Source organism: Cupressus sempervirens, chromosome 11 (genome assembly GCF_028749045.1).
Source record: "Cupressus sempervirens isolate cs-2001-9-10 chromosome 11, ASM2874904v1, whole genome shotgun sequence".
In the NCBI taxonomy this organism is placed as follows: Eukaryota; Viridiplantae; Streptophyta; class Pinopsida; order Cupressales; family Cupressaceae; genus Cupressus; species Cupressus sempervirens.
Window position 1 is genome coordinate 203,942,741 of NC_143128.1, and position 144,179 is coordinate 204,086,919.

General features: G+C 35.4%; 1 protein-coding gene across 4 annotated transcripts; it reads left to right on the top strand.

Annotated features, from left to right (window-relative positions):
• The first annotated feature begins 50,551 nt into the window (after positions 1-50,551).
• Positions 50,552-116,184, top strand: LOC149528885 (protein-tyrosine sulfotransferase-like). Of its 4 annotated transcripts, none has more exons than XM_089811429.1 (13): positions 50,624-50,973; positions 51,155-51,199; positions 51,984-52,164; positions 53,445-53,516; positions 56,008-56,296; positions 108,364-108,504; positions 112,664-112,768; positions 112,883-113,036; positions 113,459-113,487; positions 113,626-113,694; positions 113,859-113,978; positions 115,134-115,289; positions 115,830-116,184. In XM_089811429.1, exons 2-13 carry the CDS (start codon positions 51,163-51,165, stop codon positions 115,962-115,964), a joined length of 1,488 nt encoding a protein of 495 aa, XP_089667555.1. In that variant the 5' UTR covers positions 50,624-50,973; positions 51,155-51,162; the 3' UTR covers positions 115,965-116,184. The 4 variants fall into 4 exon arrangements, 3 of the variants coding, with proteins under 3 accessions (XP_089667554.1, XP_089667555.1, XP_089667558.1); XM_089811432.1 differs by having other exon boundaries at positions 50,624-50,969; XM_089811428.1 differs by having other exon boundaries at positions 50,552-51,199.
• Positions 116,185-144,179: the final 27,995 nt, after the last annotated feature.

The window sequence follows — 144,179 nt, forward strand, 5'->3', positions numbered from 1 at the left end:
AATAGTTAATTGCTCAAATATTGTTTGGTTCAAGCAACTATTGGTAGGTATGAAGATAGAAATCAAGGATCCAGTGGTTATCTTCAATGATAATACCAGTGAAATTAACATATCAAAGAATCTTGTGATTCATACCAAAACAAAACACATTGCTATAAAATATCATTTTTTGAGAAAATTGGTACAAGATAAAGAGGTAAGATTGGAATATGTAAATACTAAAGAACAAATTATAGATATATTCACTAAACCATTACTGTTACATATTGTGCCCCCCACCAAATATTTGAATTTTAAATACAGCCCGCCCAACGGTCACTTCCTGATTCAATATTATTTTAAACATCCCTAGGAATATCGAAAAAATTAAATGATTGAACCTTATGATATTCCTTATTTCCTAGGTATAATTCTGTAAGCCCGCAAGTCCCCCATCGTCGGATCAAAAGATATCTATGGTTGGCGCTATCTCGCTATGGGAAGTCGCACAGTCCTTTGCCATAGCAACATAGCACCTTCTCGCCACATGGCGGGTGGGTCCGCAATTTGTAAGACCGAGGTTATCGTGAGGACGACAAAGCGACAACACCGGAGGGTGTCATGGCGCTATCAGGAATTTTGTTCTTCTCGTCGTTAGCGACATAATGCCCGACCGGTAAAAGAACATGGTGGGACCTCAGGCAATGTGAGGAAATGACTGTAATCGAAGGAGGATTTTGATTCATTTCCAGCTGTGCAGATCTTTTGATGTCAGCAGTAGCTTGGACCCATGCCCCTTTCAAATGCACGAAGATTTCCTCACCCTCGAATTAGTCTAGATCAACGGTGGGCGCTATCTCGCTATGGAAAGATGCAAGGATGTTACCCATAGTGACATAGTGCCTCAATGACATGTAGCAGGGTGGGGCTGAGTGTTTTGAAATCATAGGGATGGTACCAGTTCAGGGAAAGTTAAGTGCCAGGTGGTTTCCAAGTGTTTCGTGGGCCCAAAAGTTTAAAGGCAAAGCACAGTAATACGACGAGTCTTCACAATCGTCAGATCTAAGGAAATCGACGGTAGGTGCTATCTCACTATGAAAAGCTACGAGGATTTTACCCATAGTGACATAGTGCCATTGCACCACATGGATCGGTAGGGCCAGGTCTCACCAAGATGAAGATGCCAGGTCGTGCCAGGTGGTTGCCAAGTGTTTCATGGGCCCAAAATTTTGAGGAGGCAAGCATAGTAATATGGCGAGTCTTCATGATCGTTAGATCAGTTTGGATCCACGGTGGGTGCTATCTCGCTATGGGAAAGTGCTTGGAGGATATGCATAGCGGCATAGCACCTCGGTGACACGTGTCCCTATGGGTCAGGGGGAGGCAGTAACAGTTAGTGGCCGACAGTTAATGTGACTATCGCGGTTAGGGTTTGCAAGGTGGCACGGTTAGTTTGAATATCTGGTCAAATTCGAGGAAACCTGCAAGGTGGCATAAAGAAAAAAGATCATCGGTCCACGTGGCTCATTTCAGTGCCAGGGTTATGTTGACCTACTGACCGTGCTGGTTCGTGAACTGGGAACAGGGGATACCAAGGTTTTCTGCATAATTCGATCTTATTATCGATTATAACCACCCTGGAGTAAATACAAAACAAAAAGGGACACTCTACCCCCGATCCAACCTATCTACTTGGTCAGAGCACAGTTATGGCATCGTTTTCATCCTCTCAAGGCATTATTTGACACATAAGATCAAATATCATTGCATCTGGATCCATATCCAGATCAGATTTTCTCCATGATTGTTCTCTGTAGGACTTAATGGTAGGTTGTTGTGAAGTAATTACAGTTGGAGGACACCCCAGTTATGCCTGAGCTATAAAGGAAAATTTTTATGATTTTTGTAGGGTCGACCTTTCTTTGTTTTCTCTATTACTGCTCTGCAGATTCTCAGTGTAAATTCCCTTGTGCCTCTGAACTACGAGATTTTTCGTCTTATCTCCTTCAGCCATTGGTATGAAAGTACAAGAACTCTTTGCCTCTTACTAGTGTTTTGTAGAGATCTATGATCTGCATGACTGTATCTCCTTGGCCTATGAATGATAATATAAGCGAATCTCTCTTTCCTTGTGTCATTCATCTTGGTCTTCTGATCTGCATGTGATTATTAGATTAAAGCAAGTCTGAATGTGTATATCCTTAGTTTCATTCTGGTTCAATAGTGCATATATGGGCAGAGTTTGGTCTGAACACTCTATTTTGGTACATTACCTCTTTAGATTAGATTAGGTAGATTTTCTTTCATGCTCTTCTTCTCACTTTTCCTCTCCAAGAGTAGTTAGGTGCATCCTGATAGTAAGAGGAAGTCAGCCTTCTCCGGAGACTCAACCTTACAGTTCAAGTCCCACAGCTTGGAGGTTGTTTCCATGTTTCACTAGGTTGTCCTCATGCATTGGCTTTGGACAAGGGTGCAAACCTAAGTGACAACAGTTTTTGGCACGCCCGGTGGGACAACCTTTCAAAAAATTTCAAGCCTACTGGTGTCAAAAGGGAAGAATTCAAGATCAATACCGAGGATATAGTACTAGCTTCGATGTTTAAGCCTTCAAGAGGCTCATTCTTCAAAGTACTTGGTGACTCTGAGCTTCAAATACATATCTGGTTCCAAACCAAAGTTGCAGTGATTCATGCCCAGAGCTGAAACAAGGGCATCTTCTCGAGGTAAATTTCAGTATCAAGAGCTTTCATTTTCAAACTGTAGAAGAAGGAAGACTAGAATATCTCTATCACTAGTTAGGATTGCAATAGTAATAAGTACACCTACAAGATCTATCTCTACTCCTCCTACTGTTAGATCTCAACCTAGACTGCCATCAATACATATCAATAGATCACTTGTCTATATGGTGTTTCCTAGGGCTCATACTTTCGCCACCTTTAATGGTGGGAGCCCTCTCTTATTAGCCCAAAGACATGACATACCAGTAGTTGCCCTCAAAAGTATACCAGAGTTTACTGGTGAAACTTCTATCTCTCTCTCAAAACACATTCAAGAGGTTGTAAATGTCTGCAATATCCATGGTATTACAGAGGATGATGTTGTAGTTAGGCTCCTAGCCTTATCCTTGAAAGGGAAAGCACTACAGTGGTATAGAGGTTTAGCTCATGGTTCTATAACAGATTGGGATGGATTAGGAGCAGGATTGTGCAAACATTTTGAGGATAAAAGTGACTATTTGTCACTTTTAGAACAGTTGACTACTATAAAAAGAGCCCCCAATGAATGTATGACTGATTTTAATTATAGATTTCAAAAGACATGGGATAGAATACCTACTTTAGTGAAGCCTACCCCTGGTAATACCTTCTTGCATTACCTTAGAGCTTTTAACAGTGATATTGCCACTACAATCCAAACTATGGGAGGAGATACCTTGCCTAATGCTTATGACATAGCAATAAAATCAGACAACATCCTAATACAAGGAGGTAAGCTAGCTCCAAAGCCTCCTATACCTATCTTCCCTGATGTTCCAAATCATCAACTAGCAATGGCTCCCCTTCCCACAACTTCTACATCACAAGCCCTTGTCCCAATCCCTCAAGCTTCCACATCCTTAAATGGGATAGATGAAATCAAAGAGATGATGCAATCTCTGATGCAGAACATGGATAAAAGAGAAAAGAATCTAGAGAAAAGATTGCAAGATTATGGGAAGAAGTTGGAGGATAACTCCTCTATGATGAAAAAAATAAGCAACAAGGTCATGACTTTTGAAAGATAGCAAGCTCAAGGTAGTAAGCCTCATCAATTGCAATATCAAACTTCAAGCAGTGGTAGGCCCCCAAATCCTAATCATTGGAACAATTCTTTTGATTAGAGTAGGAAGGGTGGCCATGCTTCAACCTCAAATGTAAACCAAAGTAGGGCCATAGTCCCTCAAAACAACATGGCTCAAGATCAAGATTTGTGTCCCTCCTATAACTACTCCTATGCCTATTGTATGTGTCAGAAGGCTGAATCTTTTATGGCTTTGATAGTCCAAGAGCCTGCAATAAAATAATCATACAAGGAGGACCAATTTAAAGATGCCTTGGATATGCAAAGATAGGGTGATTGCTTTTTTATGAATCATCAAATGGAAGAGCATTGTAATGTAAACTAGGATTAGATTGCTCATAACACTAGAAGCAAAAGAAGAGCTATGGAAGATGCTATCCCTCCTCCCAAATAGGCCTCAACTTCAAATGCAATATCTCATGAGCAAGCAGCAAATAATCAATCAAGTGCCTTTTAGCAACAAAGGCAAAATCATGGCAAAAAGGATGCAAGTGATCCTCAAGTTATTCCATCTCAACCTTATACAATTGCAGCTCCCAAAGCTTCTACCAAAGCACCTGCTATGCCATTCAATGTGGTAGAGCAAATGAAGAAGACAAATGTGAATATCTCTATGTGGGATCCTATTGCTACTATACCTATGCAAAAGAGGTTGTTGTAGCAAGAATCGAAAAGAATTGAACCAAAGGATTAGACACTCAGCATGGAAAGTGCCACAAGCCTAGTACTGTATATGAGAAATATGTTAGCAAGTAATACTAATCTATTCAAAAACAAAAGTATTAACTAACATAAAAAAACATAACATATATGAGAGACAAAGTGAAACCCTCAAATGAGAATATGAGCCATAGAATGGCTCTCCCAATGAGAATGGTCACTTGATTTAGGGATGAGTCTAAGTAAAGGATTGGTATGTATGCTCAAACTTGCTCTATGCTTCAATGGTGGGGATGAGTAAATGGCAAATTGGTAGCTTTGTGAGCTCTCAATTTGGCATTATAAGGGTATGGTTGATGGCTTTTGGTTCTCAAACTAGCATTATAATTTTGGCTTAAAGGTTGTGATGAAATGGCTTGGGAGGGGATTCAATTTATAGGCTAAGGGCTTGAGGGATGGAGGGTTAAGATGCAAGGAGAGATGAAAGCTTAAAGAGGGCGAGGATGCACTCAAAGGGGAGCACATAGATTGTGCTTGTTTAGCACCAATCAGAGAGTGACACATGTCACAGGGTGAGTGGATGGAGGCAAGGGGATGGATGAGTCAACAAAGGAGGCTCAAGGGATAATATCTTCATAAAGACCCTTCATAATGGCTTGTAAGATCAATGAATGGGCTTGTAAGAGTCTTTATGGCCTTTGTAAGAGCATTCAAAGCTTAGTGGTTGGGATATTTTGGAGGGAGTTGAGATTGTTGACTTTGCTTGGCTTAGGAAAGTCTTAAGCTTACTTAGGGAATGTGACAAGGTTAGGGGGGGAGGGGATTAGGATTGATTTAGGATTAGATTAGGCTTGTTAGAGATATGCAAGTGGATGGCAGTCAATGAGGGTGGGTGAGTTAGTGGCTAGGCTTGGTTAGTATGGGTGGATGGGGTGGATTAGGCTAAAAAAGGGGGTTTTAGGATAGTTTAGGGGTTATTAGATTTGAGGGCTTTATTTATCAAATAGATTTATTTAATAAATGAGGATTTTGGAATTAGATAGAAGAATAGGATTAATTGATAAATAATAGGTTATTTGATTTATCAATACGACTATAGATAATTAATTAAATTAATCACCTAGGGGATGGCAAAGGATTAATTAAATAAGAATTTAATTAATGATGCCTTTAGAGATAACTAAATAGAATTACCAAAGCAATGTAATCAAATTTAGGTGTCTACATTTTTCCCCTCTTTGACATAGTGTTGAGACAACACTATTTCAAAGAAGTTCGAATGAAGAAGACACGAGGAAGATGTTTTAGCAACAAGGTTGCCCCAGTCTCAGATAAGAAGAAGAGATACTAGACATAGAGATGCCCCCTCAAGAAGGCGACGGGGAGAGAAAATGAGGCTTGACGGCTTCTTGAAAAATACAAGAATCTGGGATGGGAGGATGAAGAGTGGCTTAAGAGAAGAGGCTAAATTAGCTCAAACTCTCACTACAGGAGAATGATAAATGGTAAAATCAGAGGCACAAGAGTAAATAAGCTTAAGACTTTTAGGATTGGGGGGAGGATGAAGGAGCAAAGCGCTATAAAAGGAATCTAGGATAGGGAGATGGATGAGGGGATTATAAAGTTGATGCAACAGGATTTCAAAGAGTCAGATTGGCGGAAGATGGGTTTTGGAGATCCCTAGGACTAGGATTGTGGATCTCGAAAGATGAGGCTTGGTGGATTGATTAGATTGGTGGATCCCTAAGACTAGGATTGTGGATCCTTAAAGCTAAAAGTGAAGATTGATTCAAAGAGATACGGATGCATAAGCTGGGGTAGGAGAGACGGATGTTGGATATGGATGGGGGATAATGGAGATGAAGGGAAACCATTGAAGTTTTTTGAGCAGGGGGATAGTTCAAAGAGAAGTACCACCATGTAATTGAGCACTAGATTTGCTATAGGACTATTGGTTAATTGCCAAGGTTACCAAGAACATCAAGGCCTTTTCACCAACTATCCAGAGGACTAACGAATTGACTCAAAACAAACACACAAAGATTGCCCCAGCATCACACATGAATCTCAGAAGAATCAGAGTGGAACCGATACTGGGTAACCCACAAATAGAAAAGAAAAACAAACAAAAGACCTGATCAAGACCTTATGCCTAGATTGCCCCATTCGCAGCATACCATGATATGGAAGATCGTGGCAACTTTGAGGAGGGAACAAAAAGGATTGCTTGGAAAAGATATTTCAAGACCCAAAAGGGAAGATTCCAAATCAAAAGAAAGTGAAAATTCAAAAGAGAATCATTTTCCAACGAGATGGGTAGGACGAGGTACTAATAGACCAAGATCAGACATGAGGAAAGCTATATCCTACAAGGATCTATCGGAGAGCACCTAAGCTGATGGATTTGAATGATGCATCTAGCAAGCTGAACTAAGAAGGATAACACTTTGGTGACAAGAGATCTAGCTAAAGGATGCATTGGAATAGCTAACCAAGATGTGTGATGTGTGCAAGATGCTGATCAAAGACAAACTAACACAAACGTTGGATAGATACAATGGTACTAAGCTAAAGAGAATGTACAAGCCGGTAGACCAAGATATGTTACAAATGTACAAGGTTGTTCATGTTTTGATTTTGTGAGATGGAAATGTTTGTGAAGGGTGGGATGTTTGCAATAGTTGATAGGCAGATAGGTAGATGGTTTGCGAAAAGCTTAAGTGAAAATGGGATTCTTTGTGTGCATGTGATAGGATACAAACTAGGATACAAGCTTTGGTATATAATACAAGCTGGAATATGGTACAAGCTTTGGATAAGATTCAGATATACAAGGTATGGTAGAAGATTTACAAGGTATAATACAAGCTTTGGTACAAGATTTACAAGCTAAGGTACAAGATTTACAAGCTGTATTGGAGATATTTACAAGCTCCATTAGATTTTGGATATTTGGTTGGAACACCAAGGGAACAAGAAGGTGTTTTATGGGATGGTAGATGAATGGATGAGGGATAGGATAGTGATAGATAATGGATTAGTCTTAGTACACAAGGCCCCTGAATTACCAGGTTTTCACCAAGGTACCTATCCAAGGTGCTTGAATTGCCAAGTTTTTACCATTGGACGCTTATTTCTTTTTACTATTTTTTTTTTTTTTTTGTCTTTTTCAAAAGCTGGATATACCAAGGATCTTTAAGCATAGAACTTCTTGAGATGAATGATGTTAGTAGGATCATTCAAGAGTACTCCTTCTGGTGTAGATAGTTGATAGGCTCCAGAGCCAAAGGAGGCAGTGACAACATAAGGACCAAGCCATGTAGGTTCAAACTTACCTTTCTTTTCTCAATCTGCTTGGACTTTCATGTTTTCTTTGAGGACCATGTCACCTGGCTAAAAGTGTCGTGGAAGCACCTTCTTGTTGAAATTCCTTTTGAGATGAGTTTGATAAACTATGAGATGATCATAGGCTTGTTGTCGCTTCTCGTCTAAGAGATCTAGTTCAGTGAGCCGAGCTACTCTACACTCTTCATATGATATTTGCCCCTGCAAAGATATGCGCAAGGCGGGAAGTTCAACCTCTATGGGTAGTACTGCTTCAGCACCATAGAATAAGGAGTATGGATTTGTGCCTATGGATGTAAGGAAGGAGGTTCGATAGGGCCATAGGGTTGGATTTATTTGTAGGTGCCAATCGCGGCCGGAATCATTGACAACTTTCTTTAGGATTTTGAGGAGGGTTTTGTTAGTTGCCTCCGCCTGGCCGTTACCTTGTGGGAAATATGGGCTAGAAAAGTGGTGATGGATGCAGAGGGAAGTGCATAATTCTTCCATGTTGAGATTTTCAAAGTTACCTCTATGGTCGGTGAAGATGGTGGATGGGATGACGAAGTGAAAAACAATGTGGTACAAGATGAACTTGGAGACCTGAACTCCTGTAGCTGAGACTAGGGGGACTGCTTCCACCCATTTAGTGAAATAGTTTGTAGCCGTTATTATCCATTTATGTCCATTAGATGAGAGAGGGGTGATAGTTCCAACTAGATCAAGGCCCCAACAAGCAAAAGGCCAAGGTGGTGCAATAGGCTGTAGATCTTGTGTTGGAGCGTGCACAAGATTTGTGTGTTGCTGACATGGGAGACACTTTCTGAAAAAGTCACAGGAGTCTTCTTCAATGGTAGGCCAATAGTAGCCTGTTCTAAGGATTTTTCACACTAGGACGATACCACTCGTGTGGGCACCGCAAAGTCCAGAGTGTACTTCTTTTAACACCATCACGGCCTCGTTTTGGTCTAAACATCGAGAGAGAGTATCGTGATAACCCCGACGATATAGGGTATTGGCTATGATAACATAGTAGGATGATTTTTGGATGAGATTCTGGCGTTGGGTATGTGTGAGGTGAGGGGATATGATACCATCGTTAAGGTAAGCGTGAATCTCATGGTACCAAGTGATGCAGGAGCATCTTGCATGGGAAAATTATTGTGAAGCAAAAAAAAAAAAAAAAGTTGAAAAAAAAATTTGAAAAAAAAAAAAAAAATTGTGGAGGAGAGAGAAAGTGACAAAAATAGAAAGAAAATAATTTAAAAAATTGAAAATAGGAAAAGTCGAGAAAAGAGGAATTTCTATTTTCAAGGTGCATGGGTGGCATAAATAGAAAATAATAATAATAGTTGTCATTCCATTAATCGAGGTGTGTAGGTGGCATTTTAGAAGTTTGTGGAAAGTTCCTTAAATCATGTATTTAATATTTGTTGGGTGCTTAGTTGTATTTGGGTGGAAATTTAATATTTATTTAAAGGTAGTTGTATTTACCTTTTATCCCACATTGGCTGTGTTTGTAATGTCTTGGGTTAGAAGTGCCTATTTAAGAAAGGCCTATTATCATTTGTAATCAAGTTCAAGAAATAGAAGCTCAAGGAGTAGCTTGAGGAGTGGAAGCTCAAGGAGAAGTTTGGGAAGTAGAAGCTAGAAGGTGTGAAGACTCTTATTTAGGATTTCTCTTATGTTGAAGAAGTCATATCATCTTGTGGGTGTTGTAAGGATTTTTCAATTATAATAAAATTATTTGTGAAGCATTTTTTTCTTGGTCTCTATATTGTTGCATTCTTGGTTGTGAGTTGTTAGAGTGGTGTGGCCCTCTATCACCAAGGGGATTGGGGACCAACCAAGATACAAACACAATTTGAATCCTCATTCACATAGGCGGGTGTGAGGAGTTGCTCGACTAAAAATTCATACTATGTAGCTACTTGGAGAATTTCCAAGAGCGAGCCGATGGTAGCCATAGCATCTACTGCTTTGTTCTGTATTCGAGGCACTTGTGTAAACTAAAGCCTTGTAAAATGTTGGGTAAGTTGATCAACTAGCTCTTTGTAGGGTAATAGCTTTTCATCTTTGGTTTGATATTCTTTTAGGGCTTGCTTGATGATGAGTTGAGAATTGCCAAAGATTTGTAACTCAAAAATGTTCCATTCTGCAGCTATCTTTAATCCTGCTATGAGGGCCTCATATTCAGCTATATTGTTGGTGCTAGGGAATTGTAGCTTGAAGGCTTTTGGAATGTAATATCCTTAAGGTGTGACTAACAATATTCTTGCCCCTGATCCATGAGATGTGTATGAGCCATCAAAATAAAGTTTCCATGGGGGTTGTTCTTCAATTAGACAGATATGCTCATCTAGAAATTTTGTGATCAAAGGATAAGCATCTATTAGAGGTGCATCAGCTAGGTGATCTGCTATAGCTTGCCCTTTGATTGCCTTTTTATCCACATATTGGATGTCAAATTCGCTAAGGAACATAACCCATTTGGCCAAACGGCCTATAAGTGTTGTTCTGGAGAGCATATACTTGAGAGGGTCAATCTTGGAGACTAGTTGGATGGTATGACTTAGCATGTAGTGGCGAAGCTTTTGAGTTGAGAAAACAACTACCAAACAAGCTTTTTTCGTAGGAGTGTAATTGAGTTCATAACCAACTAGGGTTCTACTGATGTAGTAGATGGCTCTTTCTCTGTCGTAGTCATCGAGCTATGCTAGAAGTGCCCCTAGAGTAGTAGGCGTTGCTAATATGTACAAAATCAAGGGACGACTAGTAACTGGTGGAACTAAGATAGGGGGATTAGTGAGATATTTCTTGAGCTGATCGAAGTTGCGCTGACATAAAGGATCCCACTTGAAGTTCTCATCCTTCTTTAGTAAATGTGAAAATGGTGTACACTTATCTGCAAGCTAGGAGATGAAGAAGCGTCAAACAGATTGAAGCTTTCCTTGAAGAGAGAAAAGTTGTCACAGTGTCTGGGGAGGAGGCATGTCTAAGATAGCCTTGACCTTCTTGGGGTCGATCTCTATACCTCGTTTAGACACTATAAAGCCTAGAAGCTTGCCAGATGTGACCCCAAAGACACACTTCTTGGGATTCAGCATGAGATGATATTTGGCTAACCTATCAAAAACTTTCTCCAGGTCAGCAATATGATCCATGAAGGTATGAGATTTGACCAAGATATCATCCACATAATCCTCCAAAATGCTATGGATGAGATCATGAAAAATGGCTGTCATAGCTCTTTGATAGGTAGCCCCAGCATTCTTTAGGCCAAAAGGCATCATGTTGTAGCAAAAGGTTCCCCAAGGGGTAGTGAATGTTGTCTTATGCTGATCCTCTTCTGCAATCTTGATTTGATTATACCCCAAAAATCCATCAATGAGGGACAAAATTTCATGTCCAGCTCTAAGATCTACAATCATATCTATGTTGGGTAAGGGAAAATCATCTTTTGGACAAGCTTTGTTAAGATCTCTGAAATCAGTGCAGATTCTGATGTCACTGAAAGGTTTAGTGACAGGGACAATGTTGGAGATCCACTCTGAGTAGTCAATAGGTCAGATAACCTTCGCAACTAACATTCTTTCTAATTTAGCTTTGACCAGTAATGCCACCTTGGGGTGCATTTCTCTAAGCTGTTGTCTGACGGGCTTGATCTTTGGATCGACTACAAGCTTTGGATCAAGTCCTAGCATGTCCTGATATGACCATTCAAATCGGCCAATGTTCTCTCTTAAAATGTCAAAGAGGAGGTCAGCTTGGTCTTGTGATAGGGATGCATCAATGTGAACAAGTCTGGGGACCTCTTAAGAACCAATGTTGACTTCTCTAGTATCCTCAATTAGAATAGAAGACACCTCTGGTCAATTATCTTGAGGAGGCAATGCTAAATTCTCATGTTCTGCTTGTGGCTCTAAATTTTCTTGCTGAGGGGTTCTCTTCACTGCCTTAGCTAGTCTTGGATTCACCTTAGTTTTAGTTTTGGGTGTATCGGAACTAGGTTGAGGATTTTCTCCAAAATACCCCTTGGGTTCTAGCTTGTAGATAAAGGCAAAATTTGGCTTTGTTTGCTTATGAGGAGTTTCAGCTCCCATGAATCTCAAAAGCGCTTCCTCTGATGTGAACTCATCAATGTGTATGAGGCTCGGTTGGTCCCAATCTATGAGTTGTGGATGGGCAAGTGGTAGGTCAATGAGGTGGATGGATAGTTCTTGGAGAACAGAGCCTAAGAGGGAGATTTGGTCTTGGATATCGTTGTAGGCTCTCTTTTCAACTTCCTTGGGAATGTCTTCAATTTGGACAAGGTCACGGTGAATGTTCAAAAAAGCATGACCATCCGTATTGGTGCCCCCAGTTGTGGGTATGCCAAAGCCAAGACTTGACTTCGATTCCCACTTGTGTGCATCGATGGGGCACTGCATGCCTCTTTCTTCTGGTCCTAGACCACCACCTTGATAGTTCCATTTGTCAGTGATGAGCTTATGTTCTTGGGGATACTTCTGGCTGAAGTGATTAAGGCGTGCTTGATTTCTTTGAGGTGCATCTTTATGTAACCAATTGTTGATATCTGGAGTGAGCTCCTTATGAAGAGGGATTTTTGAGGATACAAAGGTTGTTGGGCCAAACTATTTGTATCGAGGAGGTGGAATCTCCTTAGCTTTGTGATATGTCGATCGTCCATGGGCGTGTGGATCAAGTGGGAGTGCCCCGACAGCAAATGCATTTGACAGACTATACTCTCCACAGCCTTTATTATTGATCTTCACAGTAGACAGGGTGGAGGCAAGGATGGTTTTTGGGCCATTACAAGTGTGGGATGAGCTGGCGATGGCTGTACCGATATCAATTCTAGGGCAATGGTTTGTATATGAAGCTTCAACTGCATTGCAGTAAGCAAAGGGTTCTGGATCGGCACGGATGGTTACCTCAATGCCCTAATGCAAAAATTTGACGCACTGATGGTAAGTGGATGGAACGGCTTTCATGGCATGAATCCATGGGCGACCGAGGAGGATGTTAAATGGTAGGTTTAGATCAATAACATGGCAGAGTGTTTCTTGGATGACTGGCCCAACCTTGATTGTCAGCAAAATAGTTCCTTCTGTGGTTCTTTCCAAGTTGTCATAAGCTTTGATGGTGATAACCTCACTGATGATATCTGCCTTAGTATACCCAACTTGTTTTATGAATTTTAGGGTGCAAATATTCAAGGTTGAGTCATTATCTATCATTACTCTTTTCAAAAAAAAATTGGATACCATGATGGCTATGCGAAGCGGAAGGGTGTGATCTGGCTCGACCACAGGTATGTTGGTGGGTTTGAAAGATAGGGCACATGAGGAGGATAGGTGTCCAACAAGATTACAAAAATCAGTAGCATTGATATCTGAAGGGACACGAGATTCTATAAGAGCACTATCAAGGATTTTCTTGTACACAGGACTGGTGCGAAGAAGGTCTAAAATGAAGATTTGGGCTAGCATGTTCCCAAGGTGTTCCAAGATATTGTACTAGCTTTTTGATGGAGTTGATGGTTCTGGTGAAACTGGTGGGCCTATGATGTTAAATTGCGCTCTTCAAGTGCTGACTGCACACTCATTGTTTGGTCCTTGGATATTAATAACATTGATAGAAGGCCCTTTCTCAGATATACAACCTATGAGGCTACCATAGTTTATGTAGGATGAAGTGTGGTCATTGTTCTTCCCATGCTGTTGGTTTGGCTGGCAGTTGTTGGTGTTGTTGTTGTTGGTTTGGATAGGTGCTTTTCCAGGATTTTGGTTGTTGTGAGGAGGAAAAGCATTTTGATAGATCTATAAGCCTGCATTGGGAGAGGTTTGTGCACCAACGGTGATTTCTTTCCGATCAATGAGGTCTTGCACATAATCTTTCAGTTTCATGCATCTGAGGGTGGTGTGACCTTTTACCCTATGAAATTTGTAGTACTCATTATCTTTGTACCATGTAGCTTTGGATTGGCTTGGGTCAATTTTCTGGGTAGGAGGAAATTTGATAAGGGTTTGCTTGACTAATTTCTCAAAAATGACATCCAAAGTTTCACCGAGGGGTGTATAATTTCTAGGTGCAGGTTAGAATCTGGGCTTTTATCCTGCAGCTACATTGATGGCATTAGCTTGATTGCTAGACCCTTGAAAGTTGGGTCTTGGATTGTGGTTTTGATAGCTTTGGTTATTCTGCTGTTGGTAGTTGATAGCTTGTTGATTGTTTGATTGATATGGTGGGTTGGACTGGTTTTGAGAAGGACCAACAATATTCACATGTATGGTGTCAGTGACGCCATCTGTTGCAACATGCTTGTTTTTGTTCCAATACCTAGACTTGTCATTGGAATGTGATTGATTTTGGTTGGCTTCCTTGTAAATCTTGACCACAACATCTTTAATGAGTCCTTGCTCAAGGATCATTCCTTTCTCTTTGATATCTTTGTAGGTTTGCAAATAGTTCATGGTCATGTGATGATCCAAGCTAGGATGGGCATTATCAATAAACATTTTCACCAAATGGCGCTCTGGTAAGGTGCAAGATATGCGGGTGGTAAGGGTTTTCCATCTTTGCAGATATTCAGGAAGGCTTTCTCCACCTTTTTGCTTAGTGTGGACAAGATCAACTACTGATAGCTCTATTTCAATAAGATGGGCATATTGGGCTACAAATGCCTCAAACAATTCGGCAAAATTTTTAATTGTGCCATAGGCAATTCTATAAAACCATTCAAGATCTGGTTCGGCCAAGCTTTTGGGAAAGAGATGCAAGAGGAAGATGTCATCGTATGCCACTTCTTGGCAATGCATGTAAAATTCTTTGATATGTGTGGCAGGGTCTCCTTTTCCTCTGAATTTGTCAAACTTGGGTGTCTCAAAATGCTTGGGAAATGGTGTCATGGTAATGGCTCTATCAAATGGTAAGGACACACATTCTCAAACTTGAAGGTTTTTGGATCATTTCCCTCTTGGATGTTCTTCAAAGCCGTTTTCATGGCTTCCCATTCTGAATTAATGGGTGATGGCTAAGGTGCCCCCAATGTAGGAGTGCCCTAAGGTAGGTATGTGCTAGATGGGGCAATGGAATATGGATGGCTTTGAGGTATGGACTGTTAGGGATTGTACATGGCTTAGGAAATTGAATGGTGGATGATGAGTTGCTGAGGTGGAGGTGGCACATATTGCTGCATGTGTTGCGAGGCTTGCTGCTGATATTGGATTTGAGGTTGGGATTGAGGAACATAAGCTGGTTGTGGGATAAATGGATTGATTTGTGGAGGTAAGGTATAAGATGGTTGTGAAGCTTGGGGAAAGGATTGGGGAGCTTGTGGAACTTGTCTTTGGATTTGAGGAGTTTGACCAATATATGTGAGTTGTGCCCCCATTTGGGAAGGTGTCTGCATGGCAAAAGAGGCCAAGTAATTGGTGGTTGGTGGTGGTGGATTTCCTCCTAGAAATGGCATAGAAAAATAGTTGGTAATAGGAGGTAATGGATTAGTTGGTGGTGAAGGTGGTGGAAATTGAAAGCTTGGAAATGGAACTGATGGGGTTTGATAGCTTGGTGGTTGGATTTGAAAGCTTGGTAGAGTGGTGGCAAGAGCTTGGGTCACTTGAGAACTGGGCAAAACATTGGTAGTAGCTTGTGGGGTTTGATAGCTTTGTGGAGTGAGGGTAGTAGCTTGTGGATTTGTGGTTGATGGCACTGAGCTCCAAGGACCTAGTGGAAATGATGGAATGGGTTTCTGAGTTGAGGTAAACAAGCTGGGGGTGATGAAGGGTTGATTACTTGGCCCCATGGGTGGCATCTCGGTTGTGTATTGCTGAGGTTGGCCAAAGATACTAGCACTGATTTGGGAGATGGGTGGATTTGCAAGGCTAGGTTAGAGAGCAGCAGCAGCAATAGTGAAGGGAGTGAATAGTGAGGTGTTTTGGGCAAAGGTGGTTTGGGATGGAGTGGTATGGACCAATGCTAGAGTGGTGGTGGCTGGATTGGCTTGTGGAAGGGAGATTTCAACTTGAGTGGAGGCTGGTATGTTTGGGTCCGTTGGATCATATGGGGTGGGTTGAGGCTCTTCTTTTGGCACATATTGAGGATAATTGGAATCATAAGAGCCTATGGGTGGTGGGAGTTGTCCAAACAATGGGTGAGATGGCTCTGATAGGGGAGGAGGTCTTCCAAAGTCGAAGGCTCCAATGTTGTCCCTTCAAAAGTTAGCCATGATTGTTTTCTTGTTTTGGTCTATAATGGCGTTCACCAATACTGCATTTTTTGGTTGGTTCATGAAAGCTTCAATGTCAGTAGGTGATGGTATGGTGTTCTCTGGGCTGAAGGATGGTTGACTGCTCAAGGGGAGCGATGTTGTTTGATCCAAATGATAGGGCTCCATTATTTCCTTCTTCTTGGCTAAGCGAGTGACAGGTGCCATGAAAATGCTCCTAGGGATGAGATGCAACAATGCTGATGGATGCAAAAGGGGAAGGCTTTTCTATGCAAATGATTTCCTAGGTGTTGAGATAATGGGTGTTGCACACATTGCATAATATTGTTATTTTATTATTTTATTTTATTATGTAATGATGGACGTGCAACATGTAAAGATTCCCATGGAATATTCTTGATGAGTTGTATTGTAACATTGTGATAATATTTCATGTAATTATTTAATATTGGGGGAAAAGAATTAAATGCCCAATATTAAATGTGGGGTTAGTGGGTTAGGTAGCACATGGTTTTAGCACATGGTTTATGTAATACCACTTGGTGGTTTTGTGGGACTTGCTACTATATAAGCAGCCACAAGGGTAGTTGTTGTATAGAATAGAGAGAGTGACAAGGAGAAGACAAAAGGCAAGAGTCGAGCGGGACAAGGCTTGATAGGTTAGCCAAGGGAGCATTTGTGAAGGTTGAAAGCATGGCATGGGATGTGTGGATTCATGCTTGTTCACATAGTTTGCTCGGTTGTGGCTATGGCCATGAAGGCTTCCATGGTTGTATGGCAATGGTATTTTTGCTGAATAATACATGATGATGGATGCTTTTGGAGGCTGGGTTTTTTCCCTCAATGAGGGTTTCCCAGGGTATATCTTGTGTCACAATTTTGTGGGTATGTTTTCTATTCTCTTGCATGTGGATTTTAATTCCGTATTTATTTAAGATCTATTATGGGTTATGTTGAAACGATTATATTCTTTGTTGCCAAGTTTCCTTACACTAGGTTGAGGCAAAGCTACATGAAAAAAACCTAAGGAGGATTGGGTTGGGGATTCTAACTTCAAAGATATGTTGCCAAAGCACGAAAGGTCTGCTTTCCTATGTGCAAGCTTGGTGGTGATTGTGTCAACTTAAGGATAGACTGATGATCCTTTAGGAAGAACACGAGATTGACCACTTGTGGATTCAAAATTTTAGCTCAAGGTGATGAGGGATAACAAGTGACAAAGCTAGATTACCCTAGACAAAGCTCTGTTAAAGGGATAACCTTGGTGAGGCTGGTGGATTTGGAAGATGTTAGGAATGGCAAACTTTTGGCAAAGTGACAACAATTTTGAAGGCTTGGATGTGAAGTTTTTGGATTGCTGGCTAGATGGTTTGGTTCTAAATGAGATGGATGAGCTAAAATGCTTAAGGGGAGGACTAAATATGGTTGGCTTTCCTACAAAGATGACTCTAAAGAGAAGCTCATGCAAGAAGATGTGGAGAAACAGGGGGGTCTAATCATAGAAGTCATGCCTAGTTGGTAAGGCATAAGCATTGTTAACTCCTGGATGTTGGTTAAGTTGGATGGTGGGATCTAACCAGGTGTCTTGAAGGGCTTCGTCAGTAGCTTTGTCCTCTACTTTGTGGAGTTTGGCAATTCGAGGGCTTGGTGTTAGTTCCTTTCTCTTGGCTGAAAGTTCTTGGTATGCCTGAGATGGTTTGAGTTTGACTTTGTGAAACTTCTATTTGGGTTTGGGTTGCTCTGACATTAATTCCTGAATCTGCTTGGCTTTGAGAGATCTTGGTTGCTTTGCTTCAACTTGTTCAATTTTTGAAATAGGCAGTGACCACGCTAAGTGTGCCCTAAGCTAGGATTGACCAAGTTTGGCAAACATTCATTCAACAAATTAAAAAAATCAAGCAATAGATAGGAACAACCAGATAGAAGTTTTTGATTCTCAGAATGTGATACTTGCACCAAGGAGTGTGTATGTTTTACAAATGTTTCGATTAGTCACTTCAAACACATTAACATCCTAGATGGTTGCCTGCAAGGCTGACAGTTGGTTTAGCTAGGGAGTCCTCGATATACCCAAGGTACGTGAGGCCCAAATCCATAGATGAAACCAAAAAGATGTCACATAGCCGAGAGGAGTGGTAACCCACTTCTCCTCTTTCACTTCTCAAAGGTATAAAGTTCCTTGAGGCTTAGCCCGAGTGACAAAATCTTGATTCCAAGAGAGGTGTCTTTGGATTCACCTCTCAATCTTTATACTCCACCGGATCGCTGGAGTTGAGGTCGTCCCAAGGGGTGATGAAATCTCCAAGCAGGCCTCCTAAAAAGAGAAACAAGGTTTTGGATTCTAATCTTATGCACCCAAGATGGCCTTGAAAGACGACAAGGGGAGAGAAGACTTGGATGACCTTGGGCTAAAAAACATGCTTGTTCCTTTTCCAACTGACTCTTATGTGTGCTGATCTAGACTTTGCAAGCACTCATGTTTAAGATGTAAATGTTCAATTCCAACTTTGAAATGCGCCAACAAAGAAAAATCGATCGAAGAATGCGAACAAGAAGAAGAGTTAGGGTCAACAAGAAAGTAAACCCGCATGCCCGGAGGCCCTCCACATCAAGTATCGATTACTTTTCTTTAAGGCATTCAAGATTAAGTGTTTTTTTTTTTTAAACCCAAAACAAAGATGTGTGAAACTCGATTGTCAAGCGCGCGCCGGGAGGCCCTCCACGTCAATTGGTTGTTCAATTTTAAAATCCAAACTTGAAGTGTGATCGATTTAATCTAGATTTTTGGACATTGAAAAAATATTATAAGTTTAAGAAAAACCCTCAAAAAGCGAATTAAGTAGAATTTGATTATGGAACACTTAACACTCTCTTAGGTGGACCCATCCCCATAGATGGCACTGAGATTGCAACCAATGGTTAAATTGATGGGTGATTAAAGAGGGTGAGTCCAATGAAGAAACTACTAAATTTGATTTTTGTTGATTTGTTTTTAACTTAACAAATTTTTTAGGTGTTCAAAAATTAACTTTGCCTAAGTTGCATGCAAAAGAGAGATTTGTTTGTTCTTTTTAATGCACCAAAAATTGAAGTGTGAGATATTGCAATGGTTAGTTGATTTTTTGCATTCAAGATTGAGTTTGTTTGTTTTAGTGATGCATTCCAAGAAAAATTTTGATTTTTATCGATGGTATTCAAGAGTGTGTTTTGAACAACATACATTCAAAGAAAAATGTGTTTAACCATTCAAGTTCATTCGACAAAAAACTTTAAAAACATGATTAAGTTTGTTGTTTCAACCTGCAATGAAACAAAAAAGCAAATTGATTAGTCACCCAAAATTTTCCAAAATGAAAGCTTAACTATGGAAGAAAAAAAAATTTAACATTTTTTGTTCTTTTTCCTATGCGTAAAAATGCTTAAAATAACCTCTACTCTATGGAATCACCAAAAGTTAAAATAACTACAAAGTGCAAAAACAAAGATGTTAAAATAGAAATGCAACAAAGATAGGCAGAGACGACAGTTCATCAGGCGCAGATGCCAAACTGCGGACATGTCGATCTGCGAAGACGACAGAGAAAGAGGCAGAGATGATAGTTCAGTTTGGCAACGCAGAAAATAGGAAATTAGGCAGAGACGCTGAACTACGGAGACACTAATTTGCGGAGACGACAATTTAGGTTGGCGACAGCAGAAACGACAGTTTAGGTTGTGGAGATGACAGAGTAGCTGGCAGAGACATTGATTAGTGGAGATGATAGTTAAAGATGCAGAGACAACAGACTAGTGGCGGTGCCAACAGCAAAAAACCAGGCAGAGACGCCAAACTGCAGAGATGACAGAGTAGCTGGTAGAGACGATAGTTTGCAGGCGTGGATGCCAATCTGCGAAGACGACATTGCGCGAAAAAAAATTGAAATGCACGAATTTTTTTTAAAAAAATTTAATTTTTTGATTATTTTCGAATTTTTAGAGGGTATGTCTTTTTAAATCCAAAAATCCACAAAAATCCAAGTCTCAACATGTCCCTTCTAAAATAGATGTTCAAAACAAGAAACATTTAATCCCAATCAAAGAAAAAGTCAAGAGGCCACAAAAGCCCAAGCTAAAAAAGTCAAAAATCATGTGGATACCCAAGATGCTCATAAAAGAAATGCATCTTAAAGAAAAATCTCAATTGGCATCCATTCATGCTACTCAAAAAGCCTCATCCATCCATCCTTCATCCAAATCCCCATATAAGCATCCTTCATCCCACCAATCCACTTTTAGTCCATATGCTTCTTATCCTAAATTTCCCATCCTCCATCTTCCAACTCTACTTTTAGTCCTTATCTTTCTCTTCCTCCATTTTCTCCTCAACCTCGCTCAAAACCATCTTTCCCACTACTTTATCACCTCTCAAAGTGTGTGCCAATGATGATCTTTCCATTTTCCTCATCCATTTACCCACAAGCCTTATGTCTTTGCATCCATTATCTGTCAAATTCCCACCCACCATTCCACTTGTTCAATCCAATCCTTTTTCATCCATCCTACCAACATCTATGAGCCAAAAATAGCTAAAGAAAGCCAAAATCATTCCAACTAAGTCCAAAGTCAAAAAGTCAAAAAAAATAAAGAAAAATAAAGCATCCACTGGTGAAAACTTGGCAATTCAAGCGCCTTGGACAAGTACCATGATGAAAACTTGGCAAACAAGTGTCATGCGTAATCCAGCCATCCCCAGCTTAGCCTATCATCCTCATGCTTTTGGTCATCTCTTGACATCCAACTCCATCTTCCAATCTATCCACCTATCCTCCACCCTCCATCTTCCATCTCACACCATCCACTTATGTCCTGCAGCTTCAGCCAACCATCCCAGCTATCATCCATCTCCCTAGCCCCTTCAGCTTTTTTCATCCTAGCTTCAATCCTATCACATCCATCATAAGACCTCCTTCCACATGTTATCTTCTAATTGGGGGCACTATATTCCTTGGAGATCTTGTCTTGTCCATCCTCCCTTGTCATTGGTATCTAGCTCTAGGCTATCCTCATGCAAACCCAATATCATATCTTTATATCCATCATAATCCTAGCTATCTACCATCCTATCCAGCCATCTCATCCTGCTCCTCTAGCTATCCTTGGTCACAAAATCTCTTATCATCATTGGATGCATCTTTTCAAATCCATATCTTTCATTATCATCTCATCCTTAGCTTTTGCCTCTTGCACAAAATTGAGTCATCCCGCTATCCTCTCATCTTGAGCTTTTTATCCATCTGTATCATACCTATCATCAGTCTGTTAGCTTGTACCATATCTTGATTAGCCCACTTGTAAATATCTTGGTCCGTCAGCTTGTACATCCTCTTTAGCTTAGTACCATTGTATCTATCCAGCTTTCATGTCAGTTCCTCCTTGATCAGCATCTTGCACACATCGCACATCTTGGTTAGCTATTCCAATGCATCCTTTAACTAGATCTCCTATCACCAAAGTGTTATCCTTCTTAGTTCAGCTTGCCAGACGCATCACTCATCTAGATCCATCAGGTTAGGTGCTCTCTGATAGATCCTTGTAGGATATAGCTTTCCTCATGTTTGATCTTGGTCCATTAGTACCTTGTCCTACCCATCTCGTTGGCAAATAGTTCTCTTTTGGATTTTCACTTTCTTTCGATTTGGAATCTTCCCTTTTGGGTCTTGAAGTATCTTTTCCAAACAATCTTTTTGTTCCCTCCTCAAAGTTGCCACGATCTTCCATATCATGGTATACTGCAAATGGGGCAATCTGGGCATAAGGTCTTGATCAAGTCTTTTGTTTTTTTTTCTTTTCTGCTTGTGGGTTACCCAGTGTCAGTTCCACTCTGATTCTTTCGAGATTCATGTGTGATGCTGGGGCAATCCTTGCGTATTTGTTTTGAGTCAGTCCGTCAGTCCTCTGGACAGTTGGTGAAAAGGCCTTGATGTTCTTGGTAACCTTGGCAATTAACCAACAGTCCTATACCAAATCTAGTGCTCAACTACATGGTGGTACTTCTCTTTGAAGTATCCCCCCGCTCAAAAAGCTTCAATGGTTTTCCTTCATCTCCATTATCCCCCATCCATATCCAACATCTGTCTCTCCTACCCCAGCTTATGCATTAGTATCTCTTTGAATCACTCCTCACCTTTAGCTTTAGGGATCCACAATCTTAGTCTTAGGAATCCACCAATCCAAATCAATCCACCAAGCCTCATCTTTCGAGATCCACAATCCTAGTCCTAGGGATCTTCAAAACCCATCTTCTGCCAATCTGACTCTTTGAAATCCTGTTGCATCAGCTTTTTAATCCCCTCATCCATCTCCCCATCCTGGATTCCTTTTATAGCGCTCCGCTCTTTCATCCTCTGCAATCCCTGAGAACTTAAGCTTGCTTCCTCTTGTGCCTCTGATTCTCCCTTTATCATTCTCCCATAGTGAGAGTTTGAGCTAACTAAACCTCTTCTCTTAAGCCAATCTAAGTCTTCTTGCTCATCTCGGATTCTTGTACTTTTCAAGAAGCCATCGAGCCTTGCTTTCTCTCCTCGCCGCCTTCTTGAGGGGGCATCTCACAGTCCATTCTCTCCTCTTCTGCTCTAGCCTTGGGCATCTTATTTTCTTATCTTTGATGCCATGCCACTTGCGGCATCACATCAAAGAGGGGCAAAATGTAGACACCTAAAAACCTTTAGAAAATAAAGTATTTTTATTTCCTAAAATTTTTTTGATGACATCATCATTTATTAATTAATTTATTTATTTATTTATTTATTTATTTTTATGCCATTAAATCCCTTTATCTTAATTAAAAATATTTAATTAAGGAATCCCTCCCAAAAATGTTTAAATCTTATTTGAACATTATTTCCTTATTTATTAATTATTTAATTAATAAATTGACCAAAAAACCCAAAATAAATTTAAAAAATTATTTTTTGCCCAAAACTTGGCCAATTTCCTTAAGACCGCTAACCTCTTCCAAAATCTTCTAATCCTTCTTTAATTTTGATTAAAGGCTAATCCCATCATTTTCTACCCCTAATCCCAACTCAAAATATTTAATTAAGATTAAATATGAATCCTCATATTTATTAAAAAAGTTTTAATAAATATCTCCTCAACCCAAACCCTTGAAATAAATAAAACTTTATTTATTTCCTAAAAATCTAATTTATCCTCATCCTAAGAAGTTCTAGACTCTTCTAGAAAGTCTTCGTCCTCATCCTAAGAAATTCTAGACTATTCTAAAAAGTCTTTATCCTCATCCAAAGTCTAGACACTTCTAGAAGATGTCTTTAAACCTAATCCTAATCCCCTCCTAACCTTGTCACATTCCCTAAACATGGGTTAAAACTTACTAACCCAAGCCAAAGTTAACAAATATCTCCTCCTTCACCCACCCTCATTAAATGCCATCCACTTGCCTATCCCTAAGCTAATCCTAAACCATCCTAATCCATCCTCTAATCATTTGCACAATCCTAAGCAAGCTTAAAACCCTCCTAATCAAGCCCAAGTCAAAATTGCTCTCATCTCCCTCAAAATATCTCAACCATAAAACTTTATGAAGCCCACTAGGCCATAAATGACTCTTCCAAGCTCTTTTATTGCTCTTACAAGCTATTATGAGGGTCTTTATGAAGATTTTATCCCTTGAGCCTCCTTTGTTGACTCATCCTTCCCCTTTCCTCCATCCTCTCACCATGTGACATGTGTCACTCCTTGATTGGCTGTAAGGAAGCACAATCCATGTGCTCTCTTCTCATGCAATCTAAGCCCTCCATGAGCTTTTTCTCATCCTTGCATCTTAGCCCTCAATCCCTCAACCCTCTTGCCTATAAATTGGATCCTTCCCCTTTGCAAAATAACACAATATATGAAGTAAAGTCATAATGCCATTTTAAGAAGCCATTTTACATCAAAACCATACACTCACACCCAAATTCCAACTCCATTTGAAGCCCTTTTTGAAGCATAAGCTTGAGCATACATTCTATCTATTTAGACAAAGCCACTCAATAAGAGAGCTTCTTATTGAGAGAGTCCATTAATGGCTCATATTCTCAATTGAGAGCTCATCTTAGTCTATCTTTAAGTTTATGAATTTAATTTAGTTTGTAGAAGCTTTATTTAAATTTAGTTTCTATTAGCATACTAACATTGCTCATATACAATGAGAAAGGAGCTATCCAAATTGATTGAGGCCAATATAATTTTCCCTATCAAGCACTCATCATGGGTAGCAAACCTTGTCCTTGTTAGGAAGAAGAATGGAGAAATTAGATTGTGTGTGGACTTTAGGGACCTTAACCAAGCTTCCCTTAAAAATCACCATCCTCTCCCTTCTATGGAGCAGATTTTGTCCAGGGTCAGTGGTTCAAAGAGATTTTCATTTCTTGATGGATTTTCTAGCTACAATCAAGTGTTGGTTAAAGAGTTTGATAGGTACAAGATTTCATTCACTACCAAATGGAGTACCTATGCTTATTGTAAGATTTCATTTGGCCTAACCAATGCAGGTGCTACATTTCAGAAGGCAACAGAGATGGCCTTCAAAAGATTGATTGACAAGTTTGTCTTAGTTTACCTTGATGATATCACTGTGTATTCAAAGGATGTAGAAGATCATTTTGATCATCTAAGACAGGTATTTCTAAGATGTAGAGAGTTTGGGGTTTCCCTTAACCCAAGCAAGTGTGTCTTTGCTACTAACCAAGGAAAAATATTAGGACATATTGTATCTGAGGATGGCTTAACCATTGATCCAAAGAGAACAAAAGTAATACTTGCTCTTCCTCTTCCTAAACACAAGAAAGGGCTGCAAAGTTTCTTAGGTAGGATAAATTTTGTGAGAAGATTTATCCCTAATCTTGCTACCATGATGAAACCTCTTACAGCTATGCTCAAGAAAGGTATGGTCTTTGCATGGACCAAGGAAGGGAAGGAAAGTTTTGAAGAGATCAAGACAGCCATAGCCTTAGCCCCTACTCTCATGAATCCAAATTTTGAGAAGGATTTCATTCTTTATACCTTAGGTGGTAAGTCAAGCATTTCTACTATCCTGACTCAAAGAAATGATAAAGGTGACGAGCAGCCTATAGCTTTCTTTAGTGAAGGGCTTAAAGAACATGAAGATAAATATAGCTATGTAGAGAAGAAAGCCCTTGCAGTCATCAGAGCTTTAAAGAAATTTAGACACCTCCTATCTCATAATAAGATTCATTTGTTAGTACCCCATTCCAGTGTGAAGGATTTTCTTTTGAGCAAAGATATTAGTGAGAAAAGAGCTAGTTGGATTACTAAAGTGATGGAATATGATATTGACATTTAGATTACCAAGCTAGTAAGGGGGAGGGGGTTGTGTAAACAGATGCTATCATTTCAGGAACCTAATGAGGAAGCTGCTATGATACTGACAGAGTTACAAGAGGTAAGCAATAATGACCCAAGGAGTTGGATGGATGATATGATGAATTTCTTATTAGGCAATGGATACCCTCAAGGATTAGATAGAACTAAAAGGAGACAGTATAAATTGCAGTCAACTCCTTATGTCATAGTTGACGATGTCCTCTTTAGAAAAGATTTTAATGGAGCCCTACTAAGATGCCTTGATACAGACCAGGTTGAAAGAATGATCAAAGAACTTCATGATGGTCCTGATGGTGGCCACTTCTCAGCAAGGACGACTGCAATGAAGATCATGAGGGCTGGTTATTATAAGTCATCTATGTTTCATGATTTTCATAAGTATGTGAGGAAGTGTGAAAAATGTGCCTTCTTCTCTGGCAAAGAAAGACTTGCAGCTCTTCCCCTTCATCCAATTCAGGTGGACCAGCCTTTTGCTCAATGGGGATTAGATTTCAAGGCCCTATCAATCTTCCTTCTAATTTAGGTCACAAATGGATTTTAGCTACTACAAATTACTTCACTAGATGGATAGAGGCAGTTGCATTGAAGGATGCCATAGAATCTTCAGTTGTGGAATTCCTTGATGGAATTGTGACCAGGTTTGGTGTCCCTTCAACCATTATTTCAGATAATGCAAAGTCTTTTGTTGGAGCTTAGATTTGTGCATGGGTAGTGGATAATAATATTTACTTGAGCACATCATCAAACTACTATCCTCAAGGTAATGGCTTGGCTGAGTCGTCCAACAAGAACCTGATCAAAATCATGAAGAGGACAATAGAAGATAACCAGAGGTGTTGGCATAAAAAATTGAAGACTGCACTGTGGGCTGACAGAATAATGCCTAAAAGGTCAATAAGGAATTCACCATTTGTGTTAGTCTATGGCAGAGAAGCAAGGCTTCCAATTTCATTGGAGTTCTCATCCTTAGAGCTAGCTAATCAGCTGGAGTTGATTGAAGATGATGCCATGACAGTAAGAATGGCAGAGCTGATGGAGCTGGAAGAGAAGAGAAATAAAGCAATGCAGACCCTAGAGACACACTAGCAGCAAGTTAAAAAGAGTTTTTACAGGAAGGCTAGGGTCAAAATCTTCAAGGAGGGAGATTTGGTTCTGAAATGGGATGCGGATAGGGAAAAACCAGGAAGACACTCAAAGTTTGATGCATTGTGGAGTGGCCCCTATCTAATTATCGGTTGCAAACAAGCCAATGTTTTTCAGTTAAGCAGGCCTAGTGGTGAAAATTTGCCTATCCCAGTCAATGGGATCTATCTCAAGCCATGTTTCTGAGGGTTTGAGATTCTATGTACATAGTTAGAGTAGTTTTGTTTCCTATTTGCTAGCCTTTTTTTTCCAAGAAGTGCATGAGCATAGCTATCTCTCTTTGAGATAGCTAGTTTTCTCGAAGTTTTGTGGTTGCAGAAAGAAGGTTTTGGTCTTTGGTTCTAGTTGCAGAAACAGGGGTTTCAGGGTTTTCCTCTCAGAGGTAGGGTTAGGGTTTCACAGTATACATAGGATCTACTTCTTTTGACTCTGTAGCCCAATGGATGCTTCAAGCCACTGGTCTTATGCATAGCGGGCTAGCATCCCCTATGAGTCGTAGAAATGTTACATATTGTGCCCTCCACCAAATATTTGAATTTTAAATACTGTCCGCCCAATGGTCACTTCTCAGTTCAATATTATTTTAAACATCCCCGAGAATATCAAAAAAATTAAACGATTGAACCTTATGATATTCCTTATTTCCTAGGTATATTTTTGCAAGCCCGCAAGTCCCCCATCATCGGATCGAAGATATCTACTGTTGGCACTATCTCGCTAGGGGAATTTGCACAGTCCTTTGCCATAGCGACATAGCGCCTTCTCATTATGTTTCAGGTGGGTCCACAATTTGTAAGACCACGGTTATCATGAGGGCGGCAAAGTGATGGCACCGAAGGGTGCCATGGCGCTATCGAGAATTTTTTTCTTATCGTCGTTAGCGACATAGTGCCTAGCTGGTAAAAGAACATGGTGGGACATCAGGCAATGTGAGAAAATGACTGTGATTGAAGGAGGATTTTGATTTGTTGCGAGCTATGCAAATATTTTGATGTCAGCAGTAGCCTGGACCCATGCCCCTTTCAAACGCACGAAGATTTCCTCACCCTCGAATCAGTCTGGCTCAACGGTGGGCGCTATCTCACTATGGAAAGTTGCAAGGATGTTACCCATAGCACCTCAGTGACACATAGTAGGGTGGGGCTGAGTGTTTTGAAACTATAGAGATGGTACCAGTTTGAGCCGAGTTAGGTGCTAGGTGGTTGCCAAGTGTTTCATGGGCCCAGAAGTTTAAAGGCAAAGCACAGTAATACAGTGAGTCTTTGCAATTGTTAGATCTAAGGAAATCGATGGTAGGCGTTATCTTGCTATGGAAAGCTACAAGGATGTTACCCATAGCGACATAGCGCCATTGCGCCACATGGATCAGTGGGGCCAGGTCTCGCCAAGATAAGATGCCAGGTTGTGCCAAGTGGTTGCCAAGTGTTCCGTGGGCCCAAAATTTTGAGGAGGTGAGCGCAGTAATACGACGAGTCTTCACGATCGTTAGATCAGTCTAGATCCATGGTGGGTGCTATCTCACTATGGGAAAGTGCTTGGAGGATACGCATATCAACATAACGCCTCGGTGACACATGTTCCAGTGGGTCTGGGAGAGGCAGTAATGGTTAGTGACTGATAGTTAATGTGACCATCGCAGTCAAGGTTTGCAAGGTGGTGCAATCAGTTTGAATATATGGTCAAATTCGTGGAGACCTGCAAGGTGGCATAAAAAAAAAAGATCGTTGGTCCACGTGGCTCATTCCGGTGACAAAGTTATATTGACCACATTGGTTTGTGAATTGGGAACAGGGGATACCGAGGTTTTCTGCATAATCTGATCTTATGATCAATTCCAACCACCCTAGAGTAAATACGAAACAAAAAGGGACACTCTACCCCTAATCCAACTTATCTACCTAGTTAGAGCATAGTTATGGCGTTGTTTCCATCCTCTCAAGGCATTGTTTGACACAGAAGATCAGATATCATTGCATCTAGATCTGTATCCAGATCAAATTTTCTCCATGATTGTTCTCTGTCGGACTTAATGGCAGGTTGTTGCGAAGTAATTACAGTTGGAGGACTGAGCTATAAAGGCAATTTTTTATGATTTTTGTAGGGTCGACCTTTCTCTATTTTCTTTGTTACTGCTCTGCAGATTCTCAGTGTAAATTCCCCTATGCCTCTGAACTATAGGATTTTCTGTCTTATCTCCTTCAGCCATTCATATGAAAGTACAGGAACTCTTTGCCTCTTACTAGTGTTTTGTAGAGATCTATGATCTACATGATTGTATCTCATTGGCCTATGAATGATAATATAAGTGAATCTCTCTTTCCTTGTGTCATTCATCTTGGTCTTCTGATCTGCATGTGATTATTAGATTAAAGCAAGTCTGAATGTGTATATCCTTAGTTTCATTCTGGTTCAATAATGCATATATGGGCAGAGTTTGGTCCGAACACTCTATTTTGGTACAACACCTCTTTAGATTAGATTAGGTAGATTTGATTTCATGCTCTCCTTATCCCTTTTCCTCTCCAAGAGTATTTAGGTGCATCCTAATAGTAAGAGGAAGCCGGCCTTCTCTGGAGACTCAACCTCACAGTTCAAGTCCCACAGCTTGGAGGTTGTTTCCATGTTTCACTAGGTTGTCCTCATGCATAGGCTTTGGACAAGGGTGCAAACCTAAGTGACAAAAATTACCTAAGGATGTATTTTTGTATCTAAGAGGTAAGTTAGGGGTCATTCCCCTATCTGAAGCCCACTAAATGAAGTTTAGTTATGCATCAACCATAACATGTTGAAGATTAGTCAGTTGATGCAGTATTGACAAAGGCACATTGTAAATGAACCAATACATGAGGTACATTGATATTCACTAAACATTGTCTTCAGCAAGAGATGTCAAAGAGGGAGAATTTTACTATCATATCTCGTAGAAATTTTTATAAAGGTAAAGAGAAAGAAATGTCAAAGAATGAGAATGAACTTGGTCTGATATCAAAAACAAAGTTTTCTATCAGAAGAAGATGTTGAAGATAGATTTTTGTTGATAGAGGGAGAAACTAAAGGCAGAAGGAGTTCACACTAATGGAGGGAGTTCTCATGGATGAGAATTAGAATGAAACTAAGGATATGTTCCTTATTTTATTCTTGGTCTAAAATTTCATTGCATTATGACATGTTTTGTTGCCATCAATGACAAAGAGGGAGATTGTTGGTAACAAATGATTAATTGTGTATTGTCTTTGATGTTACAAAAAATGTCATATCTTTTCCAATCAGTGTATGTCAAGCTCACTCAGGCATTGAAAATAGTTTCCTATGTCTGTCAAGCACTCCAGAGATTATGTAGTTTAAAAGACAATGTCTATTGAGTTCACTCGAGAAACGAAGTAAAGTTTACATAATTGAAGATTTAATAATGCTTAGAGGAAGTGGATCAAAAGGATAAGCAAAATATCCTTGGTGAGATGAAAAGATACATTCAGTTAGGAAGGATCAAGTATAAAAGCTAGAATTGAGATCTATAATCAGCAATTTAGTTGCATCAGAAATCAAGTCATTGCATTGTTACTCTCTAACCATTTTAGTAGTGATCTAAATCTCTTAACAAAGTTGGCTTAACAACTATTTGTAAATCCTCTAACAAGGTGGCATTTCTATTGAAGTGTCTAAAGACCTCTAACAAGGCCACTCCTAATAGGATGATTAAATCATCTAACAGGGTCACACCTAACAATCTGTTTTGTAACCTTTAACAGGTTTGGTTCCTAACAGGGCTCACTTTAGAAGAGTGAAAATCAATAACTAGTTGCAATTGGTAGTTTTTCCCAAATTGGGTTTCCACGTTAAATCTTGGTGTCAATTGCATTCATGCTATCTCTTTTATGTGTATGCAACTAAGTTAAAGTAAGATCAATCACAGATAATATCTTAAGATTTTCATGATAAGCATTTGCCAAGTTATTTTAGTTTTTACCGAGTTACAACAGTTGTTAGTGTAAACCAAGTGCATATGTATTTGTTGAGTTATAGTAGAGTTCAGTTTAATCAGAGTTTTGATTTTTATTAACATCTAAGGGATTTGGGATTTATTTTGTGGTAACTAATTTTCCCCTCCCCTCTCAGTTACTCCTCTTACATTTCCAATGTAATCAAGCTCCAATTAGCAAGCTTATCTCCAATCAAACATATCGGCAAGTTACCCAAACTACTATTAACAACTTCAGTTTGTCCATCTGTTTATGGATGAAATGTAGAACTAAACTTAAGCTTAGTATCTAACTTCTTCCAAAGTGTCTTCCAAAAATAACCAATGAACTTAGTGTCCCAATTTGAAATAATAGTCTTTGGCAACCCATGTAATCTTACTACCTCCTTAAAGAATTATTCAAACACATGTATTACTTCAAATTTCTTCTTACAAGGTATGAAATGGACCATTTTATAAAATATTTCAACCACTACCAGATTATAATCATTACCTCTCTAAGTTCTAGATATGACAAGCACAAAATCCATGTTGATAACTTCCCAATGTTTATTTGGAATAGGTAATGGTGAATACAAACCTAAATTATAACTAGTTCCTTTTGTTGTTTGACAAGCTCTGCAACACCTAACTATCTTCTGAACATCATTATATATCTGAGGCCAATAATATCTATTAGAGATTATCTTGTCAATTCCAAAATGTTCACCAAGTCCTCCATTATGTCACTCCTTCATAATGTTATCCCTCATAGACCCTCTAGGTATGCACAGTTGAATTCCTTTAAACAACATGTCTTCTAAATAAAATAATTAGTCCACTTATCTTGTCCACTTATCAGGTGATTCTTACAAACCTTCCAAGCTTCTCCAAAATCTAGATCAGTTTCATACAAATATTCCAAATCATCAAAACCATGTACTTCAACACTCATTTCTATCAACAAATTCCTTCTTCTTCTCAAAGTATCAACTACTTTGTTTCATTGTTTGCTTTTATATTTTGTGATATCCCCACTATGTTGCATTGGGGCAAAAGAATCCCAATATGGATTAAAATATAATGGAGCCCCAAGTTGAGCTTGCCCAATCTTCAGAAGTTGTAAATCTACCATCCATGTCAAAATTAGACATTTCCTAGTGGGTAGGGAGTGTGCACAAGGGAAGGGGTAAATCGGTCACGTTGGTATGAGAAAATCCCAATATGGATTAAAAATATGAGGGAGCCCTAAGTTGAGCATGTCCAACCTTGAGAAGCAATAAATCTACCATCCACATCAAAATTAATCATGTTCCTAGTGGGTAGGGAGTGTGCACAAGGGGAGGAGAAAATTAGTCACGTTGGGGCAAGAAAATCCCCCAAGCATGTCCAAACTTGAGGAGTAGTAAATCTACCATCCACTATGGAATTATACACCATATTATAGTACGAGCTATAGAAAAGTTGTTAAAAATATGTATCTTTAAGAACTTTGATTTTGAGATAGGGGAAAGGAGCACAACATTCACAATCAAAGTGGTAAAAAATTTCCTTACCTTTTCCTTATTTCAAATTGTAAGCAAGATTATAACATGTATACTATGTGTCTACATCTTGTCTTCATGCATTAATATGTTTGCTTCATGTCTTCTTCGTATCACCATGCATTTGTGTTACCTCATGTTTGCATCGCATCTTCAAGCATTAATGTGTCTACTTTGTGTCTTCATTCATATGTTCTTGTACATGCTATTATATACTAACTTGTGTACCTTACAGCAAATATTTTAATACATGTGCAGGAGAAAGAATGAATTTGAGTTATAAATTGCTTGAGGACAAGAAAATTCGAGGGGAGGACTGTGATATCCCCACTAAAATAAGGTTCAATATTAAATAATTATTAAAATATAGTAATCTAAGAAATAAATATTGATATCCCCACTTTAATAGGATTAAATAATAAGTAATTATTAAAATAATATTAAAGAATAAAATCTAATTATATTATGAGTGAATAATAATAACTATAGTTATCTTGATGTAATAATAATAAATATATATCATATACTGATCATATACCATAATATTAATGTATTAAACATAACTAATAACAATAAATTAATGAAATTTAATAGATTATTAAATTAATTATATTCTAATTATAAAATTATTATTAAAATAAGTTTCAAAGGACACAACCATTGGGAATATCAGATATTTAAGGGAGAAGCAAGGAGAGAGGGAGGTATTGAAAAAGAAAATATTTTCAATTTCTCTCCAAATTGTAAGGATCTGATTTGGGATCATTACATATTTTAACACAAAAGAAAAGTCTTGTAGATATTCTACCTATTTCATGTGTCTCTAATTCAATTTATTTTGACTTCATAAATACTGTAAAGCTTTATAATTAGTGTACAACACAAAATCTTCAGGCATAAAATAATGTCTACATTTCTTCAAAACTTGAACAATAGCATAGAATTCCTAATCATAAACTAAATACATTTTCTTTATATCATTCAACTTTTCACTATAGAAAGTTATAGGTCTTCCTTCTTGAATCAAAACAACTCCAATGTCACTTCCCCTAGCATCACAATCAACTTGAAAAACCTTAGTCAAATCGAGGAAAACAATTGAAGGTAGTTATATCACCTTTTGTTTCAATGTTTCAAAACTCCTTTATGCTCCATGTGTCCATTTGAAATCCTTTTTATCTTCCCTCATAGTCTTTGTCATGACATTGCATACTGAACTAATTTTTTTTATGAACTTCCTATAGAGAATCGTCAATCCATGAAATGATCTAACTTCCCCAACATTCTCAGGTGTAGGCCATTCATGGATAGCTCTTACCTTTTCAAGATCCATCTTCAAACCATTAGTGAAAATCACAAAACCAAGGTACAAAATTTCTTCCTTCATGAAAGAGAATTAATTCAAATTAATCAAAAACTTTTCTTCTTTCAATCTCTATAAGACTTGTCTAATATGCTCATGGTGTTATTCCTTATTCTTACTGAATATTAGAATGTCATCTAGGTATACAATCACAAACTTACCCAATAATTTCTTTAAAACCTCATTCATCAACCTCATGAAAGTACTAGGTGCATTAATTAAATGAAAAGGCATAACCAACCATTCATAAAAACCCTCATTTGTTTTAAAAGAAGTTTTCCATTCATCTCCTTCTCTGATTCTAATCTAATGATACCCACTTTTCAAATCAATCTTTGTGAAATATCTTGCTCCACTCAAACAATCCATTATACCATCCATCCAAGGCAATGGAAACCTATACGTCTCTATTATCTTCTTTAAAGCTCTATAATTAGTGCACATTCTCCATTTTCCATTCTTTTTAGGTGCCAAAAACAATAGGTACAGTACAAGGACCCAATCTTTCTCTAATTATAATTTTGTATTTTCAGCAGGTGTTAACCTATGTGGTGCTTTATTAGGAAAACTAGTTCCATGTATCAAATCCATACAATGGCTAATACTGCTTATAGAAGGAAAACCATCAAGTACATTATCATAAATAATATCTTAAAATTTAATCAACAAAGATTTAATCTCAGGTGAATCTTCAAGTTCATCTTGTTTCTTAGTCTTCCTAGGAATCAAAGCAAAACAAACATTTTGTTCCATCACATCCCTAACAAATTAATTTCCTTCAACCAAACATATTCTTACTATGGTACAGTTATTCTCGTATGGTTTCTCTACCAAAGGAAACAATACTTGTTTCTTTCCATCAACACAAATAATATATTGATTCAATCTACCATCATGCAAAGCTTGTCTACCATAGTGCAAAGGTCTACCCAAGAGACTATGACAACAATCCATAGGCACAATATCACAAAAAAAATCATCAAATAATTCCCAATCTTGAATTTCACAAGGCATTAGTCACTTACCAGTAACCTATGGTCATTTTGGATCCAAGCAACATGATAAGGCTTAGGGTGTCTCAATCTCTATAATTGTAATTTGTTAACCAGTTCCTTTGATGCCAAATTATCTGAACTACCACTATCAATGATTACTTTGCAACATTTCCCTACAATCTTACTTCTAGTCTTGAATAAATGTTTCCTCAAAATAAGTTCTTATGTAATTTTCTCTTTCCATAGGATTCTTCTTATCATGAAATTCTAACCACTCTTAGGCCCATTTGGTGATTCAACAACTTCTTCACATGCTAAAGCATTTTTGTTGCTACTTCCAATCTTCTTGCCAAAATTAGTACATTTAAAGGCTCTGTGTCCTTCATTTCCACACTTGAAACAAGTACCCTTAAACCATGATCTCTCTTATCTCTTACCATTATTACCATTCCTAGAGTAACCAATACCTACCTCTAGTATAATTACCTCTCTTACCATCATGTTCCCCTTTCCATTTTGTTTTACCTTTGTCATGTATTGTATTTTCAGATCTACTATTTTCTCCATAGATTATATCTCTTCTCCTTTGATATCTTCTACTTTTTTCTCCTTGTCTTTGATCAACTTTCTTTGCCAATATCTCCTCGGCCTTTAGGGCATACTGATATGCTTCTTCCACACTATCCAACTAAACAAAACTAATCTCAATGTAAAATGATGTCCTCAAACCATTTAGAGCCACTTTCTTAACCTCATCATCTATATGTCCAGATCTGATGTCCAATTTGTAAAATTCCTTAGTATTTTCTTTCATAGTCATATCATTTTGTCTTAAATTTTGCATTTTCCTCAACAAATTAACCTGATAATCCATAGGAAGTGACACAAGGTAAGAGTGAAAACTAGGGCCAAAGGAATGCCCAACAATCATCCAACCTTGTAGAGTTAACATAATGAAAGAAAATCATGAAGAGACAACACCAAAAAGGGGAGAGGACTAGTAATCTTTCATTAATTCATCTATTTTCCATCATACATTCCTAGGTATGAAGCCTTCCATGTTATGGCTAATATAAAGCTTCAACTACATAGGAAAATAACCTCCAAAATGTGAGATCTATGACCTCCTTTTCTTTATAGATTCTAAATCCTCCTAGTTGATGACTAACTACGAGACCTAGACCTAGACCATGACCATCTACATATACTTTCCAAAACAACTTACAAAAAACTCTACATCATCATATGGAAAAGATCGACCACATAATGGTCTACATGCATCCCAATGACCAATCCAATACATTCAATTATGGCCTGAAATTAAATACACAAGTAAACTCACAAATGATAACCAAATAGACAACTCAATGAAAGACATCAACAAACCACATCAACAAAGGTCATCGAGGCACTCGATGAATACAAAACATAAAAAATCAATACAAGAAGAACATGAGCCACTCAATAAATGAAGGCATAATCACCTCCTTCGAGCCAATAAGAAACGAAGTCACCCTAAGTAGGTCCACAAGTATATTCGAGCACGCATATGCTAAATAGGATAGCAATGCAACCTGAGATGCTCCTACATTATGCAACTCAGGTTGAAAAGAAATGATTCTCCTAAGTCATAAGTGTGTCACAACCCAAGCTGAATCCAACTTAGATTGAGAAATCCACACATCTTCAAGTGGCATGTCTTTCCACTTTGCCAAATACTCAAAGTAAGCATTTTCCCTTGTAATCTTACCAACATTATGATCCAAAATCTTCTCTACCTCATTAGTCTACTTCTTACAGTAATCACTTGGCACAATCATCTCATCATCAAATTTAAGATTCTTGTACAAATCAACAATATTGAGTATAGAATATATATCCATGTCATTAGGTAACTCAACTTTATAAGCATTACCACTATCAAACTTCCTTTAGATTTTGTAAGGATAGAATTTCTTCATCTTCAACTTACTATATGTGCCAAAAGGAAATCTACCCTTCTTTATATGAACCATTGCCTAATCACTAACTTCAAAAATAATTTGTCTCCTTGACTTATCTAGATTCTCCTTGTGTTTCAAACTACTCTGTTCCAACTTATATTTCATTTCCTCGTGCAAAGACCTCATGAATTCAAAAATTTCATCACCTTCAACATTCTTTTCTCTTCTCCCACAATATTCCTCAAGTCTCGTATACCTCTAGGTTGCATCCCATTATCAATCTCAAAAGTTTTATTTCTAGTACTTTTGTTCACAAAATTATCATATGCAAACTCTACTTGTGCCAACACTAGATCCCAATTACTCAGTTTATCCCCAACTTAGAATCTCAACAAATTACCCAAGCTTCTATTCACAACCTTTGTTTTTCCATTAGTCTTTAGATAAAATGTAGAATTGAACTTCAACTCGGCATCCTATTTCTTACATAAAGTCTTCCAGAAATAACCAACAAACTTATTGTCTTAGTCAAATACAATACTCTTCGATAATCCATGCAATCTAACAACCTTTTTGAAGAAAAGCTTAGCAATATGTACTGCATTAGATGTCTTCTTACATGGTATGAAATGTGGCATCGTAGAAAATATATCAACAACAACAAATAGAGAATCATATCCCCTTGTAGTCCTCGGTAAGCCAAGCACAAAATACATATTGATAGCATTCCAAGGTTTCTCAAGTATTGAAATAATATACAATCTAGTATTCTGAGTTACTCCTTTTGTAACTTAACAAATTCCACAACTCTTTACAAACTTTTGAACATCCTTATACAACTACAACCAATAATATTTCTCCTTAAGTTAATGTCTTATCAATACCAAAATGTCCAACCAATCAACCATTATGTATCTCCTTAATCAAATTAAATCTCATAGATTCTCTTAGTATACAAAACTAAACTCCTTTGAAATACATATCTTCCTGAATGAAATAACCTTCATACTTACTCAGTTGATCTGATAGATTTGGTGCTTGACACTCTCTCCATACCTTGAAAAATTCAAGGTTAGTGTCATACTAATCCTTCATCTCATCAAAGCCAATAACTTCAACCTTCATCTCCATTAGCAAAGATCTTTTTCTGCTCAATGTATCTGCAACTTAGTTAGAAACTCCACTATTATGCTTAATCACAAATGTGAAATTTTGCAACTATTTAACCCACTTCATATGTCTTTGATTCAACTTATGATGACTTTTCGAATATTATAATATTATCAGTATACATCACAAACTTGTTAGGAACCAAATAATATCTCAACTTCTTCAAAGCTTGAATAATAGCATAGAACTCTTGATCATGTGCAAAATACTTCCTTTTATCATCATTCAATTTCTCACTAAAGAAACAAACAAGCTTATCATCCGAACTCGACATAGCTCCAATTGCACTACCACTTACATCACATTCAACTTGAAATACTTTATTAAAATCAAGAAAATCCAAACACATGCAATTTAGCAACCCTCTATTTCAAAGTCTCAAAACTCTTATCAGCACCATGTGTCCACTTGAAATCCTTTTTACCTCCTATCATTGTCTAAATCATAGCATTACAAACCAACCTAAAATTCTTGATGTACTTTATGTAGAAACTAGCTAAACCATGAAATGATCTTACCTCACTCACATTCTCAAGTTTAGGGCATTCAATAATTTCTTTAACCTTCTCAGGATCCATCCTCAAACCATCAATTGAAATCACAAATCCCAAATACAAAATCCCCTCTTTCATGAATGAACACTTATTTAAGTTAATCAACAACTTCTCCTCTTTCAATCTATGTAACACTTGCCTAATATGTGCAAGATTTTCTCCCTTAGTCTTACTGAATATCATAATATCATCCAAATAAAGAATCACAAAATTACCCAAGAATTTCTTTCAGACTTCATTCATCAACCTCATAAAAGTACTTGGTTCATTAGTCGAACCAAAAGGCATAACCAACCATTCATACAAAAGTTATTTTGTCTTTAAAGCATTCTTCCACTCATCACCTTCTCTGATTATGATCTGATGATACCTACTCTTCAAATCAATCTTTATAAAATATCTTGATTCACTCAAACAATCCATTATATCATCCATCCTTCACATATGAAACCTATACTTCACTATTATTTTATTAATAGCTTTGAAATCAGTACACATTCTTTGCTCTCCATTATTCTTAGGTGCCAATACAACATGTGCAACACATGAAATCAAAATTTCACTCAACAAACCATTATGTAACAATTATTGCACTTGTCTATTACATTCTTCAAACTTGACAGATGTCAACCTATAAGGTGCTTTGTTCAGCAAACTAGCTTTTGGAATCACGTCCATACAATGACTTATACTCCTTACTAGTGGTAAACCATCAGGTACATTTTCTAAAATAATCTCTTGTTACTCAATGAGAAACTTGTCAACTTTTATTGGAACTTGGTCAACATTAGCATTACTTGATGCACAAGGAATCACAACAAAAGAAACTATTCTTTTCTTATATCTATCAAAAATTAATTTCAATTAACCATGAAAATCTGTAATGTTGTACAATAATATTCATCATGTGCCTCTATAAAAGGTAACATGACTTGTATTCTCCCATTTGCCCAAATAGTATATTGATTCAACCTCCTATCATTCAATGCTTGCTAATCATATTGCCAATGTCTACCCAAAAGTATATGGCAACAATCCATAGGCATAATAGCACACAAAAGTTCATCATAGTAATTCCCAATCTTGAATTTCACAAGGCATTATTCACTTACCAATAATTTATGCTCATCCTTGATCTAAGCAACTTGATAGGGTTTATAACACCTTGTCCTTTACAACTGTAACTTATTAACCAACTCCTTCGATGCCAAATTTTTTGAACTACTACTATCAATGGTTACCTTATATCATTTACCTACAACCTTGCATCTGGTCTTGAAAAAACTTCTCCTAAGGAGGGATTCTTCAACAATTCTTTCATTACACAAAGTTCTTATCACCATCAAAATTTCACCCTTTTTAGGTTTATTAGGCAGACTCACAAATTCTTTTTGGACTATGACATTTTTGCTATTACCTTTAGTTTTCTTACACTTAGACACTCTATGTCCTTCACAACATTTGAAATAGGTTCCATGAAATATTCCTCTTCTATAATTACCTTGGTAATAATTACCTCTACCTTAGTAAGAACTACCACCATTCCACTTGGCCTTGCCTTTCTCATCACTTTTCCCCTAAGTTTTGCCTTTCTCTTGTGAATTATTTTTAGATTGTATATTTTCTCCATAAGATCTACCTCTACATCTTTGAAATCTTCCTCTTCTACCTCTTTTCATTTATCTATGCTTCTTTGTCAAGATCTCCTCAACTTTCAAGGCATATTGATATGCTTCTTCCACACTATCCAATTTAACAAAATCATCTTATCTTGAATTGCAATTCTCAAACCATTCAAATAACTAGCCACTTTCTCTACCTCTTCATGAACATATCCAGATTTAATGTCCAATTTGTAGAATTCCTTAGTATACTCTTTCACACTCATATCCTTTTTCCTTTAATTTTGCATCTTCCTTAACAGACTGACTTAGTAATTAGTAGAGAGGAACTTATTCTTCAATTTATTCACCATCTTTAGCCATGTCCTTATCTTATTGTTTCTTGTCCTTTGTCTATCGATTCACAAATGTTCCCACCAAAGTGACGAATGATCCTTCAACTTGGTGACTGTTATCTTTACCTCTCTATTATCATGGGTGCCCTCAAATTCAAAGAACTTCTCCATCTTTGAGATCCAATCCAACAAAATGTTGGTGTCTAGTCTTCCACCATATCTTGTAACCTCAACAACAAGCTTAGAATGTGCCCTAGATAAAACTCTCAATAGTCTTTCCTCATCAAATTCCACCTTAGGTTTAATTTTAGGGTTTGGTACTCCTAGTGCTCCTTCGTCATCACTAACATCATCAAGATATACTCCTCTCCTTTGGGTTGTCTCAAAATCATCAAGTGTGGCTGTAATTTGTCTCAACATGCCTATAATGACATTATCAACATTTCCTCTACCACAAACCATTTTGATAATAGGTTCCTACAATATTGTAACCCTCACAAGTTATAGGTCAAATCTCAGATCTAATACCCTAGTAAAAAATCCACTTAGGATATACACAGTCCAATCTCCACAAGGATGAAACCATGCTTTTATACCACCTGATGCAAGGTGAGGGTGAAAACTAGGGCCAAAGAAACACCTAGCAATCATCCAACCCTATAGAGTTAACACAACAAAATAAAATTATGAAGATATAATGCTAGAAAGGAGATAAGACTAGTAATCTTTCATTGATTCATCAAACTTTCATCATAAATTCCTGTTTGTGAGGCCTTGTAGGTTATGATCGATACAAAGATTCAAATACATAGGAAAATAACCTCCAGCATGTGAGATCTATGACCTCCTTTTCTTTATAGATTATAACTACTTTTGACTAATGACTAACTGCCAGCCCTAGACTACAACCCTCTACTTATACTTTCCAAAATGACTTGCAGAAGATTCTAGAGATCATCATATGGAGAAGGTTGACCAGATAACAATCTATACACATCCTAATGATTGATCTAATATATTAAATTATGACCTCAAATTAAATACACAAGTTGGCTCACACATGACAACCAAACAAATAGTTTGATGAAAGACATCACCAAGCTACAATAAAAAAATATCACCGAGGCATTCAGTGCATACATAATTGAAACACTTGGTGAAAGAAGAACCCAAGCCACTCATTGAATGAAGGAAGGATTACCTCCTCTAAGCTAATTAGCAATGAAGTCATTGAGAAGGTCCACAAGTATATCCTAGCACACATTTACCAAGCATGATAGCAATGCAACCCACGATTCTCCTGCATCAGGAAGGAACTTCTTCTTCATTTTCCAAGCATCTTTGTCCATGTCTTGATCTTTTCTTTTCCTCTTCTTTGTCTTTCAATTTGCAAATGATTCAACCAAAGTGAATCATGACCCTTAAGCTTGGTGATTGTTATCTTTACCTTTTTATTATCAAGGGTACTTTCATACTAAAAGTATTTATCCATTTCAAAAATCCAATCCAACACTGCATTAGTCTCAATCCTTCCATCATAACAAGAAACTTCAATAGGTATGGAGTTTTCCCTAGACAAAACACTTAGAAGCCTCTCCTCATCTTACTCTACTTTAGGTTTAGGATTAGGGTTAGGTACCACTTCTTCATCACCACTAACATCCTTAAGATGTGTACCTCTTCTCTAGGTTGTCTCAATAGCTTCAAGTCTTGCTATAATATGTCTCAACATATCCATAATAACATTATTTGCATTTCCTCTACCTTGAACCATCTTGACAATAGTTCCTGGCAAAATCATAACCCTCTGCAAGTTAAAGGTTAGAACCTATATTTTCCACCCTACAACCAATCCAATTAGGGTTCTCTACAATCCCAAGCATACAAAGAATGAAAACCTCACTCTGATACCACCTGATGTAAGGTAGATAGGAGAATAGGGCCAATCCCAATCACCTTATACCTCACCAAGAGTACAAACAGAAGACTACACATAGATTCAAAAAGAGAGACCAACTTTATCCATGAATTATAATGATTGATTAGATAACTTGTATGATAAAGTACATATATGTCAGGTTTTAAGGCCTTCCTAGTTGCGGTGAGTATAAAAAATTACGATTCTAGAGCTCAAATATCACTATCTTGATAACTTCTTACTCACTACTACTTCCTTCCTCCTTCTAGACCACTTTCCTAAACCTAGTCTAAGTCCTTATAAAGCCAACAAGACTACAAGGCAACTTGTTAGGCATTTAATTAAAAAATGGGTAAACAAAGAACCAATAATTGACCAAAAGAGAATCTACGCTCTTAAGAATAGGTCCACACTTGATCCAAGAGACATTTCCCAACTGTGCAAGATGCCACATCATCATAGGAAACTACACTCAAATGAAATCCACACTACATAGGATGAAACAAGTAGTGAAAAATGAGTAGAGAAAGAGGCACAAAACTCCATACACATGTAACATTAGATTCCACATACTTAGGGTAAGGATCAACAATGGGTCTACATTAAGATTCCAATTGTGCACAACTTGAAACCACAAGCAAAAATGACTACTCCTTGAACAACAAACTGGTACAAAAAATAAAGCAATATTTTTGGTTGATGCAAGATTTCTCATTGACCCAAGATGCTCCTACATCATTGTGTATCATTGTTGGCCCATTGGCCTTGTTTTGGTGTTGGTCTTTTGTCTCTTCCAACACAAATGGTCTATTTGAAACAATGACTTATTATTTGATATTATAATGGGTTGTGGGTTCCTGTAAAACCCGATTTTCCCTTAATACAAAAAATATCTTATTAGGTATATGATTAATGAATAACTTTATCCTTAACTAGATATGACAAGGTAGTAGTTCAAGAAACAACATTGTACATTAACTGATATTCATTAGGAATAAATTCTTACCAATGTGGATTATGTAGGATGATATGAGACACAAATAATAAATACTTTGACATTCATAGGTATTAGTAAAAATATTAATAATCAATAAATAATGATAGAATTTATTTGTACCATATAAAACATACACAATGGTGAATAAGTCATCAGTCAAGGTAAAGACATAATCAAACATAATGCATTATTATCAGTGGTGACTCGAGAGTGACAAAACAAGAGGGAGACAAAAATAAGAAGCAAGTATTCTCAACACTACATTCAACTCAATCATGACTCAGAAGGGAATACACCAAATTATGGTTAGATTAGGAAATGAATAATAATTAACTTGAAAAAATAGTGGTAATCAATGATTGTTACTTCATATAACTATTGAACCCAACATTTATCTTCCAAGTGAACCAAACTATCCACACACTAGGGAAATATACTATATTGTGGTTGGTTGTGAATAATATAATCAACATACATAATAGAAGTATCCTTTTGTACATGAACTTTAAATTATTACATCTTAGAAATACTTACATCATATATTAGATTAATAGTGTAATCCATGGGAATTTAGATGATCTCCATCCTATATAAAACTACTATTATCAACTTGAGAATCATTCTAATGGTTGATAGTGAAACCCATCCATTAAAGAAATATACAATTACATTGATTGGGTTATCCATTGGTTTGATTTGACAAAACTAAGAATATTAATGAAAAAATCAAATACAAATCATATATTTGATATGTACATTAAAACAAAAATAGAGAATTGTGTGCAAAAATTTATAGACATAAGTAATTCCATTGAAGTTTAGAAATCAATCTCAAATCTTGAAAGGATTTGTAAGGGGGCATTACACACTTGAGGTAATGAAATCCCCCAGTAGGCCCCTACCAAACAAAAAGATAATACAATTTGTCTTACACCCAAGATCTAGAAATGTGAGGGGAATAGTTTTGTACAACCTTGTGTTCTAATCTAAATAAAAATAAATGTTTGCAAGGTAGACACCAAGTGAAAACTTTCCAAACATGTCAAACAAAATGGTTAGTTACTAACTAACTTTAGTGCAACTACTCTATAAATATATTTTTAAAACTAATTAACCTACAAAAAATAGATAATTAGTTTTTAGAATTGGTCTTGGACAATGCATACAAACATTAGTGGCTAGCCAAAAACATAAAAAACCTAAGCAAACATATAGATGTTGGAGCATAATTAGTTGGTGAATAACACAAACAATGTTTAATTGGTAAAGATACCAAACTACAAAAAATTATTAACTCTAAAAAACTAAAGAATTAAAAGAAACCCTAATATTTTTGTATTTTTAAATTTTTTTTTGTTATTTTTCAATGAAAATAAAAATAGAAAAGGAAATAAATAGTAAAAATATACAAATTAGTATACTTGATAGAGATGATCTTTTGTAGATGCAGATGCTAAAAATCATAGACAATAGTATGTAGACAAAGACAAAAAAAAAATGAATCGTAGTCTACAGAAAATGCATCAAATGAAAAACTTGCAAAGCACGGTTAATTTGAAACAAACTAAAAAATAACATGCAAAATTGATTACTGGTCAATATCAAGTAATTTCAAGGATTAGTAGAATAATCTTTTCCTTGACAGGCTAGCCAAAAATATCATAAGATAAAGTACTAAAAAAATGCTTAAAAAGTAGCAGGGTTAGTTAATTAAGTGGAGACATCAAACAGTGCTTAGTGATGTCAAAAAGCAAAGATGCCAAATCTTGAGATGAGATGGTGATCTATAGTCTATGACATAAAAATTCACAGAACTAAAAAATGAAGTTAGTTTCCAAGGGATGTGGGCCCCATGGGGCATGCTAGAATGTATATAGGGCAAAATAAGCTTGAAATTGAGAAATAAGCATACAATTTAGATCAAAATCCTATAATACCATAATATACCTAATGGGGTAATGAAGACATCCTTAACCATTGATTTTTTCTTCAAATTTTGGATGACTTGATAGTGTGTCAAATGCTCTCAATTTCAACACAATAATGAATGATTCTAATAAGATTTTGGTATATTAATTATATCATACTATTGGAAATATAAGGTAGGCTAGGTTATTGAGAGGGAAGGGGTGAATCAGGAACTAATAAAACTTTAACTCACTTCACCAATTAATCTTTCATATATTATTCCAATCTAATTGCATGCATGAAAGAATGAAAATAATAAAATATTTATAACACTTTGACACAAGATACGGTGAGCCATAAACCTTCCAAGTATAAAGTAAAACTGGGGTGGGGATGATACCCACAAGCTTTAGTACTGTAGTATAAAGTTGGCCTATTAAGGCTTACAATTGACCACTTCTAGTGATCTACCCTATTAGGAGCAATAAGGACTATTAGGTTCACCTTGTTAAAGGATTTACAAACATACAATGAAGTATGCACTCTATTAGGAGATTTAGCAAAAGACTATTAAGTCCACTCGATTAAAGGATTTGACTGATGCACTTGTTAGAATGAATCAATGACTCTCTGATCTACAACTTTGATTTGCTAAATGGGATTTCTTGAATTGCAATGATCACCTAACTGTGATAGATAAGTCTTTGTTGTACCATATACCATTGTAGCCTTCTTTAACTCACACGCATCTGCTTATACTTCTTCACATACTCATACTCAATTAGATTACTTGTCTCATTTGGATATGATACAATACAATACATTACATATATATCAATTCACTTAATTACTTATTGGAGTCAACCACAATACCAAGTTCATCATAATTCACAAAGTCGGCCCAACTGCTGTAACTCATGTTCAGAAGATAAACTCGGTGATGTTCTGACACTTGACAAACATTGTCAACATTCGACAAGCTCTAGCACTTGGTTGACATTGAAGCTCGGTCTATATTGATCACTTCAAGTAGCAGGAACTCAGTTAGCACTGTATGACTCAGTGAACCTTGAGAAACTCGGTAGATATTGAATCACTTGGTTGACACTACATGACTTGGTCAACACTAGATTCTCTTCATTAACACTACGAGCTCGATAGACATAGGAGAACTTGGTTGACACTACATAGCTCAGTTAACAGTAAATTCTTCATCACTTTTACTGGATAGCTTGGTAGACTCTACTATGCTCGGGCGATATAGTAAATTGTCTCAGATGCTCGGTAGACACTGTGAAGCTTGGCATGAATTGTATTCTGACTGCTTAGCTTGGTAGTAACTGAAACACTTGGTTAAAACTATTGGATGAATGATAAGCTCGGTAGCAACTATAGAGCTCAGTAGCAATGTAAACAACTAACTAAGTGTCACTAATAGACAAATTGACCTTAATGTCAACAATCTCCCCCTTTGGCATTAGTGACAAAAACATTTATCATACCAAAAATCCGAATCCTCAAAATTACAAGTCAAAAACTTCCTTTATCAATATTCTGTGTCTTCAACTTTGTTTTGACTTAATATTGTTGTAGCTCAGTAAAGTACTCTATTTTTCTGATTTTTCAAAATTGCTTTTGTAAACATTTTTTCTGCTTATTTGTATATCTCTCCATATTACTACTCCCCCATACATATATCTCTCCCCTATACATATATATGGAGTATGATAATCTTCTTCCCCTTTATCGATAATATTCTCCTCTTTTTATTAACAAACATAGCTTCTCCTACTTTTTGACACAAATGCCAAAGGTGTATACTATTTACAAGTTAATACCAAGATGTGACAAGAAATCAGTGTGTACCTTCAAAATGATTGACATAGTTTTGACCCAATTCTCTTGCAATACCATATACTATTGTAGCCTTCTTCAACTTACACTCATCTGCTTATACTTCTTCACATACTCATATTCAATTATATTACTTCTGTCATTTGGATATGATACAATTAATTAGATATATATATCTAATTAATTACTTACTAGAGTTGGCTACAATACCAAATTCATCATAATTCACAAAGTCAACCCAACTGCTGTAACTCAGGTTCAAATGAAAAACTCAGTGATGTTTTGACACTCGACAAACATTGCCAACACTCAACATACTCTGGCAATTGGTTGACATTGAAGCTCGGTCCATATTGATCACTTCGAGTAGCATGAAATCGGTCAACACAATATGACTTGGTGAACACTAAGAAACTCGATATATATTGAATCACTCAATTGATACTGCATGACTCGGTCAACATTGGATTCTCTTCATTAACACTGCGAGATCGGTAGATACTGTAACAATTGGTTAACACTACAGAGCTCAGTTAACACTAAGATCTTCATCACTTCTACTAGATAGCTCGATAGACTCTACTATGCTCGAGAAATACCGTAAATTGTCTTAGATGCTTGGTAGACACTGTGAAGCTCGACATGAAATGCACTCTGACTATTTAGCTTGGTAGCAATTGAAACACTTGGTTAACACTACTAGATGAATGATAAGCTCGGTAGCAACTATAGAGCTCGACAACAATGTAACCAACTGACTAAGTGTTAAGTCATTAATAGACAAATTGACCTTAACATCAACACATACAAGTTGGATAATTTTAAAGGGAGAAGGCTCCAATTTATAGACTAGGAAGATTATGAATGGATGATTATGGTTGCAAGACTTATGAAGGGATATGATTGAATGTGAGGAGATGAGCTGAATTTACATCATAGCTCTTTGACATGTAGCAAGGCCTTGAGAAGAACACTTTTCATGGTAAGAGGGAAATGTACGCTTACACATGTGTAAACAATCTTTGAAGAAGATGAGGGTGACAAATGGAACAATTTTAGAAAAGTGAAAGAGGTGTAAGAGAGGAAATATGACAAATGGAGAAAGAAAGTCGTACGGTAGCTATAGAGGCAAGTTGTCACCTCCCACACGTGTAAGCACGAAATCAAATATTTGGTCACATGTTGAGTTGGAATAGTGAGACAAGTACAAAAGTAACAAGTCATGTCACACACAGGAATGTGGAATTAAAAATTCAAAGAAATTGGTTATATGTGTGAGAGTGAATTTTAAATTATAGGAGATGTTAGTGAGGTTAGAAATCAAGGTAAATCAAGGTAAATTAGTTAATTAATCAATGATTTAATCAAATAATTAATAATTAGAATAAATAAAGGGATTAAGTTAGTGATTAAGATTAATTAATTATAATTAATTAAACTTCAAGAAGAATAGTTAGATATGTTTAATTAATTAAAATTAATTCAACGCTAGAGGAATAAAGAAAAAGTGCAATAAACTAAATTAATTACATTCAAGTTGACAACTAATTAATTAAATTGAATTTAAATAATTATTAAGCTTGAAGAATAATTAGTGACCAAATAAATCTGCATAGTAGAATTCAAGGTATCTATACTAGACATACCTATATAATTGTTTATCTCATGTGTCTTTGATCACTATTCACACTTTCGATATCACACTTCTTGACTTGTGAATACTTATTTTCTTTTGTATATTCTTTCTCAGTACTAGGATTGAATGCATAATTTTTTTCGTTGGTAATGAGAGCATTTGTATTAATATTGCAAACAAGTTAAGACCCAACCACAATACCATAGCCCCTGACCAACCAAGAACCAATACATCATTAATACATCAATACAACACTATGATCACAACCCTACCAAACCCAAAACAAGATCATACATCGAATGCCCAAAAAACTCCTTGAGACAAAAATGCAGAACCTGTTGAGACCCACATATCATTTAAACCAACTAGCTAGATTGTCATAAGTAAAGTTGGGGATTTCACCACCCGATGTGGCAACACTCACACCACCCCTTGCAACAGAACCACCTAACACCACAACATGATCAATTAATAGAGAAACATCCACTCCGACACAACCACATCCACAACCAAAGAAGAAGCACTTCAAGCCATTCCCACACCATGGCATTGCTTCACAATAAGTTGGTGACACACTCGAGGATGACCACATTCATCAACGAGAGTAGAAGATTTAATTGTAGATGTCTTCCTCTTCTTTGCTACAAACCTAGCACCCAAGGCTTGAGCCTATGCGTGAGAATGCATGAAAAATGTCTGCTGCCACCAACCCATGCAAGAAATCGACATATGAACCTCTAAAAGTGCTACCAAAGACCTAACCATAAGGGGCTAGAGCTCACCCAAACCATATGGTTGAAGCCCCCTATGTAGACCAACCCCAATTTCCACTCCCGTACACAATGTAATTAACACCCAGACCCCATTTTGGTTCTAGGTGCTCTCTTGCCACTGGTACAACTGCAATCTTGGATTCAACCACCATTAGAGCCAACATCAAGACTATAGAGGAAATGTTAAGATTCAAATGAGGTCTCCAATCGTGAACTAGGTTTTCCTCACCCAAAATTAGTTTCAACGCATTGTAGATCAGGTCATCATCAATCTTGAAAACATTTCACAACTTCCTCACTGAAATGGACCATTCAAAGGTCGAGATTTGGCCTGTGGTGTGCAAAGAGAAGTTTGCTTCCATCACATTCACCCTTCACACTGCACTTCCCACTGCTAAAGTTCAGAATCCATAGAAAAGAATTGGCAAAAACAATGCAAATTTAATAATCCTAGCAAAACTTCAAGAAGGACCGAAATTTGATGACCAATTAATCATGATTCGAGCTCACACACAAAACTTCACACATGCCAAAGGTCACCCATACTATGATACCCATACATTTCTGCCTCATTTCATTATGTGTGAAGTTCCTGAGGGCCATTATCTTAGATCAAGGTCCAATAGGAAGATTCCCCTAAAATCTTCAAAAAGTGCAAATTTGTTATTCAATGAACTATTAACACCCACATTCTACAACTTGTCAGCTAGATTATTTGTTTCTCTTGGAACATGGGATAACTTGTAATCCTCGACATTTTCCAATAAGGTTCAGATATGTCTGATGTATTTGTTTAGGTACCATGTATCCATCTCCCCTTTGCAATACCATTTACCACCAATGGCAAATCACACTTAAAAGGTGAATTTTGCGGGCTTCAAACTTTATCCCTAGCAATGTTGCTTAAACTACCACCAGACATTCAGCTTGGTTGTCAGTACCATCAACCACTCTTTTTGCCACCAATGAAAAAATATTGCCATCTTCATTCTTGACAACTACACCAATACCCAAGGGCCCTAGGTCCCTTTGGAAGTGCCATTAAAGTTTATTTCAACCCCAGAACTTGATGGAGCTCAACAGGACTCCTCATTACCAATCGAAAGAGGATCATCCCTCACATGCCTAGAATTGAATACATAATTGCGAAGCTTCACATCTACATAAACTAAATGATCTTATAGTTAACTAAAACAACATAATTCAAAATCTAACGATAAAAAATAGAAATTTAAATAGTCAAACACAATTTACAATAAAATTAAAATACTATTCCTTCTTTATCTTTTTCTAGACTTTGTCATTATATTTAAATACTATCTCATCTCATAAATCTAGGCTAATTTTAAAATTAGCTTTTTTGTTTTATTTATTTAACTCAAACTATTTCTGTTTTCTTTATTTTGGACAAGGTGAATGGAAACATATACCAATCTAGGAGCTATAAAATCCCACTCGGCAAACTGTACTACCGAGAACAGGAAAGCAAACCCCTAAAAAATAAATGTGGGTTGGGTTGTGGGATTGTCTCTTTCTGGTTCCCCACCATTCCAATGGCCCCACTCGCATTCCCACACCCCCATCACCTTAAACTGCCTGCCCCGTCTCAAGCCGACCAATAACCCTAGTTCTGTAAACCTCCTCCCCACTTCGTTCACAACGTTTTTACGCATCGTGCAACTGCTATTCCACATCATCTTCCACGTCATTGTTCAGTTGCTAGAAAGCCCTAGCCATGTCAGCAGCCGGCCTTCCCCTGTGGTATCAGTCTCCACGCACTTCGGCAGCAGGACACGAGGAACAAATCACCTCTTTGCTAAACTGGGCTGAAAGGCGGGTAGAAAAGTCATACCTATAGTTCCTTATATTTGGTTTGATTTCACTGCAGAATTCTTCTAGAGAGGTCGCATATTTGAATCTCTCTGGGTTATGTGCAATATTGGTCAAGGTCATTTAATCTTTGGGAATTGTTTGCTTCTTTGTGGTCTATATCTCTGAAATTCGAATGAATTCTTCAGCTCCCAAAATGATGAACGTGCTCCTGCTGCTTGTATTACTATTGGGTGAGCTGCCTGTGATAATCACATACTTTTCACTCTCTCCTATATTGCTTGTGTGATGTTAATGTTTAAAACGAAGGATGGATGGAAAATTAGACTCCAACATATACGTGGGCTATGTTTTAGTTGTTTAGTAGTAGGAAATTTTCAGTTATCATCATGTGTAACTGTACAAAACATCTTCAGTATCTTTTGGCAGAACACTGTTCAGATTTGAAGCTATTAACAAGTTTGTCTGTAGCATTTGCTCGAAAATTTACAAGACAATATAATATGCTATTTATGATATGGATCAATTGTGTATTTCAAAGGGCTTTTTTAGCACTTACGCTTTGAATTCTTCGACACCTGAAACATTGGGCCTCGTATTACTGGGCGAGCAATTTTTATCATGACACTCGTGGAATTGTCTCCCAAATCTTTGGAATTCTATCTCCAACATTTTTAAAGCTATAACTTGGTGTTGTTTGTTTGTGTGCTTGTTTTTTGGTAAAATGGGTTTGTGATGACAATTATGTAACACATTTATAACAAATTGACTACCACCGGATATTTTGTTTTTCAGCTATTTTGGGATAAAATTTGAAATAACTTCTTTAATTTTAATGGGTTTGATATGGGTTTCATATCATCATTATCCTGTACGTATGGATTAAATTTCAAATATGTTTCTTTCTTGTTATGGAAAATTGTAGGTAGTTATCTCAAGTGATTCTCTCCTTTTCGTTATTAATATTGAAAAGAAATAATAAGAAAAAACTTTCCTCTTCATCATTGTGGCATGCAGGAAAAAATTCGTTGGTTACCAGCGACTTTAGTCAGAGGAACTGTCGAGGTATTGTCAAGAGCTGGGCTGATAAATCATTACTGGAATTGGAGGGAAGAACAGAGCAGGAGAATATCGAGTTAAAAGATTTGCTGTTTTTCCTTCATGTTCCAAGAACCGGGGGAAGAAACTATTTCAACTGGTAATTTCCTTTGCACATTTTCGTTCTCAACTTTTTGGCATGGGAGCATTTTCAGAAGGTACCGAATGGGGGAAAATAAGCCTTTGACTGCATTTAGTATCACAGTATCTTTATCGCATATTTCCCGACTGAATAGTATTTCACAAAAGATTTAAAGATCCTATTAGTTTATTACAAGAACTCCCAATAATAAATTAGCTGATTCTATTATCAAGAATATAAATATTGAAAATTTTGATTTTAATTTAGCAGCAGTGTATGATGCATGTATTTATCGTACAGTAAGCAGGGAAGATTCCTCAACAATTTCAAACTCCTAAAAGAGATTTCATTTCCTCAAAATTTTCTCTGCTTGGCATGCATGTTATTGGGGGCTGTAATTTTTTGATGGCTTCTCTACAGGAACAAATTGTGTCTTTGTTTGGCTGTTTAAACAAACAAACAGTTCCAACGTTACTGAAAATAAAATTGGAGAAGTCCTCACATGGGAAATCTACTGAGAAGTTGGGTAATTCAGGATGACAACTGTGATTACCTTTAAAATGTTGACAAGATGGCTTAATCTCAATTGTAGAATGGTTTCTGCCACCACATAATGCTTTGCTGTGTTTTTTTTTTAATACTAGGTGTTATAAACCATTCACCTTTAGGGGTCTTTCTGAGGGAAATTCAATTTTTTAATTTACATGCCCTGTGATTCTTGTTTGCAGACATGTTGCCATATAGCCTTTAAACACCAAAAAAATGTCTTTTATCTTAAGCTTCAAGGGGAGGTGATTGACAAAATAAATGACGTTGTGTGGATTGAGTACTCTTTTGCGAGTTAACAGAGATCACATGTGCTGTAAGCTGATCAGTGACAAGGATATGGTATTCTTCACAGCCGGAAGTTGGAATTATAATTAATTTACTGTGTTTTTCAGATTTAGCTTGCACATTCTAATGTCAAATTTCAACTTCTGGAATTTATTGTTATTCCTTGTTGGAGGTTTCTCCACAGCTGTGCTTTGAGATCAGAGCCCTATCAGGCATTGACTACTGTTTGAACCCTTAGCCTCAAGCCTTGACATGTTACAATAAATTTATGTACGTTAGAGAACCTAGAATTGATGAATTCTGGGATGCCATGACATGCCACTATCAAACCTTATGGGTCTTGTCATTCAGTCTGCTAATGGAAGATGGTGATGTTCTCCTTGATAAAATTTAGCATCTAGCATTATACTGTTGTTTTCAATTATGTGATACCAAACTACTGATTTTCTGGTTGTCTTTTGCAGTTTATTGCGAAACTTGTTTCCCAAAGATCAGGAATGCCCACGATCCTATGACAAGCTTCGGTTTGATCCAAGGTAATAGTTTGTATGCTTATTTTTGCCTAATTTATGATGAGCATTATTGCATAAACATACATTAACGTGAAGATGGTTGCTGGTGGGTCTCCAGTTTATATCTTAATTTGGTTTAGAATCAGTTTTATCTTTCACGACATATGAAATAGATTTGGCCAAAGCTTTTGTACTAAAAGATAATGCACACGAATTAAACAGACAATTGATTCTATGAGTTTTTCTTTTCTCTGTATAAACTGATTCAATGTTAAAATACTTACTTTAGCTGCAAATATTATTTGAGGATAATACCAACCAAGTCCATTCCTTGAAACATCCCCATTCTATTCACACTCTCTCCAGAGGTAATACTCTGATATAAAAAATAAATAGCTAGTTATGCAGGCATTGCCCACACAGAGTAGGATAGAGGCCACAAGGCAAAGATCATCAATTGTTAGCCTTGCCAATTGATAGCCTTGGCCAGTACATTGTTAAATTGCAATTTACTAGAATTGCTATTTCCAGACGACAACATTTCTCATCATGAAGTGAAATTGGCACCTTTTGGCATTAGAAAAAACACTGCCATTCAAAGCCAGGTTGACATAAAGCTCTAGCATTACCCAAAGCAGAGTATATCACATGTCCGTGCTTATTCTGACTATCCATGTTTGACTGAGTCCATTTATTTGTTTGGGGGTCTGTAATGTGCAGAATGCCATAACATTGAAAAGAGCAGCTTGAATTATAAACTGGATTTTATTTAGAAGAACAGCCATGTCTTGTGGCATGCATATATCCTTCTGTTATCTAAAAGTTACATTCAGTTATTTGTAATGTCTCCATGTAGGACTTCACTTGATTTACCCTAAAAATCCCAACTAGGCTTTGGATTGTGCTAGCAAATGCAATGTTCCCAGTATTAACATACATCATTATGCGTTTAAATCACATTGAATTAAGAGACAATGAATGAATGATAATACATTTGGCAGTTAACACACTTGAAGTCCAATTCCTTTTCCTAAACATCAACTTTGAGGAGGACGGTGATTCACTTGCAGGGTTATTGGCGTGGGGTTCATTCCAGCTATTACAAAAGTGTTCTTCTCCAAATCCCCAATGTCACTCTTCAAATACCAGGTTCCTTCAATAAAATAAGTTATTGTATATGGCATTTGCAAATTGTATATATTTTGCAATCTAAATTAAGTTGGCGATCAAAGTTAGTTATTTCTTTGCATTTCAAGTTGCATTTCTCTATATCTGAAAAAGACCAAAAAAAACATATATTTGCAAAAACACAAAAAAAATATAAAACTATAAAACAAATTAGTGACTTCTACCGCATAGATTTGGAGTGAGCCAGCAGGGCTCATTACAGAATTTTGATCTAACTGAACATCTACCAATTAATATTTAATCTCTCTTAAACCGTAATATGACTGTTGGATCCCATGTTAGGCACCTGTTGTCAACTAAAAAAGCAAAACACTGCTCCTAAATAATAATTAAACTGAGGGTTCTGTGGTAAGGGCTAGATATGAAAAATGTAGATGGATATATGCTTTTGATTTGCATATTTCAATTTGAAGAAACATAGCTTTCTTCCTGCATACTATAATTATGTAGAACAATATTTGCCGGAAAAATTGTGAACATGAAATGGAAAGTCATGCTTTGGGCATTGGAAGGATGTGTCTCTGGCCTTTTTTGATACCGTAGCAGCCTAAAGATGGTTGGCTTTAGTTGATTGTTTAAGGCTTTAAGCACATAGAAACTATATAAATATGATGGTGCATTTGTTATTGAAAGGGGCTGTGTAATTGCAGAATGAAGAGTTGTGCTGTTTAAAATGTATAAAAGTGCCATATAGTACATTCACCTCTGAAAGATTTCCTGTACCATGTTCAGTAAGAAATCAAGCAGTATTAAGGAGGGATAGTCTAGAATATGGATAGATTGCAATATTCCACAGAAATTGATGTTGACTGGGTAGTTGCAGAATTAAAGGTAGTGCTGTGTGAAAAGTATAGTACAAGTTAGATCCTTGAAAAAAAAATTTTTACCATACTCAGTTATCTAACCAAACAGTGTGAAGGAGGAGTTATAGTCTATATGGATTGCTGTATTTTTCCAGAACCAACGTTGAGTTTATCAGCATCTTTTGTCAAAGAGTGTATTAGTCTCTCTCAACCTTGTTAGAAAGATGCACTGCAGTAACACAAGTCTCTGACTACATTGGGTAGCCACAATAAGAAAATACAAGCTGCACTGAAACTTGTTATATATTAATTTTATATGAAATCACTTGTTTAGAAGATTCTTTTTCTGAATTTTGCATCATGCTAGGCATGTTTTTCACTTCTGTTCGCTTGCTTCCAAGTTGCAGCTCTCTGTAATTTGAATCTTTTAAGTTGAATTAATTCAATAATATGAGTGAAACATATGATCACCTTATTTCAAATCGGTTCATTCACTGATCTTTAATCGACATGGCTTGGGGCAGTGAGCCAGGATGCAGGTTGGTGGTAACTCATGATGATTACAGCCTCATGTCAGTGTTACCAAGCGAGAGAACATCTGTTGTAACGATACTGCGCAACCCTGTGGATCGGGTTCTTAGCACTTACGAATTTTCAATTGAGGTTGCAGCTAGGTTTTTGATACACCCAAACTTATCATCATCCATGCGTTCAAAACGACGGAATTTTACAAAGATAGTGGGTGTCAGCACCTTGGATATTTGGCCATGGAAATATCTGGTTCCATGGATGCGCAAAGACCTTTTTGATCGGGTAATTATATTGTTATACATTTCATTTTTCTGTGTGATGTTGAATCATTAATTTCCATTATTTTTTTTGTCATCTGCTATGAACTTTGAAGGTCTATTTGTTAAGACATTTTATATCTCTTTATATTTTTAATGTTTCCATGTTTAGATAAACTTCTACAGAGATATTTCAAATGTGGATGTAGCTTAGTTTGGTTCAAATTGAATTGCCAGAATTGATAAATAATGATTTTTAGATTGGAGGTATTATAATTTACATCCTGAAAAAAAAATCCTGCAGAAACTATAGATTCAGTGCCCACAAAGACCATACAGTACTATGTGATGATCAGGGAGTTAGTATAAAATCTATACAATGTATACATATATCAAAATAATGTCTGCAACAACAATCAACCAACATATCTGGCAACAAAATCATAAACCTAATAAGAATTGGTGCCAGCATCCCAATAATGGATGGTAGGTCAAAGCATGAAGGTTTTACTAAATATAAGAGGAGCAAATGTATAATGATTTGATGTAACAGTCCAGTAAATATACACAAATGCAACCGCTGTTCATGTAAATTATTGGAGGCAATTTCTGCACAAGGCAAACTCAAATTCAAAAAGTATCTGATCGACAAGTGTTAGTGTTTTGTAGCTGAGTGAGAGATCATTCTCACCTGTGTGATCAGCCAGAGTTTCTTGTTTGTATCTGCTGGGCACCTTAGAGACACTGCTGGGTACATGGAAAGTTATTTTGTGACTATTCGAGTCAGTTTAGTCAATGAGTTACTACCGCCTAGCAGCTGGTGAGTTTTCCACTTACACTGTGTATTTTCTTCTTCATGGCGTGCAATTTTTGGTGTTCCGTCTTAGGAGGAGTTCTGATATGGCCCCTTGTTTTATTCTTATGCCACTGCATCTATTCAATAGAGCATCTTAATTTATAAATAATGAGTTGGCACATATGTGTATCTGCAGTTTTCTTGCCACAGTGTTTACTTGTGCCACAATAATTGTGTAAGCATCGGCTGTTCATATTCATGCTGCTTGGAGTGCATAAAGAAAGGGAGTTTTCATTGTCTTTTTGTGGTCCTATATGAGTTTTTGGTTCTTTTTGAAAAAGCCATTTTTAGTTATTGTTGATTGTTGATCTGAAAAGATAGTATCATTGGAGCTGTTGGGAAGATAGCGTGTGACTTATGAAGTTTTATTGACAGACTTCCTTTGTTGATATTACCTCAGTGATAATATGTGCATTATTCTGTTGTTTATGATATGTGATTGTTAAGTGTTTACAATCTCAGTGAAGGATTCATTCCATATTAAAGCTTATGAGCTTTGTATTGAGTTCCATTGATTATTCAATAAAGAAGATCTTTTGGTGTGGCTGGGTTTTTCCCTTGAGTAGGAGGGTTTTCCCAGGTTGATCTATTGTGTCCTTTGTTCTTTGGTTTTGAGCTTCAGCTCATTGGATTACCATGTATCTGGTTCTTAACAAGAAGTATGCATATCATGTAAAGACTTTTAAAAATAGTAATTGTGTAATTAAGTATGCCTTATTTAGAGCTGTGCCAAGATTCTTATGACATATTTGACAAGCTCTTCCTTTAAGAAGCCTGTTTTCGAAAGTCCAGTGGGTGACACAAAGTCCTATCATCATGGACTCTTTATCATTTTGCTCTGATTCTTTATTTCGTCTTATGTAATAGAAACCAAATGACTGCCTTATTGATTAGAACCTATATATCATATACCTCATCATAGATGTGATATTGGATGACTTGAAGTGAAGATCTTTCTAGAGTTGCACTGAAATTTATTTTTACAGTTATAGAGTGTTGTCTGAACTTTTGTGAAATTGCTGGGAACTAGCAAAGTATAATTCTGACTAAGACCATAGGCTGAAATTGCATAATAAATTTTTGGATAAGAGGCCAAAATGATGCCTGCATTAGTACATTCGGCTGACATTAGCTCAAGGGCAAGCGCATAAAAGACTTTGAGTGCATTCAGAGTTATAGCATTATTATGATGTGTTTAGTGTAATAGTTCGCACACAATACTTTTTTAAGTTTCTGCAAAACCCCTTATGATAAATTTCATCGACTATATGTTAAATAATTCAGCAGGCTTTTGACCATGGGCCGCAGAAGGCACATCATTTATTTAGCTTATGATTATATGCTCTTAAACATCTATCATGAGTATGCAATCTTGTGAAACTGCTTCTATTGATGACTGAATGATTGAACTCTGTTGTAATTAGTTCAAATAGGTAAATCCATCATGTTATAACTTCTTGTAAGGTTCTTGTTTGAGAATTGCAATTATAACTGGTCACACTGATAATGTTAACCACACATGCTTAATTTACAGTATTGGATTCCTCAGAACTAATGTTCAAATTCTTGAATTGGTGATATAGTTGTCATTATATTCTTCATAACTTTCCTCTACCATTTACTTTGTTAAATGACTGGATTGTTTGCATGATGGGTCAGAACAAACTTATCAGCCCTCTTTTTCCCATGCAGAACGTGGAAAATGGCATTTGGATTTGAGCTTATTCCCGCACTGCAGGACATTGGTGGTTTATATCTTGTTCCTCCAGCTTGTCAATGCCTTACACTCTGTCAGGACTAAGAACCAGTCAGTTACTGTTTTCTAGATCTTAAGACGTTCATGCAACTTTTCTGTTCAAAAAAATTAAACGTATTGTCAAGAAATGTAAAGTTTTGATTCAACAGTCATAACATGAAAGCCTAGATTTCTTAATTCAATTTAGCTAGCAGCACACCATTAATTTCTGAGCTCTGTTTCAAGAAACATGTAGCTAGCCTCATCATTTCTTATGATGGGAAATATATGCATGATGAAATGTCTGCATGGTCATGTTTTTCAGCATAAGAGTTATGTTTCTTATTGGCTGCCAAATGCAGACATTTCTGGCTATTGAGAGCTGTTTCCATGTTGTTTTGGCCCAAAGAAACTGTTTTTTCTCAATGCATACCAGAAGATGCTATTTCTACAGGCTGAATGGTCCACAACAAGTGGAATATGATGACATTTCCCACCCCCTTCTGGGAGATTGAAATGTTTTAAAAAGTGTTTAACAATCACCCGAAACAACTTAAAATTCTAGAAGGAACAGAAAGTCCATAAAACATGAAATATAAAACAATTTAAATTCCATAAACATAAAATACCTGGTAAAGATCAGTTGTATTTGCAAGAAATTTAATGGTTTTATCTTAGAATCACAACATCTAAGACCTTAATTCCTCAATCACAAAATAGTAGGTAATACCATTTGAGTTCTGTTGCAAGGAAGATAGATATCTGATTAATTTTGCCATTTATTATCCATCAAAACATTGCCATTTCCGAGTCTGTGGAACATGTGTCTGTTTCTTAGGCCAAGAAAAATGTTGCTGATGAAACAACCTTATAGCACCTGTATTTCACGATTCTCACCTTGGGAAATACATTCCTTGTCAATTGGCAAATCTGGCCATTTCCAGGTTGTTTTAGCCTCTCTGCTGGATCAATGTTTCAGAGTGTGATCTTAGAAGCACCTTCTATGCAAGGCACAATCACCATATTCAGTTGGATCTGGAATTTTTTGGACTGGTCCGATTTGGTTTGGGTCTTTCAATTATAGAAATTTGTTTGATTTTCTATGTGTGGAAACAACTGATTTTCCTAGAATGTAATTGATTGAGATAATCAATATTGATGTGATGCCCCCTTCCTCATTTGCCCTAATGTTACAATTTCAACAAATTAGGGTTAGGGTTACATCCTACCAAGTAAATCTTTCCTCAATAATTATGAACTAGGATCTGTATCCTGCAATCTATACAAATATACATATACATATATATCTACAAATAGAGTTAGCCAAGCTGCATTATATTCATAAACACACTGGGGGAAGAGACATGACAGGACCCCCCAAAGCCATTTCTATACAAAGCGCTTCGTGACTTATAGATCCTTTCCCCAACCATGTTTGGTCTCCCTATAGACAATTGCCATCTTGTGGAGTTGGTTTGAGTTCATAAAGGGTTATTTGACTTTGTAGGTGCCCTCTTTATCCTAGGCCATAATGTTCCTTTAAGGACAACCTACTTATGAGCCCATTGGCTACCCTTTTTCAACACCTCAGGCTATATCTTTCTCAATGTGGATTTCAAACAGTATGTATGTCAATTATTTATCAGAGGCATATACAACCATTAATCTCACATGAAAAGATGCATATATGTATGCAAATTCGATTAGTATGTGTATCTTAGTTATATAAGATATGGAACAAGGATGCCCGGTAGTGTGCCCTTAAATAGCTGTTCTTTCCCTTTCAAACAGTCCTCCATTCTTGCATGGTTAGTGATCTTGGGGTTCGCCAATAGTACCTCAATATAAGGGTTGGAAGGGAAATCACAATAGGGTGCCCTTAGCTGTTACCTTTCATAGTTCAATAGGGTGCCTTGATAGTGGTTTTCCTTACTTGTCATTGTAGCCAATAGTGGTTCTCCCTTAGTGCAATTGTGTTCTGTATCCTATTGATGGACTGTTGCAGTGCTGCTTGTATATTTTATAATTTATTATTATATACAAAAGATGTGCAAATATATACATAGTTACACCACCATTGGAACAAGGGATGACAGAAGAAGGGGGCAATTTTCTAAGATGTTGCGATGAAGGGTCTTAATTCGAGTACATTGGGGGTACAGCGGTGGGTGGGGTGCTGTATATACTATATACTATACTATACTACTTAAAATACTAGTGTTGGAAAATGTATAAGACTATTAAGAAGAAACATAGATTAAATGCAAATGCCAAATACTAAATAATAAATACTTGAATATTGAACAATGAACATTGAAGTTTTCAATATCGAATTACTAATTAGAAATTAGAATACTCAATAGTAAATAAAGTTTTAAATTGTTTAATACACAAATTGAAGATTATCATTCATCCCTTTGATGGATCACAGAGTGTGATCTGAAATGTTGATGGAGAAACAACTACACAATCGAATCCAGAAGCATTCTAGAGATTATATATGGGTTGCGGAAATCTACTTGCTTTAAATGGAAGATTTCTATTATATTACAAATATCATAGAGATGATTACGATGAGCAGCATGATATCAAAACAAGTACAAAATGTAGAGAAGGGATGCCTCTAATCATCCCTTGGGAGGTTGGGCCTTAAGTGGCGATCGGTGGTTGATGAGCAATGCAGTGTAATGTCCCCATTTTAGCAGTTGACCAAGTGTGTGTGCGTTAGCCTTGTTCTACATGGTCCCGAGGGCTAACGAAGGGTTTAATGGGATCCTGGAGTGTTTTGGCCTAGTCATTTCCAGTTTGGGCCAAAACGAAGTTGATTTACTCAGTTTTAGGCATACTTACTATTTTTAGTAAGTTAGCAGGACACAGTGCAGGTCAATTTTGGTGATTGGATTTGATACTCCTCGGTGAGAGCTTTCCGATGAGCTATCACTCGCATTATTCGGAGTCCGATTGCTAATACATTTTAATGCCTGAAGTTTTATTAAAGTAACGTCTAATTTAACTATAAAATATTAAAATGTTACTTTAATATTTATTTTATGGGGATGTGTACCAAAGGGAGACATAAGGGGTATTTTAATATATGTTTTATATACTACACATCTTTTATCCCACATTGCCCATATGAGTTGAGCGGACCCTTGGAAATAGAATAAAAGGAAGCATTTGTGGCTTCATTAGCCAGGTTGAATATGAGAAGAAATTGGTGTGTGAGTTGCAGCTCCGTTCTTGGCATTTGAGGATGTCTATCCTCTCTTGTAACATTCTAGACGCCATTCCCTTGGGGTTTGGCCTTTGGAATTCTTTGTTATTGACTTCATTATCAGGCAATTTAGTTGCATTTCCAGCTACAGGCAAATTTGGTATTTTGCTCATATTTTCTTCACTACTTTTCCGACGCTTATGCCGCTTTGAGGGAATGATATTACGAAGGTAGTGGATTGATTGAAGGACAAAGCACTGTAGTAGCAAGTTCGAAAGCATGGGCTGGAGTATTATGTCAATACTGCTGAAGTAATTAGTGAGTTGATAAATCTGCCATGTATTTGGTTTTATGAATTCTGAAAATAACATTTTATTAGCAGCAGTTCATTTCCACTTTGCATATTATTGTAGTTTCTTTCTTGTTTATGTTGTATGATACCAATTCCATGCACAAAACACAACAAACAAATAAACGTTTGATTTTCAGAGTTATAAGGGGTTTAAAACATTAAACGGAGAAATAAGAGGTTGAATGCAAACTGTTTGACAAAATTCCTTTCAGCAAATTGGTTTAGTTTTTTGGAACATCCAGGGGTGCCCATTACAGTGGTATCAGAGCTATAAGCCCTGCCATCCTGTGGAGGTCTTATAGGGAATTTGGAACAGCCGGATAGAGGGAAAAGTGTTTGACGAAATGTCAAAACACTAAAATCAGAAATAAAAAAAACACAGGCTAAGCATTTATGTTTGAGCATGCGACAGGGGCCTTATAATTTCTGCGATACCAGAGCAAGACAAAATAGGATTTTAGACTTGCAAAGAAAACAGTCTAGTACATCCGTGCAGGGGGCATTGAATCTAGCCATACAGACACAGAGGAGATATTCTTTGATCAGGACAACAATATGGGTGATCGAGATGACAGGAATACAGGATTAGGCGGAGGCGGGAATGTCGGTCCAGATCAGGGGGACGTAATGTTCAGACAATTACTGGATACATTAGAGCAGGGGCAGCGTATGCAGCAGGAGCAGAATAGGCGAATGGACATGATGTTGCAGCTCATGGCTAGATAGATGGGTGTCAATATTAATCCAGGTGATGCCAACAACAGAAACAATAACAATGAGGGAAACAATAACAATGGGGGAAACAATAACCATGGAGGCCAAGGCAACAACAATGGTCCTGAGAATAACATTAATGGTAATAATGAACACGACAACAATGGGAATGAGGCTGATAACTTTAGACATGTTGCACGCCTAGCGCAGACTGCGAGCTCGAGACCTCTTCTACCCACCTTCCCACCCAGAGATTCGGTTCAACCACTAAACGAACCGCAGATTACCGAGTTATAGGATCAGTTTAGGAGGGACTGGGAGGCTAGTGGACCAGAGTTTCAGGCGGATATTTCCCTTAGAGATTATATGGACTTGAGGATGAGACACATGCCTAGAGCAGGAGGGAGGAATCAAAACTTTGAGCTGAGAAAGAAAGTTGGAAAACTTTCCTTACCTTATTATGATGCTTCAGGGAAGATGACTGCACGAGCTTGGGTGCAGAAGGTAGATACATACTTGCAGCTAAATCCTATGCCTGAGGAGGAGGCTATCAAGTATGCGGCTATGGACTTGGATGGCGTTGCACATGAATGGTGGCATCATGGCATGGTGACTTTGGGGCATAATCAGGTTACATCCTATGAGGAATTCATCGAAACATTGATTGAGAGATTTGACACTAGGGATCCCGAGTTACATTTCAAGGAACTAGCACAGTTAAAACAGTCAGGTTCTATGGATGCTTACATTGCTGAGTTTCAACGCTTGTCTGTACTTTTTACTGATATCTCTCCTAGGAGATTGGTGGTGTTATTTTGTGATGGTCTTGCTGATCCATTACGAGGTTGGGTGAAGGGACATGATCCACTCACCTTAGCTGAAGCAACTAAAAAGGCACGAGATTTAGCCCCTTCGGTATACAAAGGAAAAAACCATTCAACAGATTCTTCCTACCGCAAGGACAAAGACAAAAAACCGTTTCAGAAAGAGTATAGCAAACCCAAAGAAGGATCAAAAGGACTAGACAATGAAACTTTGAATGAACTTCGAAAGAAGAAGCTGTGCTTCCATTGTAGAGAGCCTTGGGACTTATCTTATAAATGTTATCTCAAGGCTAAGGCAAATCAAATGGAGTATTTTTCAGCAGAAGATTCAGAGTCAGAGGGGGAGGATCAGCACTCCGATTCAGATGAGGGTAACACTATAGAGGAGAACAACATTCCTAAGGATGATAGATCGTTGGCACGCTTGACAGGGGCCCAAAAGGCAATCACATTTAAGGTCAGGGGTACCATCCAGGGGCAGAAAGTGATATCTCTTATTGACATCGGGGCTACACATAACTTCATAGATGCACAGTTGGTAGCCAGGAGACGGTTACAGACAGAGGAGCATGATGGGTTTAGAGTCATGGTGGCTAACGGTGATAAATTATTATGCACTCGGAAGATATCTAATCTTCACATCAGGTTTGGAGATGGCTATGAGTTGAAGGATGAGTTCTATGTTGTGGACATGGGAGATTATGATGTCATCCTTGGCATGACATGGATGGCTTCACTAGTGGAGTTCACACTCAACCTAGCAAAATTGGAGATGAGATTCCAGCATGAGGGCAGAACTGTGGTACTTAGAGGTCTTTCAGATGGAGGTTGCAGAGTAGTGTCCTTGAGGAGAATGCAGAGACTTTTTCGTCACGATGACATAGAGTGGGTGGCAGAGTGCTACATTATGCCAACTTCACCAGAGCCACAAGAAAAGAGTCATCCACCAGATATCCAGAAGATACTTGATAGACACGCTAAAGTATTTAGCGATATTCCTCATGGGGTTCCTCCTGACAGAGGGATGGAACATGTTATTGAGCTTGAGGAGGGAGCCAAACCAGTTATGATTACTCCCTATCGTCATCCTAAGAAACACAAGGATGAGATAGAGAAGGCGATTAAGGATTTGTTGGAGATGGGGCATATCAGGCCCAATAAGAGCCCCTTTGCTTCAGCAGTAGTATTGGTAAAGAAGAAGGATGGGACGATGCGCATGTGCATCGGTTATAGGGCACTGAATAAGAAAACAATTAAAAACAGGTATCCCATTCTTAGGATTGGTGAGCTGATTGATGAGTTGCATGGGGCATGCTTCTTCACCAAAATTGATTTGCGATCCAGATACCATCAGATCAGGATGAGAGCAAAGGACATTGAGAAAACAGCCTTCCGATGTCACTATGGTCACTTTGAGTTTATGGTTATGCCATTTGGTCTAACCAATGCACCCGCTATATTTCAAAGTTGTATGAACCAGGTATTCAGGAAGCAGCTAAGGAGATTTGTCTTGATCTTCTTTGATGACATCTTGGTCTTCAGTAAGACCTGGGAGGAGCACTTACATCATCTGGAGGGGGTGTTATCTATTCTGGAGAGAGAGTCATTGTATGCCAAGGAATCTAAATGTGAGTTTGGCATGACTGAGCTCCTTTATCTTGGGCATATCATTAGTGCAGATGGCGTTCGGGTTGATCCCAAAAAGATTAGAGCTATTGTAGAGTGGCCTACTCCCACAAACCTTACACAACTTAAGGGATTCTTTGGTTTATGTGGTTTTTATAGGAGGTTTGTTAAGGGATTCTCACAGATTGCTACACCCTTGACAAATCTTACTAGGAAAGGAGCCTTCGTGTGGACAGGGGCAGCACAGAGGTGTTTTGAGCATTTCAAACAGGTAATGTCTTCATGTCCAGTTCTAGCTCTACCGGATTTCACGAAGCCTTTTGAGCTTCATTGTGATGCATCAGGTGATGGGATTGGAGCAATATTAATGCAGGAGAAGCATTCCATTGCATTCGAGAGTAGGAAGCTCCGGGGAGTTGAGAAGAGTTATTCTGTCTATGACCGGGAGATGTTGGCCATAATGCATGCATTGGCCAAATTTCGATCATATTTGGTAGGTGGACGTTTTGTGATCAAGACTGATCACAACAGTATTAAATACTTCATGAGCCAGCGTGATCTTAATGACCGGCAACAAAAATGGGTGACTAAATTGCAGGCTTATGACTTTGACATAGAGTTTGTCAAAGGTAAGAAAAATGTGGTGGCTGATGCCTTATCTCGGAGACCTCACTTATGTGCTTTGGCAGAGATTTCAGGAGATTGGAGAGATCGGATTATAGCAGAGTATGTCGGAGATGCTTGGGCTTTTGGATTGATTTCAGGTACCATACAAGATGATCACTATGAGGTGATAGATGGATTGATCAGAGTTCAGGACAAGGTTTATTTGATTCCGTCATCACATTAGAGAGAGGCGATACTGAAGGCATTTCATGATGCACCCATAGCTGGATATCCGGGGGTCTTCAAGGCCTACAGGCAGATCCGAGAGCGGTTTTCATGGAAAGGGCTCAAGGATGATGTTCAGAGGTATGTCAGGGAGTGTGTGGTTTGTCAACAGAATAAGGGAGAGCACACATTTCCTGCAGGTTTATTACAGCCCTTGCCCATTCTTGATAGGAAATGGGAAAGTATTTCGATGGACTTCATCACTGTTTTACCACGAGTGCAGGGAAGAGATTGCATCTATGTGGTGGTGGACCGCTTGACGAAGTTTGCTCACTTCTTTGCTATTCCATCCACTTACACAGCAACACAGGTGACAGATCTTTTCTTTAGAGAGATATTTTGGTTACATGGGCTGCCTAAATTCATTGTCAGCGAACGGGATAGTAAGTTTATGAGTGTTTTTTGGCAAGAGTTGTTTAGGTTGTGTGGTACAGATCTTACACCTAGCACTAGTTATCATCCACAAACAAATGGGCAAACAGAGATTGTAAATAAATGGGTGGAAGGATATTTGAGGAACTATGTAACTGCACAACAAAAGGCTTGGATCAGATGGTTACATATGGGAGAGTATTGTTATAACACCACTTATCATATGTCCATCAAGAGGACTCCTTTCATGGCACTCTATGGTTATGAAGCACTTAGCTTCATGGATTTAGTTTTGGGGGACAGTAGAGTGCCCAAAGCCAAAAACTTATTGCAGGATAGTCAGGACATCTTGAAAGTGCTTAAAGAGAATATACAACAGGCCCAGAATCAATAGAAATTGTATGCTGATCAGCACCGAATAGAGCGTAGCTTCGAGGTAGGGGATATGGTTTACTTGAGGCTACAACCATATAGACAGTCATCGCTCAAGAAGAGCGGAGCTGAAAAGTTGAAACCTAGATTTTATGGTCCCTACAGGGTGATTCGCAAAGTGGGCAAAGTCGCCTATGAGCTTGAGCTTCTAGAGGGCAATCGAGTGCACAATGTGTTTCATGTGTCTAGGCTTAAGAAAGCCATTGGTCAGAATGTAGTGCCTTTTGCAGATTTACCCCCTTTGGATGAGAAGGGGAAGCTTGTGTTAGTACTCGAGGCTATTCTAGACACTAGAGAGAGGAAGCTTAGAAACAGGATAGTGAAGGAGTATTTGGTCAGATGGAGAGACTTGCCGGAGGAAGATTCTACATGGGAGAGTGAGCAGGTAATTCAGGAGGCTGGACTGAGATTGCTTGAGGACAAGCAATTTCAAGGGGGGGGGACTGTAATGTCCCCATTTTAGCAGTTGACCAAGTGTGTGCGCGTTAGCCTTGTTCTACATGGTCCCGAGGGCTAACGAAGGGTTTAATGGGATCCTGGAGTGTTTTGGCCTAGTCATTTCCAGTTTGGGCCAAAACGAAGTTGATTTACTCAGTTTCAAGCATACTTACTATTTTTAGTAAGTCAACAGGACACAGTGCAGGTCAATTTTGGTGATTGGATTTGATACTCCTCGGTGAGAGCTTTCCGATGAGCTATCACTCGCATTATTCGGAGTCCGATTGCTAATACATTTTAATGCCTGAAGTTTTATTAAAGTAACGTCTAATTTAATTGTAAAATATTAAAGTGTTACTTTAATATTTATTTTATGGGGATGTGTACCCAAGGGAGACATAAGGGGTATTTTAATATATGTTTTATATACTACACATCTTTTATCCCACATTGCCCATATGAGTTGAGCGGACCCTTAGAAATAGAATAAAAGGAAGCATTTGTGGCTTCATTAGCCAGGTTGAATATGAGAAGAAATTGGTGTGTGAGTTGCAGCTCCGTTCTTGGCATTTGAGGACGTCTATCCTCTCTTGTAACATTCTAGACGTCATTCCCTTGGGGTTTGGCCTTTGGAATTCTTTGTTATTGGCTTCATTATCAGGCAATTTAGTTGCATTTCCAGCTACAGGCAGATTTGGTATTTTGCTCATATCTTCTTCACTACTTTTCCGACGCTTATGCCGCTTTGAGGGAATGATATTACGAAGGTAGTGGACTGATTGAAGGACAAAGCACTGTAGCAGCAAGTTCGAAAGCATGGGCTGGAGTATTATGTCAATACTGCTGAAGTAATTAGTGAGTTGATAAATCTGCCATGTATTTGGTTTTATGAATTCTGAAAATGACATTTTATTAGCAGCAGTTCATTTCCACTTTGCATATTATTGTAGTTTCTTTCTTTTTTATGTTGTATGATACCAATTCCATGCACAAAACACAACAAACAAATAAACGTTTGATTTTCGGAGTTATAAGGGGTTTAAAACATTAAACGGAGAAATAAGAGGTTGAATGCAAACTGTTTGACAAAATTCCTTTCAACAAATTGGTTTAGTTTTTTGGGACATCCAGGGGTGCCCATGTCATGCAGATAGGGACTTGGGAACGACAACCCCAAGTCCGGGGGCGTCATTGTTTCAGGAACACTAGGGTTGAGGGGGTGATGTGTCCCCTTTAAACACTAAATATATATGTATAGAAGTTAAGGAACGGTCTCTACAAAACCATTAGAAATTGGAATACTAACAAATGACTGTCTAATCTGAATATTAATAGATCGGATTATGCTTATCCTCTTCTGTTTCTTCACTCTATTTATCTCTTATTTGATGAATTAATCTCTTCGGATTCTTTCAACTGCTTATATAAACCTGATCTATTGATTATATTTATATATTTATGCTTATATGTTAGTGTATATCAAATATACTTTTGGATATCTCTGCCGTTAGTCTGCCTTTCTATTTTAATCTTTCTATTTTTGTAGTTCATTGATCTGATGCCATTTTATTTTATTTCCAATTCCTTCTTGCCCCCCTCCATTTCTTGGAGCTTCCCTTCTTATATATCGATTCATTCATATTAGAGGATGGACCGCTTGGTTTACAGTGGACCTGCCTAAGCATGACTATCTCCCCAAACTCAAGCGCTGTTTTGATTAGTAAAGATAATTATGTTTTTATCACAGGCTAAAACATTTGTGCCATTCCCAGACTTAGTTAAGATAAAGAGTATAATATTGATGCTGCCTACACACATGAATGTTATCTTCATCGTATTCTATATTAAAATATTGTAATTTTTCTTAATTATCACCTCAGCTAGCTTAGGAAATTTCCTTCAGTTCACAATTGTTTCATTTAGGAACATTGTCTTTATAAATCTATATAAGGATCCTTCATCTCCTCTATTTAACACATACATATATCATAACATGGCATCATAGAGGTGGACGGGGTTTTTCAAAATTTTGCAATTTTATTAATAAAAAACTCAACCCTTTTTCTTGGAATTTACTCCATTTAAAAAAAATCTTTTTTAATGAAAAGATGATTTTGCATGTTCGAGGGTTTTCTGTTCTTGTTTTTGAAGGGCTGTTATTTTCTTAGAACCTGTGCATGTCCATTTCAAGGCCCACATTTTGACTATTCAAAGATCACATGCTTGTATCAGGTTTTTGGCAACATTTTGTTTTCTTCGGGCCATTTTTCTTGCATACCACATCTGGTTTCATGCAATCCTTTTGTGCTCATGTTTGTTCTTGCCTACGAAGGGCTTTCTGCCCTCACGACCTGTGTGCAATTTATCCCGTAAAAGAGGTTTGATAGGTTTGTCTATTCATGCATTGTTTTCGTATCATCAAAGGAGGTTTTCTGCATCGACATTTTGTACAAGGGTTTGATTGTTACTCCTTAAAAGGGATGTTTTGTATGCTGATCCCTGTCTCAGATTTTTGTGCCAGCTACTTGTCGATGTTTCAATGTGTTTTCAGGATTTTTTCCTAAAATGTTGTCTGTAGTTTTTGATCGATTTTTTTGCATAAAATTTTGTCTGGTTTGATCAATCTTTCTCCTAAAAAATCATCTGAATTTTATCATTTTTCTCCTCAAACACTGTGTTTGATTTTTTCTATTTTCTCCTCGAAAACCATTTCTGTTTTCCCTAAAAATCATGACTGGTATTGCTAGACTCAGGATTTTGTTTAACTTCTTTCTGAAAAACTTCATCAGAGACTGATATTTTCCACAAAAAACTGTGGTTTCTTGTAGCTATTCTGTATCAAACCTAGAGTTGCTAGGGCAATGGTTTGCACAAGTGTTTTTCTCCTCAAATTTGTGGTTTCAGCTTGAGAAGTCGTTCTTGGTATCTCTGGTTATACAGATGGAAAGTTTTTTTCCCCAACATCAGGCTGGATGGATTTTGGTTATCTTGGGTCATTTCCAGCAGTTTTGCAGAATTAGGGAGGGTCTTAGCAGCAGGCTCATTTTGCAGAGCATCCTGAAGAGAAGGGGACAACCTTCTCTATGCATTAATGACTAGAAGGGGGCAACTATCTATGCATTTGTGACCAAATAGGGTTGGTAGAACGATGACTATTAAGGGAGGGGTTTAGAATATTGCAATGTTTCCTTAGTGGTCATCATAGTTAGCTTAGGAATTTTTCTTTTTTGTCTGTAGTTCACAATTGTTTTATTTAGAAGCATTGTCTTTGTAAATCTATGTAAGGAGCCTTCGTCTTCTCTATTTAATAGATTGATTTACCATAACATTCAAGTGTAGGCATTGATGTCATTTGCACGAGTATTGATTATTATCGTTGCTTAAGTAATTATTTCATTGATGCTGATTATTTCTTAGATAGGCCAGCATTCCATGATGGGTTGCTACTGTATAATCTAGATCATAAGCCTGTCATGTATCACATTTCATGTAGTCATTGTCACATACCAAAGGTGTATCCTTTGATCGTTGGTCTAAGACGCTGTATTTTTTCATGAAGTTGCTGGTTTATTAATGATGATCACCCTCTTTCCTTGTTAGTCTTTGTCTGATTAGAAAATTGCAAAGTCTTATGGAGTAAGACATTTTCAATGAGTTTATTTAGTGATGAAGAATGTGTTTATAGCTGTGGTTATAAGAGGATTGATGCAATCTTGACGGGGCATTACAATTAAACAAAGGAAAGGAATACTCCTTACATAGGTGATTTCAAGATTTCTTCATGACAACAGTGATTGAGAACTAATGGAAAAATAGAAAGTTGCTAAACTGACTAAACAACTTAAAGAATCGGAAGTTACTAGAAACTGACTGGCTAACTAAAAATAAAATTACATGACCATTATAGTAAATATTACAATATTACTCTAATACCCTCCCTTAAAAGAGACTATACTAACTACCCTATAGAAGACTTCACATAATCTGTAAGTCATTTAACCTCAATTCCTCCTCTTCAAAACATTCTGTGACATGAGCTTGATTCTGAGATTCTTCTTGGTTGGACTTCTGATCAATCAACTGCTTTGTACAAAACTTCCTCATTTGACTAAGAACAAGAACAAGAACAAGAGCAAGCTGAGTGCCTTCCAACTTGATGTTGGGTAATGAACCCATCCCTCTCGTCATCCAGAGGCACAAAAACTATGACAGTTTCAAAAGCCTTTGAGTAGTATTGATAAAAAACGGCAACAAACTTTGAAACCATGATTTTGCCAAAAATTGTCAAAAGAAGCTCTTACAAAATGCCCCCATGATTTTGTAGAAAAAAATTCAAACCTTAGATCCAATGCTGATGTCACACATGATTTTGTGAGGAAATTGTCAAAAAGCGACAAAAGAAAACCATGTGGACGTTATTACCGTTCTAGTCGCCTTCAGCTGAAATCGACACTTTGTTTAAATTGTAACATTAAACGTAATGACATGTGTCATTCGATATGCATTGAGACATTGAAATTTGAAGATTTATAATTAATTATAGTAGTTATGGAAATCTAAAGAGACCTTTGGTTATAATGTGAAGAGTCTCTCCTATTTTTAACATGGTATTAGAGCCTCATTTGATAACAGTTTATGAGGAAGTTTTCTTGTTGCAATATTGAGCATCTGAGTTTTCTTTTTTAATTGTTCTATTTATATGGGTTCTTGAGTTCGATTGTATGTTGTGTTGTACATTGACCACACTGTCAAGGAATTGAGTTGTTCTGAAAGTTGTAATGACATAGAGATTTTCATTCAACTTAAAGCAAAGGTTTCACTTATTTTTGACATCGTTCTCCTTGATGTCATGATTATTTAGCATTAGGGTTATTTGATACCATGTTATTTCTTCTTTGTGTCAATTTGTAGTTATTTTGTGCTGTTATGTTTGCAATAGCTATTTCACTTCGATATTGCGAGGTATCTATATTTGTTTTAGTGCCTTCTGTTTCGGAAGACAAGCCCTGTGACAGTTTTTACTTTCTGCCTGAATGCTTTTCACATTATCGAGAGGAGATAATCAAAGCGGAAACAATTTCGTTGGAGACTAATTAAAAAAATAAAAATTATGCGTCCAAATATTGTCGTGTTCTTTTAGGAACCGAAAATATGTAGAGTGCACAAATTATCTCCAGTTCGCTTGTGAATATATATATTTAAGAGGCGTTAAAGATTTCTCAGAATCCTTTCTAGAGGCTCCCATTCTGTATGTTGTTGACTTGTTAGGAGCTGTTTTGTTGGTAGTATCGGTTACTGTGATTTATAAATTATGAATATATACTAACATGTTTTAGAAAACTTTGGATTTGGTTTCATTTCAAATGCTCACCTATAGGTGTCATCGTATCAAGCTCGACCTCAGCAGTGACTTGGAGTATTCTTCGCAATCAACTATTTTGTGTTACTGGTTGGCATAAAACGTGTAACTCATTCTTGGCTACATACTTACTGGCATTGGTTACACTCAACATCGGCAATGTAAAGGAGTTTCCCCACAAATGGTGAATGTATGACAAGGAAGCTCATGATTCAACTGCCATCATCAGTTACTTTAATGTGAGAGATCCATTACAATTGCATCCCCATCAAGCAAGGATAGTAGAAGTCATTGGGTTGTATGGGAAGTCAAGCATTCTTGTTCGGCAATTTGAGTTATGACTCAAACCCATCGATACTCAAAAGACATTCTAGGCCGAAGATTTATATGCCCAAAGTCTATGCAGAAATTTCTAGTGGCCATGGAAAATGCAATGGCTATTTGATTCAAAGTGTTGTCGAAGGCCATCCACCATATAAACAGTAGCATTGACTGGAGAAGGCATTAGGGGATCTGTTTCCCGAGGTTGAGTGCTATTTCAGGCTCGAGATCTTTGGTAATACTTTCTAATGCAATAGCATTCTTCAGGTAATTTATATTTAATAAACTTTGTCGATTGATTAAATCCATGAGTTTTATTTTTGCAATTAATCTTGGCTATGCGGGAGTTTGAGATTCTAAATGTTTCGTGTATTTTTGTAGTTATCATCTCTTTTCTCTTTATGGTTCGATCCGTTATGATGGGTGAATATGCGAATTGGAAAGCCTAAAATTCATGTCATCAATCAAATCATTTGATTTTAATGCAGGTTTTGAACCTTATTCAAAATCGACCTTCTCTCTGCACTATTCATTTTATGCCCACAGAATTTGGGTTTGGGGAATGCATTTGTAAAACTTGTTTCTGGATTTCTTGAGATTGTCTTGCAATATTGCTTATGAGTCAAAGATTGTTTACAAGGAAAGGTTGCTTTGGAAGTTTTGTTAATCTGGATGCAAATTTTGAGATCTTAGCCCTAATATGCACGCTACTAACATCTAGTAGTCCTCATTTGTTTGGCGTGTTCTCTAGCTGTGCCACTTTTTTGAATGAGAATAAAGTTTGATTAAAATGCAAAGGATCGAGGGAGCTCAAATTTTTATTCGAAATCTTCCTACTTTCTATTTCCTATTTCTGATAAGGTTGTGTTGGATCTCACTTCTCAGTATAATAATCCAAGATTTCCAGGGTAAATTGTGGGCATGAGCTATAATGAGTTCAGTGGGAGTTTATAGTGAACACATTGTTAAAGTTTGTAGCTGTGATAGATATCTTTATCTCTCGAAATCTGGATGTTTTTACCATTATTGTCATCTTCAGCTGAAAAGAACGCTTAAGTTTAATTTGTAATATTAAATGTAAATGACATGTGTCATTCACATGTATTGAGGCATGAATATTCGAAGAGTCATAATTAATTATAGGAGTTATGAGAATCTCAAGAGAACTTTGGTTATAATGTGAAGAGTCTCTCCTATTGTTATATATTTGCATCAAGCAAAGGATATTGTACACTTAAATTTTATTATCTATAAAATGATCTTTTGTTGTGTGGTTGGGTTTTCTCCTTCATTCTAGAAGGGTTTTCCCAGGATATCTTTTGGTGTTGATTTTCTCTCTAATTTTTCTTTATTATTGTATTTCATTTTGGTTTTTGGGCTCTAGTTTTAACATGGTATTGGAGCCTAGTGGTTCAGTGCCTTCCATCTAATCTACCATGGGCAGATATGTGTAAATGATGCTCATTTTGATTATCGATTAGGAAGGATTCCTTGATTTCTGTCTCCAATAATTATGCACTCTTATTAAAATTTCAATATCAGGCATTTGTGTTTTTTTTCTATATTGATTTCATATGGTGTAACGATAAGTCTTTTCATACTTTTGTACAAGTTGGTATCGTGGTTGGCAATAATTTGTTGTGCATAGTCACTAACAAATATGAGATTTGTGGAAAATTACTCAAAGAAAATTATTATATATTTTTTCGATTGCTGCATTCAACTTCATACTTCTCTCTTAGATTGATATACTGATGGCATGGACTTATTTTTGGGGATGATGGGACCCATAAAGTAACCAATTGTCTAAATATGCTTCTCTGTCCTAATCTACCTGTGTTAGGTCTCTTGTATCATCAGAGTTTTCACTTCATTTTTATTGATATTCTTGTTGCATTGTGTTGTGTTGTGGAAAGGAGCTCAAATCCTCACGACACCTTTCATGTGATTCAAGCTTCTAGGATTTGGAATTTGGGCGACCATTGAGTTCTATAAGAGAGGACGACAGAACTCATCTCAAGCCATCGCCGATGGAGGTTTTAGATTAAAAAATTGGTTTCAATTTTTAGCGCCTGTATGTATTCAATATCTTCAAGACTAATAAACACCAACACTGCTATGCTGACATGTTCCTCAAGGTTAGTTTTTTCTTGATGCGAGTGCTAGCGTGGCAGTTCTAGTGATCGAGTAACGGTCAATATGGTCTCACTATCATTGCCAATGGAGAGGTGTTACGCTGGAAGCTCATTGGTGGTCAAGTATCAGAGAAATATGGCAACAATTGTATATTGTCTCTTTAGTGGGAGGCTAGCAAAGTCATCATTTTCTTTTTCTTATTTGTAATCATGTCCGAATTCTTGTTCTGGTGAGTTGGTGTCAACTTTACGATCTGACTCTTCAATTTTCTTCCTTCTCTTGTAATCGATTTTGGTTGGTCTTCTTGGTCGGCTCCGTTCTTGCTCTGAAGATTTTTGTTTATCACTTTTCATGGTTAATGAGCATATTCCGGTGAAAAGGAGAGCGACTATAGATATGTTCAAAAGCTACGAAGTGCGAGCTGCTGTTGGGGTTGAAATCCCTCTTTATCATCTCTTTTGCTGCAGTTAAGACTTTCATAGTCGTGGGGGTCTAAATGGTTTAACAAATTAAATTTTGGAGCAATGCATTCTATCTAGTGACACAACCAGATTAGATGCGATCATATTTTAGTCAGATAAGTATTCTTTTGGCTTTTTTTTTTTTTTTGCAGGTTGAAGGATATACGTTTTTTTTTTGTAGTTGACACTCCTGTTATTTTCAATTTATTAAAATCGTGTGCCTTTCTAGGAAAAACTGCCGTTTGGTCTTGTGCTATCAAAGACTACCATCAAGCTCTTCTCTCTTTAGTGGGTCTCCAATATTGTTTGTAAGAGACAACGGAAGAAATTGTGTTAAGTTTGTCTTGTGTTTGAGCAAGACATTCACTTTTGCACATTTCGTAATACGATTGTGTTGAAGGAAAAAGGGAAGTATTTTGTGAAGTGTAATTTTTAGACTGTAATTTTAATGTTATGATTTTCTTCGAGATTCCCTTCTTATATTATTGTGAAGTTGTGTAGAGGAGTATTGGAGGATCTGCGTCTTACCCAGATTTGCTTTTAGGTTCATTGACGAACCTTATCTCAGCGGAAATTGCAGTGATGTGATAACTGCTAGCGAGCGGTAACTGTCGTCGGGTGTATGTTTGTATCCACCAAATAAGTAGTGTTACATTTGGATGTCTAATGGGATTACGACAATGAAGGATCTTCGCCTTCATTCTTCATTGATCTTCTTTGAAATCATTCCTAATGTGGCACTATTTACAAATCACAAGAAGGATCACATGAGAGTTTTTAGTTGAAAAATGTTTTTCAGAATGGTGTCTATCATTCTTCTTGACTGGAGTTATATAGATTGTCTAGTGTATTCCTTTGGCTAGAGAATTATGACATTCATGCTGGTTATCTTATTGTAATCATTTTGGTGCCTATAGAATCTAGAACATTGAGAGTGCCTTTTGTGTACTTGTTTTGCAGTACTTAAATTTGACCTTTGTTGATCAAATTCCTATAGACTTCATCCTTATGTATTGGATGTGTTCATTTCATATACCTTCAGGCAGACAAATATATTTCATGGGCAGAGCTGTTTGAGAATGTATAGTATTGAGTTGTGTTTTAGTTTGCACACAGGATAATTGCATGGGCATGCAAATTTGGAATATTGAGCAGTAACATAGTATCTTGCTATTTTATGAAGCTCAAAATCGTAAAAAATAAAAATAAAAAAAGAAGAAGAGAAGAAGAGAAGAGATAAGCCTTCTATTAATTGGTTGTTGTTATAATGTATTTATATTTCTTTATGATAAATTGATTTTATTAATCTCTCTTGGTTACTTGCAGGATGTAACAAGATAAGTATTATAGCTCCAGAGGGAGATGTTGAGCTTGAGAGGGAGACTTTAGCTTCAAACGGAGGCTTCATAATTAAGAGGGAGTAGTTATGAAATCACCATCACTTTCATAGATGTTTGTGATGCTTGTGTTATTTATAAAATCCGAGACTTAAATGGAATCAAGTCTTAGTTTGTTATTGTCTATTTTATTCTTGTGTGAATAAATGAGATTGTAAGATTAGCTATTGTAACTCTTTCACTATGCAATAGTGAACATCATGTTGAGAGAGTCCATGATGTCATCACGTTGAGATTTTGTGATAGGAGTTGGATTTCATGTTGAGAGATTCCATAATAGTTCACGTTGAGAGAGTCCATGAATAAAGGCTTAGCTATGAGTCTTACAAATCTTTTCATGTTGAGTGATTCCATTGATATGAGTAATTGTTATAGGTTTTCATGTTGAGTGATTCCATGAATATGACTCATTGTTATAGGTTTTCATGTAGAGTGATTCCATGAATATGACTCGTTGTTATAGGTCTTCATGTTGAGTAACTCCATTAATTATGTTTTGAATTCGTATAATTAGAATTTATCATTGACATTTTTGGTTGTAGCTTTGTGTGACTGTTCATCTAAAGATCTCTCTTTTACTAAGAGGGAGTGTTAAAGTTTGTAGCTGCAATAGAGATCTTTATCTCTTGAAATCTGGACGTTATTATCGTTATTGTCATCTTCAACTGAAAAGGAAACTAAGTTTAATTTGTAATATTAAATGTAAATGACATGCGTCATTCATATGCATTGAGATATGAATATTCAAAGAGTCATGTTTAATTATAGGAGTTATGAGAATCTCAAGAGACCTTCGGTTATAATATGAAGAGTCTCCCATATTGTTATATATTCGCATCAAGCATAGGATATTGTACACTTGAACTTTTATTATTAATAAAATAATCTTTTGTTGTGTGGTTGGGTTTTTTCCTTCATTCTAGAAGGATTTTCCCAAGATATCTTCTGGGGTTGATTTTCTCTCTAATTTTTCTTTATTATTGTATTTCATTTTAGTTTCTGGGCTCTAGTTTTAACACACATAAGACTATTGTGGTGGCATGTAAGGATGCAGGATTGGCCTGTGAAAAGATCAAGTTCCTTATATTGGATTTGAAGCATAAGAATGTTTTATTGTAGACTTGAATTCTTATACATTCAAACATCAAAGGTAAGTCTTTGATTTACTTGAATTTTGATCGTGAATTGTATGTTACTAGAAATAGTATGCCTTTGATATTAAAATTCTCTCTTGGTTGCAGGATGCAACAAGATAAGGATTATAGCTCCAAAAGGAGATGTTGAGCTTTAGAGGGAGGTTACATGACATGACTAAAAACAATTGGAATCAGTTATGACCAGAGTGAGTTATTCTTGATTGAGAGGGAGTTCTTATAAAAAAACCCTTTTTCTTTTACATGCTTTGGTATGGTAGATTTTTTGAGACTTGTATTGGAAAAGAGTTTCAATTATGATTTTATGAGTTATGATTCATGAGAAATCAACAATAAGATTGTAAGATCAGCTATGATAACTCTATCACTAGCGATAGTGAACATCATGTTGAGAGAATCCAGGATGTCATCACGTTGAGAGATTTTGTGATGGGAGTTGGATGTTATGTTGAGAGATTCTATGATAGTTCACATTGAGAGAGTCCGTGAATAAAGGCTTAGCTGCGAGTCTTACAAATTTGTCATGTTGAGTGATTCCATGATGATTAACAATGAGTAACTGTTACAAGTTTTCATATTGAGTGATTCCATGAATTATATAGGATCTATGTGATGAGAATTTATCATTGACATTTTGGTTGTAGTCTTGTGTGATTGTTTAGCTAAAGATCTCTCTCTGGCTAAGGGGGATTGTTAAAGATTGTAGTTGCAATAGAGATCTTTATCTCCGGAAATATGGATGTTATTACCATTATAGTCAGCTTTAGCTGAAAAGGGCACTTATGTTTAAATTGTAATATTACATGTAATGACATGTGAGGCATTAAAATTCGAAGAGTTATGAATAATTATAGGAGTTATGGAAATCAAAAGAGACCTTTGGTTATAATGCGAAGAGTCTCTCCAACTGTTATATATTTGCATCAAGCAAAGGATATTGTACACTTGAATTTTATGATTAATAAAATGATATCTTGTTGTCTGGCTGGGTTTTTCCCTTCATTATAGAAGGGTTTTCCTAGGATATTTCTAGTGTTTATTGTTTTAGTTTTGGCTCAGTTCTTATTGTTGTTAATTGTCATTGATTTCTGGGCTCTAGTTTTAACAAGTCCATGTTTTTTGGGATAAAAATATTGCAAAATCTCGCCATCATTTTTGGGGAAAAAATTATGCAAAAATCCTACATGACTTTCATGGAAAAGATACCCTTATATGGGGAAAAATTATGCAAAAACCTCCCATAATTTTTTTTGGGAAAAATAATGTAAAAACCCTCAAAGATCAGAAAAATCAGCAACCGTCCATTACAAGAATAGAGCGCCCTTCCAAAAACTTCTTTTTCTTTTGTCGAGTAAACAGTAAAAAAAATGTAGAAACTCCAATTTTTGGTCAAAAAAATTGCTAAAAACTAAAAACCCTCAACTTTGTTTAAAAAAAATCAAGATAATAATCTTTTGAAAAATCCTCATGAAATGTTCACAAAAAACAATGAATTCTATTCTATAAAACTTTTAGCTGAAAAAACCCATGCTAAAAAATCGTTCAAGAATCTTCTAGAAATTTCCTCAAGATTTGTAGGCAATCAATATTAAAATAATGTACTGTTTCTTTAACGGTCATCATAGTCAGTTTAGTTAGTTTCTATTTTCGACTTTTGTTTATGTTTGTTTCTTTTAGAAACATCGTAATGTAATTGCCTATGTAATGTAACTCTATCATCATTATTAAATATACAATTACCTTTACATGGTATCATAGTGGGTTGATGGGATTCTATGTATTTTTGGCAACTTTCTTAAACTAAATAATTCATGTTTGCTAGGAAATTAATTTTCTAAGATTTTTTTTGTTTCAGTTTTGCTTTATGAAAACAAAATATTGATGTTTGACATGATCTCCCTCTTTTTTGATCTCTTGACGGGTTTAGTGACAACTTGTTTTTTTTTTGAGATGCAATTTATGAGGATTTTGGGTGTTTGAAGAAGCACGAGGGCTTTCTTGTTTCGCCTGCGCATTTTGATGACATCGGTTTTTGTTTTGAAGGCCTAGATGTATAGGAGCTTGAGTTTTTAAGAGCTCTATTTGTGTCTTAGTGTAATGTCCCATTTTTTGAGACATTAGGAAATTTAAAGACATATTCATATAATATTTAAATTGACTACGAGAGCATGAATTAAAATTATAAAAAGTCAATTTAATATTATAAAGTGGGCTAAAGGTAACAAGGAGGGATAAGACGAAAGGACAGGAAGGTAGTCGAAGAGTCACAACTTTGAGGATTAAAAGGAAGAGACTCATTCATTCGAAGTATGCTGGGTTTTATGATTCAGATTTCAGTTTCTCTCTTGTGAGAGTTATTCAGAAAGCTTCAGCTTTCATCTATCGTGAGGACGTAGCCCTTCGTGCCGATAGACAGTGGACACAAACCCATTGTTCATGGAGACGTCACATCAGGGGTCTCGTGTGTGCTTACAGGTTCTTTCTTTATTATTTCAATCTAGCTGTAAATCTATGTTTAAGACTGGTTTTTGAATGCTGGTTATTGTATTGCTGATGTATACTGCAATAAAACATTTCAATGTATTTTATGAGAATCTATAGTTTTTTGTTAGTGGCTTATAATGCAACTTCGTATGGTTCAAGTCTCAATGTTGTTTGAAAAAAAAAAATCGGGTCAATATCAATTGGGGATATTTCACTTAGACTTGTGCTTTGTCTTCTAATCAGGGTGCTTCGTTTCTCTTGCATGACATTTTTTGTCAGTCTTAGTTCTTTTCTTACTTGCAACTAGTGTTTCAGCCTTCATTTTCTCTATGTGCTCATGATTTTCCAATATGGAAACTTTTTGTGCTTTTTTGTGTGACCTCATATGACCTCGTATGAGCAAGATCTTAATGGATACGTTTTCTCCGTTCCTTGTATTTGGGTAATGCAAGACCGCATGCAACCTTGAGTGCTTGCGATGTTCTTGTGCATTACGATTGCTTTCTTTGGAGCTGCATTTCAATGCACAAGTTGTCTTTGCATTCTTTGGTGGATTTTCGTTGGCTCTTTTGGAGCTTCTGATCTATGACACTAGTCTTTCTTAGGCCATATTTGTTTAATGGGTTTTTGACATTTGGTGCCTACATTTTAACCTGATTTGCAGCAACTCACATTTTCGCCCTACAAATCACGGTGCCTTTGTTGGAAGGTTTCTCAGCAAATTTATGGTGGCTCTGTTTTTTGGGTTTTCTAATTTTCATCCATAAAAAAATAGTGTTGGTTTGTCTAGTTTTCCTACATAAAAAAATTAGTGGTGGGTTTTTATAAATTTTTATCCATAAAAATATTCTATATAGGCTTTATAATTTTTCTCCTTATGGATAGATTTAAAAAAATTTGTTCTTAAAAAATTTATGAATGGGTTTTGTAATTTTTTCCTTAAATAAATTTTGGTTAGCTTTTATTATTTTTTGCTCAAAAAGTTTGTGTTTTGTACAATTTTTTTTACAAAAATCATTTTGTATTTTATTTTTAATATTTTCCTCAAAAATCAAGTTTAAAATGCTTATCCGTGTCTCAGATTTTGTTTCAGCTAGTCACTAAGGTTCTTTCCCTCTACAAGAGTTTTTTTTTTTCATTTTTGCCATAAAAAATACAATCGATATTTCACTATTTGGTTTTTGATCTGTTTTTCTCCTCAAAAAACCATTTCTGGGTTTTATGTTTTTTCTCAAAAAAATCACTGGAGGGGTTTGTTAGTTTTTTTACACAAAATTGATGGTTCTCGTCTGTTTTTGGGTTGTAGCGCTCATTTACAAAATGGTTTTCCAATTTTCCCTCAAAATTGTGATTTTAGTTCCAAAAGATGTTCTTGGTGTCTCCGGCTTTAGGTAGGGACAATTTTTTGTAACATTAGGTAGGACAATTTGTGATTATCTTGGTCATATCTAGAAGTTTTGTAGAATCATGGACAAACTCATTTTGCAGTGCGTTTTGACTAGAAGGGGGCAACCTTCTTTATGCATTCATGATTAGAAGGGGAAGCCTTCTATGCAATTTTTTCCCAAAAACCTACAGGTTGTCTTCTATAGGGTTGTTTTAATGATGACCATCAAGGGAGGTTATTAAAATAATCTAACATTTCTTTATGGTCATCTTAGTTTTGATAGTTTTTATTTCCAACTTTTGTTTGCGTTTGTTATTTTAGAAGCATCATAATTTAATTGCCTATTTAATATAACTTTGTCTTCATTAATGCATATTTAATTATCATTACAATTAAAGCACACATTTTATTGGAAAATTTTGCCAAATAGCAACCTGTTCTCTAATATCATGAAATGATAATTGATTGAGATGTTTAGCATTGAACAAAGGAGAGGAATGCTCCTTATATAGATGATCACTAGAGGATCTTTCCTAACGACAACAATCGAGAACTAAAGATAGAATTGTTACTAAAATAACCTGAGTACCAATTGAAGTGTAGATGGAGATGTGGGTATGAGAACGAGTGTGTGGATGCGTGATTCTTTTTTTGGGGGAATTCTGGATGCATTTACATAGACACACACATGCACACAATAAGTATATATATATATATATATATATATATATATATATGTATGTATGTATGTATGTATGTATGTATGTATGTATGTATGCACACACACACACACATATATTTTCACACAATATGTATATATTTATGTTGTCTCATAAAAATATGATTTAATAATAAAATAGTAATTAAATAATAGAGTTTGATTACATATATATTTAATAATATGAAATTCTGTATATATATATATATGATATTATCAATAATCAGTTTTTTTACATATAACATTTTGAACATAAATAATTTATTACTTATAAATTAAATAATATTAAATTCTATATATAAATATAATATAATATCTTTTATCCATCAAGGTTTAGGGAATGAGTGGACTGACTATGCAGATTAGTTTATCTTCCCTTAGTTATTTGATCGAGCTCATCAAACATGTTTAAAATCGCCCATGACACTCTGTTGAAGCTCTCAACAAACCATAGATTTCTCTGCGACAAACCCGCCATGAGAAGTGGAGGTAAAAACAGACGGTAAATTGGGCATTCGCATCTAGCTAGCCTGAATGAATTCTCAATGACAGAATTAATCCATGACGCAGAAAGCCTGTTGCCAAATTTTGATGGGATTTTATGTGAAAAAAACTTTGTAAAATATGATTTTATGCTCCACCCAAGCATCCCTAATGCCTCCACTCCTGCGACCACTACTACAAGCATCCACATACCAGGGTTAGGCAAGCGCATCCGGTAACTTAGAAAATAACTGAACAAATTAGAAAACAGGAAGTTACTAAAACTTGACTGACAGACTTAAAAGAATGTTAGTTACATGACCATTATACTAAATATTACAAATTACTTTAATATTGAGCTTATCTCAAAAACAAAAAGATTTTAAAACAACATTTCAACGTATAAAATAGAAAATAGAAAATGAAAATTGAAATTTCTAAAAATGTGGAAGCTTATTTGAGATCAAAGCTATTAGATCACAATCCATAAGAATGCTGCTGTAGTTTCTGGATACAATTGTGTGAGAGTTTTTAACATCAACCTTTGGAATCACACTTTGCAATCCATCATCAAGATGCCACACTCTTGCATCTTGATGATGGATCACAGAGCATATCGGAAATGTTGATGTTAAAAACTCTCACACAGTCAAATCCAGGAACTACAGAACCATTGTTGAATTCTATAAACATGAAATCTTCCTCCGCTCAACACCCATACCTCATTTTTACATGCAAAATTTAGAAGGGGGGCACTCAAGAGTTAACTAGAAGGCAAAATACACTAACAGGTACTTGCAATTGACCCTTTAACAGGTTTTCAGATCAGTTGTAGATCACTGGACATTCAAATTTAAAATATCATGTGTGGACGTGTTTACAGTAAACTTTGATATTATGCCTGATCTTTTATGATATTTGAGCCACTGCTTGTGTTTCTTGGAAAACTGGACAAAATTACAAACAAATGTACATTGACAAATACACAGGGACTCAACAAGTACATGTACATGCTTCCAAAGACATGCATAAATGCCACACACACAGACACGCACATGCATATGTGTGCAGCAAGGCACACATACATCGTCCAAACAGATGTTTGCATACACAAACATGCACATGCACACACAACATGCAGCTACTCTTGCACAGACACAATAGCTCTTGTTTATTTTTTATTTTCCTAGTTGCTAGGAAACTCTATTATAGAAATGTGGAGTGAGCCCCTGTCCTTGTATGCCCATAGTTGGCATAATTGGCGAGTTCCTACTAATTGTCGAGTTTTTGCAAGTGGTGAGTTTTTGCTGGAAAAAATTGCAACTTGACTGCCTGAAAAATCACCAACTTTTTGGAAAAACTCTTCAATTTTTTTTAAAAAAAAAACTTTATTTATTTATTTAAAAAAGGAAGAAGCAAAAAGCCTATATTTATTAGATAAAATAGAGAAGTACAGTATGTTAGTAGAGCTGGGAAGAGGAAGATGTAATTGTAATGATGTATTTACTTCTAGTTTGACACTAACTATTTTGTAACATCTAGTTTCTCCGGATCTTAATTAACATTTAACATACTTATAGAAAATCAGTTATTACTTCGTTGCATAGAAATACAGTTATATCAGTCATGTTTATGTGAATGAGATTTACCGTTAAAATCAGTTAGACAAAATTTCTTAACTAAGAACTTAAAATACCATTAATGAATTTACCATAGAAATTAAAATCCACATACCGTGAAATTTGAATTGGTAAATCATTGTAAGAAGGCTTCAGTAATCACCTAGATTAGTCCACAAATACCACTATAGAAAAATCATGTAACGACTACCATTCGATACCGCTATATCAAAATCAAGTGTTGATTACCATTAAAAAACACTATATAAAATTAGGGCATCAAATACCACTTTATCAATTAGGGCATCAATTACCATTGGATCATTTAGGGCTTCATATACCATTGTATTATTTAGGGCTTCAGATACTATTGAATCAATTAGGGCTCCTGATACCACTTAATCAATTAGGGCTCCTGATATCACTTAATCAATTAGGGCTTTAGATACCACTGTATCATTTAGGGTTTCATATATTACTATATCATTTCTTTCCTTCCAATTGCTTAACTGTGGCAATAACTCAAGATTAGAAGCTATGCTCATATTCGATATTCATATAAATGAAAAACAATTCATAAATCTATCTCTCGCATCTAGGTGTAAAATAATTGTAACGATGAAATAACTCAATTAATCTTACTTTCTTTCATATACATCATAAAAGTAAAATACTTGTTTTGGTAACCGATTGAACGTATAACTTATCTTTGTTTGTTGTACGTTTGACAACTTGGAGATGAAACATTGTTAGGAGCTTTACCACCCAATCTTGGACCTTAACTTATTCCCCACACAATCTCCAATGAGAAAGGCCCTCCCTACCTGGAATTGGACTTGGATCATCTGTCATCTACTGAGCATCCTAGTATCTAACCACACCACTAGACTTGATAGCAAGAGTTACATTAATAGGATCATGCATGAGCTATTAAATGATATTATTCTAGTTTTAATGTATCATATTTGACTTTTATCTTCTAAGTCATTGCAGACTCCATCTCACCTCTTCACCCTTTCCATGGCTATATAGCCGGTGAATCCTAGGTGTTCGGATCTCAGAGCAATTGACTCTGTCTATTGATTTTCAACAAATTCATGAATAGCATATATGTTCTAGCTTATCACAATTTATGATTTGAAAAGGATATTCTTAAGGATTGCAGAATTTGTTGTTTAAATAATTAACTTAATCATATCTGATTTCTCTTCTACATTCTTGCAGATTTATTCCACCTCTTTACCATTTCATGGCTTCTTTGCTGGTGAATTCCTCAGTGTCTATAAGATTATGAGCATTCTGTTATTATTTACACCTCTTCACCATTTCATGGCATCTTTGCCGGTGAATCTTAGGTGTTCGAGAATCTATAGTATTCTGATTTTTGTTCGAAAATTGTGATAGCATGGTTTTTGATGCTGGTTCATACAATCATTTAAATTGCTCCAGCTACCATTGAATTCGAAATGATAATAAATTCCACAGAGATAATACTAGGAAGATCCCGATGACTCTATGGTATTGCAAGAGATTAACAGCGAAGTATTTGATTTCAAACAAAGTATAGTCGGCCATAAGAAATCTTACGACATACAAATGCATGTAGTATCTTATTCACAGTCCTAGCAATGCATATCCGGCTGGAATTCAGACTTAAACTTCAGAGAAGAAGGAATACGAAAACATATAGTGTATCAATCAAAGTCCTAGCTCTGTGGAGCTGACTACAGTCGGTCTTAAACTTGGGAAAGAAAGGAGTAAAGAAACACAAAGCATGACCTGAGAGCAGCTTGGGGTTTGTTTGGCGTGACTCCTTCTGTCCTCGGCGAGAACTCTTGTCGGGTAGTTGTTTCACCTGCTAGCTGAGACTTGTTTGCAGATTTTCTTCACTAGCGGATTAAGGGGAAAATAAGGCAATATTGGTTTATGAAATCGGGATGATTGTTCAGCTGGAAATGGTTATACTTGGCTTGAAAAGTAGAAGTATCAGACAGGAGAAGGAACGATGTTTGCCTTGGTCGATCCATGGCTTCTTTAAAGGCTTGCCGAGACTCCTCGGCTTCTATCGGTTTCCAAGATGTCTATTCAAATTTCTAAAACATAAATTCAATTTAACATGCCAAATGTTAATCGATTAAAAGCAAGAATATTAAAATGGAAAGAATGGAGTTGGAAGATTGTAATTCAAATATTATTATAATTCAAATGTTATTATATTTGAATATTATTATAATTTTATATTATATATGTAAAATATTAATGGGGTGATCACTTTATTAAATTATTATAATATAATGGTGCCATTTCATTTTTATATCTATATGTATTTATATAGATATATCTATTATAATAATAAGTTGAAAGATCATATTAAATCCTTTGAGGTACGTTTTATATTTTAATTCAATTATTTTATGTTTCTCAATTTATTTATTTAAATAGTTCATGTGGGTCCAATAGATGTATCCTGTTTCAAGTCGCTAAGTTCTCAACCCATCTGCCTAGTGATGGTGATGCTCCTGTGCCTAATTCTTTTCTGACAATGCTTCCACCCCTTCGACGTGTTTCTTGCAAGGAAATTCTCTCTAATTAAATTATATTATCATAATAAATTATTCAATCGTAAATAATCATAACAGTTAACCATCTTCTCAATTCCATGAATTCACGATAAATGATCAACTAACTTGTTATCCTCATTCAAAATTATAACAACTAACCATCTTACCATTTCGCAAGATTATAACAAATTAAACTGTCAACTGACTTTATGTGAACCTCAACGACTATATTTTAAATCAGGTCAAAAATTGGGATGTAAAATATTTACTATTCACTTCCTGCCATTAGTATTCCGCATGAGAATGCGATTTTGTACCCTCTATGCATTTATATATATCTAAACTTTGCTTGTTTCTTTTGTGTTCTCTTTAGTCAACTCATTAGATGCATCTTCTCATTGAATTTTGCAAAAGCAAAAATGTATTTTTAGTTAAATTTAAGTGGTTTTATAGGTTCTTGAGTTCTTTTTGAAAATTGGCTGATTTTTTCCCGAATTAACTTTTTGGCGAGTTGTTCAACTATCACATATTTTGATGACTATTTATATGTATTCTAATTGTTTTCTTAATCATTAATGGATCTTTTTCTAACTATGATTATTTTCCTTATTATTTGTAAATAATTAAAATAATTGAAATCAATCAAACTGAAATTATTTTACTTCATTGTCATTTGATTTCTCGCAGTTTCTGAAATGTTATCGCAACAGTTTCTTTGCATTCACTTGAAATGGGTTTGTTACCTTCCATTCAAGCAGATTATTCTATTATTTTGATGAAATCAGAGGCAATCAACATTCTTTCCAGCAGATTGCACCCTCTTTCTTCTCCATCCATCACTTCACATTTATTAGTAATAACATTTCACCTACTATCTCATTGACACTTCCGTTACAGTATATCAGCACTTCCCTGCCCAGATAAACACATTTTATTACAGTAATGCGAAAAGATTCAAGGGTGTTACTCTCAGCATCACAAGCACATAATTGTGCATGCTCTAATACCATTATTAAGTTAGAGTTGCAGGAATGAGAATTCATATTTTTGAATGAGAAGTGATATATACATTTAAAAATAGTTGGTTGATAAATTACTGTTCAACTTTACCCAACCAACTACCTATTGACAAAATATATTAACAATAATAGTAATATAATTATTGTTAGTAAGCAGTACTATACTATAATTCTAACAAATGCTAGCTAATATCAAGGCAAAACAAATGTCTGAAATATTTTTATTTTAGTGATTTATATGATTTTCTAGGTTGTATTGGTCAGTGCTAGTCAGTAGATATATACATAGCAGCTGAATAGCTTATTATACTCATAGAAGTATACATATGATAAGAAGTGCAAAATGTGGAATATAGATATTGTGAAGCATTATACTTTACAATGTTGTGTCTGATCTGAGCACAATCTTGCATGTTGGTCTGTTAATAATATTGTCTGTGCATTTTCTCATGTGTGCCTACATGCTTTGCACATAGATGCATGCTTACTGCTATACATGGTAAATTATATATGAAATAATAATATGGATGGCAGTGCATCCAAATATAGGAGCAAAATATATTTTTATTAGCTCATTAATTCATTACAGAGAAGAAGACTAGAGATGGTTGGCCAAGGATTAAAATTTATCCAACTTTACCCTACTACCTTCCTTGGTGGTACACAACATATTTAAAGGACCTGATGTTTGCCAAGAGAGACCAACAACTACTCAAGGGTGACAACCAACAGATAATTAATACATTCATGACAATTAATATCCAATTTTATCAACAATGGTAATAAACATTGTATGCCAACTACACCATTTTCCCCCCCGCCTCCCCCCCCACAAAGAAAAAGCCATCTTCTAGATGACAAGTATTCATTTAGCAATATTCACAAAGATTAATGGCAAAAATGTAGACAATGATTTGTTGTGCAAACTCAATGATGTAGTGTACTTCAAAAATCAAGTAGAGTCGGGGGGTAGTGCCTCTAGCAGGATTAGGGGACAACCCCCCTTGCCACCAAGATCAATTTCACACTTTGAGAACCCCATAAAACTCCATGACATGCCTCATTTTTGTGACCTTTTAAGATGTAAGATTGATGTTGAAGAAGCCAAAACATACGTACATCCGCATTGCTGCCAAATTCTTGCCAAAGTGATGCCAGAATGCTGCTAAACTCCTCCTGGCAAGGTATTGCAAGAATTCCCCATTGGCAAAATACCATGCCAACTCTTTCACCCCTCGAACAAAGAATGGTTGTTGTACAAAATGGTGGCCTCTAGGTTGTTGTAAAACAGATGACACTATGAGACATAAAATTGTGTATGATTTGAGTATGACATGAATGGGAGGATAAGGTTGTACAATGATTGTTTTTATGGTGCACAACATAAGCATGCTAAAGTGTCTGTGTCGTACAATGTTGAGTAATTGTATGAGATGTTGTAGTATGATGTTGATGCAGCATAAGGCAGGAGAATCCCTAGAGGAGATGTCCTAGCCCCCAACAAATAACTACACAACGGAAATACAAGACAAGATACAAGATCTGATACCAAACCCAATTCTTTATTCATAAAATAATTGATTACATACAATGTGTCGGGCTGTAAGGCCTTCTCAGTTACGGCCAAATACAAAGCAAGTAATAGTTTTGCAAGATCCCTCAAGATCTAATCCCAAACCCTAGCTAGCCAAATCGGTAACACAACACTCTGGTAGAAACCTCCAGCAAGATCTAAACTTGTGCTCACAAGCCACCAAACAATCTCATTATTTCCCAAGCCGCAGCTTCTAGCTCTGCTCAACTTCACTCCTCTCAGCTACTCTACACTGAACTGAATTTGATTCAAGACTCCTCTAAACCCTCTACTTATACCCAACTAAGCTATAAGCCGCCTAGCAAATTACAAATTAAATAAACCCTTACATTAAATGAATATTTAAGCCACAGGTTGGCTTGCAACAAACATTAAATACAAAATGTTAACCCTCGTTTTAACCCACAATAACCACACGACCAAGTGTCAAACACAAGCAATCCAGGCACTGTCGAGAAAACATGCCTACCGAGCTCCCCAAGCATCACTAAGCACCATAAGCTCCATTGAGTTCCTTCACCAACTGAGCTCCTCAGCCATTACGAAAACTCAATGATGAACAAGCAATGCTTCTCCTTCAAAAGAGCACTGTGCATCCCCACCAAGCCCATTCAATCAAGCCTCCAACCGAGAAGCACCACAGAGATGACTGAGCATCTCCAATCTTCCATAAAAAATGCCAGAATCTTTAGGAACCTCAAATGCCCCTGCATCATACTCCGGGGGTACAAAGAAGAGTGTGTTCCACACTTTGTTTCTTTAGGAAAATAAGACTTCCACTTCATCTTCACCCAAGGCTTGCTAATCCATAAAGCCAAGAAAATGAACAAGTTCATTAACCAATTCCTCCTTTGCAATTCTGCAAACAACCAATCAGCATATTCGCTCACACGAATAAACTGAACAACACGGTAACCCACAAATAGGGTCTGCAACTTATCACCACAATCCATATTAGCAACAGGTTCATCCAACACTACATATATAGCAACATCCACAACATGTAGATCCAAAACCAAATCCACACCAGCAGCAATATGAAAGCCATCACTAACACATGCCCAACTCTCAGCACCAAGATGCTCTGCAACATACAAATCTTCACCCATAACAACTTAATTGTCCACGACCAAGTGCTCTGCAATTTCCATGTCAAACTCACCCATCTGATCATAAAAAATCTCCATCCCAACATCAACAACGTTAGGAACCTCTTCAACAACAACCATAAGTTGCTCACAGGTTTTGAATCAGACTCTACAAACTGATCAACAAAACCGACCTCTTCCTCAACCTTGCCATGCCGTCTTCTCTCTCAAACAAGTCTCTTAACCGGCCTGGCAACTCGCTTCCGGATCGGGTAAACTCCAACTCCATAAATCTTTACGAAACTCAACTATCCCTTCCTTAACTCAGTCGGACAAAGCAACATCCATCTGAGCAAACACCTCTAAAATCTTTGTGAACACCCCATCACAGAGATCTGCAATCATCCTAGGGTCCAATCTTCTCGGAGGAATCTTCCAAGATCTTTGCAAACCCTTTGCAACAAATCCTACCCAAGCACCTTGTGACAAACCCAAATTGTTTGCAAGTCATATCGCAGTCTACCACCTCGCATGAACAACCAGGAACAAATGACAAGTCCAAGAACACGGATCTGCAAATCTCTATGTGATCATGCTCCAACAAAATCAACCTTCCATCTTCGCAACCATCGCTCCATATCAAGAACCATCTATAAGTCCTCTGCAATTGTAAGTTAGAACCACGATCTACCACCTCGCAACCAATATATCTTGGACTCCAGAAAGAACAATCCACCTCGAGATCGAACTCCACTCCAAAAGGTCAACCTTCGCTCTGATAATCTTCACCTTAGGTCTTGGTGCAAATTGCCTCAACTTCGGCAATCTATCTACATGCTCTGGAAAACTCTCTCTAATACCACTTGATGTAGTACAAGGTAGGAGAATCCCTAGAGGAGATGTCCTAGCCCCCAACGAATTACCACACAACGGAAACACAAGACAAGATACAAGATTTGATACCAAACCCAATTCTTTATTCCTAAAATAACTGATTACATACAATGTGTTAGGCTTTAAGGCCTTCTGGTTACAACCAAATACAAAGCAAGTAATAGTTTAGCAAGATCCCTCAAGATCCAATCCCAAACGCTAGCTAGCCAGATTTGTAACACAACAACACTTTGGTAGAAGCCCCAGCAAGATCTAAACTTGTGCTCGGGAGCCACCAAGCAATCTCCTTGTTTCCCAAGCCGTAGCTACTAGCTCTACTCAACTTCTCATAGGGAGGAAAAAATCTTATTACATTAAAGAATTTAATCCCACTTCTAGTCATGATGAAAAGGTCTATATAAGGGCACCTATTAACTGGAAAGCAAAAATGTTGATGGCACAAATTAGAACTAGTTCACATCAGCTGCGATTTGAAACTGGTAGATGGCAAGTTCCAAAGGAAGAGTGGGCAGACAGAACATGTTTATTCTGCAAGATGGGAACAGTGGAGACAGAGCAACACTTTGTCATGGAATGCTTGGCTTACAACGACATCAGATCTGATTATACAAAAATTCTGCAGAACAAGGACTTCAACTATTTATTTGAGGAAGATCAAGTGAAGAGAACAGCGGATTTGATTATCAAAATTCAGAGAAGAAGAGACAAGTTAACTAAAACTTTGCAACTGACTAGTTTGGCTCCTGACTCGGGAGGGCGATTGCATGGGTCCCATAGACTACTTTAGTCTCCTGGACGTCATTAAAATCTATCATATCATATCATATCACTCCTCTAAGCTATTCTATGCTAAACCAAATATGACTCAAGACTCCCCTAAACTCCGTACTTATATCCAACTAAGCCACAAGTCTGCCTAGCAAATTAGAAATTAAATAAACCCTTACATTAAATGTATATTTAAGCCACAAGTTGGCTTGCAACAAACATTAAATACGAAATGTTAACCCTTGTTTTAACCCACGATAAGCACACGGCCAATTGTCAGCAAACACGAGCAATCTAGGCACTGCCGAGAAACATGCCTATCGAGCTCCCCAAGCATCGCCGAGCACCATAATTTGAGTTCTTGCTTGCATTAACATCCACCATCCTAAACCCCTATTTCTACCCCTTCGTTCTAAATGATATGGACTATACTTATCAATCTCCAAACTTCTTTCTATCGATGAAACCTAGCTTATTTTTGCCTGTTCATTACTGTAGGATGGACTACACTTATATCTCCCAACTTCAATCCTAGGGTAGTCTAGCTTATTTCTGCCTCTCCAAGTGTCCTATCATGAAATCTACACTTATATCTCCCAACTTTAGTCTATCAATGGAGATGATGAAGTGGTGGATGATTAGTGCAAGAAGAAAAGAGAAATGAACCAAGCAAGAACAAGGAATAAAATCCACCTTTAAAACCAATCTTCACCTCTAAAAATGAATGAGAATCTTACCTTAAGTCTGCCTTCTACCAATAATCGGGCCTCTTCAACTTTAGATCTGATCTCGGAAATTTCATTCCTCCAAAATGTGATGCCCTAGCAAATGAATTGCTTGCACAAAAATATGCTCCTTTCACCAAATTTCGACCTCCTTGACAAAATTGTCCAACTTGAAGGAAAATTGCTGCTCTAGGGCAGAAAAGTCGGCTCCAAATTAGAATTTCCTTTGTCTAAAATTTGCCCACAATTGCAAAACAAAATCGGATCTCAAATCGCTCTACCTCTCCACCAAACAAAATCGCCATAGCTGGAGGAAAAAATCGCTGCCCTAGGAGGAAAATGAGACCCAAAAAATCGCTACCAGTCTTGCAAAAATCAAATCTTCTCCAAATTCGCCTTAGGGCAGATCTCGTGCATCTTCAAGGAAGAAATTGCTGCTCAAAAATGGAAAATCAGACCCTCCAAAATTGCTTCTAAGGAGAAAAATCACCCAGCTGGAGGAAAAATCGCTCGACCAAGCAAAAGGAGTGGAAATGAATGAGGAAATAAGAGGGGGGAGCCCCTTCTTATATCCTCCTATTGAATTCTAGAGTGGGCCGACCTGCCTAAAGGGAAACAAAATTCAAGTTAAACCCCCAAAGATGGCCCAGTTTTAAAATAAAACATGAAAATAACTAAGCCCCATAGTGAAATTGGCCCTTTTAAGTGTCAGTTTGACCCAAAATTGCAAAATAAAAATAAGGTAAGCCTAGGAGATGTCAAAAATTTCATTTAACAACATTTTGGCAATTAAAATATCATTAAAGTTGAATCTAGCAAGCCAAAAATAAATTTCAATTCCAAATTACCGATTTCCTTTAAAATTTAATTCAATTTCAATTTTGCAATACAATTTCAATTTTTTTTTAACAAAATAAATCCTTTTCCTGGCAATCGAAATTCAAACTCTAAATTCAACTTCACTATCAAAAATTTATTTTCACCGAAAAATTTCAAGATTTTCCAAAACAACTAAAACTAAAATTCATTTTGAAAATGTTCAAGCTTGTTCATTAAATTGAATTTTCAAAATCCGTCTAAGTCCAAAATTTGCAAATTTGTCTTGCTAGACATTATTTTACCATTGAAAAAAATGTTGTTGTTCAAACCTGCTAGGCCTAAGGACGAAATTGCATGTTTTGGAAAATCAAATTTAGCACTAGGTGAAAATAAACCAAATCCCCTCCCGGCCCGAAGGTGTCCAAGGTGTAAAATCGCCAATTCGATAACCTCTGGACAACTCCAAATTTTGCTAAGGCAACTGAAAAATTCCCAACACTTGCAAAAATTGCCAAGGCTTGCCCGAAAAAGGGGGTCCCCAAATTTTTTGGGGCGATGGTGAAAAAAACTTGCAACAAACTTCTTATGTTGTCTTCTCTTAGTTCTTGATTTTTTCCTTTTAGAATTATAAACATCTAGTCTGACATCCAGAAGCATCTTACTAATGATATCATTTGTCTCAGTGATAATTTCATCTATCCTTCCTGCCATCAACAGATCAGTTCTTTTCTTCACAATAAACCTTCTTTTAGCTCGCTCCAATAAATTGTTCCTCGTCATAATTGATTGCTGAGAACATCCAAGATATGGATGCCTCTATAATCTTCTGATCTTCTTCTATAGCAAACAATCTCTTTTCTTCCAATATGTTATAGAAATGGTCAGGCAACTGGTCTTTTATTTCAACTAAAGCTCTACCAAACTTAATCAAATGATCTATTACTCCTTTTTCAATTTCCCTTCCATCTTCTTCATCAGATACATGATAATATTTCTTCCAGTCAACTAGTTAAAACTTTATCAATAATTTTATTTGCAACATTTTCTTCCTTGCCAACACTCACAGGCTTGTCAATGACAACTTTTGCTGCTGGGACTCCTTTCTTGACCTTCTTTGACTAATAAGATTCTGCAGAAGAATCTTCTTTCTCTATCTTTTCCCTCTTTGGTCCAAAGGTCTTCTGCGTCAGTCTCCTTCTAATAGGCTCAGATTTAGCTTTCTCATCCTTTGATCTAGAAGCCTTTGCTGAAGAAGTGGTCTTCTTCACTGAAGTTGTAGATGGACCATGTGCTGATTTCGTAGTAGGTCTAGGCATAGAAATAGGAGTGGATGACTCCTTATCTACATCAATAGTTTCTGCCTTACTTTGATTCTTCCTTATTTCTATCATTTGTTCCTTACTGATTCTGACTTTTCTGCTGCAACATCATGAATTTTCTGAATTTTCTTGTTACATGCCTTCTTTGTCAGTTCACTTCAAACTACAAACTACTTTTCTAGGTAAGTTCCAAACCTCTTAGCCTTCAAATCAACAAGACTCTTAAGCTTTTCATCAACATATTTTACAACTAGCTCTGGGATCACTTCATATCCCATTGGTGAAATCCACATTTGCCTTGGTTCTACCACCTCCATGCAACATTGATTGGTCTCTACTATAAAACAAATTGTCTCTGCATTTTGTTCAACAATTTCCTTTGGAATTCTTTCCTTCTTTTGCATCCTCTTCTGAAACATCTTGAATTGACCTGAGATGAATATGTCAATTTTGTCTTTGTCCTGTGACATGTAGAATTGTGATATTTGATGGGCTGCCAGTACATCCTTTTGCTAAGTTGCTCCAGGAATAATGCTCATTAGATAAATAAACATGTGAACAACTAAATATCTGAGCTTGAATATATTGGATCCGTCTATCTTTATCTTTTCCAGGTTCTCTGATTGTGGGTTGCTCATAAGTTCACAAATATCAAATTGAGTGTTCTCCTTTAACATCCGGAAAGCTACATGGGTGATAGCAGCTGATAGAGAATTGAGTCTATTGCAATGATATACTTCATACGCAAGAATCATAGGTGCAAGGTTTACATCCGGTTATAGAATTTCTTTCACTGTTATCACTCTTCAATCCAATTTAGATTTTGTTAGTTCCTCCACAACCTTTTGCTTGGATGGTTTCAAGTTAGGGGTTTTTCTAGTTGCACTAAATCTAGTTACCTCCCGAATAAGTTCCTTTGCAATCTTATTTGGCTGGTTATTTATCCAGAAAAACTAATCATATATCCTGCTCAGAACCATCTTTATCCACTCGGGTTTGTTGAATTCCATAGAGTCTTGTATTGAACTAAATAAACTTTTTAAGTTTCTGAAATTCATTCTTGAAAACTCCATTGTACCACATTGATTTATATTGCTTGTAAATTTCTAGATTTCCAGTCTCCTCCAATTTATAGTGAATATATGCATGAATATCCTTGACGTGTAAAATGCCCTAGGGGACATGTGAAAATATGACTTCCGGATCATTTTCCACAGACTTGAACGGGTGCAATTTAAATTCATATGCGGTTTCTCCAAAACATTAACTATCTAAGGTGCATCCATGATTATACCAAAAGATTGATAAAATTCTACTGAGATACATACCTTTTTCTTCGCGCTATGGCTGATACACAAATTCGATCTGTAGAACAAATCTCTGTTGATCTCTTCCTGCTAGGTCGCATGCTCGTTCTCCAGAAAACAAAGTGTTAAATGAAGTCCAAAATGCCCTTTTAACTCCAAAATCTGATTACTTATTTAATGTGGTCGTACTTTGTCTGTCAAATAAAGCTGATAAAGCCAATGCACCAAAAATCTGCTTGCGAACCTTGAGATGATCATGAAATTTTGGGGAATTTTGATTCTAGCTTCTTTAAAATGATTTATAGCTGATATTGCCTCTGCAGTGTATACTGCTTCAATTTAAGGGGTACCAATGAATTTTCTGATAAAAACTCCCCTTTAGGTCTTATAACCTCATTGGTTTTCAATGAAGGATCCACACTTGAAACTGATGCAATCTATCCAGAAGCATCTATTTGTTCTTTTCTCATCCAGATCTTGTTCATCTTTATCTCCAACATCACTTATATCAATTTTCTTTCTTTTATCATCATTGTTTACGCTATCCTTCTTAATTGGACCATTTATTCTTGTTCCATTATCTCTATATCTGCAACTCTTAGTTATATGTCCATAATTGTTGCATTTGCAACAAACGATATTCTGATCTACATACTTTTGATTATGCAGATTCGTCCTCAACTTGCAATTACTCGCAATGTGTCCAAAGTTGTTGCATTTGTAGCATGTAGGGTTTTCTACTTTTGCATTAAGTTTATCTTACTTTGGATTTGCATTCTCTAGATTTATGCCCATATTGCCAGCATGTGAAGCAATATCCGAAAAAGGGTGTAGAATTTGAATTGCTTCGACATTCCTTTTCCCTATGACCAATTTTGGGTTTCTCGGTCTGATCTTCTGTAGCTTCAGCTATCTTAGAACATTCTCCTTGCTCATAACCTAATCCTTGCTCATCTCCAATTGGTCTTTGCCTTTCCAATGTCTCATCAAGCTTCGCAATGCTTAATTTGAATCTTTCCTTGAGTTTTTTTTTTTAGCTAAATCATTCCTTAAGACTTCTTTCACTTTCTTAAGCTCTTGCTCATTGTGCTTTGTTTCATCTAGATCAAGTTGCATCTGTTTGATATGAGTGTTCAATTTGTGGCATTCATTTGATTTATCCTTTAGAGCCTTTTCTAGCTTTTCTTGATTTTCTTGTCACTCATTTAGTTCCTTAGTCAATCTAAGAACCATGATCTCCATCTCATTGTGCAATCCATCCTTTTCTTTAATAACTTCCTCAAGTTGTTTTTGTAACGCTCCATTAGGGAACTGAAAATAAATTAACCTAAAGTTTCACTAAGTTTGTCAAACATTTTTTTTGAAAGATAATAACCAACAACAGATTATACAATGGAAGCAATAACAACAAGAGATAAAATAGCGGAAGCAATAACTCTTACATACAACCATCATAAACAAGTAACATCTCGTAAGGGTCCTATGACATAGAATCACATTTAAGTCTAATTAATATTAAATCTAGCACATAACAATTTCATATCATGAAATAACTACAAGCATGAATCCATTTAAATAATATAAAATTACATATAATGCCATTTGACATAACTAGAATGCATGATCATCCACTATACAAGTCATAGGGTATGAACAAATCAGAGAATATAGATCATGAATATATTACATCATTTCATAAGATCTCTAATAAACAAATATTGAACACTTAGAGTATAACCACCCATCATAAAAATACAAGATCAGATAGGAAGGAACATCTGCACAAACACATCCAACAACGACATCCAATAGTCAGATCTCAATGGTATAAGAAAATGCACTATCGGCCGACCTCGTGGAACCTAAATGGCCCACTCCCACCACGCTGAGGAGATAAACTCAAGTCCCAAATAGGATAACAAACTCAGAAGTCAAATCCAACATTTAGGTCAAGGAAACACCTAAAAGCAAACTATCTCAAAGGGTACCAAGGCACAAGTATCAACTAAACCCAGAGGCAACAAAGACACGTAAGAAATCTACTATGCAAGTGGGCAAGTGTCATCACATGAGCCAACTCTAAGGTTACCTTGGCAACCACTATGGACTCTGGACCCCCTAGTGTTTCCATGCGGCGTCAATATCCTTGCGTACAGACAAGGCATACTAACAAGTCAACTCTAAGGTTATCTTGGTAGTCTTTTAGGACTCCTGACCCCCTAGTGACTTTATGTGGAACCTTATCTTATTAATTTATTTTAACCCATTTAATGAAATGTTATTAAAATAACCTACAATGGGTTACCCAGGCAACCTCTTTAGGGCTTCAGCCTCTATTGCAAGCCACTTTCCAACATGACATACAAATAACCTACCCTAAGCTCAGTAAAAGCAGTAGGTCACATATGACACTAAATCACTCATTAGTTCTTAAACAAGCAACTGGAAAGTGCTGAAATATCATTGGTCAACATCACAGATTTCACCAATACAATCATCCTAGCAGGACTGATCCAAAATCAAGTACACATAAACCAAACCATGACATCAAATGACATCACCAAAACAGATCACATAATCACCTCAGTCCTATACAAGCAACTAGGAACTAATCTAAAGATAACTGATTGAAGACTCAAAGGTTATATCAGATAAGTCACGCTATTCACCTCAGTTTCACAGAAGAACACTGGAAAGCAATAACCACCAATAGATCAAATTTATCATATAACACACATGACACATTACCATGGTTGGGTATAAAGGATCGTATAGAAAACATCATCATGACATCACAAAACAAACCCCCAAGCCTCTGGTAAACATCCTGACTGGTCAAAGTACTAAGTCAACCCTGAAAACCAAATATCAATAAACCACAAATCGCATGCAATATATGCAATAGTAACTTTTCATAATTCATTAGGTTTTGGAAAATACACAAATTTAATATTCACTATAGGTTTCCAAGTTCGCATTTTCATTTTCAAAACACAGATTCAATAACAACTAGGGTTTCAGTTTTCTTTTCCAAGTATTACTATTTATAGAATTTTCAATCTCAATTAGGGTTCACGTCATTTGCTAATGTTGTTGAGTCCACACGAGTCTCAACACTCAACTTATCATTAAAAAGTCGTTTAAGCATAGTTTTCATAGTTCAATTCATTTGCAAAAGAAAACACAAGATTCAATATGCAATTATGTTTTTAGTTTCCATTTCCAAGTATTATAGTTGATAATGTTTTCGATCTCAATCAGGGTTTCAATTTCCATTTCTCTAGTTGCCAGATTTATTAAAGTTTTCGAGTTAACTAGAATCCTAGACGATTCAACAATTCATATAAAGTTGTTTAAACATTGTTTCATAGTTTAATTCGTTGTCGAAACATAAGAGTTCAATAAACACATACATTACAATTATTGTCTTTTCAAAGTATGTTAATTACTAAGGTTTTTGAATAAGAAAATTTCCGTAGCAATATAAATCATTTCCATTTATAAGTATTACAGTGGATAGGTTTTTTGATTAAAATCCAAGGTTCACGTTTTTTCGTTTCCAAAGTTTCAAGACTACTAAGGTTCTCGAATAATCAAAAGATGACTGATCAATTTCTCAAAATAATAGAAATTATTTTCGTATAAAATTCGTCAAGTCAAACCTAAGTTCACGATAAGATTCCTATTGGATTCAAATATTCATAACAATTGAATCCCTTCTAGAATAACATTCGTCATAATAGTATCCTTAGTTACCAAAGAAAACATCTATTTATTTATTTTAACATATAATTATTTATATGTAAAATAAATAAATAATTAAAATATTTTATTAAACAAATTTATTTAATTAAATATTATTATCAAAATATAATAATAATTATTAATTATTAATTATAATATTTATAAACATATTAATAAAATAATATTTATATATATTAAATTATTAATAATAAAAAATATTAAATAAAGTAATATAATAAGTAAACTATTGATATTAATAATAATATTAAATAAATTATATATATTTAAAAACTATACTCGTAAATTTAATTTAATAAAACAACAATTATTAAAAAAAACCAAGGTTGCATGGGTACGTGGGTACGGGAACGGGAACGGGTACGGGAGCGGGTACGGGTACGCATAATTTTCAAAATAGGGGACGGGGGTACGTGTGCATGCCTAATTTTTTCTATATAATTAATATTTTATAGAAAATATAAAAATCAAAATATCTGTCATGAGTCATGACATTAAGCATTCAAAACAAGAAATTTGAAAATATGAGCCATAAGTCAAATATATATTTATATATGCTATTGCTGAATGTTTAAAGTATTTTTCATAATAGGGGACGGAGGTACTTGGGTATTTCAAACTTATTTTAAAATTACACTTTTATATTTATAAAAAATCTGATTTTATGAGTCATGACAATGGTTTTTCAAAACAAGAACAGTGATAAAGTTTGCAAATGTAATGTACTGTTTTCAGTTTCAGATTTGCTATATGTTTGAAATAATAATACATGATAAATGCTTAGATGCATAACAAAGAAGGCAGACTTTAAACATGAACAAGAAGATCCTAAACCATATGACAATCACATATTGCAAATGATAAACTTTTGACTTGAACAGTGATAAAGTTTATTGTTAATGAGTATCAAAGTTTCAAACTGATTTGGTATTGAATTAAGTTTGATAAACAAGCAGCTAATACAAAAACAAAAAACCAAAAAAAAAAATCAGAATCTTAATCAAGGTCCTTAGCTATGATGCTCTCCACCAAGTACCCGGTACGTGGGATACGTGTACCCGGTACTTGGGTACGTGGGTACGAGTACCAGGGGTGTGGGTACGAGTACCCATGCAACCTTGAAAAAAACCATAAACTAAATCGCAAATTACCATGTGTTGGAAAACGTGAATTTCAACTTGTGATGTAAGATCGCATAACTCCTAACAAGGAAGCCGTAAGATGGCAGCTGCTGCCTTAGCAGTGTGCGCTGCTACGACAATTGCTGCTCTTGCAGCGGGGGGGGGGAGTTCATAGCCCCTCTCCCATTTTATATATTTTTATTATTATTTAAAGACATTAAAAATGCGCCCACCCTTATGGAATTCACATAGCTGGAAAAATTGTAGTATTAAAACCAACAACATCAAATTTAATGTATTCATATTCATAAAATTATCATGTAATTTTATATAATAAATATTTTTTTAAAATCAATATTCATAGAACATCTGATAGGAAGATTATGAGCAGCCAAACGAATTTGTATATTAAATTCTGATTTGTTTTCCAAGCCCTTCCCGCATTGAAATTTATCATAAATTTGTTTATAGAAGTTTTTGAAAACAGAGAACAATAGAGATACAAACAAGGGTTTCAAATTCAATTCAATTCTGAAAACAGGTTCGCAAACACGTAGAAGACAAAGAAATCAAGATTGAGCAACTACTGTACAAACCCACAAGATCCTACCTAGATCTGATGCTAAAACAACAAACACACAAAACACGCAAAAAATTCCTTCATTTTGAAAACCCTCTTTTTAGAATTGGCTACTCTAAACCTTGGTTATTGCAAAATGAGCTCTAGATCTTTGATAAAGAGTTCTCCCCTAAATTTAGGGCTCTAATTGTGCAATCATGCTAGAAGGCTCATTGATCTTTAACTGTTACTATATTTATTATATTTTAATTTTCATGCACAACTTTTTTTGCCATTTATTTAGAATATCTTTATCAAATTAATTTCTCTCTTTAATTAATTACGAGACTTTTTAATAATATATTTATCAATTCAACTAATAATTATTTAGAGTTTATTATCAAAATAAAGCTCCTAAATAAATTATTATTAAATTAAATAAATATAAAACACCGAAATTAGAACTTAAAATATATCTTTAAATTTAATTCTTTTATTTAATTAATTTTTCAATTAATTAAATATAATTGAATATTGAATTTTCTTCATAAAATTTTCATTAAATTAAATCATAAAATTATCTTTTAATTTGATTTAATTACAACTGAAAATCACACTAGACCCACAAGACTAAATACGGCAACTCGATTGAAGACAAATAACAAAGTCAAACTCCAGGGTCAAAATCACGAATTCACGTCACTTGACGAATTCGGAAAGGTGAAACTAACTCAAATACTTGCCCTATTTTCTAGGACAATTGGCTTAGGTTAGGATTTGGACTCAAGAGTTATCTCTCACTTATACCATTTAAATATTGTGATAGGGTACGCTCATCTTGGCAATTTAGGGAAGTCGATACCTGATACTTGCAATCTGCATAAAATCCACACATGTACAAACACATATTCTAAACTAAATAGGCAATGGTGGGAAGTGGTGCATCGTGTAGATCCCGACTAGCAGGTGACTACGACTCCCTTCCTCAACCACGTTAGAAATGTCATACATAAAGTAAAAGTTAAAACAGACACGTGCACCATACACATGCAAGTATGGGGTAAGTAACCATAGAAACTGCATGTAATTAATCCATCTAACATCATGAAATAACTGGAATCACTATATGAACATACATATGTCATCATAGAAATAATCCTGAAATAACTGAAATAACTAACTCAACACATGCATCAATTACATATAAAATAAAATCTAATTCAATCCGGTAACCAAGTTTCACTAATCATAAACATCAACATAAAACAAGCCTAAAAGAATCCGACAATACAATTAGAAAAGTCAACTAGGGGTAGGCATTACATCCACTCCCCCCTAGACTTAGGCTTACTCCTGGAAGCCTACAAGAAAGATGAAAGTAGACTAGGGGTAGGCATTACAGTTTCGATAAAGATTTGTCAACCTCAGTAATAATGTTCCCATCATATTGCATCCAATTAATAAGTTCCTTCCTTTTAGATCTTGATTTGTCCAACTAATTTCTGAGAGTCTTGATAAAAGCATCAATTTCCTTAAGATTTTCTTTCAACTCAATGGTCTTTGCTTTCTGCTTGTCAATGTCTTTAAGTGCAATCAAGAGCTGCTTTTGAATGCTGCCAGTTCCCATTAGGATTCTCCTCAAGTTGTTAGACTTCTTCCGAGGCGCAAAGATCTGATACCAATTGTTAGGATAGAAGAGTGCTGAGGTGGGAGGGGGGTGAATCAATATTCTAGCTCTTTTATTAACTTTGTACTGATTGCACAAATACCATATAAAGAAAATAGAAAGTAAACTGCAACACAGCACAAAAACAATCGAAGAACTCATAACAGCATATTTTTGTGTGGAAACCCTAGTAAGGGAAAAACTGTGGTGGGAGTTGCGATCCACAGTTACTGTGTAGAAGTAATTATCCTAGTTAAAAGATTTGGTACAATGATGAATCCTATTAAAGGTTTATAGAAACAAACAAGGCATTAGGCTCTTGCTTGGAGCACATTGCTCTATTACAATGTTAGGTCTACAATCCATTCTGATACAACAAAATATGGGATAACAACACAATCATGAACTGTAGAGTAGTATCACGGTTCACCTATGCTTGATCAGTTATGATGTAGCTTTTCTCTGTATCCTGTCCTTCGCATCACAAACTCTCCTTTATCCTTTACATAAATCACATTGCATATCATATCGTCAATCATATCTCACATCTCTTCCTCTGCAATGCAAAACTCAGTTTTGTATATGAGATCATAACTCAAAAATATAACTTTGTCGGTTTTCCAAATGAAACGTGTAGAAACCCTAGTTGTGGTCAAACCAAATCATCAAAACAAAGCTTGCTAACCAAGAGTAATCAACTCTGATGTCGGCTCAACCAAAATATATCATTTACCCAAAACTTAACCAATCACACCAGTGGATCATTCCAAACTGCTCTATTCTACACAGAATACTGTTAACTTGATTTTCAATAGCGCATATCTCTTATATATGATAATATATAGATATGTGATGAGAGGATTCAACATATCATATGTCTATATTCATGCTCTGCAATCACATCCTCAACTCTTTGAGATCTGCCCAATCCAAACTGATCTGACTGACTGTTCTGTACACTGTCTTCAGTATACATAAAAGTATCAATACCTTTGGTAAGTGTCGAATCTACAATACAGCCAAGAGCAAATGAAAAGTAGTTACCATCAATGACAACATACCATACCTAACTAGTCACTCTTGCCAACATTGGTAACTCATCACGATGAATATCCTTGAACTGCATCATTTTGTGATGAGGTTTCTGACTTTGATTAACGTTTTTTCAGAGTATCCGTTCTTGATTGTTCTCTCTTCCATGCACTTACAAGAGAATTCACCTTCCCTGGATTGGATTATCTTGTGAGCAACTGTGCCATTCATGAAATCTTTCATACCCTAATTGGATCTCCATGAACTTGAATGTCTTTCTTGAATTCTTCCTCCAAAATAAAATAATCAATGTAAGAATCATGCAAGGTATTCAAAACCTAGCTCATAAATTTTTTTCCATAGTTTTCATTCTATACTTGGAATGAATTTCAATTTTTAAAGAAGGGAACCCCTTGACTTCAAAAATTTACTAAAAGTTCTCTGTCTAAAAATTCTCTCCATAATTTGCATCTCACTTTTCTCTCCAAAATTCTCAGGTCTCCATGCATTCTTCCAACTCATTTTAAATTCATCCATTATACTTTTTTCTTTATTTTCGAAGGGCTCCTTTTTGGGCTTTATCCTTATCAACACACTTCTCAACCATGGGTGCACACTTGATGGGAGTGAAATTTAAATTGCATTTTAAATATTCCCAAAGTCTTGTAATACAAACCTTGGGCACCAACTATATATACAAAAATTCTCCCACATTTAGTCAAAAAGTTCAAATATTTCCAACAGTGGCTTTAATTTTCCACACTTGATTTCGTCCATTGGGCATGAAATTGATACTATATTAAAATCTTACTACACCTCCGAACCATTGATTTTCCCTTATTATGTAAATCGACCTTTACGAATCCTTCCTCGGCCCTGAGTTAGATAAGATTGTCAATATTTGACATTTGAATTAGTCTTATTCACCTCCCTTTTATCCTTTTCATGGGTGCACATTAATCAATATGAAGGATTTTAATCACTTAAATATCTTTCCTATATGGTACTAGTGCTTATGAGTGCATAGGACTTGTCACATGTTTTTCCTGTTTGCAACAATTTCTTGGCATACACAAACTTGTGCTCGTGGATTCATATGCAAGGAGGATTTTCATGTTTGAAACAAATTTCCTCAACCTAGTGAAAATTACACTCATAAGAGTGCTTATGAGGTTTGGTGATGAACTTTGGTGTTTTGCATACTGTCCATGCTACCTGTGTATTTGCGCTCAAGGGCGAGTATTGGCCCTGGGAGAGGGACTTATATGCTGTTAAAGAATTTCCTGAGCACCATAATAGCATTTTAGAGAGGCTCATCTGTGTTTTGAGGTAGATTTTTGAAATTTCAAACCCTTTCAGCAAATTCTCTGTTCATTCAGAGTTAGAGCTTATGGTTTCTGTTTAACCTTGGTGATGAATTTTTGCAGTTTCAAAACAAATTCCTTGCCTCTGCCCCCTGATGCAAATCTGAGTATGTGAAGGATTCATTGTTTGGCACAATAAGATCGGCACTGATGAGGGCATTTGACAGCTGGTGATGAATTTTTAAACTTGAACACCAATTTCAAAGTACCATGGAACTGCAGTCATGAGGGCATATCAGGCATGATGGTGGATGTTGACATTTATTACTAACATTGATTAGTTAGTATATACTAATAACATTATTTAATTATCTACCAATAACATTGATTAATATTATGGGCTAATGTGTTTATTCATTTAAGGAATTAAATAGAGATTTTAATTATATATTTATATTCAAAGCAGTGTCTATTTTGAATGAAGTATATACACATAAAAGATAAATTTGTATTGTACATATATCAATTATGGCTCATGACAAAAATTGAACAATCCTTGGAAAATGGGTAGATGCCTGCAATTGTTTTTCAAGTTAACTGCCTTTCTGGAATACTAATTGTACTCTGCTAGTTCTATTGGTCTATGCTTTGCCATTAATGTCTGGCCACTGTGCCTTTGGCAAAGCTCTTTTTCGGCAACTGATAGATACAGTTATAACTGAGCAACCACCTACACATATGGCATTTTACCATGCTGTCACCATGCTCATGTGGATAGGGCAGTGCCACAACCACCAAGGACCAAATATCCACTTCGCTAAACCATTGTGCACTTCTGCAAGTTCTGTCCGTCTTTAGTAGCATCTTGTTCACATCAGTAGCTTACTATCATGACTTCAGTAGAAAGTGTCCTCTTCTGCTTACACATGCTTAATTTAATAGCCTCCTGCTCACTTTAGCAGTCTGCTCCATTATTTTCTCAGTACCATGGTGACTTCAACAGCAAGCACCAGCTTCTTCAGCAAAGAAATCAACTGTCATCTTCAGCAGCACATCACTTTTCAGTGATTTCTGCAGACATAGGACAAGGTCCAACTATCTAACTGTCCAAATAGTTCCAAAAGCCTTACCAGGCTCTGGATCATTTGCTAGACACCTCGAGTAATCTATACTCTATATACTAATTCTGTAAAATATTAGCTTTCTTATCAGTCAATTGTCTTTGCTTTTTCTCTAATGAGAGCTACTTTATCCATCTTGAAACTGGAAAAATAAAATTCAGATTTTCATTGGGAACTTGATATATTAGTTTGTATTATTGATAATTCAAATAAAATTTATTTGGAACAAGTTGCAACTGTAGTGAAGATTCATTAATGAATGCTCTAGAACAAGCAACCAATTTGATGTGAAGAGATACTTGTATTCTCTAGTGCATCTTTAGATGTCTTGAGTATACCCTTCAGCCTATTTAAAACTTAAACTACCACTAGTATATTTTTCATTTCAAGTGTTGGGATGTGATAAATGGATTTTTCTAAATTTGAGATATAATTCTGATAGACATTATTGTTCAATCAGCGTGATGCAAGAGGCTCAGGAAGGATGACCATGCAGGGTGATGTTGATTCTTACAACTTTCCAGCTATGTCAATGCCATTGCATGAGTATATTCATCAACCTCTGGCATATGATATTATACATAATGGAGAGACATTTCAGGTAATTCTGTTCTTTTATTTTTACTCAATGTATTTGTAGAGTTTTTGTAATGGTTGATTGATTCTCATTTCTAACTACCTTCTTGCATATTGGAGTATCATCTGTAGATGTCATTGTTAGTATTTACCAGAGAATTGTTTTTTTTTGATATTATACCCACACAAGCCCAGCAATCCCATTGATTGCTCTTTGGTTTCGTTGCACATGAATGAAATTTCTTTTATTTTCAACTTTTTTGAATTTTTTACATGGTTACTTCTCTGAAGATTCTTTTATTCTTAGGTAAAATGTTCGAGGACATTTGTTTATGGTCAGAGCTATTCATAGCTGCCATGTGTTGATATGTTTTATATTTTGAAATGGGTTTTATAACATTGCTGTGTTTTGGTGTATTGAACAAGGATGATTTTCTTGCTAGATGTATGGGTGTTACAGTAATTAATAATGGGACCTATATATTAGGAAAACATTAGCATTTGGACATATTAGGTGAACATTTAGTCTAATTAAATTCTATAACCAGGATAAGATGGCCAACATTATCTGGAGTTTTCAGTCACAATCAAATAGTCATCATCATTACATTACAAAGGACTCCTTGACATATACCTACTTGTTGATAAAATGAACGAGTGAAAATAGTTCCTCTAGCAGCAATTTGGGATTAAGAAAAATATCTTTCTATGTGCTGATAGATTTGCATATAATCTGGAGATGTGAGGTGCCTTGGTTATAGAAGATGGGGCTTGGTATTGGAACACCTTTACTTAAATATCATGGTAGCAGTATATTCAGAGAGGGTTATATACATGTAGTTATATGCATACAGAAAAACAATGACACATGCATATGCATGAGTATGTGCATGTATATATATGCTAGGTTCACATACATAGCCAGTACAGCTACTATCCTACAGTGACCCTCCGTACTGTTTCAACTTTCAATCAATTGATAGGACTTATTACATACAAGCTTCCTAAGCCATTCTATTATATCTCATTTTACTGGCACCCCTTTGGTTTAGGATAAATTGCCGTGGGATAATTGTGAATTCTTGTGAGAATTATTGGAAAGTTGCAAATTTAATAGTGGTTTTCTTTAGTTATTTTAACCAGATGCCAGTACTTGAGGAAAAACCCAATGAAATTTATAATATACATCCCAGAAACTTATATTGGAATGTTAATCAATTCTTGAGGGATGGTTCCAGGAGACATATAAAGATACTAAGAAACTTCATCTGAAGTATCCCTGATGGAAATGTCTGTGAAATTATAACGGAAAAGCATTCTTGATATGGGAAGAAGACCAATGCCATCTATATAATGTATCTCAGGGATTTCTATTAGAAGGCTCACTATTTTTTCAGGGAGGATAGTATTAGGAAACACACACACTTAGAAACTTCATCTGAAACTTCATGATGCATATGTGTCTCTGAAACTGGGATGCATTCTTGGTATAGTTAATGATAAGATACAAGTTTCCAGGTATCTATGAAGGTTTAGTTTGAATATGGCCAAGGCAGTTACAGGGTATCAAATACTAGCATAGATATCCTAAATACATCTTTCTATAAAGCACTAAGAGATTTATCTGTTTGAGTTATCTGAACTTTAGAACCATTAATTTTAATTACATTCTATGGTTAATTTTATATATGAAGAGCTAGTTTTATTTATTTGAGTTATTTTGTTATACTTTTATTACTATTTAAGAATTACTTAGTTTATTTACACTGTTTACTTTGTTTTTTTGATGGGTTCATTGTTTACTTTGTTATAATTTGAAAAGATAGTTTTATTCATTTAAGAGTTATTTTCTTAATTTAGAGCTATGTAAGAATTATTTTATTTGCTCAAGAGTTATTTGGAAGTTTTAGTTTTCTTTAAAAATATGTCTCTCATTTAGTTTTTATGTACGTAGTCTGGGCGTGCTGCTCTGTGCCTTGTTGCCTCTGTAAACCCTTCTCGGCATAAGTAATCTATATGATAGACTTCTCCTAGCTGTGTAGCACTGCCGAGTAACTACTGGATCTCAGTATAAATTCTTTGTTTGGGTCTATTTTGAAAGTGATAAAAGCAGAAACAAAAATTTATTGATTTCATTGGCATATTACAATATTTAGTGCACATGCTTTATAAACATTGTATTCCCGTTATCAGCCACCTCACGGGAATAACTTCCCAACTAACCTATCTATTTACTACTAATGTTTATTTTATTTTATCTAATCTCCCTAAAAATCCTTACTACAATAGTAATGTGCTCCAACATTCTCCCCTTTGTTGTATTAATTCAAACTAGAGTGGAACATTGCAAGGATGCTAAAGACTTTGATGAAGCGCATTCACCTATCCTCCTCGCTTTCCTAGGAAACACCAAACCGATTACATCAAGAAATCTCCTAACTATAGAATTGAAACCATCCACACAACTTGAGAAAACATAAAGAGTGTTCCCATCCTTCATGCACAGTGAGACACATTTCCTTCGATACTCCAAATCTCCTCAAGTGTGTCTAATGCCTCCTCCGGTGCCTGCACAGAAGTGCCTTTCCTCTGAAAGTCCACATCTCGTTTGAGTTGTCTGATGTCTCCTCAAGTGCTGTGGAAACAATCTCTCCTCGGCTATACAAATCACCAACCACATGCGAAACCTTTCCCTTGAAAGTCCACATCTCTTCTGAGTGTGTCTGAGTTCTGTTAGAGTACTTGACCAATCATCAACGAAAACGTGAGTACAGGAAGTGCACCCACAAGAAATCTTGCTTTCTTTTGCTCCTTGAAGGGACAAACATGATGCCAACCCCCTCTTATATTCAGGGACAAAAATAGGGTGCTTCTTATGCAATGGAATACCCCAGAGTGAGAAGCTAGCTTGGGAAGATAAAATTTTCGTACCTCCATTGCACTAACTTCTAGTATTTCCTGTTGCAATATATCCATTTGATGACCCTTATAAATCTTGTAAGACCCTGCCATGTATAACAAAGATGGCCCTAAAAGCACAAGCACATTGTACATGTAGCTATTTTTAGAAGATGATGATGTTGACATCAATCAATGATGGAAACAAAACATAATCATGTATACCTCAAAAACACACCTTTCTTATCGCTTCAGTGCATGAAATATTCAAAGTCATAAGTCCAAAATACCGAACCCCACCTAGAAGAAACACCTTTTAAACTTCAATGCTTTGAATCTCTAAACAATTTAGCACTTCAATCCTTTCCAGTGTCTAGGAGTTTTAAAACTTTTTTTTTACTGTTGCAATTAAAAATGAAGAGATTAAGAAGTACCTGTAATTGATCCTAATATTCTGACCCTTTTTGAATTGAAATCGGACTTTTTTCATCCTGCTCGTGTTATGTTGCTTGCATTTGTCCTCCTGCTGTGATAGCAAATGAGAGTGATAAAAGCAGAAACAAAACTTTATTGATTTCACTTATGTGTTACAATATATGCTGCAAATGCTTATAAAACATTTTATTCCTGTTATCAACCAACTCAGATGAATAACTTCCCAACTAACAACTCTGTTTACTGCTAACATCAATCTAATCTAACTAAGAAACCTAACTGCAAATGTGATATGGACAAACATATTTATTTTCAGATAGCATAGTTAAAACAAAATGTTTAGCTTCTCGTATGTTTATGTTTTTATCCATTTGTTAATGTAGGATCATGTGTTCCATTTAAAATTTAAAGGTATTTTGTCAATTTTCCTGTCACTTGGATCTGTTTTTATCAATCAATAAGCATAAATTGTGTTTTAATTTTATAAGTTTAAAATTGAGATTGATGATAGAGTACGCAACCTACCATCACTGGATTCAAGGAGTTCTATTCTCTGATCATTTGAGTATTCTGGTAATGATATTAAAAAATTGTCAGTGTTAGTATAAATTTTGAGCTTCATATTTGTCTAGGCTGTGTATACAATTTTTTGTTTTGATTTTTTCCCTTCTGAACCAATAAGGTTGCTGGCTTGAAATAAATCTCAACTGTGACAAGTTAATAGAATGTCTGGGATTCCATCTCTTTAAAATCTCTGTTGATAAAAATCATCAGTTGCGACGTATCCGTAATTTAAATTTTTTTAGGTTGTGTAAAATACATTAAACACTTTTAAAAGATATTTTTGACAGGTAGCAGGGCTCACTAATAACTCCCACTTAGAAGAAGCACAAGAAATACGCCAATGTGTGATGACATACCCATTCTTGGGGAAGCATGTATTGGAAGTCGCAAAGGTAACTTTGTAAAATTTCTGAAGTATTTTAAACTTGTTACTTGACAGTATGGTATAATTCTTATGTTTGTGGATACCTTGATATGAAAGTGATCAAAGATCGGATAAAATGCAGAGGAGGTTGGATCAAATGTTCTATGTGGGTCTTACAGAAAACCATAAGGATTCTGCTACAATTTTAGCAAATATATTTGGCACAGAAATGCTTTCTCATTTACACTCTTCAAACTTCTCCTTTGGGAGTTACCATGCAGCTAGTAACAAGACAGGTCAGTAGGCTAAGAAATACCATCTTGTTGATTTTAGAGAATGGTTGTATTTGTATTCAAACTGCACCTTCTGGATCTGCTATGCAGTGAAAAGGAATGAGTTTCCATATCTGATAATATTTTCTGACATTTCATCACGGTTATACCTATCTTATTTTCTTTCATGCTGAGTTAGAGAATTATCTAAAGAAGAAAACAGAGGCAGCCTGGGGTTGGTAATTTGGATAAGATAAACATAATTTGTCGTTTAAGTTGTAGTATGAAACTCCCTACCTTTCGAAGATTGAAAACTTTAAGTGGTCTGCTTACTGAGATTTTGGAATCTATTGGAAATAATACATGAAAAAAATCAACTATTGGATTGAGGTGATCGGTGGAGTCTCTTATCATTTTCTGAATAACTCTTAAAACTTCACTTGCAGGTTTGACCAAAGAAACAATTCAAGCACAGGTAATTTTGGACCTCATGTTTTGCAATGTGAATCTTCTTAGGTGCAATATTAGGTGAACAATGCTTAATATTTAGTGTTATCCACTACCTTGGTTAAGGAATCATAGAATGTAATTTGTGTTTTCTTTCACACCACAGAAAACTGTTGAGGACCAGAAATCAAACACAAACTCCGCTATTGGAAATGCTAAAGAACAAAAGGGAAATGTGAGCTTTTTTAATATTATTTTGATGCATCCCATCTTTAACTGTCTGATTCCATAGCTTCTTTTTTAAGTGAAGCTTGAATTTTCGACAAAATGCCATTATTCTGGCTATCATGACGGTAGCATTGAAAACATTCATAATTAATTTTCATTCTGTATTTGCAGTTTACAGTTGCTAGTCTGCTTGAAACTTATGAAAAATGTGCCTTCACTACAAGGTCTAGTCAATCTCAGCGCCGTATTGCTTCGTTGAAGGCCATTGCACCAGCCAACTTCACTAAGGAGGTATTTTAAAGAACAAACTTTATTTACTCGCAGTTACCCAGGTGGAGGTGTCATCATAACATGGCAAGATTTACTATCCCTTTCCTTGGGGTTGTAGTTGCCACTGTGTTTCTTGTCCTGTTGGAAAAGTCGTCTTATATTCTGATACTTGTGACCTAGGTTTATTTGGAATTTTTTTGTAGCAGCATGGTCATTACACTGAGAATTGAAATTTAAGCTTACATATAGTTGGGAGAATATTTGTGAAAACAATGCATTTTAAGGTTGCCACAATAATTAATTATGACAATGACAAGTATAAAACATAATCATTATTGTCTCCAAAGTTTGTTTGATGCATTCTTGAAAGCTGAAGCAAGTTATATTTATTGATAAGCTGTTAAGTGTGGTCCCATATTACTGTAGTAAAGCCGTTTTCCTTTGAGAAGGTACACACTGATAGAATAGCAGTCCCTTTTATTAGGAGAAAGTGGGGAGGTTTCCTAATCTTCAGGAAAACAGTCACATTCACACCGATGATGAAATTCTAATTGCTAGTGGGTGGAGGAGGGTGCATTCAGTTTAGAAAACCGCAGTGCCGTTAGGTATAATGTTTTTCCTCAAACTCTCTATCAAGAATTCGCTGTAGAATAAAAGCTTGCTGTATTTGAAATATAGTGCAGGCGGGATGGTATTCATGGGACTTCAATAACTATTTTTATAATGGGGCTATAGCCACAGATTCAGAATGAAATTAATTGTGTATGAAACTCTTCTTTTATCCCCAATTTGGGTATTCTTCTTTACATATAAAGAGCTTAATATTGGAATTTAACCTATGGCTATACATTTATAATCTGTCTCCTCTCAAAGCAAGATTTATGCAAAGGAGTAGGTTAGTGTGTCAAAGCTATATAAATAAATAAATAAATATGCAATAAGTTGGCACGATGCAGCTATATTTTGTGGTTTTAAATTTTAATTGATGCGATTAAACTGCTTGAAAGATCTTCTGTTAGTCAGTTCAATGGTACTCCAATGTTAACTTTGGTTTGCTTTGTAGGAATGCACTCGTATACCAGGAAGTACCATAAAAGAAATTGAGAGATTGAACAGTCTTGATGTTGAGCTTTTTATTCAATGGTACTCCAATGTTAACTTTGGTTTGCTTTGTAGGAACGCACTCGTATACCAGAAAGTACCATAAAAGAAATTGAGAGATTGAACAGTCTTGATGTTGAGCTTTTTAAACATGCCCGGCTTATATTCTTTCAACAACGGAGGGCTTTGATTCAACAAAAGAGTTTTTCTCTACATAAGTCAAGTTCACAGGTATCTAAATCATTCAGCTCATAAAATGTGGAGTTTTGTTTGTGCATACTGTCTAAGCATCACTTTTGAATTTTAACTTGTTGGGTTGAATTGAATGTTTCTTCTATATTCATCTAAGTTGAACTATCCATGTCAACAAGTCGATTTTTCTTAGTCACCTTGGCCTATTTTATGATGTAATATGATATGTTGTTTGCAATAATGCAAGCTAAAACCCGTGTTCATTCTAGCATGATTTCTACAGTATGTTGCTACTTTTAAATTGGTTACTTTCAAAAGCATTGAACTCCAGAAATTTCTTTTCGTTTGTTGATGTGCTCCCCATTGTAATGGTTGGATATTTCTCCCAATTTCTCTTTTTTGTTTGCTATTAATTGAGTTACTCATCCTATCAATACAGGTTTTTGCTATTTTAACTAGATTAGTGATTATACTTGGTAATTGTTGTGAATCATTTGTGCTTTCGTCATTCAATTATTTTTTCATTTTTGATAGTATGAATTCTATCCATTTTCACTCACAGTTCATGTGAATTAGCAGGAGGACAACTTTAACAGCAGAATCTCGAGTTGCCAATCTCTAAGTAGCTTTTGGCCATTTGTAATGTTTGCACCGATAGTTGCAGTAGTTATCATTATAACTACTCGAGGGAGATCTTCTAAAATTAAATTGTAATATTTCTTACTGGATATTTTCTTAATAATATATGTTCTTCGTTCCCATTTTTTGTCACACCTGTGACTTATAAATTGAACCTTCTCTTACCTGAAGGCGAAGTGGGGAAGGGCAAAGGGAAAGACTCTTGCGCCTATGAAGGATTTTGTAGAGTCTTGCCCATGATGTAAGGCATGTACATTAAATTAGAAGAGAAAAATTAAACTTTGCTTCTGCCAAATGCACCACATTTATATCAAGGCTCTTGCAAATCTTTCTGTAAGTGTTATTCGCAGAGCAGCAAGAAGTTATGAAATTTTTTGTTAAATCTTTCAAATTTAAGAAATAAGATCTGGCTTGAATAGTTTAATAATTGAGGAAAAAACATAGAATTTTAATTGACAATTTTAAATTTTTTGCATTTCTTGCGACTCTGTTCAGGCAAAAAATTGGACAATATTTTATGATGTCTGCTAATAAAAATCTTCAAAAAGAAAATTGTAAAGAAATGTCAGTTCTTTTGAGGCATCCAGGTACCATCAACTAGGATGTGTGTTTTAGACACGAGCTTTTTGTTTTTAATCAAGAACTTGGCTCTTTTCCCAATTTGGGATTGATGTCAATTGAGTTAAAAAGATGTGCTATAGGGTTTTTAACTATGTTACCTTATTACCTTTTTATGCCTGACATATGCCCTAAAATTGTCTATATTATGCAATTAGTGATGCCTATATTATAATGTCCCGTCAGAAATTAACGTAAAATTTCACTAAGTTTGCCAAACATTTTTTTTTTTTTGAAAGATATAACTTAACAACAATAGAAATAATATAGTGGAAGCAATAACATACACATAAGCACATACCATAAAACATATTACAATTCTTAAGGGTCCCATGACGTTGAATCATATTTAAGTTTAATTAATACTAAAATCAATATATAACACATCCACATTAAAGAATAACTACAAGTACAAATTTATTTAATTATCCGAAATGCCACTTGGCAATAATCAAAATGCACAATCATCCGTTGTATAGGTCACAGGGTATGAAAGGTTGAAAGAATATACATTATAAAATAGATTACATCATCTCTTAAGATCTATGAAATAAAATACAATACAACAGGTATAACCATTCATCATAGTACACAAGAATAGAATGAAAGGAAATGTAGAACAAGGAACTCTAGCCACGGTATTGAACTGACAGATTTCAATGGTAAAAGTAAAAAACACTACCACCCGACTTTGTGGTAACCTGAAAAGGGTCCACTCCCACCATGCTGAGGAGATAGTCTCAAAGTCCCAAACAAGAGAACAATCCCAAAAGCCAAAATCAACCTCTAGGTCAAGGAAAAATTTGAAAGCAATCTAACTCAAGGTACCAAGACAAGTGACATCTAAATCCAGAGGCAACAATGATACTAAGAAATCTTCTATACAAGTGGGCAAGTGTCATCGTATGAGCCAACTCTAATGTTACTTTGGCAGCCTGATTGAACTCTGACCCCCAAGTGACTCTAAGTGGCACTAATATTCTTTTGTACCGAGAAGACATACTAACGAAGCAAGGTTGCAACCAATCACCCTCTCGACTCCTATCATAGCTTGTACTAGCACTAGAGGCATGGACAAGGAAAAACAATGCCTTTTATCAAATTCATTTTACTTTAATTTAATGAAATGTTATCACTTATTAGAATAACCTACAATGGGTTACCCATGCAGCCTCTTTAGGCCTTGACTTCCATTGCAAGCCACTTTCAACATCACATACAAATAACCTATCGTAAGCCCAGTAAAAGAAAAAGGTCTCATACAACCATAAATCACACATCCATTCTTAAACAAGCAATTGGAAAGTACTGAAACATCACTGATCAAAATCACAGATTTCACCAGTACAATCATCCTAACAAGACTAATCGAAAAACAAGTACACATATACAAGACCATGGCATCACCTATAGATAATAACTCTTAATAACCTCAGTCCTATACAAGCAATTGAGAAGCAATCCAAAGATAATTGATTGAAGACTCAAAGGTTATATTAGAAAAGTCACACCATTGACCTCAATTTTACACAAGAAAATTAGAGAACAATAACCACCAATAGATCAAACTCATCATAGAAACACGCAACACATCACAAAGGTTGGGCATAAAAGATTGTTTACGAACCAACATGACATCATAGAACAAACTCTTAAGCTTTTGGTAAACATCTTGATTTGGTCAAAGAGCTAAGTCAACCCCAAAATCCAACACACAAGAAAACATACAACTGACAATGTAGTTTCATAGTTTTGTTTGATATTGAAAACACATAGATTTGGTTAACAATAAGGTTCAAGTTTTCATTGCATTGTAAATTTTTGGTTTGATAAAGTTCACAATTTTCCCTTTACAACTTAACCCATTTTCACATTTAAATTTGAATGCAATTACCACTAACTTTAAAAACATAATAGTACCTCTATTAAATATTATAAAATAATATAAATAATAATTATTAAATTAATATAAAATAATAATTATTGATTTATTAATAAAATATTACAATTTTTTTTTACTCGGTAAACGGTTGAAGCCATGATTAATTTTATTAGATTGAAAATAAAATTTACATATAGTGTAGTGCCTGCCCTTAGTTCACATTTCTATTTATCATTATCAAACTCTTCTAGGCTTGTTTTATGCTTATGATTAGTAGCATTACTTTGAGTTTATCAATTATTGTTTCAGATTCAATTGATGTTTATGATGAGATTATTTGGCACTCTATATTTCATGTATCTATAATGATTATTGAGTGTTTTCAGTTATTGATGATGATTAGTTGGTGATTGTACATGTTTTTTTATGAATACTTACCCCATACTTGAATGTGTACGGGGTGTGTGTTTGTTTTCTTTATGTATGGCATTTCTGATGTGGTCAAGTAAGGGAGTTGTAGTCACCTGCTAGTCGAGATCTATACGATGCACCACTTCCTGCCATTGCCTGTTTAGCTTAGAATATTGTGTCTGTACATGCGTGGATTTTATGCAGGTTGCAGGTATCGAGTATCGACTTCCCTGAATTGCCAAGATGAGCGTACCCTGTCGCATTATCTCAATGGTAAGAGAGGGGAGATAAATCTTAAGTCCAAATCCTAAACCCTTTAGCCATTTGTCCTAATTGAAAATTAAGACAAGTATCTAGTCAAGTACCCTTTGAATGCGTCGGATGACTTTAATTTGTGAGTACAACCCTTTTTGTTTAATTTGGTATGTGTTTTTCTATGATGAGTTTTCATATGTTGTTTTATGAGCCTTTGATGTATTTTCTATTAATTAAATCTAATTAAAAGATTAATTAATGAGTTAATTTAACGAAAATTATTATGACATTTTAATATTTAATTATATTTAATTAATTGAAAAATTAATTAAATAAAAAGAATTAAATTGGAAGATAAAAGTTATAAGTATAAATTTAGAACGTGATAATATTTATTTAATTTAATAATAAAATATTTAGAGTTCATTTTTAAATAAATGCTAAATATTATTGTTATTTAAGTTAATAAATATTTATCAATTAAGTTTCTAAAAATAAAATTAAAAGTGAAAAGATATTCAATTATTAAAAATATTTTAGTTCGCATGATATGTGCATGAGATTAAAATAATAGAAAATTAAATTAAAAGATAAAATAAGAATAATAATGTTATTTAATTTCATAAAGTGTGCATGAGATTAAAGTAATAAATTAATTTAAAAAAAATAAGTAAATTGAAAATTAAATAAAGTTATTTAAAAATTTATTTAACATGCTTAAAAAGATAAAGCAAAGATTAATAAAAAGTTAATATGGAGTTAAGGGTTGTGAGCAAGGAGTTCTCTAGAGTGAGCGCACAATCAGTGCCCCGATTTAAGGAGAGAATTTTTTATCACAATTAGAGGGTTCATTTTTGAAGGGGAGGAATTGGAGACAACATTTTAGATACAAATTTGGATGCGAATTTTGGGAGGCGAATCTTCTCACAATTCTTGGGTGTTTGTGTGTTAGCATAAGGTTCAGGTAGGGTCTTGTGTTTTGATCATTGCTTGAATTATGCAATTTGATATTTCTGTCTACTTCATGATTGTAAGAACTTGTCTTCTCAAATTTCATTGTATGAATGTGTCAATTCTCCATTCTGGACCTTTTTGCTATTCATTTTCATCTGTAAATCCACGTTTAAAAATCGTTTAGAAGACCTCATTCAACAGTTGAAATAAATAAGAATTAAATAAAGATTTGAGTTTGAATTAAATGGAATTTGAGAAATTTAATAAGGTTAGGGTTTTGAAAATGATGAAGAAAACTCTAAGTTGGAAAATAAATATGATTGATTTATTTTATTTAAATTTTATGATTGATAAAATTTAATAAAATAAATTTACTTAAAATCGATTAATAATAATATATATGATTTTATTTAAAGAAAAGATTTACATTATAAATTTTAGGTATTTATAAAATCTGATTAGATGAATTAATTTAGTAAAATCAAATCAAATCAAATATTTAATTAAACATGTATGGGAGATTGGATGGTTTTAAATCAAATAACAAAATCTTTAAAAAATATAATTATTCATATTAAAATCGTGCCGAAAGGGTTTTTGTGTTTCATTTATAAAATGAGTTTTACTAAAACAAAGTTAATTATAACATATATGTATTTATATTACCAAAACAAAATAAATATATATAAACAAAAACATATACAAAAGTACCCCCACATACCTCTCACCTACCTGTTCGGTGGCCTGGCATGAATTCATATGTACCTATGCTGACATAAGTTGCAGTGTACATGCAGGCAACGGTTAAATATCTCTTTCAACATAGTTCTTTTAAAAAAGACAATTAGTATGTGCTTTTTTCAATATTTGGAAATGGTTAATGTTTAAAGCTTCTTTTAAATTTATAATCTTATTACGCATTCTTTAAAAGTTATATAAGATAAAGTTATTAATAATAATAACTTTTTAATTATTATGATTTATAAATAAATTTAATTATTATTAATATTTTTTTATTAATAGATTTTAATATTAAATGTATTATTAATTAATAATACTTTATTAACAAGTTTTATAATGTAAACTTATTATTATTTAATAATATTTAATTGATAGATTTTATTATTATTTGTCAATTTAAATATTAATGCATTTTAATATAGTTTTTGTAATTATTAATTTATTAATAGTTTTTGGTTAAATATTAATAAATTGATAAAGATATTAATACAAGTATTGAGATCAATAATTATTAATTAATTTAATTTAAAGTAGTTTAATTAAAGTTAATTAATAATATATATTATTTGATAAAATTGTAGAATTATATTATTGATTTAAAACATGATGGGAGGGTAATTCTAGCTTCATTCAAACAAGTGAATGAGTCAACCTGTAGGATAATTTAGAAATCTTTTGAACTTGAATCATACCTTGAAACGAAAACTGAAAGTCTAATGTTTAACTCAACTGCATGTTTTCAAATCCAAACTGTTAGATTATTATGTTTTCTATTTATTGTCTATGCTTTGGGGTGTTTCGGGGTTGATTAGATGTTGACCAGTTATAGGTTGTTACCAGAGGCTCGGGGGTTATGCAATTGTGATGATATGATGATTTGATTTCGATCTTTTTACCCAACCATGGTAATGCGTTGGCATGCTCTATGATGTGTATGGATAATTGATTATTATTGCTTTCCAGTTTCCTTGTATGAAGAAGAGGTGTATGTTTATGTGATACCTGACTTAACCATTTTTGAGTCATCGATCAGTTATATTTGATAACCATTTTTGAGTCTCGATCAGTTATACTTGGATTACCTTCTAGTTGCTTTGAGAGGACTGAAGTGTTTGTTTAGATCTTGATGATGTCATGTTGTGACATGTTTTGACTTGACCATTTTGGAGTCTTCGATCAGTATTGTGATTTACTATTGGGATACTTTCTGGTTGCTCGTTGGAGAACCAGTGGATATTGTGATTTATCATTGATGCCTTCAGTTGCTGATAGAGAACTGTTGTGATCATATGATTATTATTTGATGCTTATCAATTGCTCATGAAGAACTACTGTAATTATTGTGGCTTATCTTTTATGATATTTTTCAGTCGCTTGTATAGGACTAAGGTGATTTTATTATGATTCTTTGATTTGTGATTTCATGAGCCTAGGGTAGGTTATCTATGTGTAGAGTCGAGAAGTGGCTTGCAATGGGGGTCGGGGCCCTAAGAGGCTGCCTGGAGAAACCCATTGTAAGTTGTTTTAATAAGTGAAAACATTTACACTAAATGAGAGAAAATGAACCTAACAAGATAATTGTATATTCTCTCCCATGCCTTGAGTGCTAGTATAGACTAGGATGGGATAGAGAGAACGCTTGGTTACGACCTTGCATTCCGTAGTATGCCTCATCATTATGAGAGGATACTAGTGGCCACATGGATCACTAGGGACCGGAAATTCCTAAGGGCTTGCTCGAGTAACTTCTACGTGACTTTTGCGATGACACTTTCCCGCTTGCATAGTAGATTCCCTACATGTCTTTGTGGTGCCTCTGGGTCTAGATGTTGATCTATGTGTTGGAACATTTGAGTTAGTATACTTCTAGGATTTCCTTGACTTAGAGAGTATTTGTGATTATGTGATTTGATATCCTATATGAGACTTGAGACTATCTCCTTAGCACGGTGGGAGTGGACCATTTAAGTTCCACGAGGTCGGGTGGTAGTGCTTTTTCACTCTTACCATTTGAGATTCGTCCATTGCTACCATGGCTGGAGCTTCTTGGGATGCTTGTTCATCATGTTTAGGTGATGTGTTCTACTTTGGAGGATCATCTTATGCTTTATTCTTGCATGTTAGAATTCTCTATGCATATGTGGTAGCATGTTAGATTCCTTTATGCATATAATGTAGTATGTTTTAGGAGTGATGTCCCTATTACTATACTACCGATGATCTCTTCGGTGACTTGGGATGTTACGCGTGGGGGATGGCTAGGGCCCACGATGGTCTAATGATGCTATTGACGGTTGGGAGGAACCACACACTTAGATTAGTTGTGTTTTATGATTGCTGGATAGTTGTATTTCATGATTGGATGTTTATATCTTTTATGATGGATGGATGTATCATGTATGGTATATGGTTTCATTTATTTTATTGTACTTAGTATCATGGATTCTTGGAGGATGATGTATCTTTATTTCTACTTATGTATATTCTTTTAAGCCTTTCATACCCTGTGATATGTACAGTGGATGATTGAGCATTCCGAATTAATTTGCCAAGAGGCATTCGGAACAAATGTATATTAAATGGACATTGGACTTTCTTATTATTCTTTCATGTGGATGTGGTAGTTGTTAGACTTAGAAATAATTAAATTTAAATGTGACTCAATGTCTTGGGATCCTTAAGGAATGTAACCTGTTATGTATGTTTACAGTTGATAGTATATTATTGCTTTCGCTACTATGTGTTTGATGTGTATGATCTATCTTTCTTGTTTTTTAAAAAAAAATGTTTAGCAAACTTTAGGTTAATTCTTTTGGATCCCTTGGTGGGGCGTTACATCTGGTATCAGAGCCTGAGTTTCTACATTGGGAGCTCTAGGTATATTGGAACACACTAGTGTTAACTAGTTGAACTGAAACAAAACTGAAACTTTTTGTTTTATATGTTTCATACTTCAATACTTAGATTTCAAAACTAAAAATTATACGTAAACCTAAACATAGGTAAAACTGAACATTGAAACTTATTCAGTTTTAAAAATATGTATCTTTCATCTATGCTTTGAGGTAGTATGCCTTTGATTGTCTTTGCGAGCATTATGTTACCCTTGTTTAGGAGATATATTTCAGTATTTATTAAAATGAATGTCGGATCAATATGGTTTTCGGTTTACTATTAAACCAGAATCATATTGTTGTAACTGTGTTGTAGTGTTCTCAGTAGAGCCATATCCTCATACAGGGGGAAAGGGTTCAATTGGACCCGCATAGTGAGTTCTTAACTTTACCATCCTTGCAGGCTTCCAGGAGTAAGCCTAAGTCAAGGGGGGGTGGATGTAGTGCCTGCCCTTAGTTCACATTTCTATTTATCATTATTAGACTCTTCTAGGCTAGTTTTATGCTTATGATTAGTAGCATTACTTTGAGTTTATCAATTATTGTTTCAGATTCAGTTGATGTTTATGATGAGATTATTGGGCACTCTATATTTCATGTATGTATAATGATTATTCAGTGTTTTCAGTTATTGATGATGTTTAGTTAGATGGTGATTGTACATGTTTTCTTATGAATACTTACCCCATACTTGCATGTGTATGGTGTGTGTGTTTGTTTTCTTTATGTATGGCATTTTTGATGTGGTCAAGGAAGGGAGTCGTAGTCACCTGCTAGTCGGGATCTACATGATGCACCACTTCCTGCCATTGCCTATTTAGCTTAGAATATTTTGTCTATACATGCGTGGATTTTATGCAGGTTGTAAGTACTGGGTATCGACTTCCCTGAATTGCCAGGATGAGCGTACCCTATCGCATTATCTCAATGGTAAGAGAGGGGAGATAAATCTTAAGTCCAAATCCTAAACCCTTTAGCCATTTGTCCTAATTGAAAATTAAGACAAGTATCTAGTCAAGTACCCTTTGAATGCATCGGATGACGTTAATTTGTGATTACAACCCTTTTGTTTGATGTGTTTTTCTATGATGGGTTTTCATATGTTGTTTTATGAGCCTTTGATGTATTTTCTATTAATTAAATCTAATTAAAAGATTAATTAATGAGTTAATTTAATGAAAATTATTATGACATTTTAATAATTAATTATATTTAATTAATTGAGAAATTAATTAAATAAAAAGAATTAAATTGGAAGATAAAAGTTATAAGTATAAATTTAGAACGTGATGATATTTATTTAATTTAATAATAAAATATTTAGAGTTCATTTTTAAATAAATGCTAAATATTATTGTTATTTAAGTTAATAAATATTTATCAATTAAGTTTTTAAAAATAAAATTAAAAGTGAAAAACATATTCAATTATTAAAAATATTTTAGTTCGCATGATATGTGCATGAGATTAAAATAATAGAAAATTAAATTAAAAGATAAAATAAGAATAATAATGTTATTTAATTTTGTAAAGTGTGCATGAGATTAAAGTAATAAATTAATTTTAAAAAATAAGTCAACTGAAAATTAAATAAAGTTATTTAAAAATTCATTTAACGTGCTTAAAAAGATAAAGCAAAGATTAATAAAAAGTTAATATGGAGTTAAGGGTTGTGAGCAAGGAGTTCTCTAGGGTGAGCGCACAATCAGTGCCCCGATTTAAGAAGATAACTCTTTATCACAATTAGAGGGTTCATTTTTGAAGGGGAGGAATTGGAGACAACATTTTAGACGGATTTGGATGCAAATTTTGGGAGGCGAATCTTCTCACAATTCTTGGGTGTTTGTGTGTTAACATCAGGTTCAGGTAGGGTCTTGTGTTTTGATCATTGCTTGAATTATGCAATTTGATATTTCTGTCTACTTCGTGATTGTAAGAACTTGTTTTCTCAAATTTCATTGTATGAATGTGTCAATTCTTCATTCTGGACCTTTTTGCTATTCATTTTCATCTGTAAATCTAGGTTTAAAAATCGTTTAGAAGACCTCATTCAATAGTTGAAATAAATAAGAATTAAATAAAGATTTGAGTTTGAATTAAATGGAATTTGAGAAATTTAATAAGATTAGGGTTTTGAAATTGGATGAAGAAAACTCTAAGTTGGAAAATAAATATGATTGATTTATTTTATTTAAATTTTATGATTGATAAAATTTAATATAATAAATTTACTTGAAATCGATTAATAATAATATATATGATTTTATTTAAAGAAAAGATTTACATTATAAATTTTAGGTATTAATAAAATCTGATTAGATGAATTAATTTAGTAAAATAAAATAAAATAAAATATTTAATTAAACATGTATGGGAGATTGAATGGTTTTAAATCAAATAACAAAATCTTTAAAAAATATAATTATTCATATTAAAATTGTGCCGAAAGGGTTTTTGTGTTTCATTTATAAAATGAGTTTTACTTAAACAAAGTTAATTATACATATATGTATTTATATTAACAAAACAAAATAAATATATATAAACAAAAACATATACAAAAGTACCCCCACATACCTCTCACCTACCTGTTCGGTGGCCTGGCATGAATTCATATGTACCTATGCTGACATAAGTTGCAGTGTACATGCAGGCAACGGTTAAATATCTCTTTCAACATAGTTCTTTTAAAAAAGACAATTAGTATGTGCTTTTTTCAATATTTGGAAATGGTTAATGTTTAAAGCTTCTTTTAAATTTATAATCTTATTACGCATTCTTTAAAAGTTATATAAGATAAAGTTATTAATAATAATAACTTTTTAATTATTATGATTTATAAATAAATTTAATTACTATTAATATTTTTTTATTAATAGATTTTAATATTAAATGTATTATTAATTAATAATACTTTATTAACAAGTTTTATAATGTAAACTTATTATTATTTAATAATATTTAGTTGATAGATTTTATTATTATTTGTCAATTTAAATATTAATGCATTTTAATATAGTTTTTGTAATTATTAATTTATTAATAGTTTTTGGTTAAATATTAATAAATTGATAAAGATATTAATACAAGTATTGAGATCAATAATTATTAATTAATTTAATTTAAAGTAGTTTAATTAAAGTTAATTAATAATAGATATTATTTGATAAAATTGTAAAATTATATTATTGATTTAAAACATGATGGGAGGGTAATTCTAGTTTCATTCGAACAAGTGAATGAGTCAACTTGTAGGGTAATTTAGAAATCTTTTGAACTTGAATCATACCTTGAGACGAAAATTGAAAGTCTAATGTTTAACTCAACTGCATGTTTTCAAATCCAAACTGTTAGACTATTATGTTTTCTATTTATTGTCTATGCTTTGGGGTGTTTCGGGGTTGATTAGATGTTGACCAGTTATAGGTTGTTACCAGAGGCTCGGGGGTTATGCAATTGTGATGATATGATGATTTGATCTTGATCTTTTTACCCAACCATGGTAATGCGATGGCATGCTCTATGATGCGTATGGATAATTGATTGTTATTGCTTTCCAGTTTCCTTGTGTGAAGTAGAGGTGTATGTTTATGTGATACCTGACTTAACCATTTTTGAGTCATCGATCAGTTATATTTGATAACCATTTTTGAGTCTCGATCAGTTATACTTGGATTACCTTCTAGTTGCTTTGAGAGGACTGGAGTGTTTGTTTAGATCTTGATGATGTCATGTTGTGACATGTTTTGACTTGACCATTTTGGAGTCTTCGATCAGTATTGTGATTTACTATTGGGATACTTTTTGGTTGCTCGTTGGAGAACCAATGGATATTGTGATTTATCATTGATGCCTTCAGTTGCTAATAGAGAACTGTTGTGATCATATGATTATTATTTGATGCTTATCAGTTGCTCATGAAGAACTGATGTAATTATTGTGGCTTATCTTTTATGATGTTTTTCAGTCACTTGTATAGGACTAAGACGATTTTATTATGATTCTTTGATTGGTGTTTTCATGAGCTTAGGGTACGTTATCTATGTGTAGAGTCGAGAAGTGGCTTGCAATGTGGGTTGGGGCCCTAAGAGGTTACCTGGAGAAACCCATTGTAAGTTGTTTTAATAAGTGAAAACATTTACACTAAATGAGAGAAAATGAACCTAACAAGATAATTGTATGTTCTCTCCCATGGCTTGAGTGCTAGTACAGAGTAGGATGGGGTAGAGAGAATGCTTGGTTACGACCTTGGATTTTGTAGTATGCCTCATCATTATGAGAGGATACTAGTGGCCGCAGGGATCACCAGGGACCCGAGATTCCTAAGGGATTGCTTGGGTAAATTCTACGTGATTTTTGCGATGACACTTTCCCACTTGCATAGTAGATTCCCTACATGTCTTTGTGGTGCCTCTGGGTCTAGATGTTGATTTATGTGTTGGAACCTTTCAGTTAGTATACTTCTAGGATTTCCTATACTTAGAAAGTATTTGTGATTATGTGATTTGATATCCTATGTGAGACTTGAGACTATCTCCTCAGCAAGGTGGGAGTGGACCATTTAGGTTCCACGAGGTCGGGTGGTAGTGCTTTTTCACTCTTAGCATTTGAGATTCGTCCATTGCTACCATAGCTGGAGCTTCTTGGGATGCTTGTTCATCATGTTTAGGTGATGTGTTCTACTTTGGAGGATCATCTTATGCTTTATTCTTGCATGCTAGAATTTTTTATGTGTATGTGGTAGCATGTTAGATTCCTTTATGCATATAATGTAGTATGTTTTAAGAGTGATGTTCCTCTTACTATACTACCGATGATCTCTTCAGTGACTTGGGATGTTACGCGTGGGGGATGACTAGGGCCCACGATGGTCTAATGATGCTATTGACGGTTGGGAGGAACCACACATTTAGATTAGTTGTGTTTTATGATTGATGGATAGTTGTATTTCATGATTGGATGTTTATATCTTTTATGATGGATGGATGTATCATGTATGGTATATGGTTTCATTTATTTTACTGTACTTAGTATCATGGATTCTTGGAGGATGATGTATCTTTATTTCTACTTATGTATATTCTTTTAAGCCTTTCATACCCTGTTATATGTACAGTGGATGATTGAGCATTCTGAATTAATTTGCCAAGAGGCATTCGGAACAAATGTATATTAAATGGACATTGGACTTTCTTATTATTCTTTCATGTGGATGTGGTAGTTGTTAGACTTAGAAATAATTAAATTTAAATGTGACTCAACGTCTTGGGATCCTTAAGGAATGTAACCTGTTATGTATGTTTACAGTTGATAGTATGTTATTGCTTCCGCTATTATGTGTTTGATGTGTATGATCTATCTTTCTTGTTTAAAAAATAAAAATGTTTAGCGAACTTTAGGTTAACTCTTTTGGATCCCTTGGCAGGGCGTTACATATAGTTCCCTCATTCTGATGGGCATAGGTAGGAAAGAACGGGGAAAGAAAACCTCTTGTCTTGCCCGAGTCCTTAGTCCTATATTATACATTCATAAAAAGGGCATACCCCAGTAATTATATCAGTCTGGAGTTTACAACAATTTAATTGTCTATCTGATGAGGTTCCAAATTGGCAACAAGATAATCTGCAACTAATCTAAATTCACCATCATCAACATATGTTAAGAGTTAAGGATAAACCAGGAATAAAAAGGAAACCAATGGGAGTCATTTCAACATAATAAATGAAATCATTGAAAATAATAAGATGGATTTAAACCTGTTATAATTATTAATTGATCTATCGTTAGTTCAATTATATTAATTTTTATTTAACTCAATTATATTCAAGTTTCTTAAGATTTGATTATAGAGCATATGGTGAGCCAAATTCTTATATCTAAACATTATTAATTTTCATACACACTATGAGGGATGGTTTAAACTAAGATAAGATACCAAAGTTAGAACAATTATCTTTAACCCAGGGGGAGAAAACTGATAGCCAGTCACAAGCGTCTATGGAGAAATGCTGATTCTCCCATTGTCAATACTGATAAACATTAAGTTTTAAATACAGATTAACATAAAGCCCTAAATAATTGGCGGGTCTATACCAAATTTAATACTGTAACTTGGTCAGAAGTACCAAAATATAGGAGCCAAAACCATAACAAAAAAAGGGGCTGAGTAATAACTAAACACTATTTTTCATTCATATATATAAGAGTTTATAGTAACATCCGTATCTAGTTGAAAATGACACTATATTAATAGAAGTCTAGTTGACTGCTACGTCCTAATTATAGTTTGAACGACTTATATACAGAGGCATTCTTTCTAAAAACAGAGCTTTACATACCAAAATTTTGGGTCGGGTTCTAATATAAAATGACCCAAGGACTATTTTAGTCATTCTTTCTTGAAAACCATTATGATTTCTGAAGTCTCATGCATAGTGGTGGCCTTGGATCTTGGGGGGAATTTGTATGTTGACCTACCCTTGCTAGTTTTGTCATAGTTTGGAAGACAAAATTCCACATCCTCCATGTTGTTGAAGTCCACATCTGGGTGTATATAGGCATCAAGCATCCTCAGATAATCAGTTAACGAGACTCTTCCTGAGTCTTCGATGATTCCCCTCCATCTCAGCAAAAAATTAATGCTCAATTCCATTCGTGACCACTCGTTAAAAAACTAAATATTATCCATAATTACCATGCAAGGGCATCTTAGGCTCCTTTCCATTTTTGGGCTATTAACTTCAAATTCCATGTATGCCTTTGGGAGAGGAATGAGAAGCCGAGCATCAATGTTTGCGACTACTAGCTCCAGCCCCACTAACTAGCAAGGGTCGAAAATATTGTAGGTAATCCTAATAATGTCCCATTTTCCAATTCTTGCCCAGAACAAAGCATCCTACCTAGAGCCCTACTACATCATTGTTAGTCCTCCACGAGTAATCATATTTGAAAACTCCCTCTCCTAAGACCCGACTAACAACTATACGACTCATATCATCTATTGGCCTCAAAATTTTGTTCCATCACTCCTGTGTAATCGGCCCACAGAAGGCCGTGGTGCAATTTTTGTATGCATGGAATAGACAAATGTTAGAATCCATGGCGCCCAGACTTTATCTTGCCTATTTTACTGCTAAAATCTAATGCGGGTCGAAGAGTGCTGCAAAATAGCCCTGGAATTACTGATAAATAAGTGAGATGAAAAATTCGAGATGCCTAATAATGAGGAGGGCATGCAAATGATTAATGTTGCTCCTCACAAGATCATCATATTGAAAGGACATCCTAGCTTAAGTGAAAGATTTCCCAGAAGATGATACTCTGGCCAAAACATGTGAGATCACTATAATGCGTCGGAGTTAGAAAGAGTAATGATTATTTCTTCCTTTACCGAGGTTTAATATTAATGATTGTATGTTAAGGTATTAAAACCATCAGTGCCAAGATTGGCTAATGTATCAACCTCCTTGTTTCCTTCTCTAAAAATGTGTTTAAAACTCATTTCTTCAAATGTCGACAGGGATTTAATAATGGCTTCTAATTTTGAATTTAATACCCAATTTGGGGTTACTCCTTTCCGGAGAGCGTTGATAATAATTTTTGAGTCCCCTTCTATAATAAGTTTTTTAGTATTAAGTTTAATACATAGGCTTATACCTTCTTCTACTGCTTCGAGTTTAGCTATACTATTAGATGGCATGTCTATTGACTTTGATCTTTTAACAATACATTCACCTAAATTATCCCTTATGATACATCCAATTCCTACTTTACTAGGATTTCCTCTAGAGGCCCCATCAAAATTCAATTTCTTTCAACTAGGCGAGGGAGGCTCCCATTTGCAAGTCCGTCTAGCAAGGTTATTCTTCTTCTTATAACAAAGGGTGGGGGGGGGGGGTTGATTAGTAATGACCACCATTTTTTTATTTTAGCATCCCAATCAGAGAAGGATCCCTCTTCTCTAGGTCTCTTTTTGAGATCACTATTCATTACTTCCAAGATTGCTACTTCTATTTTCAAAAATAGGGCTTGTTTCGATAAGTATTGGTCTGAGAAGATTTGGCGATTATGTTCTTTCCAAATTTCCCAAAGAGATATAGCCGGGGATATGTTCCAAAGTTTGCCATAGATTTTCTTTGGATCCTCTTTGGGCCAACCCAACAAATGATCTTCCCAATTACCTGCTAACGGGGAAGACCAATTCAACTTACTTTGAAGCCATCTCCAACATTCCTGCAAAAATTTGCATGAGAATAAGAGGTGTTCTACGTTTTCTTCCTCTTCTTTACAGAGGGAACATCTAGATGGCCCTTCAAATCCTATTTTTTGAATCCTATCTTCTGTTAAAATTTTCTTCTGCATGGCAATCCAGAGGAACATTCCTGCTTTAGGAAGACCTGTTGGATCCCAACATAGGTTCAAAGGTAGGGAGCTAACTTCCCATTGCTGTGAGTTTGTGATCATCTTGTATCCTTCTTTGACTTTATAGATTCCATCCTTTGATGCTGCCCAAATTAGCCTATCCTCCCTGCCTTTAATTGTAATAGTCTGGGATTTTAATAATGATTCAATTTTATCCTTTTCCTTTTGATTGATATCACATTCAGCGAGTGATTTCCATGACCATACCTTACCTATATCTGATACAGTTTCCTCTAAATAATCTTTTACTTTTGTTCCCCATACTGTTTTAAGATGTGATATTGTGTTAGGAGAGAAATTTGAATTAATCAAAGTAGGGTTCCCATTCCAGGAGTCTTCCTAGAATAATGCTTCATCTCCACTCCCTATATCCCATGTGAGGTATTTGGAAATAAGGCTTCAATTATTCAAAAGAAAGTTCTAGCTTGTTGATCCTTTAGGGGGAGAATTAATTCTGGATAATGAAGTTTTATCTAGTGGATTTAGATATTTATTGTATAAGATTTTAGCCCATTTCCTATTTCTCTCTCGATAAAGTCTCCAAACTTGTTTGGCTCCTAAAGCTTCGTTCTACCATTCCAAGTTATTAATACTTAATCCATCACATTCTTTAGGTTTGTAGATTCTATTCCAACTAATTAGTGCCATTTTTTTCTTATCCTCCAATCCTTTCCAGAAGAAATTGTGAAGTTTTCTTTCCAATTTAGAATTAATGTGTTTGGGTAGGTGAGAACAAGACATTTGGTATGATGCAATAGCTGTCAGGATAACTTTTATCTTTGTAGCTCTCCTCGCCTTTGTTAACCATCTTCCTTTCCATGATTCAGTTTGCGAATCAATTTTCCTGAGTATATGCTCCCATCTAGGATTAGTTTGCTTATTCTTATCAAGGTAAATCCCTAAATATCTGAATGGAAACTTGCCTTTTCTAAATCCTAATTTTTGACAAATTGGTCTTCAACTTCAATATCAGTATTTAGAAAGAAGATTTCTGATTTCTCAGTGTTGATTATTTGCCCAGATGCCTTTGTGTATGTGTTTAAAATATATTGCATATGGTCAGCCTCTTCCAACATACTCATTCCAGCTAGAATTGTATCGTTAGCAAATTGTGATGGGTGGTATTTTCAACTTCGTTTGTGATTTTCATCCCGATGATTTTGTTCTCTTCTTGCGCTGCTTTAATTTCCCTCCCGAATGCTTCTGCCATAATAATAAATAGGAAAGGGGATATAGGGTCTCCTTGTCTGATACCCCTTGAGATACTAAAGAAGCCTTCTGGGGTGCCGTTGATAACAATCGAGATTTTGGGAGTTGAAATACATTGAAAAATAATGTTAATCCATAATTTGGAGAAGCCAAATGCCTCTAAGGTTTTACAAAGAAATCTCCAATCTACTTTGTCATATGCCTTTTGTATATCAATTTTTAGTAACATACTAGCTTCTTTATTTTTTAATGCTAAATGGATAGTTTTCATGTATAATTGAGATACCATCTATAATAGATCTGCCAGGGACGAATACTGTTTGTTCTTCTGAGATGAGTTTAGCCATAAAGTTTTTGAGTCTATTGGCGAGAATTTTTGAGAATACTTTGTATATAGTATTACATAATGTGATAGGCCTAAAATCTCCAGGAGCTACGCTTTCATGCTTTTTAGGGATAAGAGTTAAGCATGTATGATTAATTTTAGTTAATATGGATCCATTATTATGGGTAGCTTCTAAGACTTTCCACAAGTCCATACCTATTATATCCCAACATTTTTGAAAGAAGAATGCTTGAAAGCCATTTGGACTTGGGGATTTATCTGGATTCATACTAAAGAGTGTAGTTTTAAGCTCGGTAAGAGTAAAAGGTTTGCTAAGGAATCTATTATCCTCCTTAGTGATCAAATTGGGAATGTGTTTCAACATTTCATCTTGGGCAAGTTTATTTGATGAGTCAAAGTTATTAAACGTGTCATAATAGTGTTCTATAAAAGTGTTAGCAATTTTGACCAGATTTTCTGTTTGCTCCCCCTCTGGGTTTCTGATTTTGGTAATATTAATATAATTTCTATTGTGAATGGTACTATTATGATTTTTTTTTGTGTTGCGATCTCCTTCTAGGAGCCATTTTTCTCTAGATTTTTGCCTCCAAAACATTTCTTCTTTTGTTAGAATCTCTTCATATTTCAAGAGATATTCTTTCTCTAGTTGATAAGATTCATTATTCATTCCTTTCATTATAATCTCCTTGTTTAATTTACTCATTTTTTCTTCAATGTCTAACTTTTCTTTAAAAATGTTTTAAAAATGTATCTTGTTCTAGTTTAACATCTTGTTTTTTTAGTTTTTTAGTTTGGAAACTAGGCAGAACATTTTTGATCCTTCAAACTGATCCTCCTTCCACCAATTGTTAATATGATCCATAAAAATTTTATCCATAAACTACATTTTCTCACATTTGAAAGGATTTCTACTAGGTTTACTCTATTCTTTGATCTCCATTTTCACTAGTAAATGGTCAGATCTGCCATAGGTAATATTTTTGCAACGATCAGATTATCCATACTTAATTCACCTTTTAGAAGAGATCTGTCTAGCCTGTCAACAATGTAGCAGAATCCCTTCCTTCGATTATTCCAGGTGTAGATTCCATTGTTGGTTTTGATATCTAAGAGAGAGTCCCTCTAAATCCAAATTTTAAAACCTTCCATATCTCTATTACTTTGACTATTCCCACCTTGTTTTTCCTCCATGCTTGAGATCGCATTGAAGTCTCCACCTAAAATGACTATTTCCTGAGGCATTGAATTAAGAAGTAAACTGATCTCATTCCATCCTTCCATCTTGTCATCTGTAGCTATCGGTTCATACACATTAATTATTACTATTTGCAAGTTTGATTTTGTGCTGATGACTCTTATTCCCATCCAATTAACTTGAGAGGAGATCATTTCAATATTGATTTGCCAGGGGTTCCAAATTATTCCTAATCCTCCTAAAGCTCCTTGAGATTGCTGAAATTCTGATCTCCATTTTCCCAATTTCTGACTTAACTTTAATCCTTCTTCTAGGCTAAGTTTAGTTTCTTGTAATAATAAAATATCTGTGTTGAATTGGGTGAGGTTACGCTTTAGGAAGCATTTTTTGCTAGGGGCATTAAGACCCCTAGCATTCCAAGTTGTTATCGTCATTGCTCCTTGGGAAGGAACTTCCCCTTCCCATTGTTCAGTATATCAAAGATTTTTGCCTGATCCTTAACTTGCTTTGCTGCCTCTCTAAGTTCTTTAAGTGATTTCCTTCCACATTTTTGCTTAGATTTTCCACAAATTGGAGTTTTCAATCCTTCCTGATTCATAGAAATGCGTATATTATCAAGGTTTTGCTCTTCTAATACCTTTTCTGCTATAGAGGAGATCTCCCCCTCCTAAAGTTCCTCTAAGATTATTATTTTGATTAACAAATTGCTTATTTGCTGATTTTCCTTTGCTACTATTTGGGCGTGCTTTGTAACATCATTCTCTTTATGACATTCTTTATTTGTCTGGTTGTTTAGTTCTTCATCACCCCAAATGGAATCTATATCTACAGAATGTGGGGTTACTCTTAATACTGATCCATTATCCTCTTTATCTGATGCAAACATATCTTTCCCATTACTGGGAGTTTGCTAAAACTTATAATTTTTCTTCTTTCCTTTCTTTCTGATAGTTATATTGCTCCACTGGGTTGAGTCTGCTAGTGGAAGGATGATTTCTTGTTCAGTATCATCATTTGGATTTGCCATATTTTGCAATGTTTCTAGTGCTTTCTCTACTCTATTTTTTGACCTTTGTTCCTTTGATCTAAGTTCAATTGGTCCAAAGTGTATCAATTTTCCTTCTGCCTTCTTGTCCTTAACCTGATTTGCACTTGTTTCTGGTATGTCTCTTGATTCCATAACTTGAAACGCTTTCCCTTTATGCTCCTTATGCAACTCTTCTCTTATTAGACTCTAATCTATCAAATCATTTTTAATCAGCTGGGTTTCATTGTGAAGCTGGTTTGATCTAACAATATTCAATTCCATTTCTTCAATTGCCTCTTTTTCTTTCTGACAATCCTTGCATTTCTTAAATTTATTTAGTGAATGCTAGTAATTGATCTTCTCTTCCCCTTCTTTTTCCTTTGTTTTATCCACATCTTCTTTGCTAGTTCTTGGTTCAGTTCTTCTTTCTAAGGATCCTTTTTCATATGTTTTTGTTTCTTGAAGGAGTGGAGTCTTTGCGATAGCCATTTCCACTCTCCCTGATTTCTTGCATGTGTTTCTTTTAGTTTTTATTTGATTTTTTATGTTATTAATAATTTGAGATTTAGCAAAGTTAGCATCTAATGTTTTATGAATTTCTCTTGAGTATTCTTTAAATGTTAACTTGTATATAGATCTATTTGTAATGATCTTCCTATTTACAGGTTGATTTTGATCTGAGTTAACCAAAACCCTAATGTTGTTGGCTTTATTTAGGCTGTCTTCGAAACCTATTACATTTCCCAATGAATTGCCAATATTTTTAATGGTGGATTCTTCCATTAATTTTGATGGGATTTCTTTACATTCCATCCATTTGATCATTACCATATTTTCAATGTTAGTTTTGTTGAAGTTAGGTTGCCATTAAAAAAATTTAATGTGATGTCCTTTATAATATAATGGCTCTGAATTTAAAATTTACTCCTTATCCTGATTATTTCTACATAAAATGAACCATAATTTTTCTGAAAATGAGTTAAGGGTACTTACCTTGTCACCACAAATCATGGAAATGATGCTTATCAACTTGGATGTCCTCCTTGGCAGACCATTCTAATACACATATATGCCCTTGTCCTCACAATCCTTCCATCTTCTTTCATTGTAAGAGTTGCTTATAATTATTTCTTCGCCTGATGAATACTGACTGGTAAGGCTTTGTTTAGAGCCAGTTGTTATTCTTTCCTTATGCACTAGTTGTTCTATCTTTCGATGTGGTGGTATGTAAACTGATAATCCTCTCTTAGTGTGATTAATTCGCTAGTTACTCTCATGGATTTGCTTCGATGGAACCCTGAAGTTTATGGAAGATTTTTCTAGTTGCTTTCCAAGAGGGATCGCATTCACTTCTGAAATCCATCAAGGCTTTTTAGGGTGCTCCTTCTGATTGAAGCTTTCCTTTAGTTTGGAGCTAGGGTTAGGCTCAAAATTTGTCGCAAATTTAGTTTGATAGGAAAATAACTTTGTTTTGGAATTTTTCCTTCCGCGGCGTCTAGTTTTTGCCAAGTTTGGGGCCATTTTCTCCTTCTCCACACTGATTGCCAACCATCTTCTTTTTTGTGAGGATAATTGCCATGAATTTTTGAGATTCGCTTGGTGTGTTGTCGAACAAATGAATCAAAACTGTGATCGTTCACTTTACCAGTGTCTCCTTGCCTCGAATTTGCCTGCCTAAGGGCTTCAAATTTATTTTTGGTCACCAAAGGAGGTTGGGGAGTCATTCTGCTGGAACGCAACACATTTCGAGAAGGGGTGACTAAATTTGGGATGTAATTTTGCTTTTTTTGCCATTTTTATCAGAGCAGAGCTTTTTTTTCTAATGTTTGATTGTTGATTAATTGACTACATTTTTTTTCAAGAAAATAGGAAGCGTTTTTTAATAAAATATTATAATTATTAACAACCATAATCATTATTTAATAATATAATAAAATTAATTTAAATTCATTAAATAACATTTAATATTAATTAATTAATTAATAATAATATTAATTGAATTAATTACTAACAAAAAAAAACTTTAATTTAAATATTTAATAAACTATAAAAATTTAATAATTAAAAAAATATTAATAATGAAAATTTTATTTATTTTTTTAAAAAAAATATTTAAATAGAAGTCAGCGATGCACGATTGTTGTAGCAGCCTGTTGCGACCACAACAGTGTATTGCTGTGATAGCAACAATACCTACTGCTTGTGCAACAACTCTGCCATTGGCCGCCATAGGGCAAGGAGGAAGGTGGGTGGGGGTTTGGTGGCCCCGCCCATCAATTTATTATTATTTTTTGAATTTATTTATTAAAAGAAATAAATTCCCCCATGTCTTTCAAATTTTTATGATTTTTATTTTACTAAAATGAGTAAATTTGACCCCCCTAATTTTGATTATAAATATATATATTTTTAAAAGGAATTTTCCCCAAATCAATTGGTAGGAGAAATATGAGAGATAATCTCCCATGAACCCTATTTGTTATAAAAAACAATTCTCTAAAATTTTACAATGAGGGTTTCCAATTATCAAATCATATACAAATCATCTCAAAACAAAGAACAATTAAAATATATGACAAGGGTTTCAATTTTTTTAATTCATTCACAGAGGAAATAGTAAATTTCAACTCAAGGGTTTCAACCAAATCTAAAATTCTGAAAATAGATTTATCTAGACATGAAGAAGACATGAAAATGAAGAATGGAAAACTAGTGTGTAAATAACCCACAAGATTCTACCTGAATCTGATGCTAATACGACAACACATGGAGCACACAAATATTTCCGTTTCCTTTTGAAACCCTTCTTGGAAAATTGCTCTTTCAAAACCTAGTCCCCAAGAAATGAACTCTAAATTGCTAATAAAGAGTTTTTTCCTAATTTAGGGCTTTGATTGTGCAATCACGCGAAATTTTTTTTACCTTTATTATTTAATTATATTTTAATATTCATGCAAAACCTTTTTGTCATTTGATTAAAATGTGTTTATTAAATTTTCTCTCCCTTTAATTAATTTTTGTAACCTTTTTTTTGATAAAAATATTTATTAACTTAAGTAATAATAAAATTTAACATTTATTTAAAAATGAACTCTTAAATATATTATTATTAAATTAAATAAATATTATTACACCCAAAAATAGACTTTAGCTATATCTTTAAATTTAATTCATTTAATTAATTAATTAAATATAATTAAATACTAAATTTTCCTTATAGATTTTCCATTGAATTAAATCATTAATTATTCCTTTAATTTGATTTAATTATAATAGAAAAACACCAAAGATCCACAATACTAAAAATGTAAACCCATTATAAAGCACATAAAAGTAGATCAAACTCAAGGGTTGTAATCATGAATTTATGTCATTTGATGAATTTGGAAGGGTAGACAACTCAAGTACTTGTCCTAATTTCTGGCACAATTGGCTTAATGATAGGATTTAGACTCAAGAGTTATCTCCCCTCTTTTACCATTGAGATACTGCGATAGGGTACGCTTATCCTGGCAATTCAGGGAAGTTGATACCCGACACTTGCAATCTACATAAAATCCATGCATGTACATATACATATATTCTAAACTAAACAAACAATAGTAGGAAGTGGTGCATTGCGTAGATCTTGACTAGCAGGTGACTATGACTCCCTCCCTCAACCATATCAAAAACATCATACATAAAATAAAACATATAGGTACACCATACACATGCAAGTATGTGGTAAGTAACCATAGAAAATACATAAATAATCCATCTAACTATCATCATGAAATAACTGGAATCACTGTATACAATCATCATCGAAGCATAATGATGCATATATGAAACAACTAGTACCAAAATAATTGCATCATATAATCAATTGAGTATGAAACAATACCCAACACCCTGGAAATCAAATACCCCCAATCATAAAGCTGGCCTAAAAGAGTTCGAAAATAATGTCAGAAAAGTAAGCTAGGGGTAGGCATTACATATATGTTTACCATTAGCTTCTACACCCATGTTTATATTATGTCCTATTTCAACATGTCGTCAGATTGATGGCATTAAGCTTGTCTTTTTTTATTACATCTCTACTTGTAACTCCTTTGTGACCATGTTTCCATTGTCCTATTTAGGTCTTTGTGACAAAAAATATTGTAAAATGCCACTGACATCATATTTTTCCTTTGGGTCCTATTTCACCTATAAGCTCATAGTAGCGCATTCATGAAAGGGGTTAGCCAAGCCTAATTCAAATATCTAACAAGGGAACCTATTCAACTTCAATTTTAGAATGCTAGTAGAGGCTCTCAAAATGAAGAAGATAACCATCATGATCCTGAGGCCACTTTTCTAAAGTGATACAATAAATTATTGACCATTCCAAACATCTATGCAGGACATCTTAGCGTATATCTTCTTCAATTAGCTCTAGTTATGCATCTAGCAATGCCAATTCTATTAAGCTCTCTTAGTTATCAATGTAAGTACCTCATTGTGGAGATTTTAATAATAGACATACAAATGTATGGTACTCTAGTATTTACCTCTACTTATGGGAAAACTAACTTGAAGTTATAGTCAAAAGTCTCTAGTTGGTAATACCTAGTCATGCAACTCATTCATCCAATGACTTAAACAAAAATATAAACAAAAACTAAATAATTTAAATGCAAGCTGATGATTGCTAAAAGAGAAAAATAACAACAAATTTATTGAGGACCCAATACCCAACTACTTGTTTTACTATTAAAATTTGAGAATAACACAATTCATGTTTTAAGTGAAGTGATAGAAACTTTAAAAGTGAATCATTAACACCTTATATTACCACCATAGATGTTAACACATCAAATATTTTTGTCATATGCTCAAAGATTGGATTAAAATAACCATCTTTGACTCCTATTAAGATTTACGCTAGGACCTTAACAAGAATACCTTAGAATGCACTAGAGAAGCTCAAATCACAAGGATTAGCCAAAGGATTGAGCCAATTCAAATAAAAAATCTTTCAAAGTTATTTAAACTCCTAGAAGTCTATAAATATAATGATGTAACTAATAACGAAAACTAAGAGTGACAAAGCCCAAACATTGTTAATTAGTGACAGTGAAACAAATTAACAAACATACCTTGCATGAATGATTTAAGGGTTGAGCAACACATAGAAAGATTGAGCCAACCACAAAAGAACAGAGGTTAAAAATCTCCCCTTTTTTTGAAACCATTGCTTCAAAAATTTGTTCCTTAAGATGTTGAAGCCACCCAAATGTATTTACCTTTCCTTTCAAAAAATCACTATTTTGAAAATTGATGGAAGTTGACATGACAATAGTATGGATATCAACATATATGTATAACTATAATGCATGCATACTATGCATGAGTAGTAAAAAAAACCAAAATGTTGTTTACCTCTAATTAAATGCAAGACATTATAATTAGAGTACCATTATCCATATAGCATAGCTAGTAGTAGGTTTTCTTTAAATCACAATTTTGTATAATCCCCTATTGAAGTATTTCTCTAAATAAGAGATGAATTGAATATTTATTTGATGATAATTTGACAAAACTAATAACACAACACACTAAGAGGGACAAAATCCAAACCTTGTTAACTACTGCCATTGAAATGAACTAAGAAACATACCTTGCAAACAAGATTGAAGAGTTAAGCAACACAAAAGGAAGCAATATGCAACAATAAAAGAATATTATAAGGAAAAAACCTCCCCACTTTTGACACCATTACCTTAAAGAATTTGTTGCTTGAGGCAGTGGCTTGAGGCATTGAAGCCACCCAAAATTTCTTGGCTAAGGAGTTTTGGTACTAAAATTGGGGAAGTTGTTATGAGAATAATTGGTACGTATTGATATCAAATATATATGTATAGCTCTCATGCATGTATCAGTATTATGTATGAATAATAATTAAAAATAAATAAATTGTTTACTTTTAAATAAATATGATACGTTATAACTAAAGCACAATTGCCTAGCAACATAACTAATAGAAGGTAGGTTGTGAATGCAAATTGCAACTTATTTATACAATCACATATTGAAGTATTTATCTAAGTGAGAAATAAGTTGCATATATATTTTTGATGACAATTAGTACAAGTTGTATGGAGAATAACTACAACCAATTGGTACTAAATATCACTTCTCAAGGGATTTCTATGCAAAGAAAACCACCCTGGAAATTATGAAAGTGAAAACATTATGACCTCTAGTGTGCCATCACAATGTGTAAACCATCAAGGCTAAAAGATGAAATATTTGGAATAAATGGTTTATTGCTTGTAAATTCTTATTCAAGACATGAACATCTCCTTTGGTAGTTGGCTCTATTGAAACATCACCCACAATAGTAGGAGGAAAATCCACAACATTGCCATCTGTGACGTTCTAAAATAATATCATAAATTGAAACCTCGACTACACCATCTACTACGTTACCTTCTAGATGAGCTTTAAAACCTATATTACTAACACCCTCCCAAATCAAAAAAAATCTCTATAGACTAAGATATCTTGATAACATATGAAAAAACTAATTTTGATCTCCTACTAGATACGTCATGTAAGATATCATATATTATTACCACAATAACAATGTTCACGTTGTTTTCTCTGACTTTTGCAACATGCATTTTGAATCCTTGCCCAAGATTTTCAAGCCTAATCATGACTGCAAAGAAAAAGACTCTAGTAGCACAGGGTGGGGGTCGTGTTTTGTGTGTTACTTTATTGAGATATGCTCCTCTCCTGAGCACTAAGGAGATATTGGTGTATAGGGAGGATGTGTCTAGTTCTGGATCTGATAACATGGCGGTGTTGGCTAGGATGGGTGCATTTGCACCAAGAAACTCTTTGGGGTGACTTGAGTTTGTTAAGCCTCATGTTGCTTGGGAAAGCTTTGCCAGAGTTGCTATATTTTTCTATTCTTCCTCCCAAGGTGAAATCTTGACCTTTGGCTTTTGCTAAGATCTCATTTATGGTGGTCTATGACCTAGACATGGTTAAAATGTGGATTACTTCCAATATTGTGGGTTGGTTTGTAGATTTTTTATTTTTTATCCTTGTCTACAAAACTTGCATTATTGAGTAGTGAATTCATGGAGACACTTGGCTTTAGGTAACATAAAGATTTTCCCTTCTGTTAAGGGATTTTTTCTTTATATTTTTCCTCCTCTTGAAGGAATATAGTTTGGTGATGAGAAAGTTGTGGGATTGGAGAATTTTCTCTCCTTTAATTGAACCTTGGGTAGTGTCTTTCAACACTCTAATTGAACCTTTTAGTGTACATTATGTGTGGGTTTGTCTACCCAATATTTCCCTTTATTTTTGGGAGAATTCTTTTTTTGTGGCCACATGTAACTATATTGACCATTTTCTAAAGGTGGATGACACTACAAGTTCCATGAGTCTCTCTACCTTTTTATGCATTTTGTTTAACATTGATATTTGCACATCTCTTCTTAGGGATGTGGTTCTCATAGTAGGGTAGATAGGTCATGGACTCAATTGGTGAATTATGGGGGCCTTCCATTTGGATGTTGTTGGTGCTTCTTTACTAATCACTTGGCAAGAGATTGTTCTCTATTGTGGCTTAAAGTTGTTGCACTTGGTGGAAGGACACTAATTATGAACATTTGTCTATTCAAGATTTTGATTGTTCCTCTGATGATGATTGATGCTAATGGTGACTCTCTTTTATAAAATGTTGCTACTATAGATTTGAATGATTTTCTTGCTACAAATTTGGCCTCTAGAGCCCTTGATGATCCAATTCCTCTTGCTACTAGTTAAACTCCTCTAGTCGTGTGCCCCTTCTTACTATGTTGCTCATGTTCTACTTGAATCTTTAGTTGACAATGTGTAACCTCCTTAGCACTCTATCCCTTGTACCGACAATTTTTCTAATTGGGTTTTACTGCTTTTTCCCTCTCGTGGTGGGGATCCTAGTGACAATATTACCTAGATTGTTGTTTGGCAACATAGGGAAAATAATTCTTTACCATGTCATTCTCTTCCCTATGTTGTGGTTGAGTTGTCTACTCACTCTTGAGGTGCACTGCTAGCTCTTGTGCTAGTGTATATGTATGGCCTATCATTTTATTAGCCTTTACTATTATTGTGTTGTTGATCTCTATCAAAACCTATGAGTTGTGGTTGTATAAGGGACAACACCCTTGCTTTGGTACTATTTTAAATTGAAAACATGTAAGAGGTCATGTGGGTTTGATCCCTACTTGTCAGGAGCCAAGAGAGATGAGGACTAGAGAACTCTATTCTAAACATACACTATCATTGCAAGAAATCTTAAGTTAAGAA

Excerpts from the sequence above, each read along its gene's own strand:
- LOC149528885 (XM_089811428.1), top strand. The coding sequence starts at position 51,142 with ATGAATTCTTCAGCTCCCAAAATGATGAACGTGCTCCTGCTGCTTGTA. Across the intron at positions 56,297-108,363 it reads GCAAAGACCTTTTTGATCGG|CGTGATGCAAGAGGCTCAGG; the intron begins GTAATTATATTG and ends TTGTTCAATCAG. Across the intron at positions 113,037-113,458 it reads TGCAGCTAGTAACAAGACAG|GTTTGACCAAAGAAACAATT; the intron begins GTCAGTAGGCTA and ends CTTCACTTGCAG.